The sequence below is a fragment of the Homarus americanus genome, unplaced genomic scaffold (genome assembly GCF_018991925.1).
Source record: "Homarus americanus isolate GMGI-L3 unplaced genomic scaffold, GMGI_Hamer_2.0 scaffold1024, whole genome shotgun sequence".
Lineage (NCBI taxonomy): Eukaryota > Metazoa > Arthropoda > Malacostraca > Decapoda > Nephropidae > Homarus > Homarus americanus.
Genome location: NW_024715228.1, coordinates 1,439,727 through 1,583,905, shown reverse-complemented (window position 1 = coordinate 1,583,905; position 144,179 = coordinate 1,439,727). Strand labels below are relative to the sequence as shown.

Below are 144,179 nucleotides of genomic sequence, written 5' to 3'. Positions count from 1 at the left end.
CAAGTTTACAGTCTGCATTGGTAAAAATTATTTCTGCTGAGCATCAACCCTTATTCCTTTCTCATTCCTTCCAAAATAGTTTTTCAAGTGTTTCAGACTGACATGAGCAGAATAAAAACTATCCTAGCAATGTAAGAAGTAATACAGCCATATATATATACATATATATATATATATATATATATATATATATATATATATATATATATATATATATATATATATATATATATATATATATATATATATATATATATAAGCTCGAGCTATGACAAAGAGTTACCCAAGAGTAACACTTTTAGTGTACGCAATTCTTTCTCTAGATGTTCTTTCTCTCTGAGGTCGTACACTTACTCAGAAACAGGTGGCGCTGTAGTAAAATTTGGGGACCTTTCTGAAAATAGTGGGATTGTGTGTTAGTTGAGCTTCCTTAATATATATATATATATATATATATATATATATATATATATATATATATATATATATATATATATATATATATATAAATAAATCACTGTAGGTGCGTGATCTAGGTATATGCTGATAACCACAAGGAAAGAAGAAAACACGAAGTTCCCAAGCGCTTTCGTGTAATTCACATCTTCAGGGGTGAGTACAGAGTCTGTACTCTGTGAGGGCTTTGCATATATATATATATATATATATATATATATATATATATATATATATATATATATATATATATATATATATATATATATATATATTGATTATTGAAACATGCAAACATTTCTATAAATTTGGGGGTCCACTGATGAGTTTGGCCTGGGGCCCACAAGTAGGTAAATCCGACCCTGGGTGTCCCGGGTCAGTGCTCCTACAAGAGGCAACTATGTTATGAAGTCACTGGGTCACGCCGTGATGAAAAAATACAATGAATATGAATTAAGTGCTAAAAGTGAATCACTTACTAATAACATCAACAAGTGTGGTATCGGGGCTTCGTTGTTCTACCGATCTAAATAATTTTAATTTTTTTTAATTTTCCAGAGGTCCCGTAGCTGTGGGTAAGCGTGACGTGTCTTGGGCGCTGAACCAGCTTGGCCCATCAAAGCTGCCTCGTGTTGTCCACTCACATGCTAACCCACGATGAACAACCCCCCCCCCCCTCCCCTCGGCTGCTATCCACGCTCATAATTTACCTACCCAATTTATCTAACAGCCACCACAATTAGATTTGGCCATTGACTGGGGTTAGGAGGCCGATGGCCTGTATGACAGGGGCTACCAAACAGGGAGGTACTACTGCCTGGGAAGATATTGGAAGCATAATGTATTGTCTAATGGTAGACCCTGATGCCATATGGCATCACAAAAATTGTGACCAAGTCCCAGGTTGCTGATCTGACTTACTGCCTCATTTACACACAATTGCAGGTTTAATTTTTTTTCTCTTACTATTGACAACACAACATACCTGTTCTGTACTGTACATAGCCTATATCGTTTCTCACTTTTGATTATTTTTTTCATTTTTGCATTTCTTTATTATTGTTATTTTATTATCATTAATATTATTATTTTTTTTAATTTAACTTATCTGAATTATTATTATTATTATTATTATTATTATTATTATTATTATTATTATTACATTTTCGCCCCCAGGCCCCGATGTGGGTCAGTGACCTGTGCTTCTGTGTTCTTACAGAAGAATGACTATATACTGTACTTGTAGATAGTAACTAAGCTCTGATTCAGACACCATAGATGTTTTTTAATGAAATGTTCTTTCAGGACTCCTGTACATTCTATGAGCTGGCTTGTTGAATGTGATAATGTTAATTCTTCTTGTTAACATTTCCTCCTGTACTTAGAACTAGCTCAGTTTTACTACAGACTATTATCATAGATTGTAGTTAAAAATTTTTTACACAATACATAAATAATAAAATATATCACGAAACAGTAACTTTAATTATCCTCACTATCCTCAGGTAGTAGGCCTGTAGGGGTATCGGGATATTAATGTTGTCTAGCACTCAGGATGGAAAGAAACTCTAATGTGGTTTTCTTGTATAATATATAAGTTATATGATAGACAGTCTGGTGCTGGAGATGCCGTGTGGTGGGGAGCTGCTCAGTAGAAGACGTTCGGTGAGTAGCATGTTGAAGGAGGTAGATGTGCAGGAGCTTCGTTAGAGAAGATGTTGCCTGTTGCTGGCCTCCTGGTTGAATGAATGCTGGACAGCTAGGAGCTTGCTGGAGGAGATGTTGCTTGTTCAGGAAAATGGGCAGAATGAGAGTTGGTTGGTGAGGAAGCTCAGAGGACAGCTGGTGGATCGCCATGCTCGCTGGCGGGAGCGAGGACCGCCAGGCAGGCGAGGAGAGGCTAGGGCAGCCAGGCAGCGCCGGAGGAGGAGGTGTTGCTTGTTCAAGAAGAATGGTCAGAATGAATCTCAATGGAGAGACAGAGCTTATATACCCAGCAGCCGCTATGAGTCATGTTGGGAAAACCAGAGAAGTCGCCGGTCTTTTGGCTCGGTTGCTAGGATACGGCGGCATTGGAATGCGGATACGCTTGGTTGCTAGGGAAGACGGTAGCAGGTGGTGACGCCGCTATGCAGTTTGTAGGGGAGACGTCCACTACAGGCTGCTTACCAAACAGGGAGGCACCGGCCTGGGAAGATATTGGAAGCATAATGTGTTGTCTAATGGTAGACCCTGCTGTCATATAGCACCACAAAAATTGTGACCAAGTCCCAGGTTGCTGATCTGACTTTCTGCCTCATTTACACACAATTGCAGGGTCTCAATTGTTTCTCTTACTCTGACAACACAACATACATATACAGTTGTATTGTTTCTCACTCTTGATCTCTTTTTTTTCTTTTGTATGTCTTTATTATTATTATTACTAATATCATTATTATTATTTTTATTTATTTATTTTTTATTATAGCATTTTATTCTTAATACATTATGAAGCAGAATTTCACCATAATATGTAAATTTGCATGAATTATGTTCACCCTTTTTATAAACTTAGCCATCCCTGGAATGGCTCTCATCCTTGTGCTGTCTCCAGTCACATACTGTACACCATCAGAGGCCCCTCCATTACTAAAATATATATAAATTAGCATAATTCATTTTCAAAACTTAATAATCTAGGTTACTATCAAGACAATTATCAAAATAATTTTTTAACCCCTCAAGCGTTAAAGTTATATACACCTTGTAACTTTTGGGGTAAAAAAAAATTGCTTAAAATCTCTGTACAGATAGGATGTTTTTGGCATACAGATTAAGGATCTGTAATAAAAAAAATGAAATTATGATTATTAAGTTTCATATCATTTAGCATAATTATCAAAATTTCAGGAACTAGGGTGCTATTAAAATTAATTTTCAAAATTTCGACCACAGATCCTTAACCAGCATGTCAAGGCCAACCTATACCAAAATCTTGAGCAAAATGAATTTTTTGATCTGCAAAAAATATTGCTCTAAATCTCAATATAGGGTGGTTTCAGCGTGCAGATTTAGGCTGTGTGGTGAAAAAATTTAAATCCTGATTATTAAGTGTCCATATCAATTACCATAATTATCAAGACTTCATAATCTCAGGTACTATTAAGCAGTTGTAAAAAGTACCAGACTCTGTTACTTATGTAAAAGTACAGTATTTTTACACTGGTAAAATGTTATGAAAGAACTGTAGACGTAAATGTATCCAAAGTTCAATGTACTAAAGTGGAAATAAAAATACTGTACAGGTATATCATTCATAAGTACAGAAAGTAAAAAGTAACAAAGTTATTGTCTCAAATATTAAAATAAATCCTCAGTAAAATATAAAAAACTTGTTAACTATGATGAAAATAAAAGACAGTATTACAGATGTATATTTGCAAATCTTTCGATCGAGATTAATCAGTAACCGATTCTAAAAAATTATGGCTGTCCAATTGGAATCTTTTAGGCCTAAATAAAAGCCCAGCATGACTAAACAGACGATCACAAGCAGACGTGAAGAAATGCTTGTGGCGACTCGTTAGCTTCCAAGTTTGTCTTGTGACTGGATATTTAAAACTCTATTGTTTGGGACATGTAAGAAGTAACGATTTTTGTTTTTCAATTGAACAGTATTGGAGTAAAAATATAAGAATACCATACTTAAGCAAATTTTTAATCACACTCCTCGATTATTTGCAGATGACACCCTGGATGCACCCAAGAATGTCTGCGGGTAATTTTAAAGTTGCTAGCATTTTCGCAGCCATACTTCACTGGATTTACTGTTAGTAGTGTTTACTGATAGAATAGTGCCTAAAAGTGATTAATTATGGTACTGTAGCTAGGTTAGCTCATCAATGTAACCACCAGGCTATTGGGCCAAGCTGCGATGTGTTATGGTTTTTTCAACTCGTATTTACGGGTTGATACAGTAAGGTCGGGATATATCGCAACTTTATGTAACGATTCTTTTATTCGCGGCTATCAAAATTATCAAAATTTTCCTATATACAGGGTGTATAGCGATAATTTTTTCTATTTCACGAAGGAAATCGGGCAGGAAATATTTAAAATGTACCTCCATAGCAAACAAATGCGTTATTTGATCACCAGAGGTGCCACCGTGACAGCTCATTCACGCTCGCCCGCTCAGTCTTTCTGAGTGAGTGACAAGAAAGCAGCCGACTCTGCTGCAGATTACGACTTCTAAGGTGAGTGTAAATGGGTTGCTAGTAACGTGTGAAGTAAAGATAATGGAAAGCTTAATGGAAAAGATTTAATAATGTAACTAGAGTAAAAGTCCAAAAATCCGGATGCCAGAAATTCGGACCACCCGAGAATCCGGACTTTTCGAAAACTCGAACTTAACTTCTTTTTTTTTTAATTTAGCTGGGTTTTGTGTGTGTGTGTGCATGCATGAGCGCCACAGCTGCACAGCGACCACGCGGTCGCCACTTTAAAACGAGCAATCAACTGTGACAACGTATGTAATTTTGAGTCCTACTCTTTCCATTTACAGAGTACTGTACAAGCCCATAATAATGGCTCCTAAAGTAGATAAACTTCGTTGTGTGAAGAGAAAGAAGAACACGTTGAAATTGAGTGACAAACATGAAATAGTTAAGAAACTAGAACGTGGTGTGAGCAATACTGTTCTAATGGAAACATACGACACTGGAAAGTCTACAATTTATGATATAAAAAAGGCAAAGAATAAAATTTTAGAATTCACAGCCTTATCTTTGAAACTGCTCGTTTTGATAAATGAAGCATGCTATATTTGCTAATGAATAAACTATCAAAATGTACCTTTATCTCTTCTTTATTTCTCCTGAAATTTGATTTTTAAAAGTACTGCCTGAGAATCCAGAAAAATCCGAAAATCCGGACCGACCCAATCCCCAAGCAGTCCGGATTTTTGGACTACTTCTGTATTATTTTTGGTCTTCGTTTATGCAGGTGAGGGATTGTCAAGCGAGGGTAGCAGTGTGGCGTCTGCTGCCGAGTCTGGTGTTCCCAGGATGGTGCGTCAGCTGTTCCTTGATATTGATATTGAAATGGCCTGTTGTTCCCGAGTTTAGTGTTCATTGGTGCTTTAGTTGTAAGAAAATGAACTCGTTAAGTCAAGTTGAGTCACTTTTTTGGCCTCCAAAACCTCCCTATTTTCCCTATTGATTACCTGTAATTATATATCTCAATTTAGTAGACAGCAAACATCGTTGGACCCTATCTCGCGATATATCCCAACCCTCTTCATTTATTTTTACTTAGTTACATGCACACACACCATCCTACATACATATTGTGAAAGAAGTATACAGTATTACACTGCAATTACAGACATCCTTCATGTTGGGTTAGTTAGATGACTGAGAAAGAAATTCTGTAAGTTTGATCTACATATCAACCCAGCTGGCGCTCAGGTGCCATTCATTCTAGAAATATAATATTTAAGAGGAAAAATTACCTTATGGCAAACCCAACCAACTCAAATTTAATAACAAAGCACGGAGTTGACTTGAGGGTACATTTCGATACATTTTGTTGTCGTGTTTCTGATTAGTTGAGAGGATTTTCTCATTACTATTTACTGTATTTGTATGTCTACATACACACACACACACACATATACAATACAGGTAAAAGAAATAATTGTCATTAGAACGATCACAAAGGCAATGTATATTTCTTCGCACACGAGTAAAAATGTACCACCTCTGGTCAGCAAATGATATTCGCGGCCACTTTGAGACCCAAACCCCCATAAATTTTAAGGGAATGCTGTACCCAAAAAAGGTACTTGAGTATAGTTCTCAAGTAAATTTATTCATTACTTTACAACTCTGCCTATCACTTACCAAATCCACTTATCATGACAGATAAAAGCAAAAAAGCATATTTAGATACAGCATACCAAATGTCAAGGTGGTTAATAAAATACAGTTTTTAGCTGAGAGCTGTATTCTTTGATATCTCAATTAAAATGATACAGGATAATCTTACATAATACTTTATGGAAAACAAAAATACAGCACATTTCCCAAGTAACATACCACCACTTTGCATGGCCATTTCAATGAAATCATGTGACACAATTAGTTAGTGTGAATTGTTTTTATCCACTACACGAAACACTAATTTACAAAACTAAAGTACTGAATGCCATTTCTGAAACATTCATAAATTTTTTTAGACTACAGTATGGAGAAACTTGCCAAATCTACTTCCTATTCTCTACTTCTAATTCTCTAATTCTAAAAGTTGAGATGAATCACATTATGAAGAATATATGAAAAGGAAAATAGACCGACAGTACTTTGAAGATAATCTTGAGTCAGACTGATTTCTTTACAAAACACAATGACTACTCATGTCACATTCACTAACCCTACGTAAGTATCTGAATGGTCCACCAGGGATTACTATCAATTTTATCATAAAGCAATGTGGAGAATATGTGTTGACTTGTACTATAATAAACAAGTGAGAGCTACCAGTTATGTTATTAAAAAGATCACACACATTAATAGGAAACAATAAAGATGTATACCTGAAGTGTGTATAAAATGTATGACATGTTCCAACTTTTCTTAGTACAGTCATCCCTAAGTCTGTGCATTTCTAATGATAGGCAAACTTCTTTTTGTCAGTTTAAACATTTATAAAAATATTAAGAAAATACAGTTTGCAACAATATTTAAGTCTTTAGACCATTCAGATACAGTGATACACATTTGGGATTTGAGATAAAAATTAAATCCAATGTCAGGTAACCTGTAAAAACGTTGGAAGGTCTACAAAGATTCTCCAGTTCATAGTTACAACTTTCAGTCTCTATATTCTAAACATTTTAAAAGTTATTTTAGTTACATGATCAGTTTTATGCATTTGTTGTACATTTTCAAACCCCTACACTTGTGTAAAAGACAAGTAAAAAAGTAAAGCAACCCTGCTCTCATCTCAGTACCGTCCTCTGCGGTCCCGGCGGTCACGATCACGAGAACGTGAACGAGACCTTCGCCTGTGCTTGCCGTCTGTGTGTTTATCCGAGTGCTTATCCCGTGACCTAGAGCGCGAGCGAGATCGGTACTTATAGCGAGAGCGGGATGAACGGGCAAGTAGATTCTTAAGGTGATGTGAGATTGGCTTAACATGCCAAAAGTTACAGAAGCCTCCTTTGCCACACTGACCCATTTCAAATTGCCTACAACATGCCTCACGGAAGTCAGCGACAGGGCACAGGTCACAGTAGATTGGACGGAACATGTACCACCGGTTGTTCAAATCTTCTGCAGCCTTTACAGCATCCTCTTCTCGCCTGAATTTAATATAAACATTACCTCGTAGGTGGTCACACTGGTTATCGCAGACGCACATCTCTTCGATTTCACCATATTTTTCTTCACATTCAAAAAATACATCTTCAAAGAAATACTCAAACTGCTCTTGAATCTCATGGTCACTCATATTGGCAAGGTGGGAACCATCAGCTGACTTTGCAGAGTTCTGTTGACTCACATACATGTTCTGCATCACCACTGTTTGACTGAAATAAAAATTTACCTAAGTTGTAGATGCTGTTGTATGTAGATGATAAAACAGTAGCAGAAACAATGAAATAACAACCTGATATAGCAATAGTCAAGTATTTTGGGAATGAAAGAAAATGAAACTGAATATCAAAGCAAGGTGACTCAGGAAAGGCAACCTTGATTACTGCAGGTTTGTTAAAATGCACTCTACTGTTAGTTTCTTTTGTTTCTGAAAAAATATAAATAGAATAAATAAATAATAATAAAAGCAGTTCAAAATTCCAGTAATATTAGAGTAGAAGCACATGATAACCAGGAACTTGAGGAATCCTTTTTGTAAAAGGTTTTTGCATCTATGAAAAGCCAAAAAAGGTATCTTCAAAACTTTTTTGGCTTTGGTTAAATATTATTTTTCCCCCATCCCCCAAATTATTCTATGCCCACACACTACAATGCTTGCCATATACTGTACAGGTTATTTCATTTTATCTACAGGAATTCTTTCAAAAACTTACCAAATATTGATACATTACATAATTTACCAGTGATACAATGAACCTAACCTATCTAACCCTATGTTAGTTTTCTTCATTTTATCTCCAATAATGTATATCATATAAGTAGCAGTAACTGATAATTCAATCCTGTGTATGAAAAGAACTGAAAAAAAAAATCCCAGAAGTGTTCCTGTGGATAAAAAAGCAAATTGGATATAAACAATGGAGCTACAGTGCATTATGTGTAAGGCAAAAAATTCTTGAAAAATTAGATTAGCAAAAACTTGTTCCTCCCAAACTAACTTTTTGGGCTTTTCATGAGGTAAAAAAGCACTTACCTTCTATAAAAAGAGTAATAAATTTTCTGGTTAACATGCACTATTGAACTGTCTTTCAATATTACCAAAATTCCAATACAGGAGTAGGCTACACACATCAGCCTCCCATTTCCTCTAAAATACATACTCAGCCACTGAGAAGAATGTGTGTGGCAATTAATGTTCAGCCAATCAACAACTCACTCCATCGGCTTTGATCACTTGTGTTTACATCACTATGGTAACTCTTTCCCTCTCCTTATTTGAGCTTAATTTAGTGAGCAAAATTAATCCATAATGCCCTCATCAAGGAGAGGAGAGTGAGTCAGTGTCTGAGTCATCTTCACAGCAGTAACTTCTCCCACCTCATTATATAGGTGATTTAAAACTTACAGGTACAGCATAATTGACTTTTTAATATACATTGTATCTTTAATTATTCCAAAGATCATTAATTAACACTAATTACTCAAATGTTTAAATTGTGAACCCAGATCCTTAATCAGCATGTAAGTACGTACAGTAGTACCTTTGTATGAATTTAAACAAAATCATTTTGTTTTACTCCAAGTATCAAAAACTTAAATAAAGTCACTTATTTATAAAAACATTTCATCTCTGACAATACTCATTGCAGAATTAGTAGGCAAAACCTGTAATATTTGATCACTAACATGAAATGTGATAGGTACACAAACAATTCAGTTACTGGAGTGGACTATTTACTGGAATTTGTTCCTAAAGTTTAATTATTTACCTATTACTGTACGTATATAGTACAGTATTAATTTATGGTAAAATTGCTGTCAAAATAACAATATTTTGAAGTTTAACTGAATTCACATAAAATTCCAGGTTTATCTGTAAAATTCCATAGCTTTTCCAGTCCCAAATAAAACTCCCAGCCTTTTCCAGACCAGTAGACACCCTGATTACCCACCGTTGTCTTACAGTACATTGCTTCAACTGAATGCAATGTTAAGTACAGTTCAATAATTTATTGCATTTTTATCATTACCACTGTTGTTGTTTTTATTTCAAACACTTACCATGTGTACGGTATACAAACATTCTTTGTGCTATTAATAAAGTCCTATGAACGCTCATATATTGCTTATAAATAGCAATGGTGCTGTCTGGCTCCAAATCTCCTTTATTACCTTGTTATAATTAATGTACAGTACCTTGTCCTTATTTAATTGTTTTGATTAATAGTCAGTTTTCATAAATGCATCCTGAGAGTTAATCAAGGTCTACCTGTATATGACTACATAATCAGAACACAAAGTAAGAACTAAGATAATATGGAGAGATTGCACGTGATCACGCACGTTGTAACACTCTCACCAAGATGCTGGATGAAGATCAAGCAGTTGTAAAAGACAGAAAACTGAAAAGGAAAGCATTGGAAGTGATAGTGTAAATACGAGCTGTGAGGCAAGTGACAGAATTAGACAATCCCTAATACTGTTTACTAAGACAACATAAATCATTGGAAGTGGAACATTAATCCTGAAACCTTATTTTCTCATAGAGCTTGTGCCCAATGTCTCTCATAAAACAGGGTGCTTACTAGGGGAATGAGGTCTCCCTACCATACCCAGTACTGATAGCCATGGTAGTACTGTATGTTAACCCATTTTAGGTATTCCAATACCTACCCTTCACAACCACTGCAACAAGATTAGATCAAGTGCAACAGTTCCTCTTGTGAGTCAGCAGGTCTTAAGGGGCTACCACGTGTGTGCATTTTCCTCCAACCTACAGCTCATTTTCTGAGAGTTGGAGAACTCCCATACATTTGGATTTCCTCAAGCTAAGCTGGAGGAAATTGGTAAGTAATAGGGATTATGGGCAATATTAATGGTTTAATTATTTTTTACCTGAAGATCTTGGCTACTTACATACCAAAACAAATCTCCCCTACCACCTGACACATCACTTCACCAGAATGGCAACCAATGTGCAACAGCGTACCTTATGGAACAAAGAAACAGAAGCTTCTCTTATTTAGAAAAATAGGGAATACTGCAGCTTTCTCTTCTGAGTAGCTTGTCAGCCATAATAGTTCTGCCATGTTTGATATGGTTGGAGACAATCATACACAAAGTGAGTGCGTGATAGTCTGTTTTCGGAGACGGAGCAAATCTGACCGGAGGTTGGAGGGAAAAATGTACATGTGTGATGGCTCCTTTAGCCCCTTCACTACAGAGATGCCACTTTTAATATTTTATTTGGCTAATGCCAAATTGTTTTATTCAGCAGGGAGCCACAAGGGGCTAATATTTCCCTTTCATTGGATATGTACAATATTCCCATTACTGGAATTGTCACTTTATGTATAGTCCCGGAGAAACATACCTTTCCTTTAGAATAGTTCAGTACTGTATAACTATTCCCCAAAAATAAAACAAATACTGTACCTGTACTGTGGCTTGTTATGCTTTCTGGAACATCTTTCACTGTGGCGGCAAGCCCCAGTTTTGATGTAGAAGGAGCAGTTGACCTTATCCTTCTCTGTGCCATAGATGGAGGCCAGGTATTCTGCACCTGACATAGACATATTGCCTCCTTACTGTAAAAATAAAATAAATATATACTATACACGGTATGTACTGGTATAAGTCAGGTTATACTTCAGACCACAGGAAGTTCAGCTGTAATACCAAGTAAACTGAATATCATACACTATGCAAATAATCATATTTTCATTATATTCTACTGTAACTCGATATAATATTTTAAGACGCCATAGTTCATTTCATAGAATGTTTACATCACATGGAAATTGTTTCAGTAGCCACCCTAATCAGGATGAAGGTCTGGGTTCCATCTTTGTACAGCACCTTGTGACCTCAGCAGCAAAATACTGTAAGTATACTATTGTGAATGCTTGTTGATGGCCGCCATCCCTACAGCTAGCTTCCACTGATTTTGACAACCATTTATTGGGTATCAATCTACAGTATTCTCCATGTTATTAAGCACTAGAAAGTGGAGCTCTATAGCAAGGATATTGTATACCATACTGATAAGTGGTCTTCAAAATGTCTCTGTTAAATTTGAAATACAGTATCAGTTTCACAGCCATTAATACAGTACACATATTTTCCGTAGACAGTAAGGCTACACCCCCTGCACTTATGACAACTCTCCAACTTCCACCAATGATGCACTCAGTTGCCCGTGTCACAGTTTATCTACTCCCCAGTCTGCTCACTCCTCTGCATGTGGTTAAGCACATTGACCTTTGTACTGTAGTATATGCAGTATGAACCTTCCCCAATTAGGTTACGATAGGTTATTTTTTTTTAATATCATTGTATTGTTTGTATGGATACACCCCATTTCATCACCACTATGTCACTGGTATTAGTGACAAATTGTAAGTTATTATTTTACACGAATAGAAATTACACATGTATACAGACAACTCGAGAAGTATTGTGTTATTATTATACAAGAATATTAATTATTTAATAAAGAAAACGATTAAAACATTGGTAAATAAACAAAATACAGAATAAATGGAGATGATTTGGCACCAGTGTAAAACCACCGAGCAGCAAAGAACAATCTCGCTCTACCCTCTTCTTCACAGAAAAGCCTCAATGGTTGATTTGCAATTGCAACTAGTTGCTGAGCACACGATAAAATCATGCACAAGAAAAGCAAATCATGACAAACAAGTCCATCTCTGGAAGCTGTGGGATGAATATAAAGAAAAAATATCACCACTTCTAATTTCCTAAAAAGTTGTCCTTGTCTTCTGCCGAGCTTGCATGAGTAAATTTTTGTCTTTCATATATTGTTTAAGTTAGATGATTGCAGGTGTATAAACAATGTTTTATTTATACAGGGTATTTTGTTATTTTCGTCTTTAATAAATTGTCTTGGTGTTTTTTTTATTTTCTATCCCAAGCAACAGTTATTTCTGTGTATACTGTATATTGATGGGAATGAAGGCGGTGACGAGACGGGTTGAAAACAGTGATGACTAAACGGGTTGGAGATGAAATGGGAATACCCCGTTTATATTTATCTGTGTAAATAATTTTTGTGTTCCTAAAAAGCCTAACCAGACCTGACCTGACCTGACCTAACCCAAACGGGGGAGCTCTCAGACCACATATATTCGTACAATGGCCTGAGAGATTCCACTCCTGTAAATAATAATAGCAAGGAGAACACTTAGGCTGGGTGAGTTGCCAGATTGCTTTACTGGTTCTGTGCACAAATTTGACAGACATTTGTGAATTTCATCAGTAAATTTACAGAATAGCACCGTTCTTTCATTGGATATTAAAAATAGGTTTTTCCTATGGTATTTGACGAATTTCGAACGAATTTGATATTCATTTCCGCCGGAAATCACTAGTTTTTCAGATACCCCCAGAACAACCTTAAAGGAAAAGTTGGACTTTTTTTTATAAATCACATAAATACCAACCAACCAACTAACCAAACCAAACCTGATCTAACCAGGGTTGTACCTCTTCCAATTCTCACTGTTTGGCTGAAGAAAACTGTGGTGACACCGCCAAATGTGATGTTCTTCACGCAGTGTACATTGATTATTGCATTTTTTATAATTAACGTTGTTCGGTAATACACCGTGTTCAGCCACATCTGGTACTGAAAATTGAAATCTCCACTCCCGACACACCCACGCATTGTTCATTGGCTAAGACAAAAAACTCTTGCCCAATAATAAGTCTCCTATCACTATAGCTAATAAGAAACTCCCACACCACCCCTCGCACATGTGCTGTAGATGCTTAAGAAGCGAAGATGTCAGTAAGGAGCACTGCATGAGGAGGGGTCACACCTCCGAAAAAAATAATAAAATGACATAACGAATGGCAACACTTGTGACTGACCCAATATAATAATATTGGAAATTTAATATTTCGGTTATCCTTAATTTCCGGCGGAAATATCACAGAAGAAAAACGTATTAGAAATGTCTAAACATTATGAAATACATATTAATAACAGCAAGAGGAAGGCCGGTGCTTTACTATAAATGGACCATTTCATCAAACTACCTTTTTCTTGGATCTTTACTAATCACAGGCGTCTAAATGACCAACTTATTAAACCTTTTCCTAGTTTCTGCACATTATATTCAATCATAATATCCAGCTAACAAGCCCTTTTTAATACTTCCTGGTTCACCCCACCATAACAGAGAGTAATGTTTTTTTTTCTTTTTCTTTAACGGGGAATAGCCCACCAGGGCACAGGTCATTGACCCACAATGGGGTCCAAGGGCAAAAGAATAAGAGTAAAAAGAAATTAAAAATAGAAAAGATAAAGATTATATTAATCTATGCCACGAAGATGCCAGAAAACCAGCTTTTTGAAGTGAGACAGATTGCATGTGTATGGAAACAGAAAAAGGCAGAGCATTCCACAGTTTGGCTGTGTGAGGAAAGAAGGATGTACTATAGCGGATTATTCTAGTGTGACCGACATCCACAGAGAAATGATGGGCACCGCGGGCAAGACGTGTATTACGAGCCCATGGCCCTGCCGGCTGTACACAGGATGCCAAATCCACTGAACCTTGCCCGTTAAAGTACTTGTAAAAGCGAGAGAGTGAAGCAGCATTACGGCGAAGAGAAAGGGAAGAGAGATTATCAACTAAAGGAGGAGAGTTAATAAGACAAAATGCCTTTGATTCCACCCTATCTAACAGTTGGACAGAAGAAGAGCCACCCAAGATATGAGAGCAGTACTCCAAGTTTGGACGAATGAATCCCTTATAAACTTGAAGCAACTGCTCAGGAGTGAAGTAGCTACGGCATCTGTACAGCATTCCCAGCTTTAGCAATGTTGAGGATGTGTGGCTTCCATGACATATTAGAGGAAATGTGAGGTCCAGCATATCTACTTTAGAATTTGGCAGAATGATTGTATCCTGAAATGGGATTGGTGGGAGATCACCTAATTTGGAAAGTGTAATTGGTAAATACTGAGTTTTATTACTATTGAATTTAACCAAGTTTCCACCTCCCCATTTAGAGATGCTGCACAGATCTGCATTGACAGATGTAATGATATCAGCTCTTGAAGCAGATCTAGTTTGAGAGTTAGGGGGAAGGGGAAAATGTGAAGAAGAGTGAAGAGTAGAATCATCAGTGTAAGAATGGATAGAATTAGTTGTAGTGTGAAGTAAATCATTGATAAAAAGAAGGAAGAGAGTAGAGAAAGAGCGAGAGGTCGATCCCTCGACAACAACTGCCATGGATCGGTGTCTATCACATCAGTGCAAGAGGTCTACAGATGATTCATTATTTTCTTATAAATTATCTCCACTACTAACGGTAAAGTTTTGTAAATTTAGGAGTTACTAGGAAAAGTCAGGCCAGGTGGTAAAAGGTTAGATCGGTGGTTTATTAAGTGGGTTTTACCCCAACAATTTCCCTCGTCTTCAAAGTCCTGCCCACTTGTGCAAACCATTGTTGCTTCTAGTGATAATGGGTCATGTATCCATAAATAGACATCAAAGAAAATAATAGTCATATTCTTTTAAATCTCCATCAAAAACACAAGCACACCTAATTTGGTTATTAATTTCCCATTATGGTGTCAAACAAATCTTTACCTATTCCAGAAGTTTATCCCCCAATATAAAATGTTATTGGAGTTGTTCCTCACTAGGAGTTGGTTGTCTCTAGTGTAAGGTGTTGCTGCACTACTCTCCGGGACAGTGACTGGGGTCTTCTGGTAGTGGCTTCATCCCACTTACTATAATTTCCAGCCTCCCAAACGACGTACAACTAACAAGAGTCTCTATTTCAGTTTAATATTAAGAATAGCCCTACCTGTTGACTGACTACCTGGATAATAATCGTGTTAATGCCATCCACAACAGCCTCCAACCTGCCGTTCTATACAAACCAAAACATGCAGGAGTATAATCCACACTTTTAATAGTATGGCTACTACTGAACAGCCACACGTATTAATGACAGCAACTTAACAGATCATATGTTTTTCAATACCTTCTAAGAGTCTGGTAAGAAAACTAACAGGAAAATGGTTAATATGAAGTAGCGGCAGTCGGCGTCCTCAGCCCCGCGCCTCCTCCACTACCACCGCCACTCTACGGTTATTAATATTTCTTATACTCACATATCTACCAATTACTATAAGTAGTTTTCCATCTATATTATTTTTAGGAAATATTTATATAATTATACATTTACCTTGTCGTAATATTAATAGTATTATTTAATGTATATATTTTACATTGTATAGGAGGCAGCTCAGGGATTATAATATAGATATATATGTAAATATATTTATTACTTCTAAATATATATGACATAAAATAATTCAATATAATCAAATTTTCAGATAATATTGATAAAAAATGACAATATTATTTGATATATAGAGATGATCCCTGGTATTAATGTTTACAGTCAAGGGAGGAACAACGTGGAGAGAATTATTTAACTATTTTATTATTATCATTTTAGGTGTTCCCTCATCCTCCTCACCACAATGAAAACTGATCAGAAAAATAAACCTTTCAAACATAACAAAAAATGGAAACCGAAACACCATAAAAATAATCAATTAAGACCAACAAATAGACAGAACAAGTTACACATAAAGTTTGATCCAGATGACAGAAGGTGAGTGGTGGACAGTGTTAAATGGTCCTACATGTGTAAATCAGACTGCCAATCACTTCTCTACTAGTATTTGCTGTCATAAAGTCACAAAAAATTGGTAAACTTAATTTAATCTGAGTTAGGTTAGGTTAGGTACATGCACTTGATCTATTAACTCAGATTAAATTAAGTTTATCAATTTTACTTTGTGACACCAAATATTAGTCGAGAAGTGATTGGCAGTCTGATTTATTCTTGTAGGACCATTATTTGACTTCATTGCGGTTACATTTGGGTAAATAGTCAGACCCGTCAAGTACCGCTGCCAGAATGTACCGGTCCGCAGTCTAGTAAATACTTTGGGCCATAGTACTGGGGCCTATTGTTTACATGTACCAGTCCATGGTCCAGTTACAAAACCGGACCATGATTCTGAGGAATGTAGGAAAAAATGGCAATAGGAAATTATGATACTGGAAAAATAGGCATAACCATCAGAGTAGGAAAAAATGGCACATTATTATTATTTATTTGCATGTTTTCGCTAAAATTTTATAACGTTTGTTACTGAAACTTAATTAGAGTTATATCAACCTCATAACATAAGACATTTATTACCTTTAGCTAAAACATTCTACTGTAAGTTAGTGAAAACACGTACATAAATTAATTACAAAATTAAAAATGTCATATTGCATAATATTGTTTAAGACTTCCAATTAATGTTATAGCCAGCGCCTTGCACAAACTCTTGTACTGACTTGCGACCAGCTTGGCGGTCCTGGCAGAGGATCTTCAGCCTTGTCTGGAAGTTCTTATAAACAAGTTTTTGGTGGTTCCTGGGTGGCTCACCACAAGATTCGGTATTCTTATGTTTTCACACCACACATTCATTCCACATATCTATTATCATATTCGAATAAGACGTCTAATTATAAGATAATTTTCATCTAGCACATTACCGTCGCAAATGTATAATAACGGAGATAGCATATCCCAAATTTTCTCTATTTTCTTCCATTAATATTCCTCCATTATCGCCTACCTCACCTCCCACACTGCTTGTTTCCTTCATGAATCATCACGCTCATGAGTTCCTGTACACGTCGCGCGGCCAATCAAAAGCGTTTTATTTTTTGCAACTAATTAAAATAATTTTTGGTTTAATTTAAGGTATTTTTGGCCCAATCAAAATCGATTTTTATTTTGGGTCTCTCATATTTCCAAATTCATATTCATTTCCGACCATGGAAGTCTGTGATGGGTATCACTTAAATTATATGGAGCTGATTGTGAGTTTTTGGGAAAAAAACGAAGAAACTGTAGCATTTTTTTGATCGCATGGTGTTCTCCCGACCTCAGTAAAGTGTCATAAGTGCAAGACTGAATGTAAATATCGCAAAAACCAACATATGTGACGTTGTCGTAACTCGTCCCTTATCCAAAGACAAAGAAGAGATGGCAATAAGGTAAGAAATAGGTGATTCCATCATATGGTGAGAGTCTGTTTGGTTAGGTTAGGTTTGGTTTTTGTTTTTCTAGTGTTTTTGGTGTATTTTTTATTCGCTTAGCCATTATTTTTTTCGGAAAACGTTCCAATAAAATAAATCGATAAAAAAAAACCGGCCAATTTCCGACGGAAATGAAAGTCATATTCTGTCTAAACACACACAAATACACTAGAAAAATATATTTTTGACTTTCTAAGAGAGTGTGGTGCGTTTATGCAAATTTACTCATGATTCATTGATAATGTGCGATGATACTACAGCATGGTCAGCTTGGATTCACTGGATGGAATGCCAGATAGTTGGGTGGCTGTGCCCAACCAACCTGGTAGTAGAGGAAGTAAAGAAAGCTTTGAAAGGAATGGGTGTTAGTTACAAGACTAGCTAGGTCATCCTAAAACTATATCTTGAGCTTGTAAGACCTCACTTGGATGACGCAGTTCAGTTCTGGTCACCGTACTACAAAATGAATATAGAATCCCTTGAAAGAATTCAGAGGAGAATGATGAGACTAATCCCTGGCATTAGGAACCTTGGGAACAGAGACAGGTTAAAGCATCTTAATCTGCACTCCCTTGAGAGACGTAGAGTGAGGGGCGATATGATCGAGGTGTATAAATGGAAGTTGGCTAAACAAAGGTGATATAACAAGTTACCAAACATCATCATTAACTCTAATACGCTGGAAAGCTTCAAACATAGGCTCGTTAGCTCGTTTGTTGTTCATGAGCTTGAAGTGAAATATATTGTGCCATTTTTTCCTAGTATGAAAATTGTGCCATATTTCCCTGTGCCATTTTTTCAGAGTACCGATCCTGAGGCCTATAGTTGACATGTACCACTGCCAGAATGTAAGGTTTTTAAAGATTTGTGGTAAATATTCGTCCATTGGATGTCCTCAGGTTTTGGTACGAGATTATTTTTTTTATTTATGTTTTTCGGTGTTTTACTCAGATCTGAAATTTATTTCTTTTGCAAATTAGTGGTTTTGCAAAAAAATTAACATTTTCATTTTTAACAGAAACTGCTAATTTGCAAAAAAATTTAGGTCAAATTTGAGTAAAATAACAAAAATACACACAAAACAACTATTTTCATACCAAAGGAACCAACCAACCAACCAACCTACCTACCTACCTAACCTAACCTAACCTAACCTAACCTAACCTAACCTAACCTACAAGGAGGAGGAGGAGGAGGAGGTAAGGAGGAGACAACTGACTATTAAGGGAGGATTATTACCTAAGGTAATCATGGCGGGAACCTGCAGACAGCCAATGGGCGAATATTAACCAGAGTTGTTTGGCTTTCTTTTTGTAGTTTATCTCCACATTTTTCCTCTATTCCAAAGCCCTGCCCACTTTGAACAACTAATATTGTTGGTAATTTTATCGGTTAAAATATGCGAAAAATATAACTTACGATGGAAACACTGTAGAATAATTAATTTTTAATTTTTTTCTCATTCTCCCTTTATAAGACTCAATACATAAGTAGGTGTTGGCAACTACAGTGAGTTCTGCTATAACGCGAATTTGCTCTAACGCGATTTATGAATAGAGGAACGATATTTGTATAACGCGAACGCTTGTTTGCTGTTATGCGATTTTGGCTTACTAGTTCTCCAATTTTGTGGTATTAACTGTGAAAATGTTAAGAAGAATATCTCCAAGAAGCGTTCTGGTGATCGAATTCCTGGTGATGATCGTAAAAGAAAGGATATAACACTTGAAGAGAAGCTCGATGTTATCAACCTCAAAATCACCCTTCTGCCCCACCAAGTTATATTCATATTTTTTCAAGGTAAACTGTTACATATACTGTATGATTTCATTATTAGATATGAATGTAACATTTATTTAGACTGTGCTATCCTTTGTGTTAGGCTAACTACTAATTTCTTTTCGATTTCAAGTAGTAATCTGCACCTAACCCTATGTTCTCCATAAGCCCTGTTATTTCTATTACGCGATTTTCTATAACACGATATTTTACAAGAACACAACTATCGCGTTATAGCAGAACTGACTGTACTAAATATTTACCTATTTATTAAATACTGTACGTATATTGAAAATAAGACATGGTTGTCCTGAAGATGTTCTTAATTCTCAGTCCACTGTTCATAAAAGTTTCCTATGTAAATGCTTCATTTTTTTTAGTTGTGACCCAAAATGTGGGCTGGGCTCTGAAGAAGAGGAACGCTATTGGGTTAAAACATGTAAAGCATAGTTGTTTAACATATTTTGTTCCTGGCAGCTGATGTCAGTGTTACAAATGTCCAACCTCTCCACGGAAAATTGTGCGCAGAGTCTAAAACCCTAATCCGACCTAACCTACCCCCACATTCTCCCAAATCCAACAACAATTGTACAGCTTGTTGCAAGAAGTGGTGGTTTTACAGACTGAAAGAATGTTATTGTCCAAATTTACTCCATGTCTTATCTACTATTTTATGATAGTAAATGAAATTAAACATTACCAAATCCTGAAATATTGAAGATTACCTGAGAAGACTCATGTTTACTCAAAAAATTTCTTAAATACAAGGTGCGGGAAGCAGTACGGCATATCTGGCAGGTGTGAGAGAATGTCGTAATCAAAATTTACCTAAAGTTTTATCATCTGTGCAATGTCATTGGATCAAACCAAACATTACCAAAATCTATATTATATAAGAGTACTTAAGCATAATTATATTTACAGTACAGTACTGTACTTGAAAAATAACCTAATATCTTATTGAGTTTAGAATAATCAAATTTATTGAATTTAATGTGTACTGGCCAATTTTAAAAGTACTGTACTGTACATTACTGTACAGATATCAAATTCTAATTTTACTAATCAATTACTTTTGCTCTGTAAAAGTAGCATTTCCAGTAAAACAGTTCTCATATATTCAGGACTTTTTACTTTTGAAGTTACGTTCTTAATAAGCTTCGGAAATTATTTTTCAGGGAATATCTCACAGGGTTCCAGAAGAGGAAGCGAGAGAGACGTGAAAAAGCCCATAAAAAGATTGAAGATGACCTTAAAATGGAAATGAAGAAAATCAGAAAAGATGTAAGATATTCTTATGGTTAAGGTACAGTACTAAGAGATATAATTCTCAGGAATATCTAAATACCATGATCTCTTTGATAAATGGGAGCTAAAAATGAGTGTTCCAAATGTGGACTTGGTGGTAATTCCAGTACTATTCTGATTACTGTAGTACTACAGGGGGTCCCCAACTTATGAATGTCCGACTTATGAATGCCTGCCAATACGAACGGAGTTAAACTTTAAATTTACAGTATTGGAGTTACCTGATGACTTATATTTTACTTTCATTTACTGTATTTTGTGTTAAATTAAGTGATTTTAGGTGTATATAAGGACTTAGGCTATGATATAGTGGGATTTTAAACATTGTTCTGTACTGTAAGTGCGGTATGCACATAGCATGTGTTCCGACTTACTTATAAATCCGACTTAAGAACGTTTTTAGGAACGGAATCTGTTCATAACCCAGGGACTCCCTGTACAGTACAGTACTTTGTTTTGACAGGTTTGCACCTTACTCTTAATTTTTTTATTCAAGCTGCTGTACTACGGTCAATGTGCATAGTTAAAATGACTCTGTACCAAAGCTTCCTTGTCTCTCCATCCAGATACTGCATAGTGTACTGTACAGTACTCTGATTTCTCAGACAAGAATATGGTTCTGGAGTTTCTAGAATTTCCTGTATTTGGAAACACAGTATTGTACAGTACTGTACTTTTACTCTAACTTAACCTTTTTCCTGTGTAAACACATCTGTGCACACATTAATTACCCTTGTCTGTGTAATACCTGTACACATATTTGTAATACCAACAAAATTATTTAAACTTTCTGTGCTATTCCACACTTCTTCTTGGCCACAATATGCCCATGGAGATCCAGGACGTGCTGCCGTTTGTTAACTGCAAAATTAATGTAAACATTGCCTCACTCAGGCACCTAATGCTACCCAGGCAGTACTCTTAAATTTGTTGATGGAGAAATGACATTTATTGGGAACCAACTTTGAAATCTCACGACACAATGAAAGGGTTAAATATATTTTAAGAGAAAATATTGTACAGTAACATTACATTTTTACCAAAGTTCGTAAAGTAAAGGTATTTTTCCCAATTATTTGGGAAATTTCCATTTTTCCGTTACCCGGCAACCATCCTGAAGACGAGGTAGAAAGTGAAGGCATTTAAAGTAGCCAATCATGCTCCTGAATTGCCAGCCTATCACTCACATTACTTATGGGCCGACAGTAATCTGTTAGTTGACCATTCTACTCGGAGTTGCTGCCCCTTGGCTTTATTCTCTAAATCTTGGCTTTTTGGCTTTGACTTTAGGCTCTTGGTTAACATCTTCAACTCTCCCAGCCATAAAATGGGACCTCACTAGCTCAGTTTAATCTTTCTTAAAAACTTACAACAGATATCCCAACTGGTTGCAGTATTGTATACCATAACTAATATTTCATTTATTCTTTTCAGCGGGTTCAGTTAGTCAAGAAAATGGTTTATCAGAATGAAGAAGTGCCAGAAAGTGATAATGATAAGGAGGAGGAGAGTGAAGATGAGAATGTAACTGTTACAAACTGTGGCAATGCAACTGTTGAAATATCTGGGATTGATTTGATCTCTTCCCAGTACCATATTGGCACCAATCAGGCAAGTAATGAAGGGTTTATTCATGTTGCATGTCTTGTCATGATGTGTCTTATATGTGTCTGGGTTATATTGTCACACTTATCATTTTTACTATTTTTTGCTGAGCAGTAGTAGTACAGTATCATAAGTGACAAACCATATATGAAAAATCAGTACAGGTAGATGAAATTGTTTTAGATTTTGAAGAATGAAGGCTTTTGGCATTTAAGGTAATCAAATAAAAGGGTTATTTAGTTTTGACTTTTTCCAGCCAGTTTTTGAAGCCAGGCAGCTCTCATAGTACCTGTACTGTACTATACAGACAGTTTACTGGGGGACTTGAGTTTAACTTCTGTTTCCTATTTATGCAAGTTGGGGTGATTTATTTACAACTATGGTCATACCAGTGGATAGTGGCAGTACAAGGGGTCCTCATTGTATGTCGGAGATGTGTTCCAGAGAAAAGCAACGTGTAATAATATGTTTTATAATGAGGAATTTTCCTCATAAGAGGGAATGTAATTAGGGGTATATGCATTCCAACATTGCAATAATAACCCCTTGAAATATCATCAAATTTGCTTACAATGGGATCATTATAACTTACTGTATTATTAGGATTACTTCATAGCATTTTATATTCTCATACTGAATATTTGTATAAATTTATTGTTATATATGTTTCTCTCATTTTAGATGGACATAGGTAGTACAAACATTGAATCAGCCAGAAAGAAGAGAACCACACTTGAGGAAGGTTCTGGGGATGAGGAAGAGGAGATAAATCAAGAGAAGTTAACTGAGCTTGGCATTCATTGTAAGAAAGATCTGTATCGCTCTCTCAAGAAGAGCACATTCCAGATCATGAAGAAAAGCAAATTGATGAAGATGAAGCAGGCTAGAGATGCAAAAAAGCAGAAAAAGGCACAAGCAAGGGTGAATAATCACAAAAGAAAGTTGAGAAATAAGAAGATGAAGCGCAGACAGACACCATTCAAGGAACAAGAGGCTTAATGTCTGAGCTTTGTATTTGTTTTTTTTATTATTATGTATAGTACAGTATATACTACAGCATAGAATGATTATAGCTTAAGTAAACCAGAGATGTTTTTGAGAAGTAATAAAAGAAACCGACTTTTGTATATGCTTCTGTTTATTTCCCTCTTTCTCTATATATACATTATGTCTCATTTAACCACTTATCAGCTAAGTAGCCATTCAGGTAGTTGGTCTATCTAACGTTAGTACAAAAGGAAACTGGATTTGAGGAATCCTGTGATATTTGGTAGTCAGGGTCACACTGGATAACACCCTTCTCATGTGTGTCTGGACCAAACAGGTGAGAGGTACAAGTTCCTTAGTATCTATGGGTCATACTGTATAAGTCAGTCGCCTTCATACTGTATTCAAACTTGACTTCGGTGTCTCTATGGGGAAGCATTTCATGAACACCTTACCCCTTGTAGTTCCTCCTGTAATGCACAAAAAGACAGTTGCTTTCTTGTTCCTATAGATAGATACTTTGTGTAGCTTAACAAAAAAGTCTTAATCTTCACTAACACTAGAAGTTTAAAGTCCTATCCCATGGAGACTGGAATTGTAGTTAAAATGTTTCAAGCCTTGATTAACACAGCTTATGCTTTTGTTTTGTAATACTCTACTGTACTACAGCACTTCCACATTGTATTAATATTGAAACTTAATTTTGAGTTAATCATTAAAATGTGTAGAAAAATTACTGATGTTTTCAAAAGTAACTGAAACTAAACAGATTATTTCAAGAGTTAAAGTGAGAACATATTACCTGTCAACTTGTATGGTATAATTATTGGAACTTTAGGTTGCACTGTATTGATTAATTATTTAAGTCTCTAGAAAGATGACTCCTGTTTAAAGTGTGTGATACTATTTTATATATCACGGGAAGGTGTGAACCTTCCCCCCTACAAGAGGTTACAAACGAGTGGATCTCACACTTTTGGAAAATATAGTTCTTTTAATCCTCTTCACCAAAAGATCGGCTTGTTAGCCGCTTGGGCGATCGGTCACGTCTCTGTTACGCACTGTATATGAAAAATGAAATTAGTGTTGAATATGACAGTGAAATTAATAAGCTTTAATCTCATGAATTGTGGAAAATATTTTTAATATTTTATATACAGCACTGTGTACTGTATTTAATAAATTGCTGCAAGTTTATAAGGGATTCATTCGTCCAAACTTGGAGTACTGCTCTCATATCTTGGGTGGCTCTTCTTCTGTCCAACTGTTAGATAGGGTGGAATCGAAGGCATTTTGTCTTAACTCTCCTCCTTTCGTTGATAATTTATCTTCACTTTCTCTTCGCCGTAATGCTGCTTCACTCTCTCGCTTTTACAGGTACTTTAACAGGCAAGGGTCGGTGGATTTGGCAGCCTATGTACCGCCGGCAAGGCTATGGGCTCGTAACACTCGCCTTGCCTGCGGTGCCCACCATTTCTGTGTGGATGTCGGTCACACTAGAATAACCCATTATAGTACATCCTTCTTTCCTCACACAACCAAACTGTGGAATGCTCTGCCTTCTGTGTTTCCATACACATGCAATCTGTCTCACTTCAAAAAGCTGGTTTTCCATCATCTTTGTGGTGTAGATTAATATAATCTTTTTCTTTTTTATTTTAATTTTTTTGTATTCCTATTTTCTCGCCCCCATAGGCCCTATTGTAGGTCGACCTGTGCCCAGGTGGGCTATTCCCCATAAAAAAAATTAAATAAAAATAAAACATTTATTTGTACAATTTTGTCAAAAGGTATTGAAGTTGTGAACATTATTTTCAAATTTATTTTATTGAACGGAAACACTGGTTATTTTTATAAAACAATAACATATTGTATTTGACAATGTTAATCTCTCCCTCATTTTGACATCTTAAGACCTTTTTAGAGAACCTTTTTTATTCTATTTTTTAATTCATTAAGATGAGAAAGCGGCTGACTCATCTGAAGACATGCAGCTTACACCATCATAAGAATACAAGAGAATTTAGTAAATAGATTTTCTACAAATGGCGGCAAACTTGATGGGACAACAAGCCCCTAGGCCTACAGTGTGGGGAGCAAGGGGGTGCTCTATAAACTAGCCTCCCCCAAGCGTTGCCTTGGTAAGGGGATCGAACTCGAGACAATATTAAGAGGCATTCGCTTTACGCGGGAAAGAGTTGTCAATGTTTGCTATGGTTTGCTTTATTTATATTACTACTAATATAAGATGCTGAATATCTTCAAACTGCCGAACATATGTTTCTTGCTCCTTTGCATAATTTCTTGTTGCATGATAATTAAGATATTATTTTTTACTTTATGGAAATATAATTCTATAATTTTAGACATAGATTACACACAGATCTGATGCCTTCATCCACCACACTACCAAAATTCCTTTGTGTATTATAATCCTGGAAATGCCCTGTGATTAAGTTATTATGACTTTTTTCAAGGAATAAGTTTATATAAGCTAGAATTCTTATTATAATTGACAAATTTTCCTTCATGAGAGCAATATGATATAATATAATATAATTTGCTACATGTGAGCATTACACTCAGGGTCCCTGGCAGGGGGTCGTGTGCACGGCGGCGTCGCAGCAGCTCGGCCAATCAGCATCGGCGTCGTCCCATGAAGCAACATCGTCGTGGTGTATTTCCCGCGAACATCTCAAGTTTGTTCAATTTTGTTGTGCTTAAGTCAACCGACGTCGAAAAACACTTCTGATTAAATAGTTTAACGCACAGGGATTGCAGCCATGGCTGACACACGTAAGTAATCTTGATGTGAAGTTTAATTATTGTGCGTTTTGTTGTCCGGAAGCTGACCGCATTCCTGGGGGTTTGTGGTGGCCATTTTGTGTGTAGCCGACTCCCATGCTCATGCTGAAATATTAAGTAATTACCATTATATACCACATTTAACATTAGTATATAACTTAGTAGGGTCCTTGCAAAGTAATTCTTATTAATTTGGTTTTGGGTGGTTACCTAATCCTGGCGGGGTTGGTAGTGCGTCACCCTTATATCTGCCTCACGTGCACTGCTGCTGCTTACCTATTAATTACTTCCACCACCGTTTAGAGGACAGGGGCCACGATGTATGTAGTTCTGGCAATACTGTAGTTCCTTACTTTAATTGGATGCTTCATATACTGTAACTCGACAGGAGATGCCATGCACAGGCCAACCGGCCTATTGCAGACTTGTGTACCGTATACTGCCCATTTCGTCACCAACCCATTTCGGCATCACTATTTTTTGACCCGTTTCGTAACCACTGCTTTACCGTTTTCGTTACCGCGTTCCTTCCCGTTGCTTGGGATAGAAAATAATAAACTGAAAGACGAAAATAAAAAAAGGAAATTTTTCTTGTAGTGCCGTTCACTTGTAGCAAGTTAAAAATATATTTTACTAGTGCATTTGTGTATGTTGAGACCGAATATGACCTTCCTTTTTGGCGGAAATTAGTCGGGTTTTTTTGCGATTTTTTGTTTGTTTGATGTTTTCCGAGGGGAAAAAAGTACCTAATCGACTAACAAATACACAATAAAACACTAGAAAAACAATAACCAAACCAAACCTAACCTAACCTGACCTAACTTAACTGACTCATCATATGATGGAATCACCTATTTCTTACCTTATTGGCCTGGTTCTTGTTCGTCGTTGCATTCTGGGATTCTTACACAACACCACATATGTTGGTCTTTGCGATATTTACATTCAGTCTTGCTCTTAGTACACTTTACTGAGGTTGGAAGAACACCATGCGATCGAAAAAATGCTATAGTTTCTACGTTTTTTTCCCCAAAAACTCGCAATCGGCTCCATATACTTTAAGTGACATTCATCGCAGACTTTCACAGTCGGAACTGAACTTGAATTTCAAAATATGAGATCCAAAATAAAACTCGATTTTGATTGGGCCAAATATACTCTGAATTAGCAAAAACGCTTTTGATTGGCTGCGTGAAGTGTACGGGTACGCATGCGCGTCATGATTTATGAAGGAGACGCGAGAGACACGCAGTGTTGGGTTAGAGGCAGACGATAATGGCGGGAAAAAATGGAAGAAAATATAAATTTATTTGGAAAAAGCTATCTCCGTTATTATACATTTCCGCCGGTAATGTAATAGATGAAAATTATCTTATAATTAGACGTCTTATTCGAATATGATAATAGATTAGTGGTAGGAATGAAAGGAGCTACAAGAAAATAATACCAAAAAAACTGTTGCTTGGGATAGAAAAAAAAACACTAAGACAATATGCGAGACGAAAATAAAAAATATATACATTTTTAATACACCTACATTCATCTCACTGCTAGGTGGTTTATGAAAATATGGTATTTTCTTTACACTGTTCATTCCTACCACTAATCTATTATCATATTCGAATAAGACGTCTAATTATAAGATAATTTTCATCTATTACATTACCGTCGGAAATGTATAATAACGGAGATAGCTTTTCCAAAATATTTAATATTTTCTTCCATTAATATCCCGCCATTATCGTCTGCCTCTCCTCCAACACTGAGTGTCTCCTGCGCATGCGTTGTTGTACACGTCACGCGGTCAATCAAAAGCCTTATTGATTTTGAAACCAATTAAAATGTTTTTGGGTTTAATTCGTGGTATTTTTTGGCCCAATCAAATTTGAGTATTCATTTTGGTCTCATATTTTGAAATTCAAGTTCAGTGCCGACCATGGAAGTCTGCGATAGGTGTCACTTAAAGTACTATATGGAGCTGATAGCGAGTTTTTTTTTTTGAAAAAAAAAAAGTAGAAACTATAGCATTTTTTCGATCGCATGGTGTTCTTCCAACCTCAGTAAAGTGTACTAAGAGCAAGACTGAATGTAAATATCACAAAGACCAACATATGTGGTGTTGTGTAAGAATCCCAGAATGCAACGACGAACAAGAACCAGGCCAATAAGGTAAGAAATAGGTGATTCCATCATATGGTGAGAGTCGGTTAGGTTAGGTTTGGTTATTGTTTTTCTAGTGTTTTCTTGTGTATTTTTTAGTCGCTTAGCCACTTTTTTTCTCGGAAAACGTCAAACAAACAAAAATCGCAAAAAAAAAAACACGATTAATTTCCGCCAAAAAGGAAGGTCATATTCGGTCTCAACACACAAATACACTAGAAAAATATATTTTTAACTTGCTAAAAGTGAACGGTGTGACAAGAAAAATTTACCGAAAATATGGTAATTTTCTAGATAGAGTTAATGAGCTACTGTACTTATCTGGGATGAAATGCGCAGGGCTTCCATACACAACAAAGTCTGTATAGTAGGCGACTTTAACTTTGGCCAAATACATTGGATTGACCTTACGGGTAACTCAGAATCAGAGGATTTTCTCGAAACGATCCAGGACTGTTTCATAAGTCAACATATAACCGAACCCACCCGGGGTAATAATATTCTCGATTTAATTCTGTTGAACAGAGAAAACCTCATAAGCAATGTCGAGGTAGTGAACGAACTTGCAAACAGCGATCACAAAGAAATTAGATTCCAGTTAGATTTTCAGGGCAGACGTAAGGAAAATGCCACTAAAGTCCCAGATTTCAGAAGGGCAAACTTTGATAGTTTGAAGAGGCAGTTGAGGAAAGGGGTATCACTTCTGGGGGTGATTCACACTGACCTCACCCCACCCACGAACCTGACGGTTGACACCGACCTGATAACGAGATCCGAGATTGCCGAGTTCCATGGCAATTTAAATAATGAGTTACTTAATGCACAAAGGCAGAACATACCATACAAAAAACTCAGATCAGATAACAATGACCCTAAATGGATAAATATTTATTTAAAGAACATTATTGGCCATAGGAAAGCTATAGGTAAGCTATAGGTAGAAGGATAAATCGTGGCGAAATTTACCTCCGGGATTATTATAAGGTATTGGCTGGTAGGGTCAAGACCAAGATAAGGAGAGCAAAGAAGAATAATGAACTGAAGATAGCAAGGGAGGCGAAGACAACCCCCAAAGGATTCTACCAAATGTATCAAACTAAAACACGAGATAAGATTGGACCAATACAGTCAGATACCGGCGAGCTAACGGATAATGACGGAGAAATGAGCAATAATCTGAATAAATATTTTTCAACAGTTTTCACCACTGAAAATTTAAACATGATACCTGAGGCAATTAGACAAACTTAAGCCTAATAAGTCACCTGGTCCCGATAATATATTTGCCAGAGTATTAAAGGAATGTAAGGAAGAGCTTAGTATGCCCTTAGCAAAGTTGTTTAACATGTCCTTAAAAACAGGTGTAGTACCAGAATCCTGGAGGATAGCGAATGTAATACCGATTTTCAAGAAGGGGGATAGATCACTATCCTCTTAACTACCGCCCAATCACTCGAACATCAATAGTAGGCAAATTACTGGAAGCAACCATCTCAAACTATTCGAAATCACCTGGAGAAGCACCAATTGATCAATGATTCCCAGCATGGCTTCACAAGTGGGCGTTCATGTCTAACTAATCTATTAACATTCTTTTCATCAGTTTTCGAGTCGGTGGACGAGGGGCACAATTATCATGTGGTATATCTCGACTTGAGCAAAGCCTTCGACAGTCCCCCACGAAAGACTAATTAGAAAGATAGAAGCACATGGCATCAAAGGTAATATCCTTAAATGGATTAGGGCGTCGTTACAGGACAGGAAACGGCGAGTGAGCATAAACGGCACTAAATCGCCTTGGAGGAATGTCACTAGCGGAGTTCCCCAAGGCTCAGTACTTGGACCATTATTATTTATTATATACTTAAACGACATAGACGCAACATAAGTAAATTTGCTGATGACACTAAAATAGGACGTGTTATTAAGTTTGATGAGGACTCCGCAAAACTACAGGAAGATCTAAACGAATTTTTCGAACGGTCTGAAAAATGGCAGATGAAATTCAACGTGGACAAATGTAAAGCACTCAGTATAGGAGATGTAAACAGGGAAACCAGTTACCAGATGAACAACGATGCCATTGAGAAATCCGACTGCGAGAGAGATTTAGGAGTACTGTAATGATAAGTAGGAACCTTAAGCCAAATAAACTATGTGTATTTGCTTGAAACAAAGGAGTGTTAGTTACAAGACAAGCGAGGTCATCCTAAAACTATATCTTGCGCTAGTGAGACCTCACTTGGATTACGCAGTTCAATTCTGGGCACCGTATTACAGAATGGACATAGAATCCTTGGAAAGAATTCAGAGGAGAATGACAAGGCTAATCCCCGGGCATTAGGAACCTTGAGTACAGAGACAGGTTAAAGCATCTTAATTTGCACTCCCTCGAGGGGCGACCTGATAGAGGTGTATAAATGGAAGTCAGGGATAAACAAAGGGGACATTACAAAGGTACTCAAACTATCCAACCAGGAGCGAACTCGTAACAATGGTTTTAAATTAGACAAATTTAGATTTAGGCGCGAAATAGGTAAACATTGGTTTGGTAACAGAGTAGTGGATGAGTGGGACAAGTTACCAAATATCATCATTATTCAAAGTAATAGGAGCTCTAGCCCTTGTGAATTATGACGGACACCTCCCGAGGGGAAAAAAAAGGTACTTTTCCGTAATCTACCCCAGTTAAAATTTAAACCATTTCCCAGTACAGTACCAGATTTAGGGTTATCAAAATTAATGGCTCAAACACTGGTCAGTGATGGAAAAAACAAGTGGAAAAAGCTTGCACTGTAATAGCTGTGTACTCTATGTCTGATCCATACACGCCGAACTGACTGATACGCATTTACCGGGTACTTGTTTACACTTACGTTGGTCGTCGCATCCCATGGTGACGTGTGTTGTTCATATTCGTAAATGTCTCGTAATTCAAAATGTTACCAAATATTACTAAAATTGTAATACAGGTACTCCTCGACTTAAGACTGCTGCAGTCGTACAATTATTTTTCAAATTACGTATTTTCGAATCTCGACGTTAGTGATCGCGCTGTGTACTGACAAATTTTCATTTGTAGTTCCCTTTAAAATGGCTGGCAAGCGTAAAATTGGGAGTTCTCGTGGTGCTGAGAAGAAAAAGAGAACCATTTTAGATTTTTTATGTACTCTAACCCCGTTGTAAGTCGGGGACTGACTGTATACATTATTCCGATGTACTGTACAGCTCCTCCCCGACTTTCGACCACTTGCACTTATGACCTGCCTCAGTTGTACCAAAATTTTTTTCAAATTACGTATTTTTGAGTCCCAACGTCAGTACACAGAACATTTTCTTTTGTAATTTCCTTTAAAATGGCTGGCAAGCTTAAAAGTGAGAGTTATGTGGTGCTGGGAAGAATAAGAGACACCCATTTTAGATTTTCTATGTATTATTTAAGCATTTTCGACATACGACCATTTCGACTTACGACCTGGATTTGGGCCCCTAACCCCGTCGTAAGTCGGAGAGGGGCTGAATTGTAATATTTTGAAATTTTATCAAATATTACTAAATTGTAACATTTCAATCCAGCAAAACGTTACAAGTTATGAGTAATTTCGATTTAGGGGAGTACATTTTTTTTTACTGTATTTGCATGATAATGAACACTAAAATGGAAGTGCAAAAGCAGAGGATGTATTAGAATCTGACCTAACTTCCTTACCTGTGCATTGTCATTTTGATTTTCTTACTATCATCCAAACAACATCTCTAGAATAAGAAAATGAACGAAGTCAATACAATATAAATCGTAATAAACACGCCCGATGAGATTGTCGTTAATTTTTAGACATGTAAACGTAAGTAAAGACTGTGGATGCTCCAGCATAGCAGACGGCATGAACCAAAACCCACGGTGCCAGAATTATGGTAAATATTTGATTTCTTGTCCTAAAAAGGACATACACGAAATTACTGGCATATAATCAGCGTTTTTACTCCAATTATTTCCCCCTTCTTTCATGCCCTACCCACTAACAAGTAATTTATGATTGAAGGATAGATAAAAAAGAAGAAAATACGTCACTTAGATTTTATTACTTGGTAACACCCAAATATCTGAAAATTTGGTGCAATTCCATAAAATCCTTCTGGTGTTAAATCTCCTCCATCTTTACCCAGTACTGTACCTGATGTTTCAGAAAGTTCTCATTCTTGCAAATTGTCAACAAAGGCATTAGATACAATATCACCGAATAATACAGTGGTCCCTCGGTTAACGAGCACAATCCGTTCTAGAATGTTGCTCGTTAACCGAAACCATTGTTTCAATGGGTTTTGGGGTAATTTGTTCCTGCTCACTGAAAATTGCCAAAATTCAACAAAAAAGGTAGAAAAGTACACTTACTTTGAGGTGTGTATGTAGAAGGCTCCTGGATGATGATGATGGGAATTAGAATGGGGGTGGAGGAGAAGGGAGAAGAGAAGGCATTGGGGTGGAAGAGAAGTCACCACACAGCACCATTTCACCCATAAAATTTTAGTTCTCTTGGTGTAATTCAAGATTATTTTCTTTAAATCAACACTGCACTATATATTGTCAATATATAAAATAAATTTAAAAATGACGAATAATTTGATTGCAAACACAGAAAAAAGCATTTACTTGAGGAGTCTCAAGCAAGATGTTATCTCCACTGAAAAGACACAAAGACTGGCGCCTGTATGGTGTGTTGAGAGGCTGGATGGCGCGCATAAAACTAGTTTCATTACCTTCAATTATGTTCAATAATTGTTAAAATGACTAAAAAATTTAATATTAAAATTTTAAAATTATTGAATAGTATAAACTTCTTGATATTTACTAAAATGGTAAGGAATTTAAGCCCTAGAACCGATTACTGTATTGGCGGACTAATACTACAGCTGGTGGACCGCCAAATGCAAGCGAATACATGTTCAGGTCGGCTCGTAAGAAACTCGTTAATCGAGGGATTGCTCGTTAACCGAAGTTAAGAATCTTATGGAAGGTAACTCGTTAACCGAGGGACCACTGTACTATGTACTGTACATTTCTGTATTGGTTTTATACTAATTAACAAAACCTACTCGACCTAGGATTGAAGCTTATTATTATAGCTTACTTTTGTACAAGTATTGGGTTAAGTGAGCATTTGACAGACAAGACATCATATATTGAATGATAGAACCCTTATATTACTGGGGGTTGTGATCGTCATTACTTGAGGGTAAATGTGATGCACTTGAACACAGGAACTACATGCCAATATAAAAGTTTTAGAAAGTGATTGAGATATTGGTAAGGGAGAGAAGAAAATATTAATATAAACAATGTAGGTTGGATTTATGCCAGGTGGGGAACAGCAGAGGCAATATTTATAGCCAGGCAGCTACAAGAGAAATATCTAAGGAAGAAAAGGTTGTATGGTAGTCGAAGAGAAGGCATTTAACAGGGTACCATGTGTAGTAGTAAAGTGGGCATTTAGAAAGCTGGGATTCAGGGTGTATCTTAGTCAACTATGTATGGTATTATGAAGGCTTCATTTAATTGAGAGTAAATGAGCAGGAAAGTGAGGAATTTGGGTGAATGTACTGTAAGGGTTCTGTCTTGAGCCTCTTCTGTTTATCATGGGACTTTACAACTGGCTTGACCTGGGAGTATTTGTATACTGGTGATAGTGAAGAGACAGTGGAGAATTTTTAGAAATTAAAAGGTGGAATAGTCCAGGTCCTGTTGCTAAAACAAAAGTATTGATAAGTGGTGTAGGTGAGGGACTTGTGTTGGAAAATGGCCAAGTGCTGTGAGTAAGAAAGGTGTTGGCAGCAATTCAATAATGTGCATCGAGTTTGGAAGATGGTTACACGGTGGTGCAATGAAATAGATGGCAGACTGCAGGATGTCGCTGACTTTAAGTCCTCTGCATGTTTTGGAAACATGTTCCCACAGCAAAGCTGAACAAACTTACTATTGTGAGATTCATACCTGGACTGTCATTTAGTTCTGTTGCTTGGGTGACATGATCAGTGCCGGTGGGGGTGCAGAAGCCAACTCAAATGAGCAAGTCAGAAGTGGCTGGTGGAAGTTTAGGGAGCTGGTGTCTTTATTGACAGCAAGAGGGCCTTCCCACCTGGTGGAAGGAAGGATGTGGCTGGTGTTCAAAGTGAGTTGTATTGCAGTGAGAATGACATTAGTAAGCATGAGGAAGCTGAAATGAGAATGGTGAGGTGGATGTGTGATGGGACAATTAAAGACAGGAGGCCCTGGTCAGAGGTAAGAGAGTGGCTGGCATATTGAGAGTGTTTGAAGTTCTGCATAGAGGCAGGCTGGGATCTTTTGGGCGTTGGGGGAGAATGGATACCAGTTGGGTCAAGAAGTGCATGAGTAAATGTAGAAGGGAGGAGAGCCAAAGGTTGGCCAAGAATGACATGGGAAGAGGTTGTAATAAATGACATTAGTTAGGAACCTGGCGAGAGAGACTGCAAGAGACTGTGACATGGCGACAGTGGCTAAACCCACGCAAGCGTGGAAAATGGCTGTAAAACATTAATGGTGATTACATGTGGTAAAAAGCTCCTGTACCATGTAGAAATGAATAGGTCTAGGTTACTAGGCGATGAAAATATTTCTTCCATAGCAGCAGTGTGTACAGGGGTGGTGTAGGGGGAGCTAGATTGTATTGGGACAGTCTATAAACATGTCATTTTGTGTATTTTTAAAATTTGCACTAAAATCTTGGCACCCTGTTTGCATGTTGCAGCCTCAGTACAGACAATTGCTATACAATATTTGCATTTTGTAGCTATAGATTTAAACAGGCTTGGGTTCGCATTGGTTTTGTGGGCATACAGTACTGAGAAAATGAGAAACCAAGTGATGGGAAAATTTTTTAGCTACAATTTAAAGATGAATGGTAGGAGGGAGAGAAGGGTGCAAAGAGTGCAGAAGTGATGTGATGGGCAACCTGGACAGTGAAGACAATAATTACAAGGCCTGTGTAAAGTCATCGGTGAACAAGAAATATTGAAAGGCTGGGAAAGATGATGAGCAGTGAAAAAATGATAGTTTTACTTTACAGTATATTGAAAATACTGTAGTCCACTTCAAAATTTTGTTTTGTAAACTTGGCCACCTAAAGATCCTCTACTCTAATTAGTCTGAAAGGATTGGTGTTATAATTGGTGAAAGCCCTGTACATGTATATCTTAGATTAAAAAAGATTCTAAATGTATTAATTACTTTCTGGAAATGATTTGTCACTTTAGGTGGTCCAGTTCACCTCACATCACTTGATGCTTTAAATTTTTTCTGAAATATCTTTTCAGTACATCATCTCAATCTCTAACTTTATTGCTATGATATTGTTTTAACAATCATAAAATTGATTCTCGGTGTGTTTTTTCTCTTATCCTTCTGAAACTGACTGAAATAAATGATATTCCAGAATATAACTATAGTGGAGGATATGCCAGTGGTGGCAGCGGTGGTGGTAGTAGTGGTGGTGGTGGTGCAAGCAGCTATGGGGGCTATAGCAATGCTTCAGGAGCTGCTCCCCCTCCAGCTTCTTCCTACACACAACCGCAATATGGTGGATATTCAGCACCGCCACCTCAGGGTTACTCACCGAACCAGGCTCCTTATGCAGCACCACCTTCCTACGGTGCTCCCCCTCCACAAGGTGAGTAATGTGCACGTGTCAGGAGAGCCCATGCACTTCCTTTCCCGTTTCAGATCATGATATCAGAATAATGCTGTGGGATTATTGTCTCACAGTTGCCACAGTACTGTGAACACAAGTAGGAGTGAATGATAGTGATGAGATTTGCATAGAAGAGGAGAAAGAATGACTGAGGTTAAGCTACTACTACCAGGTGGCCATGGGAGCTCATACAGTGGGTATGGGATGCAGCAGCAGACACAGCCGCCAGTTCAGCCTGCAGCAGGCAGTGGAGGATACAGCAGTTATGGTGGACAGTCACAAGGGTATGAACAAAATAGTAACTACCAGTCCAGTAACTATGGTCAACCACCAACCAGCAACTATGGTGGACAACAAGCCAGTACCTATGGTAGTCAACCCAGTGCTAACTACTCTGCCCTTCAGCCTCAAGGAAACTATGGTGGTCCACCACCACAGGGAAACTATGGTGGTCCGCCATCAGGTGGAAATTATGGGGGGCCCCAGGGTCCTAACTATGGTGCCCCACCACCACCATCAAATGGAAATTATGGTGGCCAAGGTGGTGGATTTAACAGTAAGTCATATTTTTGTGTGTTTTCTTCCTTTTTACTTTTCAGGAATCTGGCACTGACTAGACTGATACCTGACTGACTTTATTATGGACCTTAGTATATGGTTGATATTCATTCCTCTCAGTTGACAAAAATCATCATTAGTAAACACATGGGGGCACATGGAACATCTGAAAAGGTGCTACTGTCATGGAGATCTAAGTGAAGTGATTAATCAATCTAGCAACCCTTGCACTTGCAGCCAATCATATGTTGCATGTCTCTCATCAGGCAATACATCATTAGAATTCTTGCATTTGTTCATTGTTTGGAAGATTGTATTAAGACTAATAAAGCTTAATATAAATGGTACAATCTGTCCACCATGCAGCTGTTACATTGTTTGGTTTTGGATTCTCTCAATGAGGCCATTGAGATGAAAGTTGCTAGTGACACTCAAAGGTTGAGCCCTGAGGTTGTGGGCCAGCATTACTGTGTGTACTAATGCAGACTGCTGAACTTTTCAAGGTGGTCTAGGCATGGCTCCTCCCCCCCAGTCTGCCCCTCCAGGCTTTGGTGGCATGCACGGGCAGCCCAAGAACCAGCTCTCGGCCCCCACTCATAGGTAAGTTAAACCACCACTAGGCCACTTAGAGGGTGTTGATAGTCTAAATAGTTTTGTTCTTAGAATTCAGAGTTCAACTGAGGCATTAACATCATGATGGTTGCACTGTGAAATCTTGTTAGGGATGAAACCTGGAGTACTGTTTTGTATTGCACATGATATTGGTACAGTATGGTGTGTTTGAAATAAATGGTCACGATGAATTTGGCTAGAGGTCATTAAAAGAAATGGAACTTTTGAAAATTCAGATGGGTAGTTTATGTGGTCTGCATTTTCCCCCTATTTTCTTTTTTTCTTTTTTTTTTCTTTTTTTTCTAGAAATTTGTACATGTTACAAATATTTAATATATTTTTAGTTTTCCTGACAGGTAATTGGTATCCCAATGTAAGAATGGGAACTGACGAGAAATGAAGAATTGGTATATGTAAATTCTGTGTACAGTATTACATAATAGTGGCGCACATGATTCGTTTGAAGATAATTATAAGATAATATGAAAACTTGTGGCCAGAAATGGTACTGTGGAGTGTGCATTGTAAAGTTGCAAGTGGTAATAATTGCTTCAATAATTGGTGTTACACTGACATAATTTATTAGTTAATTATTAGCATTGGTGTAAAAATTGTCAGTGTTGATACTTGGCATTTGTGTAAAAATATAGTCCACCAAGTTGATGCTTGACATTGGTGTGAAGGCATTCGAGCTGTAGATGAACATTTCTGAGTTCAAGGAAATTTTAGGCAGGGCATTATTTTTTTAACTTAAAAGTGTAAACTAAAAAGTTTCCCGTGTAAGGCGTAAATTTTTAATTGAGTATAAGTATTGGAGGTCAATGAAGAAGAGAAAAATTGTGATCTTAGAGGTGATGAGAGTAACAACGTGGTGTGGCAAAGCAGAGGGTAGCAGGAAGAAATCCAAGTAACCCTGTTGAGGACACCCAACAACCTTCCCTTGATGTCTCCTCGCCTGTAAATCAAGCTGACTTTATTAGACTTTCAGCTCAAGATAATATACTGCCAGGTGACAGTCAGGTCTTCATGTGGTTATCTCACATGAATGATCATGCTCTCTTCAGTTTCCAGTTTAACAAGACATACAGTTGCATGATGTATTGACCATGTATGCATTGGAATGCTTGTTACTCTGGTATTCAACCCAAAATCATTGACTTGACATTGACTGTCTAACTGTGTGACTGCCCGACAAATTGACAACTTCGTGCCAACAGAGCTGCCGGTCTCAAAGTGTCTTCTTACAGGCGGGATCAAGGGAGAGGTTATAACAAAGGTAACAGCACCTGTAGGTGCTTATGGTTTTTCGTCAGTTTTGCAAATGCAGGCCATCTTAAGTAAAGGTCCTCCTTTTTTCAGCATCACTTGTGTTGCTGGTTCAAGTGTGATCTTTGCTTAAGTAATGCACTGTGGTCTCAAACTGAGCTTTGTTACGTATATAAACCTTTTGCATGATTATTTCTAGAGACAGAAGTATTAGTTCATTTGAGACAATGGTGTGGTCTGTTCGTAATTGCATATCCTCAATTGTATGGGGGCTTTTTCTGGACATTTTGAATGTTCCAGTGTACAGTAAGTCTTTTCTGCTTTTATTAACCCGCTCTAATGATTGAGGATAAGCATTTATGTTTATAGGCTTCTTCAAGTGTACAATTAGATTCACACAGCCAGTTTGTTACCTTGGGTCTTAATTATTGTGTGCCCTCTCAGACCATGTGGTACAATGAGCCTGATGGTAGTATGCATAATAGAAAGTGAGGTGCAGTTAAATGGAATTGGTATTAATGAAGTTAGCAATAACAATTTAGATAAAGTGTCTTATTTTAATGATGGATTCTTTCTTTGAAAGAGTGGTAATGATGGTTCTTGAAATTGTGCAATTAATCATGTAATGTTGAAGAAAAGTTAATGTGATGGTTCATTTCAATGTGTGCCCAAGATGGTCAGGATCAATTTTGTTATATATAAAGATAATGGTATAAATCACTTATTAAATGGTTAGCCTGTCTGTTTGGGTATTTTTAGACAGCAAAACATGAAACGGTGTGTTTTAACAATTAAAGGTCAAAGGCTTGGTGTGATGCTTCATATACTAAGCATTTTCATTTTGGTTCTAGAGAGTAAAGAACTTTGGTGTGAACACCTTACACTGGTAATTCATTTTTTTTCGTTTTGGTCTTTTGAACAGTAATACCCTTTGTGCCCATTTATGGAAACCATTACTGGTAATATTGGGTGTCGTGTTATGCATGGTATGAGTATGAGTAAGTTGTGCCACGTGAATACTTGCTCATTTTGGTAAGAACAAATTTAATGGGAGAGTACAGAAAATACAATTGCTATAGCAATAAGCCTTGATAAAACTTATTTTTAGTGGTAATTTATGTGGATGTGAGACAAAATGGGGAGGTCGGGGATGATAAAGTTAATTTCCAAACTGCGGTTCTGGCTCAAACTACAGCCTTGTGTGGTACTTCTCGTACACCTGCAGGTATACATTCAGAATCATGGTGTGAGCTCCACTATCTGTTGTGGTTAGTGTTTGTGTATATGGGTCTAGATCAAGAGTACCATCTAAGTTTGGTAATTATACTTTTGAAGTAGGAAAACCCTTCTAGGTGGGCAGTGGTAATTTGTTTTGAGTATAGTTAAGAAGCAAACTTAACTTGACTTTAATGTGCAAATTTAATGTACAATATTTAGCAATTATCAATCAGATATATTTTCATGCATTAATTCTTAAATGTTATAGACAAATCACTCATTTGCACTTGCAGACAGTTAAGTTTTCATAATCCTTGCATTCAGTCTATACTTTTTCCATTAGATATGATGGTGCATGTTTGTCAATGTAGCTTCAGAGTTTGCAAGTAATTTTTTTAGTACTTAATGATTTAAATTTACTCTTAATTCTCTGAAGCTGCTATTGGCCAGCATGAACTTATTCTTTGATCATTCAAAATGTAATATGATGAGCTAATTCTTATTTGTATCGGCGTGCAGAAGATGGCAGTGGGAACTACGGGGGGAGCCGGTTTGATGGTGACAGCCGTGGTGGCAATGGTGACCGCTTCCGTGGAGAATCTTCAGACTTGGTGATGCAAGAGGACACAATATTTGTGTCTGGCATGCCTGCAAATGCAACAGAAGAAAATATTAAAGAACATTTTGGCTCTATTGGAATAATTAAGGTGAGAAATTGTGCTGAGTAATGAACTTACAGCAAGAGAAATGAGTTTCCTGAGTGATAGAATACAGTAGTAACTTAAACAAAAACCAAATGAATCATTTTTTTTTTTTTTTATTCATAGATGGACAAGAGAACGCAGCGGCCAAAAATTTGGATGTATAAGGACAAAGCTACAGGCCGCATGAAGGGAGAGTGCACAGTCACATTTGACGATCCCTTCACTGCTAAGTCTGCCATACAGTGGTTTGATGGAAAGTCATTCATGGGACGCACAATCAAGGTATTGAACTTCATTGTCTATTTTACTCAGGACTCATAAGATACTTGGTAATCAAATAATTTTGCTTGAAGATTGGTATATGGTAGGAGTGAAATCACTACTGTATATTATTTAAAACTTAATTTTTAACAGGTCCAGATGGCAGAGAGACCAAAGAGCAGTTACGAACGCGGACGGGGTGGCTTTGGTGGCGAGACCGGAGATCGTGGTGCTGGCAGTGGTGGGAGTAGTGGTGGTGGTGGTCGAGGCCGTGGTGGTGGCGGTAGCAGCGGCGGTGGTGGAGGAGGGGGTGGAGGCGGAGGTGATAGAGGCTTTGACCGTCGTGGTGGTCCTCCTGGTCGTGGGGGTGGTGATCGCGGTGGTGGAGATCGTGATGGTCCTCCAAGTGGTGGTCGAGGTGTGTTTTAATAACAAGGTGTTTTTATACTGAATTTAATGTTTAATTATGAAGTATATATTGACTTCTTAGAATTCCAATGTTCACTGAATTCATTAATTGGTTTCATACCAGGACGTGCAGGTGATTGGAGATGTCCTGTACCAAGTTGTGGAAATAACAACTTTGCTTGGCGCAACAGCTGTAATAGGTGTAATGAGCCCAAGCCTGCTGGAGCGGGTGGTGATGATGGTCAGTTTTTATTGCTTATCGTACATGTTGCCTTTGTAATCATGATGAATATCCCCCCTGCATTAGTGTTCTATATTTGTCAAAGTTTTTGTACAGGTGATAATAAATACACTTACTTCCCCGTATTTGCAAACTCCGCCATGTGTGAGGCTGTTGGAAATTTTTTTTGTGACCCAGTAACACCCAATAACCTCCCTCATTTGTGTCAGGCCACTGTATGACGAATATCTCTACTTTTATGTTAAATCCAATGTCATAAGTTTATTTAATTTACAGTGCAATTCCTTTTATCTGAATTCCAACAATCTGTATCTTCAAGGTATCCCAACTATGTCTCCTCTGGTCCTGTTCTGAATGCAACAAATCATTCATTCGCATGACAACCACCAGTAACTGCTTTGTTAACAAAAACTGCTGTGATACAGAAAAATTGGTAAATAATATATCGTAAAATACAATAGTACATGTTTTATGTTAAAAAAGTGGCTCTTTCCACACATCAAACCATCATCTTGGCAACACAACACAGTTAAGCCAGGCAATCATCCAGCTGACCCTGAAAAGTGTGTATGCTGTGACATCACATCCCGGGGGTCGGCTTGCCTCTACACCTTACACAACCTATGCACTTCATTTTTGCTTATATTTTCTTTAATTCTAGTTACATTAGAATATTGTAGTTTTTGCTCTGTATTAAAGAAAATGGTTTTATTGATGTAGACTAATCTCCTTAGTGATAGAAGTTACGTGTTTATTTACAGTCTTGCTTGAATTATATGAAGAGAAAACAATTATTTTTGTAATTTGTATTACAAAAACTCACTCCATAGAAACATCAACACTATCTCAGAAACATTATTTCTAACCTAAAGTATTATGACAACAATGATAATCTTAGTAGCCATGATACCATACACTAGTTTTGCTATCAGGGATTAAATTTAGTATTTGCGAACACACAATATGCGGTGATTTCCAAGAACGTAACCCTTGCGAATACGGGGGCGAAGTGTACAAGTTTATTTTACTGTCATGTGGTCCTTGGTTTTTATGTTTGTTGGTTCCAAGGTGAAATAATTAATTTGACAAAATATTTCAGATAGTGGAAGTGGTGGAGGTGGAGACCGTGGAGGTTTCAGGGGTGGATTCCGTGGACGTGGAGATCGTGGAGGATTCAGAGGCCGTGGTGGTGACCGTGGCGGAAGAGGCGGCTTCAGAGGCCGTGGTGGCTATGGAGATCGTGATGGAGACCGCGATTCTGGTGGCCCAATGAAGGGGTTAGTATTGTGGAAGAATTTTATGTCAAAACAATGTTAGTGTAACCAATATATCAGTAATAGATGACATCTTAATTGAAACCAGTACAAATTTTACTGCATATGAATTATTTACCTGTAAGTACTAGCAATGAAAAGATATCCCTATTTGGCAAAACTGTCAGTTGCATCTAAGGTTTAATTTGATGTTTCTCCCAATTTAGTGTAAGATATTAGAGATTTTCAATCCCACTTCATCTTTTACTTTTTACTTATGCCTTGTGTTCCCTGGTCATGAAAAAATAAAAAAATAAATTGTGATTCTACAACATAAGTGAACCACTATACATCAAATATGGTATTTGTGTTTTATCGTACTCTAAATTTCCCTTACAGTGACCGTGGACCAGGAAGGTCTCGACCTTATTAATGCCCAGTGGAGGAGTGTGTGTGTGTGTATGGACAGGGGATGGAAGAGCCCCTATTCTGACCACTTTTGCAGTAGTAATATACAATTATATCATTTAAAAATTCATGGCAAGTGCTGTGGAAAAGGATCTTGAGGTAAGACAATTGAGTTTACAGGAATTTTTTTAATAAATAAGGTCTTATGTATTGTACCAATAAAATAGGAACAAACTAGTGTCAGCAGAAGGTACAAAATCAACAGCATAGTTGTTAAGCTGAGAAATGTGTAGATACTGTACTCCATTCTGCAGCATTGAAACAGGCACTCATATTTGAAGTTCAATTCTTGCTGCTGATATGGCATTTTTTTATAATTCAAGAATTTTATGTAACAGTTGATGTCTCATGTTGAGGGTTTTCTTTATGTATCAATAAAGTTCAAATGCGTCTTGAGAGTTCATTACTAGAAACCTGTGATGTTAAATTGGATACCTGGCTGGTAATATTCGGGAGGAAAGTGGGGAAAACTGGGGATTCCGTTCTCTTAATTGTGCAACATTAAAATACACTACTCTAAATATGGCTTTGTAATAAAGAAAATATATAAAATAATAAAAAATGAAGAACATGGGTGTGGGAAGTGAACATATTTACAGTATTGAGGCAGAGGGCTATAACTGCTATCAGTCACAACAATTGGTTTTCAGGAATGCATCTCAATATTTAAAGAGATGCCTGTACAATAAACCAGGGGTGGCTTTTGGGGGGGGGGGGATTAGCCCACCTGGGCACAGGTCACTGACCCACATCAGGGCCTGAAGGGCGAAATATAATTAAAATAAATACAAATTATTATTATAAATGTATCTAGAGCGAGAAGCAACTATGTATGTGTTGTCAAAGTAAGAAACATTTGTGGAAATGAGACAGATCAGCATCCTGGGACTTGTCACAATTTTTGTGATGCCATATGGCAGCAGGGTCTACTACCTACGGGCCACAGACTTAATATAGATGCAAATGCATAATGTTTGCACAAAGTAAAGCCTTGTATGTGTATATATAGGATGTAAATAAAATATTAACTTAGCATGGGTATTTTGAGTAAATAAATACATCACTTCTTGGCTTCTCTTTTATTTTTATTAATAATGCTAATACAAATAACTACTATTATGAATACTATAGAGTTGGTACTTTAAGTAAATAAATGTAATAGAACAGAGTCGATATTGCTGGCTGAAATTCTGCTCTTGAGACCTTGTCTTTACTCTTCCCTTGGGAGGTAGTGGTAGGGTTGAGTTGGTCAGGTCCGAACCTGGTTAATCCTGCTTCTGGCTTCCCTAGGGAGGTGGTGGTTGAGTGGAGTCGGCCAGGTCTGATTGTAGCTGTCCCTGATCCACATTTTCACTGCTGCACTGCTTGATAAATAAAGTTAATAAAATTTAACATTGTTTCTTCTTGATAAATAAAGTAAAATTCAGTTTTAATGGTTAAAAACAAATAAAAGCAAGTCAAAAGACCAATATGTAATTGTGTAATATTTGAAGTTGTTCATATGTCAAGATTATTTAACTAACTTAGTGGGATGAATGACAACGCTGATGATTGCTAACCAGACCACTGATGTCAGGTGTTGCCTCCGTTGTTGCAATGAAAAGTACTTGTTCAAGGTAATATTTTGATTTATTCGGCTAAATTACCGAAAATGTCTGCATACAGTATGTAGATCCAAATGGCACAAGCATTCTTTGGGCATGAGCCTTTAGTTTTGGAAATGCAGCCATTAATAGAGGTGTAGAATTGGGAAGAGACTGATTTCATCTGCTCAGAAAGCAGAGTATCACATTGCAGGTTAATAAGCTCGAGTTGTAGGTCAAATGAGGCTGTCAACATCAATTTAGAAGGGTTAAGACACCAAAGACATGTAATTTTAAATTAATTTTAAATCCTAGAATTGCAGTGAAAATTTGGCATGCAAGTCAAGTAGCTGCAATGAGTACTTCTGTACATTTTGATAAACTGCAATGTGTTGTAAGGTTGCAAAGTGAGCATACTGTTTATCTGATGAGACAAAAGTAATTTCTTCATAAAAGCCTTGACACTGTTGTATAAATCATGAGCAAAACCCCCTTACCTTGTAGCTTTGAATTCAGGTCATTCATACTACCCATGATAACAGCAAATAGGAGAGCCATTTCTCATCATTCAACTGTGGGAATCTATACCCGTAGCTTTGTTTTATGTCCAAAAATAAGCCAATCTCTTTCAGTTCACAAACTTTTCAGGATTTTTCCCAAACTAAGTCACCTCACATTTGTGATACAGAACATCCTTATGATCAGATTCCAAGTCTTTCAGCAGGATTATAAACTGACTGATTAAATCCTCTTGTTGGAATGTAATTAGCCACTTTTACAACTCTGTCCACGACATGGCTTAAATTGAAAACAAGCTTACAAAGGACTTCTTGATGAATAATGCAGTGAAGAAAGAATATTTTCTGCATTTTTCTCTGATGTGATCTTGAATTTTTTTCAACAATCTTAACATTTTTACCTGTCAGATTTGGCCATCTATCGGTGGTCACATTTACCATTTTTTTTTTCCACTATTCTTAATTTCAAAATACAGTAATTTACTGCCTCCAATAAGTCTTCTCCAGTTGTTCCTTTCAGTGGCTGCATTGATGCCAATTCTTCTGTAATCTCAAAAATTTTGATAATGCCTCAAATGAAAATTAACAACTATGCTGTGTCCGACATCACAACTTTCATCAAGTGCCAGTGAATAGTACAGTATTGAAAAAGTCCTTACTCTCTTTTAAACTCCAGATACATGTTCTCAGCGATGTCCTCTACATGTCTTACAATTGTTTGCTTTAACAAACTTACTTTCTCAAACTAGTTTTTCATGTCTGGACATAAGAGGCAGAATCAACCAGAGAATGGCTTGCGGTTTTTTTTTTGCAATTTTGTGAGCAATTGCATAACTTGTAATATCCTGAGATGCAAATTGTTTTTTGAAAAAACTTTTGTTGTAATTGAGCAACCATCTCATTAGCTTTCTTCATCAAATGTGTTTTATATTTACTGGAATGCTTGGTCTCTAAATGGCAGTTAGGTTTTTCTTTTAGCACCACCACACTTTCTTTGCAAATTAAACACACTGCTTTTCCATCCACGTTAGTAAAAAAAATATTTAGAAGTCCATTCCTTGTTGAATGTTCGACACTGCTTCAGCTTTTCTATTCTTAGATTCACTCATTTTCACTTAAAAATTATGGGTTGGGGGCAACAACACACAAGTACATACTTGGGGGTATTCATGAGGCCAGGTCAGCAGGTGATGAGCTGGTCTTGCTGCTGTGAGTGGCCAACTCCCACATATTGATTCTTTCTAAAAAAAAAAAAAACTCCTTTGCCACATGCAATGCCAGGCCACAGAAATGATCTGCCGGACAAAATGTGGCCAGCGGGCAGTATCTTCCCTACCCCTGCAATAAACCCTTGATAACTCAGAAGGTTGGGGGCTTTAACCATTCCGAGTTATCAAGGAATTTTCCTCCAGAATTTTCGTCCAACTCCAATACACAACTTTGTGGCCAAAATAACCTACAGTAACCAGAAAACTTACACAAAATTACCGCTTAGCAGTGCTGCAGGCAAAGGATGAGTATAATTTCCCTCCTCCGAGGCCTTGGTGGTGGTGCACTACACAAAATGTGAAAATAAGTATAGAGTGACTGGGTGGGTATCCTCTCACTAGGCCTATCGATGCATAACCGAGTGACTGACTGATTAAGAGCCTTCCATACATCAGACGTGGTCACGTCTGGTGCCTAATTGTGTGATCCTTCATGTTTTGTTTATCAGTTCCTTGCTGGAATAAGTGTGGGCAGTAAAAACCCATAAAATGGTGTTGATGCACATACACTTACAATACATTATTACAGTATTTATATTCACTCAAGCTTTAGCATGGTTCTAGAAGCTGAAGTATTGTACCATGTTTCCAGTTTTCTAAGATGGCTATTCTGGTCCATTTTGAGTGAAAGGAAAGTATAATAAATTCACAGTATCAATACATTGTCTTAAATATTCAGGTGAACAAAATAAGGTTGAACAAAAACAGGAAAAATGCATCGCTATGATAACTTGAGTAAATGGTGATACACAATGCAGTATTCTGTACAACAGAAGATGCTATTTTTCTTTTAAATTTACATTTCTCAGCATTCAGGGAAGCTCTACTATATATACTTTAAAACATCTGAGTGAAGTTGTGAAATGGGATGTAAACAAGAATATTTTATATCTTCAAGTGCATAAAAAAAAATTGCAGGTTGATCCTAGTACAGTATCCTTTTTCTATTAAAGTGCAAACAGACAGCTTACAGGTGGGGATTTAAGTCCTCAAGAAAAACACTGACATCAGTGGGGCATGTTGAGCCTTATTGGTTAGACTGACCATCTCTCACCTTGTCCTGTGAAATTGGTAATAGAGTAACACTGTAGCCACAGACTTGAATCAGAAGAGTACAATGTGATCAATTAAAATGAATGGTGAAATTACCCTTATAATCCCCTCTAGGGTACCATTGGGTTAGGAGCTGAGTCATACAAATTCAAAATACTGTAAACTATAATAGGGGTTAACCCAGCCATTCTAAAATGCCAGAAACAACCTAACAGACCCACATTAAGTAAGGCAGTTCAGTAAAGCAAGATTTCATATTTTCACAAGGATTCTAAAGCAGAATCCATGTGCAAATCTAATGAACCAGTATGAACTTCCAAATAGAATTAAAAAACAAAATTATTTCACACTATCCTCAAGGAAACTATGATGTGCCTCACAAACAGAATAAAAACAATATACAATCCTAAAATAGGTGGAATTAAAAAGCTCTTATTTCTGGGCATTGCTGTGAAGAATCATGTAAACAAACCCCAATGAAGTTGTTTACAGTGCTGTTACACGACTTTTTGTTTTGTTTTGTTTTTTAAATGGTTGAAGCTAAAATCTGAAATACCCAAGAATCTCTGGTTTCAAATAAAAAAATGTGCCATGAATGAACTGTGATTTTGGGAGGTTAGCAAGCCTAACTTTGGTGCATATCTGCCACCTGTGCAGTCACTTGCTGCTAATTATATGATAATGTTTGCTGTGATTAATTTTTTTTTTAATTCCTTGCAGTTAACATGCAAGAAGCTGAAATATTGCAGAACACAAACTAGACAAGGGTGTTTCAGTATCAAACTTACTGAACAGTGTGGCATTGGAAAAACAATGATGTCAAGGTATTCAAATTCTGTGCTGACAACGAGACAGACACGGACATGGCCAAGTGTAAATTATTACATGGAACAAGGTCAGCCAAGCTTGACAGTGCTGTAAAAGGGGTTAAGATGTGAAGTGAGAAGGGTACTCATTTCTGACCCCCTTCTGTGTGAAAAAGCCAAACAATTTCCCCAGTACTGTACTTTAAAGTAAATACTGTACCTCAAAATAAACATTACAGTATTAAGAAATTATATAAATACAGGTACGTATTGTAATTAATGTAGCCTTGCATTTTCATATTACATTCAAATGCACTTTGAGTCATATTTTTTATACCACTCAAAAATATGGAACTTAAATCTGCACACTGGTTCCAAGATGTTGAATATATGATTTAGGCAATTTCTGCCAATCATCCCTGAAATGATATAGGGGCCTGACACTCGGCTTGAGTAAAGATGAGCAGGTCGAAGGAAAGCCAGTCTGGGACAGTTCTCGAAGATAATCAGCTAGGAACAAAGATGAAAATGGTAGATTAGCCGAGAACATAAGAGGCAAAGCAATGGCTTTGGCCAAAACTGCTCATTACCAAGATGTGGCTCAAACAGACCTGCCTCCAGAGGATTATACATTGTTCAAACAATACTTGTGCTTTTACAGTACAGTACAAAGAAATATCTATGGTGGTCCAATTAAATGGAACCATAGGGAATAACAAATAACAGTACAGTATTTGATATATCCATCATTATTGTCAATGCTCTTTCATGATCTGGTTATCCATTGATGCTGAACTTAACATAAGGAGTCTGCAATAGGCCGGTTGGCCTGTGCATGGCAGCTCCTGTCGAGAGTTACTACCACTATCATCCATGAATCTATTTAGCCTCCTTTCAAAACTTTCCAGCATTCCAGCACTTACTACAAAGTTGCTAAGCTTGTTCCACTCGTCCACCACCCAATTTGTGAACCAGTTCCCTCCTATTTCCCTCCTAAACCTAAACTTATCCAACTTAAATCCATTGCTACGAGTCCTATCCTGCTCGGATATTATAAAAACTTTATCTGTATCGCCTACTGTAAGGTATCTGCTATAATTTAAGAAGCTTGAAAACTGAATTACTAAAGCTTTGATTTCAAACTATAGGTACAAGTACTGTACTGTACAGCAGAACCTTATAGTTTATTGTCAATGATAAGAATTACAAACATGATGAATACTTTATGCATCTCTTTAAATATATGTAAGAAGGCTTTTCAGTGACTCCAAATGATTCCACCTATTAGACAATCCTGTATATAAAACATGACTTAACCAGTCCCACTGGTTGAACAATGAAATTCATAGATGTGCTCTTGACACTTTTACATTCATTGTTGGAACCGAGATCCTCTGTAAGGCTACTTGCCAGTTATAAATTCTGTACTGTACATGTACTGCCAACATGAATGAAATGGTACAAATATATTAATGCCATTACTAGTTTTAAATGTGAAAACTAACTCTTACTTGGTGTATTTGTCAATTCCAGAACCCAAGAGCCAAATACATTAATTTACGAGTATGTGGAAAATATAATTCAAATGACCAATCCTGAAAGTGGTTGAACTGGATACTGCAAGGGTTAGTGGCTTCACAGTATACTAAATTTATTCAAATCTTGTAAAAACCAGTTTTGTATTTCCAATATTGTTTATCTTACCTGCACTTCCTTTAAGTAACTGAATAGAGAGTATGTACAATTTTTCACTTCACATTTGTGCACATGTTATATTTTTAGCTAGGTGGTGGGTGTACTTTTCTTGCAAATGTGTTCTGACATCTTCTAGTTGTTGGATTAACCCTCGCACTTCCTTCAGTCTGGTAGTTAGACCTTCAGTAGTCACACTTTCACTATCTTCTAAAGGTTCTAGAAAATTCACATTAATAATTATCTTGCTGTGTTAGCTTCAGTAGTTAGGTTTATAAGTAAGGAAGATTATCTATGAGCCCTCTTGTTATAAATCAGTGGAACAGGTTGATGAATGTAAATTGACAAATAGAAAGAAAGAAAACACTTGAGATGTTAGAAGGAATCACATAAATTATTGCATGGGAGAAAAAGAATGAACTACCAAGCTGCTGAATGACTGACAAAGAGTGAGAAGATAAAAATATAATACTGTACAGTATTACCCCGCTTTACACGGTTTCACTTTACACGATTTCTCATATATGCGGTGCCTCGCCAGAACCGAACTTTCACTTTCCGCGGTTCATCTACCCATATACGCGCAGAGTGTCCGGCTCGACGCTATTTTTAGATTCGCCCCACCCGCCTGCTCCCGCCTCCGCCTGGGCAAGCCGCGCGGTAAGGTTGCGCAGTGCATGTCTCTGTTGCGTTATCACTGATGTCATATGACATATCGGACTGTGATTGGCCATGCATCCCTACCCCCCTCTGCTGCTAGCTGTAATTGGTTTAAAGTAATATGACATGTCCACCCGGGGAGGGAGGGAGGGAGGAAAGACGACGCTTGACCTAGCCGCGGCAGTTTCATCCCTCCAGGCCCCGTATGCCGACCCATCTCCTCTACTAACGTAAGTGTTACACCTAACTTTTAGTTTTCCTAACCTAACCTTTATTTTTCCTAACTTAACCTCTTCTATATTACTTGTTTGTGCATACCATCATAAAGTTAAGATAAGATTTTTACTACAACATAGTTGTGTGTCGTCAAAAAGTGGAGTTTGGGGGTCGGGCCAGTCTCTATTGGAATTAATCCCATATGTTCTGTTGTTCCATTTATGCGGATTTCACTTTCTGCGGTACCCTGTGGGTTCAATTGACCGCGTAAATCGGGGTACTACTGTATAAAAAAAAACAAGGGAACAAAAACAGTTTAGCAAGGGAGCAACTCAACATGGTAGTAGGCAGCTACCAAACAGGGGAGTACTACTGCCTGTGAAGATATTGGAAGCATAATGTATTGTCTAATGGTAGACCCTGCTGCCATATGGCATTACAAAAATTGTGACCAAGTCCCAGGTTGCTGATCTGACTTACTGCCAAGCTTGTTGATTTTATTTATTTTTTATTTTAACTATCATTTCCTTATACTTTCTTTTCCCTGTTCTCATCATCGACTATATCTCTTTGTGCTATCACTGTGTACACTGTATCTCCCTGTGAATGGTGTATTGTAGGCACAGTTTCAGTCCTTGAGAAAGCACACAAACAAAATAAAATTTAAAGTCTCTGTGGCACCTATAACATGACTTGGTTTCTGCTGGCAGTGGTGCCTTAACAGCTTGCTTGCCAATTTGTATTCACTTTAGGTTATTTACAACCTCTTCTGCGGTCACTGATGACACTATGAACTGATTTAACTAAAGGAACAGTACTACACTCCCTGGTTGGCCTTTATCACAGCCATGACCACAACTCTGTAAAAAAATAAAATAAAGCTTTGTCATATGGCAATGATTTTGTGGTTGTGTCTCTCTAGACCTGGGCTATATCTCCAGCTCGGTGGAGATTAAGTTTTCAAAAATACAATCGCGTCTAGCATTAAAAATCCTACATCGATTTACACTTTCACATCACTAAGACGATCTTGATGACCTTATGTAATCACTGTCCAATTTCTGCCGCTCAACAACCAAGACCTGATTGACGAACACGCTTTGTTACAGAGACGCAACACAACCCGACCCGCGCCTAACTCCCTCCCGACCAACAACTTTTCATATTTAAAACCCTAGTTAATTTAAGACCCAATTCAATTTACGTCCTTATTTCATTCGTATTTACGACCAAAATATAATAAAAATAAAATCAAATTACACTTTCATTTAAATAATAACTAAATCCCGATATGTATTATTAAAAAAAATTACTGTAAAAAATATAAGAGCGCCTTGCACAAAGGCTGCCTGGCTAATGAGTGGTAAACAACAGTCAGAGCTTGGCGGGCCTTTTGTTTTCATGCATCTGGAACAGGAACAGGAGAAAAACTTTCTCAGGTTTCTTACAGCATTTTTGCATCTCTATTCAGCATGAGCAAGAGAGCAAGTGGTGGTAATAGAAAGTGTATAAGCTTAGCCGAGAAACTAGATGTGTTAAAACGATATGAAAAAGGCGAGAGGTCTGTGGATATTATATGGAGCAAGCAATGAACATATTTTCTGAAGTGGATCCATTAACAGAACAAAGCATTAAAATTTAAATAAATGCAAATGACCTCTATATAAAGATGTATAATGAGAAAAGAAAGCAGCTTTATTACTCGAAGGCCTAAACCATCAACTTCGGCATCATAAGCAGCTTCAACATCAACTTCAGGTTCAGTAACCGTTTCAACAACAGCTTTATGGAAGCTACAGCTTCAGCCAGTTGAACCTGATGACTTCGTCATCTGAGTAAAAACTCACAATATTCATTGGCTGTCCTTATGTTTTAGACTTTACCACCATTGGTGAGTAGAATTTTTGTTTTACATTCATAAATATTGCAGTAGTACCCCGATTTACACGGTCAATTGAACCCATGGGGTACCGCGGAAAGTGAAAACCGCGTAAAGTGAACAACAGAACATATGGGATTAATTCCAATAGAGACTGGCCCGACCCCCAAACTCCACTTTTTTCAAAACAATACCTATGTTGTAGTAAAAATAACATCTTAATTTTATGATGGTATGCACACAATTAATATTTAAGGGAAATACAGTCGCCAGGTTAATGTCCATTCAAATAATGGACTCAACTCCCCCCTCTTCCCAGCTCACTGGCTCCTACCTCTCTGAGAAATGTTTGGGTGAAAACACTAGATTTTAACATATAGTAATAAATAATACCTCAGACTAAAGTTAGGATAATATAATTGACATTTCTGGATTCCTTGCAGGTCAGGGATTATTTTGAATGTAAAATTCATATATTTTGCACAAAAGATAAAATATTTGCTTTGTGTAAACCAAATTATTACATTAGATCTAAAATTGTATGTCTAATGCAAAATCCATGATGTTTATATTCAAAATGATCATCATATTGTAAGAATTCCAGCAATGTAAATTATATTCTGGCCAAGTAATTTGTATGAATTTTATGAGCTAAAACAAATATCTTCAGTTAATAAAAAAAATAAATAATATTCTTCACGACACTATCTGTCAATCAAAATACCCCACCTTGTTGTGCTGACTCACCTGAGAAATTGAGGAGCAAGGAGATATCTGGAGAATGTCCCTCACTGATTTGCTGGGAGATGGTCACCAAATCCTTGAGCTGATCATATTAAAAAAATATATATATATTAATACTAATAATATTGCTTATTAAGATTATGCATTAATGAAAATGTAATATAATTTGAATTTCAAAAGATAAAACAAATTCACCCAATTGAGCTTACTGTGTGAGAAACTGGGACCTGATATGTAGTAAACTTCTGTTCTGGCCCTGAACTTGGCCTCCAGGAACATACCACAGTATAGTACAGGTATATAATTTTTGTTCTGAGACTAACACTAGCTGCCTCTACAATACACATTTGGTGATGCTTGTAGAAAATTAAATGTGGACAGGTGTATTTATATAACCTATTCCACGATTTTATTCCCTACATGTCTTATCAAATAAATAAAATAATTCCTTCATAATTTCTTCTCCAAAAATCATACTTAACTACAGCTGAATGGCATACTGGTACTGTACTAAGAGCTTGGGGTCTTCTACTGTCACCTATGATATAAATTGTACTTGTAAAAATAGTGTGTCCCTGATTTAGCCAACTGTGATGTAGAAACCTGTGCAGTGCATCCCTAAATCCCTGCATATAACATGGGTTCCCGACACCATCTTGCGGCCATGCTCTTTCCTCCCCACCAAACACTGTAAAGTATACACAAGTCCTGTCTTGTCTCTTGGTCATTATCTCCTATCACTCTTTATTTCTTTATTTAGAAACTCTCCTTTAGCCAATTACTGTACTGTTATGGCCAGGTTACACTTGTCCTAAAGCTTATTCCCCACTCTAATATAATTCTTTCCTGTCCAATTTTTAGTTCTATAAGTCTTTCTTCTAACAACATTGAAAATCTGACATTCTTGACTATAAACAAAGCACCATAAATTTTAATCTAAACTGGCCTGGTGAACAGCAATGTGTAGGTTTGATAACATGGAATCCATGACTGATGACATCTGGCACTGAGATGCTACCTGTCCGAGGGCCATCTCAAGTCGCTCTTCTGTCTTTTTCTGTTTCTGTTCTGCATTCGTCAACTTACTTATCATCTGTGAACAGAGGAGTGTGGAATAATAACATAACTCTCTGTACAAGACAGTCCTTTATACTGTATCTAGAATGTCACATACAATACACTTATTCATCTAGTAATCAAAATGCTGGCAGAACCAAAACAACAGCACTACAGAAGACAAAAGAATATTTGAGTACAGTATAGGGATGCACTAAATATGGTTACATGCTACACATTATTTAAGGATAGGGCGAGTCGGGTGATCACATATGAATCAGGTGGTATAAAACCCAAGATTGACTACATACAGTACTTGTCAAGAATTCAAACGAGAAGCTTTTTAGGGTTGTAACATTGATAGTAAGAAAAGAATATCTCTTGCAGCACAGATTGCTCGTGTGAAATGTTGCTTAACAGGTGCAGGGAAAGGAAGGTGTTTGGTCCAAGAAGGAAAGTGTGCAAATTGAAGGAACAGAATGTAAAGGAAGCAATTTGTGCTGAATATAGAAGAATGGAAATGGACAGTAATATGCTGGGCCAAATAACCCTTTACTAGTGGGTAAGGATTCCCTAATATGCTCCCATATGTTAAAAAACTCGAACACAGGGAACATGAAACATCCATTGATGTTTGCTGCTGACCCTACAGCTAACATCAATTGATGTTTGCTGTTGCTCGATGGTTAAAGGATGTTCTTTTAAATTTGGCACCTCATTCCATCAGCTAATCAGTTGCATTAATAAAATCTGCTCTAGGACCTGGTTGCAAAGCTTATGTGAACAGAGTATAGAAACAAAGGTTGTCGAGTCATAAAACGAGGTGGAAGTCAAGTGATCTTTCAAGTGGCAGTTTTCATCATGGAGATAAATTAAATTGAGTTCTTAATTTCAAGAACTTTACACTTTTCTCATAATAAAATTTCAATATGGAGCTAAGGCAGGTTATGGTAAGGAAAAAAAAAGCTTACCTTCTCTTCCTTTATCTTGTACTGTTCCAAATCCCTTTCTAACTGCCATACAGTTTCCTTAAGCTTCTCCCCTTGCTCTTGCTCTGCCTCTAGCTTCTCTGCATACATCTTGTCCTGTGCTAGAAAGTCTTTGTGCAATGACTCAACCTTCTGCTTCCTGTAGTTTAGCAGCTGCCAAAGATGGGAAAATGTAAATCCATTCTAATGGAGAGATTATTGACAAATATTATTTCAGTTGAGACTTGCAGGAAATATCTAAGTACAGTATTGTACTGCACCTGTACTGCTTAGATATTTATTGCCTACTCAGTAGACTAAATAATTCTTTGACTCTTGCAACTCTTGCTTAACCCTTAAATGGAGGCCGTCATTGGTGGATGCTAGCTGTAGGGAAACTGACAAGCCTTCACCAGCACAGTGTTGAAGAATTCACTTGCTATAGTAACTGTGGTTGCACTGGGGTATGGGACATCCTAACAGGCATATAGGGGAGCAGTGTGAAGGACATCTATTAGCTATTCATGACCCTCTAACTCAGTGGAGTGTGAGAAATATGAAACTTATATAGATGATGGCTGCCATTCCAACAGCAGACTTCAACAGGCAATGGTCACTACCTATAGCTGATCTCCATAGATGATGGCTGCCATTTAAGGGTTAAGCAAACAGTGAAAACTTTGTATGAAGAACAATGAGACAATGTCTTATCTCGACAAAATAAAGTAACACATCACCATAATAAATGGGTGGCATAAATGAGAAAAATACTCACACAGGTATCCCTCGATTTACGATATTCCACTTTAATGATGTCAATGTTTTAAGAACACCTCCCTATTTACAATCTCAAAATTTCGCTTGAACGATGGTCATCGTCCAGCCAAACTCGCCGATACGTGAAATATGAAATGCATCTTTTGCTGCAGTTGTCAGCCACAGCATAATTTTTTTGTGCGTTGTTACGCAGCCATCCAGTGCACGAAAGTCTCGCGCTTTGTTCCTTGTTGATCACTTCTTCCCGTGATCACGTAACTCAACGATTATTATTGGGCAGTATCGTTGTTACTCATCATTGGTGTTGTTTATTTTTCCTCTTACAGTCAGAGGACATCACTAACATTCAGATTGTATTTAGTTTTTGTGAAGTGCTTTTGTTCTGTTTAGGTGACTGTCAAGTGAGCAGTGTATCTTAGAAGACCATCCAAGGACTCAGACTCCCACTCTGTCTCCAACCTCCCCAGAGGCTGTGTGAGAGTGACTCAGAATGATGTCTCCACTCCACCCACAAGAGTCCCCTTAGCCCTGAAGGGGACATGTGATGATAACCAGGCTTGTCTTAATGATGTGGTGAGTGTGGTTTGTTTTTTATTTATTTTATTAGTGGATTTTTGGGAGGGGGGGAGGGTGATACATGTGGTTGCAGGACTGGCTGGGAAAACATCCCATTGAATCCCATGTTATAATGAACTCGATTTACAAAATTTTGATTTGTGATGGGGGTTTCAGGAACATAACTCCATGATAAGTTGAGGGATACCTGTATATTAATTAAATAAGTATATAATTCTTCTTAACAGGATAGAATGAAAAACAAATTAAAAGTACCAAACCAGCATCATAGTAAAAACTGTTATTACACCCACCTCTCATTTTACGTAGGGGTTAGGTTCTTCAAAATCACCGCTTAATTCAAAAACGTGTAAATTAAACACATTTTACCCATAAATATACATATAAATGGAAGAGGTTAGTGGAATCATCATATACCGTACAGGGTAACTCACAATAAATATTCTTTTACCTTACTCATTCACGAAGAAAAACCAAATACAGTCAACCCTCGCTTTACGCGGAGAGCGGCGCGAGCAGGGTGCGCACAAGGTCGCCCAGTCATCAAAACATTACCAAGTTCTTCACCCGCCACCCACCACAGCCGGCCCAAGTCAGTAATAGTGATAATTATAGTGAGGATATGGACTTGTATGGACTTAGAAGGTTTGACAAAGAGGCCCTGCAAGCCTCTGTGGTGGATAGTGATACAATTGATACAAGTGATACAGGTGAGGGCCAATAATCTGCCCTCTGCCTCGGAACCAACCCCCCATCCCCGTGTGCCCAGCCATCTTTTCTACTAATGTAAGTGTTAAAAAACCTAATACTGTATTATTGATATTTCTCTTAATTATTAATTGTGTGTGCATACCATCATAAAATTAAGAAGATATTTTTACTACAACGTAGGTATTGTGTCTGAAAAAGTGGAGTTTGGGGGTCGGCCCGGTCTCTATTTCAATTAATCCCATATGTTATGTTGTTCACTTTACGCGTTTCTCACTTTAAGCGGGCCGCCGTGGGTTGAATTAACCGCGTAAAGTGAGGGTTCACTGTAATAACAAAAAACAATAGTAAATACATCTTAAATAACACTTACATTGATGACTGGTGACTTCTGCTTGACAAAGGTCGGGTAGGGGAGGGTTGAGGAGGGAGGCTTCTGAGGCGAGGGTACTGGCGAGCTGTCGTTGGTTGAGGTGAAGGTAGGCTGTGGTAACGGTAGGCTGTGGTAACGGTAGGCTGTGGTGACGGTAGGCTGAGGTGACGGTAGGCTGTGGTAACGGTTGGCTGTGGTCTGGAGATGTCAGATGTCGATTGCTGAGGTGCGTTTGTCAGATTTCTTGAAATATGAGAGCAATGTCTTTTGGATGGGTTTCATTTTCTTTTCTCGCAGGATTTCTTTGTAACACTGCATAGCCGAAAGTACATTTCTGCTCACTTTTGAACTACGATCACTATTTATATTGTCTTCATCTATAATGGCGAAAGCACTGTCAATTAAAGTAAATACCTCTGTCAACCGCTTTGCTGTTAGATCCCAAACAACCTCAGGCTCCTCTTCTTCATGAGAGTCTAATAACTCCTGCACGTCATCTAACTCCACCTCTTTAAGATCTACTTTCTTTGCCAAACCCACAATTTTTTTTCTTCTAGTTTTAAACAGATCACTTTCAATATTAAAATCGTTGATGTTGATATGACTGACTTTACAGTAATACTAACAAGCACCTCACCAGCCATCACACACGACTCCGCTGCCAGGCGAATATGCGGCAAATTTTAACAGCGTTATTTCAAAAATTGTTGCGTGTAAATTAGGAACTGTATTACTTTACTTATTTATATCCTCTTCACCACTGATCGGCTCGTTAGCCGCTTGGGAGATCGGTCACGTCTCTGTTATGCACTGTTGGCAAGTACTGGGCATGCACCGGCTCCTGAATGTACTTGAACCTGCTCCAGTGTTGGTCAAGTCTGGTCTTGAAAGAGCTCACACTTCAGGGGCTCGGCAAGCTCGTTGCACAACTCTCTTAGCACTCTAGGATGCACCATGTCAGGGCCGGGACTCTTATGGACCTTTAACTTTGACAGTTTATTTCTAATACCCTCTTCTGTGAACACAATGTGGGTCAGTGGTGTGTCGAACCGTCTGTCCTCAAACGAAGGAAGGTTAATTGCATACTCTCTTGTGAACACCGAGGAAAAGAAGCTGTTCAATGCCTCGGCTTTATCCTGGTCAAAATCTGCGTAACTACCGTCTTCAAGCCTCAGGTCTGATACTCCTACTCGCATTTTTAATTCTGAATTTGCATAGCAGTAAAACACCTTTCGGTTTGACTTGACCTTGTTTGCAACCAGCTCCTGGAACTCCTTTTCAGCCTTTCTACACCCTGCCTTTGCTTGGTTTCTGGCTCTTGCATACATCCTTCTGTCCTGCTCATTGTTTGACCCAACCCACATCTTGAATTTTTGGGTTTTCTTCTTAACTTTATCAATTGAACAAACGCGTTATTCCAAAAACACTTAAATCAAATGCGTGTAAAACGAGAAGTGGGTGTATTTCACAAAGCAAGCAATCCCCAGCTATTGTAAAACTTTCAAGGAAAAATAGTTCATTACCTATAACCTCACCTTTTTGGCACTTTCTAACTCCTTCTTCAGTTGGTTCGAAGTCCACAGCAAATCCTCTTTGCTAGGATGACCTTCCTCACTTGCAGTTGCTCTTTGGCTCTCTAATTCCTGGTGGAGGAAAAGACTTACAGTACACATATTTCTCTCATTGTCTCTTTGTACATACACTGTACTACACCTTATACACACTGGCCTACAGTAGGCATACACTGTCCACTCTGCTATGTACAGTTACAACTGCAAAAACCTTCTTAAACACATATTTCATGGAAAATTTAATATTTTACTGTACAGTACTGTACTGTATATGACAAAGATACACACCAGCCTGCCACCTCATTCTGCCTCTGGGTCACAAGCATATCTAGTGACTGGCTGTTCTCCATTGTTTATTGATTAACCAACATGAATGCAAAGTGACCAAAAAAGTAACGAGTGATGCTTATAGTAAGACAGAAAAATTTTTTCATTAAGAGATGAAAATTTAAGAAATACAGGTATGTCTAATATTTAATTTCTAAGATAGTTTTAATGTTTTATTTTTTTAATTTCACAATTATATATAACAAATGGAAACAATCTATCAGCTGATGAAAAAGTTAAATCTACCAAACATCATTTATGAATACATTGTGAGATATCTTGCCTACCTTCAGGAGGTTTTCACTTAGGTCAAGTTTTAGTGAAAGGTCATCCCTCTGTTGTGTGAGTGTGTGTATGGTGGCAGCTTGTTCATTCTCTTTCTTCACTAGCTTCTTCATTTGTTCTGAAAACATATATTATAGTTTATATCATTCAAATATTCCAGTGGTTTGAGCTTGAAAATAGTGGACCAAATGACCAAGGTTGAAATATTTGAGAATTATCTGAGACCAGGGGCATAAACAGGATTTTTTTTTTGGGGGTGATTATCTGCCCCTGAAAATAATGGTACAATGACCAAAGTAAAGTGATAGAGATGAACACATTACTTTCCTCATATATGCAGAGCATTGTAGAATTTCCATATGTAGTGGCCATTGCTTATTGTGGTCACGAGCATCATGACAGCATTTTGAGTTACATAACTTTTATAATAAATGTCTATTATTGGCTTAATTCTCATAAAAATATACTGTATCTATTGTATAGATTTCATGGTAGATTTTGATTATGAATAATAAACTAGCAATATTAAACATACATGATGACAATTTCACTTTAGCTTCACATGAGCTGTGTGTAGCCTGGTGTGGCCAATATAGCACTACACGTAGAGTTGCCAAACTGGCTTATACCTAATTTTGCCAAAACAACAAATCTCTTATCACTAAGTTCCATTTTTTCTTTAACTATACTCCAACAAATTCTAATACTTTTACTTTTATTTACTTTTATCCTCTTCACCACTGATCGGCTCGTTAGCCGTTTGGACGATCGGTCACGTCTCTGTTATGCACTGTTGGCAAGTACTGGCTCCTGAATGTATCTGAACCTGCTCCAGTGCTCATCAAGTCTGGTCTTGAAAGAGCTCACATTTGGTGCTAACACAACACTCTGGCAGATTGTTCCAAGAGTTCACAACTCTCATTCCGATAAAGTTACCCCTCACAGTTTTCAGGGCTTGCGGCTTCTTCAACCTTGAGCTGTGACCCCTTGTGGAGCGATTGTCTGCCAGCTCCAGGTAAAGGCACTCAACTAAACTAAGTAGGGCCCTTTGAGATGCTTATACACCTCAATTAGGTCTCCCCTTGCCTGTCTGTAATATAAGCTAGGCAATTTCAGGCACTCTAATCTCTCAGGGTAGCTGAGGTGCCATAGTGCAGGCACCAGTCTGGTGGCCCTCTGGACATTTTCAATCAACTGACAATCCCTAGCATATCTCGGGGACCAGACGAGGTGACAATACTCCAGGTGCGGAAGTACGTATTTCACTCTTGAAGATCATTACGAGGGATGAACTGTCTAGATACTGTATATGCACGACCATCTTATACGACCTAATTATTTATTTGCCTGACTTACCTTCTTCTCGTAATGGCCTGAAAACTTCAGCTCATTGTCAGCATACACACCTAGGTCCTTTTCACATTCAGTCTCAATTAATGCAGTTTCTTCGTCCCGTTGGGACATATGATACACCTCCTTACCATTGGTACGTCCCAGGTGCATCCTCTTACACTTCGTGACATTGAATCTCGGCAGTCATTTCTTTGACCATTCTTGAAGTTCACAGAGATCCTTCTGCAGCTCTTCACAGTCCGCTTGGTTCCTAATACACCTGCTCATTACTGCTCCAAAATGTCTTCCTGGTTGGACTTTTGCCATATCACCACCAGACTTAAAACATTGAAATACATTATGGTTAAAATAACAATGTTTTTCTGTGTGGAAAAATGTACTGTATTAATTTGCAGCAATTTAATGTTCTACAGCTGCTTTATGTTATTACAAAAGCCAGCAGGTGAAGGGTATAATGAATAATGCCTAAATTTGTTCTTAACTTACCCGATAAATAATCAACTTTGCTTGACAGAAGAGAGACCTGTGCACACTTCTGTAATATTTCCTGTTGAAGGTTTTGGTGCTCGCTGAGAGTGGGAAGATCTCGGAGGTAGTCTTTCAGTCTTGTCAACTGGTCTGATGCAGTACAGTGTCTTTCATTAAGAAGTCTATATTTTTCTTGAATGTCCTCAAGCTGAAATAAGGTGAGTTGATCCTGATAACCTGAGATCTTATTTTATAATCAAGGTGGGATCAAGTAACTCTATTTAGCCAGCAAGTCAAAGGGATTAAATCTCCAGGCCAGTTAATGTAACAGAGATCTAAAATTTGAATTATCCTCATATATATAGCACTGTAATTCCATAAAGACAACACTTGGCACGAGGATCTCCAAAAATAGGTGAAGATGGACAGGTCTTTGCATAATAGTGTCCTAGAAAAAAGAAGGCTGAAAAGTTTTTGCTGCTGATGCATGTATGACATCACACCCAGCTCACCTCAATATCCCAAAGAGAAGGGGAGAGATACCAAGTTGTTCCATCTTTATTTGGTTATAAAATGGGAACTTAAGATAAATCTGCCATAATAACCACATATCAAGATCAAGAAAATTTTATATTGAAACCAGTTAGAAAAGGAAGATACGAAGAAGCAAATTACCGTACTACCCTTAGGTTGTGCTCCCAGTGGAAGTCATTACCAGTACAGTAAACTGGTATGGAACTGGTTCTATAGTGATAGACAGGAACAAACCCTAAGTATGTGAACTTAGTAACTGCTTTCTTAACTACAGGTACTATTTATGAAGGACAGACTCAATAAAACTACCATTCAGAATGGCCAGCAAAGGTGTGTTGCCTAATAGATCATCCACTGAATGTGACCAGGACGACCAACTTGAAATATCCAAACCATGAAAAATGCAGTCTCCAAGTCCTGACACTACTAGTCCCAAAACAGGATATGTTACTGTCAACGTGATTTACAGCACTGTAACACGGTTTACAATACAGTACTGTTCTGTACTATCAAGCAGGGAGAACATAGGTTGATTAGTGGAGAGACTGAACTGTGGAGTGTCATAACTAATTCTCGATATATCTCAAAGGGTAAACTGTGACCTTTAATACCTCATTATGAGTGATGGTTGTCCTGGGGAGGTTGAGCAATGATTGGATTACCTCCAGTCACACATTACCTTGAAATTTACAATGAAAAACCTGCAACCTTTGAGATGTATATTCAAGAGTCACTCAAACTAGTAAAATACCATTTTTTTTATAAATACATTCTACAAAAAATGATAAACTTTACAATATACCTTCTGTAAAAATTCTTGTTCTGAGGCAGAGGCACTATTCCTCAGACCATTGTATGTAGTTTTAAGTTGCTGTAGTGCATATTCTGTGGACCTGTTAATGGGACAATAAAACTATAAAGTAATTTCATACTGACGCTGGTACAGTATTAGACAAAACCAATGTAACAATAAGGAAGTAAAACAGATACAGATTTTGATCCTTGGTGCTGCTTATGGTAGTTCAAGATGAACTTTAAACCTAAGTAAAGTTACTATACTGTAAAGTGTGATCAGGTCACACTTTTCGCCTCCGTTAATATAAGTTTGTGTGACAGCATAGAAATATGTGTACAAGTTTGAAAATGTGTATTTTTGTAAGTACAGTATTGTATACAGGTACTCCTCGACTAATGACCTCCTCGACTTACGACCACCCGGACATACGACCACCGCAGTCGTATAAAATATTTTTCAAATTACGTATTTTCGAGTCCCGACTTTAGTGATCGCACTGTGTACTGACAAAATTTTTGTTTGTAATTCCCTTTAAAATGGCTGGCAAGCATAAAATTGAGAGTTCTTGTGGTGCTGAGAAGTAAAAGCGACACCCATTTTAGATTTGCCATGTATTATTTTCTCCCTTTCGACTTACGACCTGGTCGTCGGTCCCTAACCCCTTCGTAAATCGAGGACTGACTCTGTATAGGACCATGATTGTTTAAGAGAGTGTGTGTATTTAAATGTATAGTATTTGTCTGTGCTTATTTGTGAACTTAGTATACTGTATTTTTAAAAGTGTAGCAAACACGACTTGGTGTGGATTAAGTTACAGTGTGTGTGTGTGTGTATGTGATTACTGGGTAAATTGCATGTGTGTACATGCCACTTAATATTTTATTTGGCTAATGCCAGACGATTTTATTCAGCACTGAGGATCCTGTGCACAAGGGATTAAAGCAAAAGTTTTGGTTCCTGTGATGAAATTCTACAAACCCCAGTGTTTCTTCCAAATTCCTCTTCTCAGATAGTAACTGTTGGTACTCAGAATTTCCTTTGATATCACCATTCAGTTTGTTGTGGATTTCTTGCACCTGAGGAAAAACATAAGGGAATTAGATATTATACTGAATCAACAATTTACAGTAGGCTATAGGAGATGTACACGTTTTTTCTTTCAATTCTGCGAGTCATTTTTTTTATGCTTCAAGATGGCTTGACTGCCTTCTTTTAGTACAGTACAGTACTGGTTTGCTCTTCAACCAAACCCTTCATATCCTTCCTGGTCTACATCACCCAGAGTAGGAGGAAACATCTCTTACATCAACTCAAATTAAGTTTCAACATTTGATATGAAAATTAGAAAGGTAACCCTACCTAGATAATCAAGCAATTTTTATTTGCAGATGACAATGGACGGAGGATTTTGACAACCCTACTGAGACAATTGGAGTTATGGTGTTCATTTTGAAATTCAGCAGACCAACTGGAAAGATATTTTTTGGAGTGAGTATGCCAGAGTTAAAGTATATTACTTTATAAGTGACTATAGAATATATAATTACATAGGGAGTAGGGGCGAGATGATGCATAAATTTGAAACAGGTGTGAAAAAAGCCCTGTGGTGCATTTAAAGAAATTTTCAAGAGTATCCAGGACACAACTTCCCTCTGAGTACCTTACTAAGTACAAAACATATGCAATTGATCTTTCATTGCCTAGTTAGTCTGGTTACTTTTGAGTTTCAATTCATACTCAAAATTTCCCATCATCCAAATACCCAGGAAATATCTTTAAATTTTGAACACACTTATACTAAAATACCCGGTACCTCATAGTTTCTTTCCACTCTGTAGAGTTAATATGGCAAACCATCACCTGATAACGTAGACTCTGTAATTCCATGTCCTGACTATTTGATGAGCAATTGACCATGCCATCCAGGTTGAGAGTTATGGAGGGAGGAGCTCTTACTAGTCCACACACCGGAGTTAAAGGCGAAGTGGTCTGAGAAAAGATAATTTGACCCTGACATCCAATGTTCTAACCAAGTCTACAGTATTTATACATAATCAGGCAAGTCTAAGTAAGGGTAGAAAATCCATGGTCCCTAAGGTCTTAACATTGGTAACAAGAATTTATCTGAAGGTTAGTTACCCTTCCCCCTTGTTGTACCTTAAGTCCTAAGAAAGATACCGTGCATACAAGAGTTATCGTATATAATTTGGGGGTTTCATATCCAAAATATATAAGAACGACAATACACTGTACTGTACTAAAAAATGCCTACCTGTGCACTGAGAAGATACGGAGATGGGAAATTGGTGGGACTATGTTCAAGTCTATGGATGAAATTTGGTGTAAAATTCTTATTTCCCAATTTCTCACCCTTTTCTCTGAAATGATAGAATTTGTCTCAGTCCTTTACACTCTTTCCAGCTACCACATGACAAACAAGACTTTAAACAGGTGTTGGATTAAAAAATGAAGGATTCATCCTGAAATCCCTTTGTCTGGTAACTCTCATAATGTAGCTAGGCAACTTACAAAGGATTCTTATACAGTACTGGTAATGTATTCTTATATAAAGGCCTCTCAATATCGGTCAAGGTTAATCAAAACTATTTGGTTACACCAATCTTACATCTCTTTCCATCACACCATGAGTCTCAAATGAGGGTGGAGTGGATGAAGAGGAATGCACTAAGGTGGTATGGACATGTGCAGAGGTTGCATGAAGATACTGACAAAAAAAAGTTTATGATAGCAAGAGAGAGGGGAATGTTGGGAGGGGTAGATCAATTGCCACCTAGGAGAAAAGAGTTAGAGAGTTTGTTAAAGAGAGAGAGCAGGAAGGGGAGGAAGAGTGTTTGAGAGAACAAGTGAGGTGTGCAAGGATAAAATGGCCTGGAGACACTTCTGTTGAGGAGTTCCTGGGAGGGAACAAGGCCTCGGCGATATTGATTCATTGATCAAAACATAGGTGCCGGAGTGGCACTCCGGTGAGCTCCGGCAGCACTGCACTCCTGGTTGTACCTGATTGGGGATAACCAGCAGAATATAGTTGTCCCATGTTGAGTAGTGACCCATAAATATTGATATTACCAGTAATAACGTTTGTTATGTGGGTTGTGAGTACATCATTCTTATGTACTGTACTACCAACTGAGTTCTAGTAAATGTTCCATGTTGTTCATTCCAAATAACATGAGATTATAAGTGATGGGTTAATATGTGTTGTTGACAAGTGTGTAAAATAACCATCTTATTTGTCAAAGAAATAATATAACATTTGTTTAATGATATAACCAAGTAATTGAAGATCTATTTTATGAATTGTACAGTAAGTCTTTGGGGTCTAGTCTTAGCCGAGTGTGTTAAATTGACATCTTATCCACTCTTAATCTAATAAAAATTGATTTAGTAAATGACGAGTATCACCGCTCTATTCCTTCTAACATTTGGTTCTCATTAAATAACTATTGTAACTCACGTGCCTATAAGCTCGCTATCACGCTACCTAACAGTTTAATGAGGTATGTTATATTCTAATAAAAGTCTGGGTGGTGGCAGGCTGCCATTGTAAGTATAATAAGTGGTTTTCCCAGACTAATCCATGGTATAGAATATAACTAAGGCATGATAATAAATTGAGAGAGAGAAAGGTAAAATATAGAAATAAAATAAATAAACACACTGAAATAAAGAAGAAAATATATAAAATCTAGAAAAGAAAATAATATATATGACAAGAAATAAAGCATAGAAAAGAATATTAACTTAGAAAATATAAGTAAAGAAATATAAGATATATACATAGAGAAAGAAAGACTTAGAAAATGAAATTATTAATATATACACAAGAGATAACTAGAAAAATCTGTCTTAAACAGCTATAGATAAAAGAAATAAGAATAAGAGTAAAATGAAAAATGAAACAGCCAAACAACCCCCTTACAACTGTACTGATATTGAATAGATCAACCACCTGAATGACTAGGAAACTGATAAGTGGTGAAATGATAACTATAAAAAAAAAAGAAAAAAAAAAGAAAAAAAAAAGACTTGGTACAACTAACAAGCCGATTAGTGGTGAAGAGGATGAAAGTAAATAAATGAACAAACCCTGGTGGGAAGGGGTGCACAAGTGCTGCAGGAACCCTCCCACTGATTTCATTCCCAACTGGCAGTGAAGTCTCCTGCTTGTAGCCACCTTGTCTGTGCCTACTTCGCCGAAGGACCCTCCACACACCTGCACAAATGAGGGTCTAGTTAATACTACAGAAATTCTGACAACTTTTCAATGTTTTCCTAAATTATTTAGTTAAGTAAATCCATAAACAGTACTGTACACATAATAAAATACTATACACTGCACCTGGAGAATTTTTTTTTTTTAATTTTACTTGTCTTTTATCAAGTACTGTACAGGCAGTTTCTGAATTAGGAACAAAAAAAATATTCTTAATTTTTAAATTTTACTGACAATTATGTATTAAAAAGTATCATCCATAGGAACACATCCCAAAACTTACCAAATATTGCTGCATTATAATGATTTATCGGGGATAAAATTAACCTAACCTAACTTCCTAACCTAGGGTAGATTAGATTAAGTTTGTAATTTTGTCCAATAATTCGTAAAATGAAGCAGTAACTGTCAAGTCATTCTTCGGTGCACGAGTTCCGGTGGATGGCAAGAAACATATTGCACGTACACAGTAAACAGCAATGACTCCGTGTATTGTGTAGCCTGCATAGAGTATGTTCGGAACGGAGTACTTAAAAAAAAAATACAAAAACTTATTCCTTTCCAATATTTAAGGCTTTTCATGATGTAAGAAAACATTTCAATTCTAGAGAAAAATGTCAAGTTATTGGTTAATGTGTATAACTGTCATCCATTATTCACATAAAGGGGTTCTATCCAGGGTTCTAAAGCAACAGTGTCCCCAAATATAACTGTCTATTTCATATACCAGAAATTAAGCATAATTTCTGAAATACAAATAATGATTATGCATAAAGATGTAGTATGTTGTAGGTAAAGGCTGACCATATAATTTTTATCACTTAGAATGGTAATGGAGAAGCAGGCGGTTAGCATCCAAATGTATTTATTTATTTTGTTTATATTAATCACAGTTGTTCTTTGGCCGATACAACAACATTGTAGTACAGTATTTTCTTTCTTTTTTGCCTAGCCTTTATCATAAATTACTTGTTAGTGGGCAAGGCATGAAAGAAGAGGCAAAATGGGATAAAAACACTGATCATGCAGCAGTAATTTCACTTATCTTTTGTAGACAAAGAAATAAAATATTTAGGTACCATAATTATGGCATCATCAGAGTTCCCATGGTGACCATGCTTTGGTTCACATCATTTGCTATATGGGAGTGTCCGCTGTATTTGTTTATGTGTTAAAGAAATGAATGCCGATCTCATCGGGCGTGTTTATTGCGATTTATATTTGATTGAATTTCTAGAGATGTTGTTTGGATGATAGTAAAAAAAATTAAACAATGTGCAGGTTAGGAAGTTAGGTGAGGTTAGGTAGGTTAAGTAAGGTTAGTTAGGTTAGGTAAGTTAGGTAAGGTTAGGCAAGTTTTTTTTTTTTTTTTTTTAAATGGGGAATAGCCCACCTGGGCACAGGTCATCGACCCATATCGAGGCCTGGGGGCGAAAAAATAAGAATAAAAATAATTTAAAACAGAAAATGAAAAAGTTATATTAATCTACGCCACGAAGATGTCGGGAAAACCAGTTTTTGAAGCGAGACATTGTATGAGTATTCCACAGTTTGGCTGTGTGAGGAAAGAAGGATGTACTCTAATGGGTTATTCTAGTGTGACCGACATCCACAGAGAAACGGTAGTCACCGCTGGCAAGATGAGTGTTATGAGCCCACGACCTTGCCGGCGGTACATAGGATGCCAAATCCACCGAACATTGCCCGTTAAAGTACTTGTAAAAGAGAGTGAAGCAACATTGCAGTGAAGAGAAAGGGAAGAAAGATTATCAACTAAAGGAGAGAGTTAGGTTAGGTAAAGTTAGGTCAGGTTCTCATAGGTTCTGTGATTTCTCTTTTCCATTTTCGTGCTCAGTATCATGAAAATTGTATCTCCAGAAATTTTGGTTCATTTCTTTTAATTTATTTTTAGCACTAACCGTCTCTTTCACTTTTACAGAATAACCTAACCTTGAAATTTTTAGTTTAACAAATTTATTGGCAAAGCTTGTAGTACAGTTTGTCTATTCTGAGTAATTCAGTCAGGTCTTGACAGGTGGTATCACTTCTCACTGCCACGCAGGACAGAGGTTCATACACAAAGAAATACATCATAGTCATTAACAGCTATATATGTATAGCGGTCAGATTCATGTGGGTAATGTTACTGTTCACTGCCATGCAGGACAAAGGTTCGTACACAAAATATTATTTCAACCTACTTTACAGTATTTATCTGAATTAAGATTGGTGTGCATTTCTCTAATTACTGAACCATTCATTGCGTCATTACAATATATATATATATTTGAAAACATGTAAAACTTTCAGATTAATGTGTTTTTATTAAACAATATATCACGTGTCACAAATACAATACTGTATTGAATAATACCTGCATCTGCTGGCTCCATTTTCCAAGTACATTAATGCAGAAGAAGAGTTGGATCAGTAGAGAAGGAGCAAGTAACGTGTTATGAAATGACCCATGTCAGTGTTGGCTTAAAGGTCCCACACAATTTAAAGAACCAATCAGTGGCTCAGACAATCAACTCTATATAAACTTTTCAACCAATAAGATGTCGAGCATCTCCATGAACCCTGAACCCTCGTCGTTCAACACAAAGTTCATAGTAATTAAACTTTGGTATCCTCGTGCTTTATGATATTTGTATTATTCTTGATTATTACCATATAATCATACGAATTTATTGGAAGGTCTATATAAGTATGGGATATATTATATACCTATGGTGAGGAGGAATTTCCACAGATTCATTAGCCGTAATACCCGAACCAAGTACAGTACACAAACATTCTTTAACCCAAACCAAGGATTCAGTGAACTATCCTCTTCGAGTCTCAGAATCAAGAAATATATAGTTAGGAAGCATTACTCTCAGCTTTTGAAGAGCCCCCCCCCCCAAAGACGACATTTGGCTTCTGTTTAGTTGGTCAACACGATAATGTGATAGCGTTACTGTCGCTGTATGGTGCGAACATCGTCTGTGTTGTTTACATTTATTTTTTTGCATTTAAACGAGATATTCCTTCCTCAGAATCTTTGCTCGAACCCTGACCAAAGACTATATACGAAAGATCGGAAAGCGGACCGAAATGTTGTGCACATTGGGTCTTAAAAAGTGCTGAGCCAAAAGAATAGATGGCGGCAGTGTACAAATCGTGTCGTCTGCAAAGATTATAGTTTGAGTATGTTACGTGGCCGCGAAATTCATTTACTGTCAAAATGGCAGCAAGAGGACACCCGTGCGTGTTATAAGAACACAAGAATGGAGGAAACTGCAGCGGGCTTATTGCCACATACTGGGCAGTCCCATTTACACCCAACCCCTATTGCTCATATATCCATCCAACTATGTTTGAAGCTATCCAGCGTATTCGAGTTAATGATATTTGGTAACTTGTTCCACTAATCCACTACTCTATTTCCAAACCGATGTTTACCTATTTCGCGCCTATATCTAAATTTGTCTAATTTAAAACCATTGTTACGAGTTCCCTCCTGGTTGGATAGTTTGAGTACCTTTGTAATGTCCTCTTTGTTCAGCTCTGACTTCCACTTATACACCTCTATCAGGTCGCCCCTCACTCTACGTCTCTCGAGGGAGTGCAAATTAAGAAGCTTTAACCTGTCTCTGTACAAAAGGTTCCTAATGCCCTGGATTAGTCTTGTCATTCTCCTCTGAATTCTTTCTGAGGACTCTATATCCATTCTTTAATACTGTGACCAGAATTGAACTGCTTAATCCAAGTGGGGTCTCACAAGCCCAGGTTATAATTTTAAGATGACCTCGCTAGTCTTGTATTTAACACTCCTCTGTATGAACCCAAGTACTCTATAATAGCCTTGTTTACTTGGCTTAAGATTCCTACTCATCATTATACTCCTAAATCTTTCTCGCAGTCGGATTTCTCAATAACATCGTTGTTCATCTGGTATCTGGTTTCCCTGTTTACATCTCCTATACTGAGTACTTTACATTTGTCCACATTGAATCTCATCTGCCATTTTTCAGACCATTCGAAAAATTTGTTTAGATCTTCCTGTAGTTTTGCGGAGTCCTCGTCAGATTTAATAACACGTCCTATTTTAGTGTCATCAGCAAATTTACTTATGCTCCTGTCTACGCCGATATCTATGTCGTTTATGTATATAATAAATAATAATGGTCCAAGTACTGAGCCTTGGGGAACTCCACTAGTAACGTTGCTCCAATTGGATTTAGTGTCGTTAATGCTCACTAGCTGTTTCCTGTCCTGTAACCACACCCTAATCCATTTTAGAATATCTCCTTTAATGCCATGAGCCTCCACCTTTCTTATTAGTCTTTCGTGGAAGACTCTGTCGAAGGCTTTGCTAAAGTCGAGATATACCACATCATAATTGTGCCCCTCGTCCACTGATTCGAAAACAGATGAAAAGAATGTTAATAGATTAGTTAGACATGAACGCCGGCTTGTGAAGTCATGTTGGGGATCATTGATCAACTTGTGCTTCTCCAGGTGATTTCTAATAAAGTTTGAAATGATTGCTTCCAGTAATTTGTCTACAATTGATGTAAGACTGATTGGTCGGTAGTTAGAGGACAGTGATCTATCTCCCTTCTTGAAAATCGGTATTGCATTCGCTATCCTCCAGGATTCTGGTACTACACCCGTTTTTAAGGACATGTTAAACAACTTTGCTAAGGGCATACTAAGCTCTTCCTTACATTCCTTTAATACTCTGGCAAATATCTCATCGAGACCTGGTGACTTATTAGGCTTTAGTTTGTCTATTTGCTTACTAACATCGTTACTAGTCACAATTATCTTGCTTAATTTATTTTCTTCGCTATCTCTGTATAGAGTCGGTGCGAATGATGCCGTCTTGCAGTAGTTTGTTGAATTCTACTTTGGCTGTGTTCAGGAGCTCAGGGCGCAGGCGGCGAGGGCGTGAAAAGTCTGGTGGTCCTTTGGTTTCGATGTGGTGGAAAATTCCCGATGTAGGTGGTGGGGGTAGGGAGACTCGGGGTGAGAAAAGCTCCTTGAATTCGTCGAGCAGGGAGGAGAACTCGTTGGAAGGCGCAAGACAGGTGATAGTGTCGGTGTGTCTGGCACGAGAACCCTGGATCTTGCGTGCTGTAGGCTCATGGATGAGGCATAGATGACTTGGTTTGACGCCGAGCTTGTGGGAGGTGAGGAAGTCGAAACCAAGGATGGGTTGAGACACGTCTGGTATCACGAATAACCAACGCAGAGTCTTGGGCAGACCGAGGTCTAAGGCGAGGGTGCGTACGCCGTAGGAGGCGATGGGGGTACCGTTGGCAGCGAACAGGTCATAAGAGGGTTGCTTTGACTTGTCTTGTAGTGAGGGAGGGATGAGGCTGACCGATGAACCTGTGTCGATGAGGAACTTCTTGCCGGAGGTGCAGTCGGTGACGTGCAGTAATGAGACGCCTGAAGGGACCGGGGCTGAGGCGTCTACCAGCCTCCGGTGTTGCCGTTTCCCGAATAGGTGCAATAGGGCTCACAGTTTTGAGCATTGCGGCCGAAAGTCCGGTGATACCAGCAGAGGGTATATTTGTTGTGCTGGGGGCTGGCTGCTGTGCGTCGGAACTTGTAGAGCGTGGTGCGTGAGTCAGGCACTGGCACAGCAGCGGGTATGGAGGAGCAGAACTGCTCAATGGTGTCCATCCTGCGGTTCAAAGTTTGCAACAGATCCCTGATGTCTTGTGAGGTATTGCTCGGCTGAGGGGTGTTGACCCGGCTTACAAGTTCGGTGGTAGGTACTGGTGTGACCGTGGCGGCAAGGGGCGCAGCAGCTCACTCGTTGAAAATTCTGTCTGCCGCGGTTGCATACAGTTCTAGTGTCGTAGAGTAATCTACTGCTGACAGGATGTTGCGTACTTGTGTGGGTAGCTTTTGTGCGTGAAGCTGGCGCAGGATAGAGTCAGGAAGTCTGTCTGTGTACCGGGAGTTCACCTTGCACATCTCTTCCCAGAGAAATCCCGGAGTTGAGTTTCCAAGGGGGATAGAAGATAGGTTCTGCAGGAGATTGGAGCGGGTCCGTTGGTAATGCGTTTTTAAGGCATCCCGCAGAGTGGCGAATTTGTTGTTCTCTGGAGGGTTGGAGATGGTCTGTGAGACTTGTGTGGCGACTTCAGTGGGCAAGGAGCAGAGCAGGGCGCCGTACTTTTGCCCGTCTGTAGCTGTAGAGCCGATGAGAGCTGCTTCGACATGAACTAACCAGTCCTCTACGTTGTGGTTGAAGGTCGGTAGAGAGATCCGTCCGTCCATTCTTGCCGGAGTATATCACACCTGTTAGGGAAGGATGAGGGATGGGTGCTTGTTCCGACCCCCTTCCGTCTTCACAATCTCCTGGGAGGGAGGTGAACAGTTGCAGGGGGGACTTCGGGACGAATACACTTTTTAGGGTGCAGGTCCTTAGGCCAGAACTAAAAAAACAAAAGAAAAATAGGAGAATAGGCAAAAGAGCTCAAACCACGTTTGGAATATCGCACAATAGTTGCTCCCCAGCTGTGATGTGGGTCACTCACACCGCCAGTGGGGAGAACAGACTAATGCGTTATAAACCTTACGGTCGTGAGATGGTGTCGTTGTGGAGTAGTGGGTGGTGCAGGTAGGCGGTTGGCCTAGGCTGGCAGCAGGCAGGACGATCTTCTCAGCTCCAGTAGTAAGGCAGCAGAAAGGAGTGTGGTGTTCACAGCTCCAGGGGTCACCAATTGTAGTGGAGATATCTTACATGTACGTACGTTTGTGTGCCCATACAAAGAGATAATAGACAACTAAAGAGAATTGACAACTGGCCACATACAGTACGCTACAGTACTCAATCTCACAATTGTAGAGGTATGAGATATTGGTTCACACTCAGGATGGGATGGAGAAAGGAAACTCACAATGTGCTCACTGTATACATATTGTATTGGATGTACAATGCAGCTTGTTGCTGGGAAGGCAGCATGGTAATAAGCAGGGCCGGTGCAAGATGATTTGGCGCCCTAGGCAAGCCTTTAGATGTGCGCCCCCTTGAAAGTTTTGATAAGCTAATGTAGGTACAGTAACCCATTACTACAGTCTTTCATCTTGTGGCTTTATTACTTCACCCATGCAAATAACCAATTATTGTTATTACATTAAGTCAATAAATCCTTGACGTAAACTTCAGAGGTCAGGTAACCTTGCCTCATCCCGACAAAGACAGGGAAGGGGCGGCTCAGCCGCCCTGGCAGTAAGGGAGGGGAGGGGATGGTGGGGTTGGGAGAAGGGTTCCTCAGATGTCAGCCTTCAGGTCACTGCTCGACAGTTCTCCAGGCCGCCAAAGATAAGGACCCGGGTTAGTCCCTCCGGGGGGTTAACGAATAATATTAAAAAAGAAAACACAGTCGGCTACCGTCTACCTACCCTCGCCTCCCTCCGACCCCCCACCCTTCTAACATCCTGCTCCGACCCTCCACGGCTCCACCACAGTGTCCACCACAGTTTTCCCTTCATTTTTAATTTTATCCAAGTTTGCCCTGAATTTGTGGCGCCCCCAGATGTTGGCGCCCTAGGCGATCGCCTAGTTCGCCTAGTGGGTAGCGCCGGCCCTGGTAATAAGCGTTGAGTAGAGAGAGCTGGGCGGTGAGGGTGCCCAGAGTGAGGGCACGCGGCTTGAGGGACGCCTCGGACGCCGGCGGGAGCGGGAGCCGCCAGGCTGGCGCAGAGGAGGTGTTGCTTGCTTGTGGCACTGGGTAGAAAGAAGGTGGTCACAGTGGTGTCAGGCCTTATAAGGCGGGGGTTGGCATGGGTTGATAGTTGACCCCCGCTCCGTAGGCGGCACTGGAGGCGTAGGCTGGGGCATTCGAGAAGGTTTGGTGCTTGTAGGGGAGGAATCCACTACACAATCTCATACTGACTGTTACTTATGATCCGAAAAAAACCAATGTAATATTTTATATTCTAAAGCATATAAAATGAGTTGGCATTCAGTTGACTAAAATGAATACATGAAATAGGATATTTATATGATTCACACATAAAATATGTAAAAATATGTTCCAAACATGAATGAAAATTAAAGGGAGTAACAATTCTTCAGTAACTTGATATAACATAGCAAGGTGAACGACTAATTTATACATTTTACGTGTGTTTTATGGAGAAAATATAAAATTGGTTATATTAACATGTCTTGAGCATATTTCTTATGAAAAATTGGCACGTTAGCAACCGTTAAAATGATGCTCCGTAGAGTGATGCGCACATCTTATATAATGGTCGGGATAGTCGCTTTCTCATCTTTCGTAGGCAAGTTTTTGGCCTGACCGCCGCATCTGGTATAAATGTTATTATATTTATGTCATGAAGAAGGGGGTATTATTATTTAATGTACCAGTAGGGTAATAAAAAACCCACAAAGGAGTAGGATTAAAAGAACTACCAAGAGTCAAACTTGCCATGAATGTTATTTTACCCAAAGAAAGATGAAAGAAATAGGATAATATTTTAGCTTATCACCACTTGTCAGCATAATTACTAACCGTTCTTTACTTTAGGGTGGTTGATTTGTTCTGATACTTTGTCATGGCCATTATTGCCCAATGTTAGTCTGGAGGAAACTTCATATTATCTGGTAGGGTCACAGACCGTCACACTCGGGTGTGTCCATTCCGCAAAACTTTACATTTTTCTATATTAAATTGTATCTGCCATTTTTCAGTCCATACAAAAAGTTTGTTTAGGTATTATTGTAATTTTTCGGTTTCCTCTTCAGATTTAATTGTACAGTACAGTACATTGATATTATCATGGCTGTAGTCTTGTAGGCATCCTTTGTATGTATATTCGTGTGCATAATAGTATTCATAGATAATAACAGAACACAAATACATCTATTAATAGTCACTGGTGCTTGGCAATGACAGATCACTTAATTGGAAAGTTTAGCTGACACGAGCTAGCCCCAGTCTTGTGGTGGGGCAACTCAGGTGCTGCTGTAACCTCACACACTAAAAATTTAAAGTCTCTATCGTTCATTAACTAAAGGTACACCATACAGTTTAATTCAAAGATAGAGTTGGCAATAGCATCTGTGTAATGCGTTTCATCTATGAGATTTATTTTTATAAAAGACCACAATGTCATTATTAATTTCCAAAAATAGGATGGTGTGCCGCGCATGCGCACACGTGAAGCCGCCGGCGCTACGTATATAACCGGTAAGCAGGACGACCCAGCATGTCAGTTCCTCTCCGTGATGTTAATACTGTGGTTTTGTTTTGTGTACGGCGTTACTGCTAACCCGCAGGAGTCACCTGCACACCTGGCAGGTAAGAACGAAGTATTTACTCGTACGTTGCGTGTGAAGTATATTACAATATTTATATAAAGTGTGCATTATTAGCAGTGCCGGATTTAGACCTGTGGAGGCCCCCTCATTATAACTACCCAAGAGGGTGGGTGGGGTGGCGAGTGAAACGAGCCTAAACATCGGGGAGTTCCGGGGGGCGGTGTAAGCCCCCCCCCGGGAAAATTTTGAAATTTGAACACTTCTTTGGAGAATTTTGAAGCCATATGCAGTTATATTGAGGAAATTAGAACATATTGTAATGTGTGGAGGCCCCCAGATTGTGGAGGCCCATGGGCAGCTGCCCACTGTGCCCACTCCTGAATCCGGCCCTGATTATTAGCAAGACTTCAGTAATGGTTCGGACATATATTTGTAGTGCCTTGAAAAATATTATTTCAACCTACTTTACAGTATTTATCTGAATTAAGATTGGTGTGCATTTCTCTAATTACTGAACCATTCACTGCGTCATTAAAAAGGAAGCTCTAAAATATATTTCTAACATCTAATGATTAAAATATTTTGTTGACACTGGTGATTATGATGTGCTTCTAGATGTAGATAGATAATGTTTTAGGACAATACAGTATAACACCATTATATAGAGGTGTATTGTTCATAATTTCTAGTAGTTGTTTGGATAATCACAACCCGTATTCCTCAAACTTCTGTACAGTATTAATAATTTAAATTTACTGCATCGAACCTTCATGACTTTTTATCAGTTTTCACTGAAGAAATTCACGAGGAAATGCCAGTGGTGGAACTGATATTTAGGGGAAATGAAGAAGAGAAATTAAAGAATATCACTATCAGAAAAGAGGATGTTCTTAAGAAGATAAATAAATTAAAGAACACAAAATCCCCAGGGCCGGATGAAATTTTTCCTCGAGTCTTGAAAGAGTGTAAGGAACAGATTAGCGGACCCCTCGTAAATTTATTTACAAAATCATTAGACACGGGAGTTGTGCCAGACTTGTGGAAACATTCTGATACGGTAACGGTATATGGCTCATCTTCACTGACATTAGTGCGTGCGTGTGTGTTATTGTGAACGGGCTAACTTAAACAAATATGAAAGTGTTTAAAAGGAACTTAGTATATTGGTGAAAACTAGCAAGATGTAGGAACCATTTAAAATCCAATATGTTCTTGGTATTGTGTTACTGTGAATGTCAGGGAAATCACCTGTGCATTAAAATCGCCACTAATGGGCGTCAAGGGAATGCTGTATGTACATTTATTTAACCAAACTGTAACTACAGTAATTATGGTACGTTTGTGCTAAGTTTGTTCGTTGATACAGTTACTTAAGCTCTATTGGCTATACAGGGATACTGTACTTGAACCTCAACTTCATCAACAGGTAAGTAAAAGTAATCTGGTTATAATTTCGTGGACTTAATTAATTAAAAAAAAAAAGAGGTTTGTTTACGAATTCTAAATAGGTTAAGTTTGTAACTAATTCACGGGAGGCGGAAGGAAAATTTCAAAGCAGTATGTTGTATTCACAGTACTAGAGCATTTTCAAGTGAACTAATATTACATAAGTCACATCGTAATGAATGATTTCCTGAATAGCTCGACATGTACGATTTCGAAATATAATTAAATTCAAGGTTACATACAAGGAAAATTTACGGGATACCGGGAGCTGGCTACACAACTCAAGATACGTGTGTATTTTTGTGTATGTTTGTTTGTGTGTGTGTGTGTGTGTGTGTGTGTGTGTGTGTTCGTGTGTGTGTGTGCGCGCGCGCGCGCTTATTATAGTACCCATATACGTCTATGGATATACGCTAATACAACACCCATGCATGGTTGAATGACAATGCGACACTTAGTGAATATAGAAGTACTTTAATAAGAGTAAAAAATTAACGAATTAAAGCTGTGGCTACCGCTGTAATCTCCTAGGTAGCTGCCAAGTGTCTCTGCTGTGAGTACTCTGCGCTTCCTTGTATCAGCAGCCAACCGGTCCTCTAGACTCTCGACTCGCACTGCAACAACCACAGGTGTTAAGTTGGCCAAGTGTATATTCTTAGTCTTGAGGTTATGTAGTCTAGATCAGGGGTCAAATGGGTCTTTAGTGTGTAAATTTAGCTAAGATATGTGCAGAGTGGGTTGGCTATGGTATTGGTATGGGCAGAGTGATTGGATTATGTTATGTGCAGGGTGGGTTGGCTATGGTAGGCGCAGAACTGGTTTTCCTGGTAGATGATAGAAGTTCCCTTGTCGACTGAAAGGTGAGGCGGGCCGAGTGAATTAAAGTACTTATTATTTTCAGAGTTGGTTGCGTTCAATTTCTACAGTTCTTTTCGACGAACTGATTTGATCTTTTTATCGAATACAAATCAACTTCGAATTATTCATTTTCGAGAATATTGCTGGCTGTTATTATTTCCTAATTTTGTTTTGTTATATACTTGTTACATAGGTGTAACAGTACGTGAATCGTGAATGGTACCATAACTGGAGGCTGGGAACACGTGATAGGAGAGGGTAGTTTCCAAACCTGTTCGTGTGTGTTGTGGTATGTGGACAACCCGAGGCCAGTCATCGAGTACGCTGCCTCACGGTTTACCGCTCAACTGGCTGGGTATGCTTTCTACCATAAAGTGTAGTTTACTGGAGTATGCCGCCCACCCTGTGAAGACTATAGTACATTGTAAAAGTAGTGCTTTGATAGAGGGCGGGGCTGTGTGCATAGAGGTATAGGTTGGAGGAGGCGAGGTGCCACATGTGTGTATACATGGACAATAGAGACCATTCCTGATCCTCTACACTCAGTCTTCAACTTGTTTCATACATTATTTGAGAGAAACATGACGTATTCATGGTCACCTCCTGACTTGCATTCGGGTACTTTAGATATGTCTTCAGACAAAACTAAACATCTCTTGTGATAATGTCCCTTGCAGCGTTGGAGTGCCAGTTTTGCGTTGAAACTTGTTTTTATTACCATTTTAAACAGTGGTGTTCAATTTAGCCCGAGTCTGCACCGTGAGCCTTTGATATTTTTCATGGCACAGATACCTCGTGTTACGGTCATCTTGTTTATATTGTTTGTCTTGAAGGGGAGTTTTGTCGTGCTAAGTTACATAAGTCTCTTCCAGCGTTCATTTAAGAAATATAGAATCTTGCTGATTATTGGAAAGTGTGTACAAGGCGACACTGTACCTGTTTCTCGTAAAGGTATGCCTTTCACTCGAGTGTCTGCTGGCAGTAGTGTTTTGTTGGCCAGACTACCGTCGGTTGACCTGTTAGTCCAAACTATCGTTTCATAAAAGCATATAGTAGAAAGTTAAATTCTTCGTTCGTACTCTTGATGTGGAAGAATTTATGCTCGCCAATAATGAGAATAAAGAAAAATCTGGAGGATGGAGACAGTCCGGTCTAGGAGAGACACAGAGGCAAGAAGGTCTGTGGCGAGAAGCATCAGATAAGCGTTCAGAAGACGATCACAACGTTGGCACCATCATCGATGAAGAGGATTTTGAATGTGGACTTGCACTAAATTCCCCGTAAAATGAAAATCAAAAGGAAACCCCAAATAAATTATGTTTACACTAATGCTCGCATTACCATGGGCAGTGACTTAGACTGATAATTTACCTGACTGGAGTCTAAATTAAAATTTCATTTAAAATTATCGAAAATAATCCGTTCAAAACTGCTACAAATTAGTTTATTCTCATATTATAACATTTGATATGCAAGGTGAACGACCTACAAGTTCACAGAGTTGACAGAGCACGTCACCACCCCGACAGGCTGTCTGACCACACCTTATTCCCTCCTGAGTCGCTGCTTCTGCCTCCACTCGCTCACTCTACTGTCATAAAAAACGAATTAAATAATGTATCCAGTGTTTAAGGTTTTATTTAAGACTCGTGACACCTTCAGGATTTTTTTCTTCTCGGAAATTGTCTATCAGCAATAAATATATAAAGCCCCATCGCCAGTAAACTTCCACGGTTTATAGGGAGAAAGTTAACATAGGGAATAAGAAAAGTACTGTACATGCATGGAACAAAGCACGCAGTAGTGATGGAATTTTAAGATAATGCAGCAGGAACAGGTTATGACACTCGCCTATTACGGTGGATATGATCTTACTCCCCAGGTCACAGAGAGTACCAGCAAGACTCACTCCAGCTTATAACCGTTATTCGGAGACTCCACGCGGCTCCTCGAAGCTCTTATTCTCCGAACTGTCACATACACAACAGACCTTGGCCAGTATTAATTCCCCTGGGTAATGTTTGTGGTGGCAGCACGATCACGGTCATACCGTTAGTGGCGTTCACAACATTGTTTACATTAGAAAAGGAGTCCCGTATTTTCTGATGCGATATAATCGTCGTGTACAATAATTACTAGTAGTTTCAGGTGTTGTTCTATGCTATTTTGCAAGCGTCTTAGAGCCGACTATTACCAACCAGAATGTTAATTATATTGTTCTACCATGTCTTAATGTTACATGTGAATGCTCTAACACGTGTAATGTTGACAATGTTGTAGTACCTGTCCGTATCCGTGCGTGTGTTATGTATGACTATCTCTGACTATGTGCGTCATTCTATGTGTATAAGTTGTGAATGCATAACTGCGCAAGTGTAAATAAATATGTATGAAAAAAAAAGCAATAAAACGGAGTGTGTTGTCACTCACAGGTCTGAAAGAACGTGGATGAGGCTGGTAAAATAGCATAAATATTTGAGTACGAGTTATATACATTGATGTGTGTGTGTGTGTGTGTGTGTGTGTGTGTTCTGCATCATAACCACTGGTGTTATGTATGAGGGCCTCCAGCATTATAACCACACTGTTATTACTGTTGCCAGATACAAGGGAATTCTTTATCACCTTCAGTTGTCATGTCACTCACTACCTGTATATCTCTAGGGTTGCGATGGCAGCTTCAAAGAGTATACTGTAGATTCTTGTATGTCATTTAGTTAAGTGTGTCTTTATTTGTAATCTTGATAACCTTTTGCACCATTAAGGATTATTATTGTAATTATCTCTCTAGGGTTTTATTAGAGTGTCTGGTGGCAATAGTATGAACACTCCTCTACCAAGGCCAAGAGAATGATCAATCTGGTGTGAAGGAGTTGCATGCCTCGCACCCCCCCCCCCACACCCCTTGGTAGACTCTGTTCAAGTGTCCTTTTAATATTTGCGACAATACTCACTGGTTGATTAAAGCGTATTATATATATGATGTGTGTGTGCAGGTCAAGCTCGGGCAGAGTCTGAGCAGCTGGAGGAGGATGCGAGGAACTTCCTGAACGAGTTGGACGCACGGGGGTCGCAGGAGTGTACAGAGGCCACTATGTCCAACTGGAAGTACGCCTCCGACATCACAGAGGAACACAGAGAGGAGAAGGTGAGTATTGTAGCTTGTAATAATTCTCTGTTACAAAAGGGAAGAAGGGTCTTTCGCGAACCTTTTTTGTTGGTCAGTTCTCAAGTCATCCCACGTGTCTCCTCTATTGGGTCACGCCTGAGACTCTACACAGCAGTTCCCATTTCACTGGCAATGTTTGTGCAACTCACACACCCTTTGTGTCGCCCTTTCAAGACTGTAGATGCTGTTGGCACATTTCTTAATGGCACAGATCCTCAATTCTTATCAAATGTCAAACATTCCGCAGCATGGAAACACATTATGTATTACCATTCATGCCGTTTGTGTTTATCCCAAGACAGCTAAAGCGAAGGTGTACACTCACTCTAGAGCGTCAAGTCGGTGATTAGGATTTTTTTTTACAGTCCTTAGGATGACTAATATCTCTTACATTTTGGGTCATTTCCATTAATTTATGTAAAATGTTGTCCTAGGCGGCTGCACAGCTGAAGTATGCAGCGTGGGAGAAGGAGGCGTGGGGGAGGGTGAGGAAATGGAACGGCAAGTGGGAAACCCTTAGTGACCCATTCCTCAGGAGGCAGTTCAAGTTTATGTCCGTCCTGGGCACCGCCGCCCTTCCGAAACAAGACCTCGAGAAGGTGAGAATATTTCATCTTTCACTGCAGGTATTTTGTGCCAAACCTCAGTCTAGATGAATTTTACAATGCTTTGGAAATACTTTCCTTAATGTAACGTTTCTGTGACAGTACAATAACCTGGTGACGGAGATGTCCACGATTTACAGCACTGCAAAGGTCTGCCAGTACAAGGATCCCAAGAGCTGCAAACTGGAGCTAGAGCCAGGTCAGTGGTCAGTCCTGTTCCTACTAATGTATGGGGGAACTTAACTGTGTTTCCAGTTGGTACATCCATCACCTGTCTCAGTCCTCAAGTAGCTTATGGTTCCAGATCTCAGAATGGTCTGGAGTCACTTATAAACACAGGATCCTGAGAACCAGAGACCTGAGTGTTTTGTGTGGTAGTTACCTTGTCTCCTGCAGGAACCAGTTGCTGGCCAGGTCTTACCTCTCACTTTCAAGTGATGCAAGTTTACTGTGAGGCTGGTCGTGGACTTTAAAAATACACCTGTCCATCCACCACGCCTGTCCATCCACCACGCCTGTCCATCCACCACGCCTGTCCATCCACCACGCCTGTCCATCCACCACGCCTGTCCATCCACCACGCCTGTCCATCCACCACGCCTGTCCATCCACCACGCCTGTCCATCCACCACGCCTGTCCATCCACCACGCAACACACCTATCCAACCACCACCACCGCAGGAGTCAGTTTTGTGGAAGAAGGTTTCAAGTCTTGTACGAGGTGGACATCAGACTAAAAGGGAGAGAGGATCGTCTTAGGTTAGGTTAGGAGTATTTTGTGACGAGTTGTGTAATATGTCGGAGGATCAATTGGTTTTTGTTTCTGCTGTAGTGGTTGTTGCTGCAGGTAGTGCAAGTCTGTGTGCGTGTGTGTCTAGTAGCCCGTGTTGTGATTGTGGCATCATTCCTACTGGTTGGTATTTTACGAACACACACACACACACACACACACACACAAGCACACACAAACAAGATAGAGCACACCATCATCCCACTAGGAGTCAATATCCTTAACCACTAACCATCATTTCATCACTGAGACACCACAACATCCTGAAGCCTTCTTGTTATCACCATAAACACTCCACTCTCAAACAGCTGAATAATGCTTACTAAAAACAACAATGATATTCCCTCCCAGTTGTAAGAGTATCTACGATTTTATTGGCTTGAGGAATATAAACAGTGTGTGTGGAAGGCATGATTATTGGGCGTATATATGATTTTCCCCTACACTCTGGGAAACTACACGCTCGGCGGGTCAGAGGTGGAGACTTAACCTGCTGGTGGTGATGAAGATGGCGTTGGCTGTTGTGATGAAGATGGCGTTGGCTGTTGTGGTGGTGATGAAGATGGAGTTGGCTGTTGTGGTGGTGATGAAGATGGCGTTGGCTGTTGTGGTGATGATAGTAACGACGTCTGCAGGGGTAGTGACCAAACAGGGAGGGTTGGTGCAGATGAGTGCTGGTGAAAGTTCAGTGCTATCCATAACTTGGCGTATTACTTCGCCCATCACTTTAGTCAACCGGGGCCAACATACCCACAGTCCAGGATGGAAAGTGTTTACGAGGGGTGGGGTGGGGTGGGGAGTAATGGGGAGGAGTGAGATGGGGAGTAAAAGGTAGGAGGGGTGGGGTAGTGAGTAAGGTCTGAAAATGGTCTGGTAACGTTGAAACTGCGCATCCAGACGCATGATGATATTCGGCTCCCCCCCCACCTGTTATCTGTTTCTCATTTTTATTCTTCTATTTACTCCTCTTCCTTCCTTTACTAATCCAAACATCAGTAAAAAAAAGTAGGGTAAGAGAAAAAGTGGGGGAGGAGGAGGGAGCTGTACGATAACTGCAATCCCATTCGGCAACAAGTTTACTACCATTGGATACAATATATTACTTGTAATATAAACATAAGACACTAGTAAAACATTCACAACAAATGTATTTATAACATATATTCGTATGTAGGAATAAAACATAAATTACAGATCATTTTATAATTTTGTCTGTTCAGGACAGTGTTCCCAGATATTTTGTCTCAAACACGAACCGTAGGCATATATTTATTCTTGCGGCCGATTGTACATGATAAAGGGTAATGAAGGTTAGTAGTACTCATGAGTGAGGTGTGTACATAGAGGCGGTGAAAGTGAGTGTTGACAGAGTATGAGATGATGTACGGGACTTGTATAACTCTCACCAAACAGTCTGTTCACGGCGGGAGTCATGTATTTCAGAATGAACACTTGGACTCCTGTTGTCTCGTTAGGGTTGTCAAAATCCTTCGTCCGTTGTGTCATATTGCCTCACACCAAAATCATAACATACTTTTTTCTTGGAATGAGTGTTATACATTAGTAATTTTTGAGGATATATAACCTAGCCTAACTTAACCTCTAATCATTTGAAGTTAAGCTAGGTTAGTTGACAGCTTCGTGCGATTACAAGAAATTCCTGAACATTTTACGGATTACGTGACATTCCCCAACTACATCGACAGTACAGCTCACCAATAAACAACGGAAGGATGAAACACGCTATTTTAAGAGATGATTGATCAATAAAACATTTAAACAACATATTTTAATTTCTTTATGTTGGAAAAAAACAAGATAATCTAAACAAAGAAGCCCTGCAAACATGAGCTAGATGACACATTGGTGACTTGCAAACAAAGAGCAATGAGGTGGATACCTTGGATATCATATCCTATACAGGAAACTTGAGGCTAGCAGGTTCGTGTTGTTGATGGTGGCGAGCGAGCGAGCTACGAGTTTATAAAGAGAGGTAGGTAGGTATAGGTCACAGTACAGTTAAGACTATAACCTGTACTCGGTGGTGACATGCCCCCCGAGAGTAGTTATAGTGGTACAGTTGGAAGATACTTGGAAATATTTCTTGAGGGACATAACTCTGTATCTCTGGTGTGTATAAGTGAACACGAGTACCTGTTTGTGTGTACGGTATATAGAACACACACACAGGTTTTACTTGGTGAAAGTTGAAACTAAAGGGCGACGTCAGAGAGCATCGGCTACAAACCTGTTTTAATTTTTTCACAAGTAACGCTGCAGTCATGGCCAAGTTGTCCTTGTCCGGGCCATGCAGTCCATGTCTGGGCCATGCAGCCCCAGTAAAGAACGACGGAGTGGAAGATTATTTTCAGAAACAAGTGGTAGTTGACTGATAAAATACGAGAAGGAAGATAAAGAGTTTTAAAATTAGGAAGTAGAAAGTTTAATAACATTTGCATCAAAAATCATTGTGTGGTATTTATAGAAAATAAACTTAGGTAAAAAAAACTAAAGTGAGGTCCCGCTTGTACACTGAGTAAGACCCTTCGGTGAAGATAATGTTTAGTGAGCATCAGTTGAGGGAGTAAAAACACAGATTAAACAAACACACGATATGTCTGAAAAATAAGGCTGAATTAGAGTAGCTGGTCAGGTAGATGCTTACGAAGTTAACATTAGGTTGTTGACTGTCCTCCTTAGTATTTAACTTGGAGTTCGAGACTCAGGGTTGTGAATGAGAACATGGATACATTGGCCCGTGCAGATGATATGGAAATCACGGTGTATAGATCAAACTAATGTGGATGGAAGGAAAAGTAGAAATACGTATAGTTAATGATGAAAGACTGCAGGCACTAGACATAAAGACAAGCAAGATAAAAAGATCATTCCCTCTAGTACTATACACTGAGGGACTGTTATGGCGTCCAAGAATCACCACAAACTTCTGCAGCGCCGGATCAGGAAGTATTTATAGGTGACGTAACTACAGTGCTTCAGTTACGGTCGATAACATATTTTGTATCGGGCTCTCTCATTGGTGTGCAGCGGGAAGCAGTCACGTGAACCTTTTTTATGTGTCTATTGGTTATTCGGTAAATGTTTACAGAATTGAAGGTCAGTGAAAGTGGGTTTGTATCTGTGTACCTGCAAATGGTTTTATACTGTATGTTTACATGAGTGAGGTTACTAGATGTGCACATGAGAGCTTAATGGGTGTGCACATGAAAGCTTAATGGGTGTGCACATGAAACAGCTTACTGGGTGTACACATGAGTGAGGTTATTGGGTCAGTAGACAGATGTTGCAGCGAAACGTCACCTTAATGCAGTCGGAAATATCCACACACACACACACACACACACACACTAACCTTGAGCTAATGTGTTGTGACTATGTTTACGGTGACTGGGAGGCTACCTGGTGACTAGGAAGGCTACCTGGTGACTGTTCAGGTATTCGTGACTAGGAAGGCTACCTGGTGACTAGGAAGGCTACCAGGTGATTAGGAAGGCTACCAGGTGACAGTTCAGGTATGGGAAGACCACCTGCTCGTTAGTCCCTCAGGTGACGCCCCGTAGCCTCACCACCAACCTCTAGATTTCCGGTTTGTGTAATGGAAGCTACGGTGTTATTTGGTTTGGTTTTTTATTGATGTTACCTGCGATGTTACCTGCTGATGTTACCTGCTGATGTTACCCGGTGATGTATATATATGTAAGTCACCAGATGCTGTATTGCGTTTCTCTCTCTCTCTCTCTCTCTCTCTCTCTCTCTCTCTCTCTCACATCCCCAACCACCCTCCCTGTGTGTGTGTGAGAGAGAGAGAGCGAGCGCATAAGAAAATAACGAGTCTGCAATAGGCCGGTTGGTCTGTGCATGACGGCTCTTGTCTATAGTTGCAATCACTCTCTATCATCCATGAATCTATCTAGCCTCTTTTTAAAACTTTACAGCGTTTCAGCACTTCCTACAAAGTTGCTAAGCTTGTTCCACTCGTCCACCATCCTATTTGTGAACCAGTTTCTTCCCATCTCCCTCCTAAACCTAAACATATCCAACTTAAATCCGTTGCTCCGAGTCCTGTCCTGCTCGGATATTATAAGAACTTTATCTATATCGCCTTTATTGATTCCTTTCACCCGCTTAAATACTTCTATCATATCTCCCCGCACTCTTCGTCGTTCTAGGGAATGCAAGTTAAGTTTCTTTAACCTATCCTGATATGGAAGGTTTCTAAGTCCCGGAATCATTTTCGTCATTCTTCGCTGCACCGACTCCAGTGAAATGATATCCATTCTATAATAAGGGCACCAGAACTGAACCGCATAATCGAGGTGCGGCCTGACTAGCGCAAGATATAATTGTAATATGACCTTTGCACTCTTATTACTTACACTTCTAGATATAAAACCTAATTCTCTGTTTGCCTTATTTCGAACATTAACGCACTGTTTTCTAGGCCGTAGGTCCGGGCTTACAAGTACCCCTAGGTCTCTCTCACAAGTCGACTTCTCTAGGTTGATGTTGTTAAGACTGTATACATTGTTCCAAGTATTTAATGGACTACTTCCTCCCTCCGGCTGTACACTGTCCCTTGTACTTACCACCAACGGGGGAAGTCACACACACACACACACACACACACATCGGGTTGAGTTCGTTTACATAGATAGAGGGAACAGGTATATTCAGTAAATCGGACCTTAAAGAGACTGAATATTTTTCGTAAACCCTGACATAGTATTTAATGATGGACGAGTGTTATGGATCTTGTTAAGTTAGGTTAGTGGTGAGAGTTGGTGGTTAGGGTAGTAATGATGTGTGGGCAGGTGGGGGAAAGCTGCTGCAGTCTCACCTCCTCCTCTGCCTCCCTCACCCCAAACCTACATCTCCTGCCCCGACCAGTAATCTTGCTTCGTAACGCCGCTTCTTCCTCCTCTTCTTTCTCCCTCCCTCCTTCTTTCTCCACCGTTTACTTGTTTTCTTCTTTCATCTGTTTCTTGATCATTATTTTCTTTTCTCCTCTTCCTCGTCCTACTGTCTCTTGTTCCTCCTTCCCTCCTAACTCCTTTTTTTTTTACTCCTTATTCTTTCATTCTGCTTCTTGTTTTCGCTCTTCTTTCACTCAGTTTTTACTAATTTACTCCACCTCCCTCCTGCTCCACACCTACTCTTCCTTCTCAGGTACACAGGTGTTGGTGATGCAGGTGTTGGTGGTGCAGGTGTACATATGTGTGTCGAATTGATTACACGGACTCCTCCCCATATACGTACAACACGGATACTTACATACATATCCACATACAAGGATACACACATACATATCCACATACAAGGATACACACATGCATATCCACATCCAAACAGACTGGTAGAATGAAATACACGCACACAAACACATACACACGCGCGCACACACATACACACACTCTGTACACTTTGACCTTTTCTCACGATTAAAAAAAGTGACAGCATCGGCAGAACTTTTTCCGCTGTAGTGTGTTGGAGGAGGAGGGTAGTGTGTTGGAGGAGGAGGGTGGTAGTGTGTTGGAGGAGGAGGAGGGAAGTGTGTTGGTGGAGGAGGAGGAGGGTAGTGTGTTGGTGGAGGAGGAGGAGGGTAGTGTGTTGGAGGAGGGAGGGAGGAGTACTGTGGCGTACGTGGATGGTAGGAGTGGCTGGGAGGGTCAGGAGGAGGGGAAAAGGCGTGAAAATGGGGGTGAAAGAGTATGGGGAGAAGGGATGAGGGTAGGGAGGAGGAGAAAGGAGGAGATTAAGAAAGGGAAAGAAAACAATTAGAGAAAGCAATGGGGTTGGATAGAAAAGGGTAGGGACTAGGGATGGGGTAGAAAGCAAGAAGGAAAGAGGTAAAGAATGATGGTGTGAGAGAGAGGCAGGGGGAGTAGGAAGACTGTGTGACAAGTGTGAGTACAAAGAACAGGTGTTTTTCGCAGGCTTTAGTTCTTTTCAAAACATTCGAGATTTACACACCGCCACCAAAGGATTCCTCCCATCCTTCCTATTGAATTCTCTCCTAACAGCAGCTTTAACTGACTTCTACTTAGACCCCAGGACGAATGGAGTAGCTTCTGTATAGTGTAAAAGTAGTCATATTGTTTCTGTGCTTAAATATAACACGATATTTCTACTGCCTCCATTTTCGTGCCGCTCCTCCCTCACACCGCCCCCTCCCTCACACCGCCCCCTCCCTCACACCGCCCCCTCCCTCACACCGCCCCCTCCCTCACACCGCCCCCTCCCTCACACCGTCCCTCTCCTTCACACCACTCAAGCGTACGGTGATCTCAGGGCCTTATGAATGCATGCATGCATGCATGTGTGTGTGTAAACCAGTCCTTCTGACCCTTGTCTTGATGCTTGTGTTGTGGGGACTTTTGTTTTGGTTTGTGGAGCCGCAGGTCCAGAAAACCGTGAGGGCAAACTTTTTCGGAGTGAGAGTTGTGAACTCTTGGAACAATCTACCAGAAAGTGTTGACGGCACCGAGTGTGAGCTCTTTCAAGACCAGACTTGACCAACACTGGAGCGGGTTCAGGTACATTCAGGAGCCGATGCATGCCCAGTACTTGTCAACAGTGCGTAACAGAGACGTGACCGATCGCCCATGCGGCTAACGAGCCGATCAGTGGTGGAGGATAAAAGTAAAAAGTAAGTGTGTAGCGGGCGTTTGTTAGTTTACATTTTGTGTCGGGAACTCGAGTGTGTGTGTGTGTGTGTGTGGAGGTTATTTATCAGTAGCTGGAGATTTCTAGCTTATGCATGAGACTACCATTTCACACCCACTTGTAGAAGACTAGGACCATCCCACGTACAGTAAACAAAGTGCCTCTCATCCCACTTACAGATGTATAAAATATTGACCATAAAAGCTAGCCAGGGAGTCCCCACCTTGTACAGGGACCAATTTTACACCACACTATTTCTGCCTTGACCTACCTGTTGGGTCACTAAGGATAGGAATATAATTGAGAGTGAAAGTGTTTCTTGACATTACTGCCGTTGTGTGTTGACTGTCCTACTTACATCACACTGAGGCTCTACACCACACGCTGAAATGTCGTGCGCGGTTCCTCATCGATAAACATTTAAAAAAAACCTGTTCGACATCTGGGGTACTACGGAGGCGATTGCTGCAGTGAAGTGTTTATAACTGGCTGTTGATATTTTCTCTACTTGTAACATTTGCAGGACTTTTGACTATTCTGTGACCTATATTCTTAAGCAATTTCCGGTTATAATTACAAAATGTTAAAGCTCTTGTATATAAAATATATTAAGGTGATGTATAATCAAGAAATTATCAGTACAGTATATGGTTAAATGTATGTGATTTGGTATTTACGAAGCTACGTGTTAGGGTCCCTCCGCTGCTGGTCATGTTTATAGTCGGGAACCTTGGAGGGAGAGCCGCGTGAGGTGTGTTGAGGGGTGAGCTGTTAGACATACACACGCCTCCCCAAGTAACCCGACAAAACAAAGAGAGAGGGTCTGTTATGTGTGAAACTCGCATTTAACGGATTACATGGTGAGATAAGTCCGTTAAATGGAGGTTTCACTGTAATGCATCTTTATAACCGGTTTATAATGATTTTGTAAAGAATAAATATAGTGGTGCGCGACTCTATAGACCGAGGTGTTGAGGTGGGTCCGGTAAAACCCATTTATGGGTAACTTGATAATATGAAGGAAACTGATATAGGGAGAGGTAGATGGGTGGTGATGGTATATGATGTGAAAGTTGTTTACCAGGTCACCTACTGGTTCTTGATACTGTCTGCCTTTCTCCTCTTACGTGCACCCTTATCGACCCACAGACGTACTCTAAGGAAATTTATAAATGAATCACTTGAAGAATCTCCACCCCAGCTTATTTCATCTAAAGATTAACTACCCTAATATTATTTGGGGGGGGGGGATTAGGTGAGGTTGGTTAATCTTTAAGTGAAATAAGCTGGGGTGGAGACTCAAGCGGTTTTATGATGATTTTAAGAGGAAGTAGGTCAAAGGTAGGGACAAGATGTCATATACCTTTCATAAGGCACTAAGTGGTGAAGGACAGACGGGTTTGTATGACAGAATACTTCCCTAGTTAACCAAAGGACTATTATAAATATCTGTTTCTACTCTATACTCCAATGTCTGTAATCCTTGTAGTCAAGAGAATTATATCTCAATAAGTTTCCTGTTTAAAGCACAGGTTTGTATTACTAAAGTACACAACCTTGACCTGAGCTTTGATGGTTCTGCAACTTTCGCCTTTGGTGGTGACACGCTAACTAGGCGGGCAGCGAGGGTCGCGTCCTGAATATGTGCTATCCCAAGGCGGGGTGAGGTAGGTCAGGGCAGGTGAGGGAAGGGCAGGTGAGGGAAGGGCAGGTGAGGGAAGAGCAGGTGAGGGAAGAGCAGAGATGGAAGTGTAGTGATGATGAAGCTTATACATAGAGATTGACTACAGGTGTTGGTAGTGAGGTCAGGGAGAGTGAATGTAAAGAGTCAATAAGGTGTGGCAGAAGGTAGAAGCAGGGAGTATGTATGTTATTGTATGTATATATGGGACGGAGACGTGTTAAGAGAGACCATCTAACCACAAGACTGAAACCCGAATGTTGTATAGACTATTATAATTATTGTAAAAAGTGTTGTTGGCTCTATTTCTAGATCTGACCCGCATCCTCCGTACGAGCCGGGACTATGGCGAGCTTGAACATGTGTGGAAGATGTGGCGCTACAGCTCTGGCCGCCGCATTCGAGATCACTACAAGCTCTTCGTCAGATTGGCTAACAAGGCTGCCAAACTCAATGGTATGTTTATCTTGTACAATCACAATACACACACACATACACACACACACATACACACACACGCTATAACTTTACGGATATAACATCACCTTACAGACTGGTATGCATTGTTGTTTTTTGTCAAGTGAAAAGTACTGTACAGTATATTTACATTACAGATTATTACTGATTCATTATAACTACTGTATTTCAAATATTTTCCTTCGTATGTGTCTGTTTCTTTCACTCGCACCACCACTACCTTCCCCATCACTATCACCTGCCCATTACAGATAGTAATTAACGCCCCTGATGATAGGTATAGTAACAGTATTCTATCGATCTTTAGGCTTGGCTTACCGAGTAAATGATAGTTAATGTATGATACAGTGTGCGCTATATACGGTATTTCCCTACAGGCTTTGATAACATGGGAGAAATGTGGGTGTATCCATACGAGTCTGAAACATTCCGTGCTGACTTGGCAGAGTTGTGGGAACAGCTGAAGCCTCTTTACCAGCAGCTACATGCCTACGTCAGGAGGAAGCTGAGAGAGGTAAGGTGACCTAGGTGGAGGTACTGTAACTTGGGTTTTAGTGGAGATAGTCTACCAACCCCTTGTGTACAGGGTCCCATCTGAGCTGAATATACTCGTCTGGCCTGACCCAAATAATGTGTTAAAACTGGCGTCCCCGGAGTGAAGGGGTTAAGGAAAACTAACACACCATAACATAGCACTTGTGTTTAACCCTTTGGAAAATCATGATTTAACCCTTTAGGACTCGAAGGATTAAATGCGATACGAATTTATATTCCAAATTTTATCCAATTTTGTTTTTTATTTAATTTTTTTTCCACTTAATAGAAAACTTTGAGAGAAAAGACTTTATAAACATTGAATGGTTATCTGCAGAAATATGGGGAACGCCGTATCAGCCGCCGTGGTCCTATCCCGGCTCACCTGATGGGCAACATGTGGTCTCAGGACTGGAGCGAAGTGAACGACCTGGCCGTCCCCTTCCCTGGCAAGGCCTCTATTGACGTCACTCCTCAGATGGTGTCAATGGTAAAACTTTATTTGTGTCGGTAAAGGCTGACATGTATGATGAAGATATATGATGAGTTTACAGTGCAGTGAAACCTTCATATAACGGGCTTCTCTATATACTGTATACCTGTACTGGGTTTCACATCTAAGGGACCCTTGATATAATAGATTCTCCTTTTTATATAGTATTACAGATTCTCCTTTCCATATACAGTAGTCCATTAAATAAAAGTTTTACTGTTCATGTACTAATATTTCATAAACATTAATTTTCTCATAAATGAACTACGTTGCCTTGAAACAGAATTTACGTTAAAATTTCCATTGATTTGGATATTTATTGACTGTTGGCAATGTTTACTTCTGTTAAGGGCTACACACCTCGGAGGATGTTTGAGCTGTCTGAGGAGTTCTTCGCCTCCCTTAACTTGACCAGGATGCCCTCTGAGTTTTGGGAACATTCCATCATAGAGAAGCCACAAGGTCGCGACTTGGTTTGCCATGCATCTGCCTGGGACTTCTGTAATGGCAAAGATTTCAGGTATGGTGAACTGAAATACTGAACTGCACTTTGTTTTAGATACAAGAGAATGCATAGTACAGAGGGAGATACATAGGGAAGAATAGTTAAGAAGTGAATTTTTTTAGTAAATTTATATAAGTTTCTGAAGGTTGAGAGAGAGAGAGAGAGAGAGAGAGAGAGAGACTATGTATCAGTAGGTGAATTAGTGAGTTGTTATATTAGTCATTATAGAAGAATGGCTTGGGATCATGTACAGTAGAATCACTTTAATATGTATTAACCTTTACGCAAACTATCCTGTCGGCTCAAATTAGCATCATAGTGAAAGTAGTGTGTGTGTGTACTGTAGCCAATCATATGCGGTTAAAATGTCTCTCTCTCTCTCTCTCTCTCTCTCATTGTTTTAAGAATTTTTCGATCTCTTGTGTAGGATGAACACCTTTATAAGAAGTGTTAAGTGATATAGGTTAGGAATATCCTCTCGTTTGGTTGGTTGGTGTGATTTGTTTGGTAGTGAATGGTTCTCAATATTGCTCTCTGGTTCTCTATTAATTATTTGTTTGGTAGTGAATGGTTCTCAATATTGCTCTCTGGTTCTCTATTAATTATTTTATACATTTATTTCTGTTAATCTAATGAAAATCTAACAATTTTCCTTTCCTCTCAAAATTCACATCTCTCTCAGTACAATTTAACACACTCACAAATGTTACTGTGTCGGCGTATGTAACAGGTCAGAAGAGTACAAACCTCCCTCCCATGACCTCTGACCTTTGACCCAGAGTCCTATATAAGAGTACAGTATATTTTCCCAACCAATATTCAGGACTTGGGGTAAAATTTAATCAATGTTTGTTATCCTCTTGTAAGAAATTTTTCACTCTTCTTCATCAACGTCTTCAACCATGAACAAGTATGGCGCCAAGATAGTGATAGGCTTTATCTTTTAGCCAATAAACTAACTTGCCTTCCAAAAGCTTTCATTAAAACTAATCTTATTAATTTTTGTTCTGGCCGTTTTCTTTGGGGATGACCTATGACCTTGTGACCTTGACCCTCTTCATTAACCCTTCACCTACTGTCCTGGTTCCAAAATCAAATCCCTTCATTCTTGACTAGCATCCGACTCGCCTGTTTAGTTTCATTAAAAGTTAAATACTCTCTCAGAGAGGTAGACAATGCACTAATACCTGTAATTTCTGTATATACTGTAAATGCGAGTTTAATTAACCAAATGTACAACTGAAACTTGATTTACCTATTAACAGTATTATAATACTGTACAATATACATTCAAGTGTGTTAAATATTCTGTAGAGTATTGTTCTCTTACTGCAGGGTTACTTAGCTGTGTACTAATGGTTGATCTTAGTATTTTACTTTTATTAGTAATTTAAATCTACTGAGAAATGATAGAGATATGTAGTGTATCAGTACTTTCTTGTATTAGGTGATGCAGCTTCTATATTCATTAATGTATTCAAATATTTGTATAATATCTTGTAGTATTACATTTGTCATGTACAGTATTTGATGTTCTTTTTTATGGAAGAGTTTGTTTGTCCGTTTATGTACTTTTATCCCATTTTTCGGTAAGAAACTGTAGAAAAATCTGTACATTAGAAGTATCGTTACTTTACTTTCTGTTGTACTGTAGATTAATTTGTAGCGATTATTTGACTCCCTTCAATCTGACCTTTTTCCACCTCTTTTGATGTTCAACAAGTACTTCTGTATTCTGTTTTATATAAATAAGTGCTGTATGTAATTTAAAGCTGTTATCTTCTCTTCCCATCGCTGTTCCTCCTCTTGTGATTCAACTCCCTGACAAACAAACTTCATTCTTGAATCATGAGACACTTGAGACTGCACGCCTCTTTTTTGTTTACTGTCCCAAACTTAAGAGCTAATTACTTTGTCTTGTATAATTTATGTATAGACTCCACAATTGTTATACTATATAGAAACCTATTAAGATAGTGCCCTGATTGTTTAAGAATAAAGCAGTGTACGGATGTGACCATGAATGACCTGATCACGGTACACCACGAGATGGGACATGTTGAGTACTTCCTTCAGTACAAGAACCTTCCTAGAGTGTTCCGTGAGGGTTCTAATCCAGGTAAGGAGTTATTAGGCTAAGGGATGAAGTATGACTGCACTAGCTACATGTTGTACGCTCTTCTGCTCATTCTCCAGGAAGTGGAAAGGATATCTGAGCAATAATAACTCTGGTTGTACACGTCTCGGCCACTGGTCTCATTTGTGTCTAGTGTATCATTAAGTTTTCAGTGTTTTATTTTATGTTCCTCAAAGGAGGTGTAGATCAGTCAAATGTGATGATAAATATATATTACAACACAAATGAATGTCACACTGCCATTACCTTGTGTCTGTAATGTATGTTATGTGGCCGAGGCAATCATAAGGCATCTCACTAATACTTGAAGGTAGAGGTGATATGCTTTAGTTACAACCTGTAGTGAGCGATGTCCGAGCTCCTTTACTAATGAGAATCACTGCTATTATAACTTGGTTCCTCAGGATCAAACAGTGTACGGATGTGACTATGAGTGACCTGCTTACAGTCCATCATGAAATGGGTCACATAGAATACTACCTGCAGTACAAGCACCTCCCAGGAGTGTTTCGAAGTGGAGCCAACCCAGGTGATGTTCCTCATGCTGGAGGTTTGGAGGATCCGTTGGATGAGACATTATGCTTGGAATACATTTCTTTTTTTTGGGTTTTGGCAATGACAGGATTGAAACAGTTGCCCTTTATTCCACAAATAAATAATGCATCTATATGTGCACAGGATGATAATCAGCTAAAATAAGGAAGTAGAAACGATGAGGGAGGAAGGATAAGTAAAGGTATAAGAGATGATAATACAGTATACAAGATAACTGAAACTTGAGAGGCTCCGGTAGTGACCTCATGTGGTGTTGGGTGGCGACGGTCACTTTTGCTAGAGTCCAAATTATGATTAAAAGTACCTGACCCAGGTTAACCCACATTTGGATGAATTAACAGTATTCAGTAAAGTTATTGGACAGATTATTTGCATTGCCAGTGTGCTGTATAGTATTATGAAGGGAATTTTTAGTGAACTTACTTTAAGATTTGAAGCTTTACAGAACGAGTAATATTAATTTGTATTTTTTTTTTTTTAATAAATAAATGAAATATTTTCTTCACAGGATTCCACGAGGCTGTGGGAGACGTGCTGGCCCTGAGTGTGGCCACACCCAAGCACCTGCAAAAGATTGGTTTACTGCAGGAGGTCCATGATGACCAAGAGGAGGACATTAACTTCCTCTTAAAAATGGCATTGGAGAAAATAACTTTCCTACCATTTGGGTACCTGATGGACCTGTGGCGCTGGGATGTGTTTAGCGGCAAAACTCACGAGGATAACTGGAACTGTGCTTGGTGGGACCTGAGGTGAGAGATACACTGCCATACACTCACTGTTTGGTTGAATTTATTCATCTGACATAAAGATGCAATTTGGTACATAAATCAGATGTTCATTATCTGTGTGAGTAAATTTGTCATATTATATTTTGCGTATGAATTTTGATATACTGTATATATATTTAACATCATGCATAATGTTGAAGATTATTTGTTACTGTTCATTGTGTCTGCTAATGTTGCAACTATTATTTATTATTTTTTCTCTTTTATATAATATTTCAGGTTCAAATTACAGGGAATTAAGCCTCCAGTACAGAGATCTGAATATGACTTTGACCCCGGAGCGAAGTATCACATCCCAGCAAATGTCCCGTATATCAGGTAGTTTACTTGGTTATAAAAAGGTTATTGAATACATTCTACATACAGTACAAGTCCGTATACATGAAGGCAATTGTTTCTGAGCCAAGGTGAACGAATTTTCATATGTCCAGTCAAGGAAATGTATTTAGTGTTTTAATGAGTGAGTCTGCATTATTTGGTAACGTTTTTCTTAGAGGGCACTTGGAAGTCCTACATAGTACATGTAGTACTGTAATGCCCAGTTCTCACTTAGTAGAAATAAGTTGGTTATAGGAAAGACATCAGCCGTAAGACTTGTTCCACATTTGGCTGATGGTAACTGAGATTGAACACAGTAGATGTTTGAGAGGCACGTGTATTTTAACGTGTAAATACAATATACTATATACGCTAACGTAGAGCATTACATAATGAAATCTGTTGACAACTGCTTAATATAAATCTATAAATGTGTTGAAACAATTTATGGCAAAAATAAGATGTAAACTTTGTAGTGATTAACTAATTATGGTAGTTAAAAGAAGGGTATGACTATTTCCAGATACTTCGTGAGCTTTGTGGTACAGTTCCAGTTCCACAAGGCACTGTGTATGAAGGCTGGGGAGTACGACCCCCTCAACCCAGCCAAGCCTCTCCACAAGTGTGACATCTACCAGTCTACTGATGCTGGCAACTTGCTTGGGTCAGTGGGAAAGTGCTAGCTGGATTTGTTGTTGCCATTATGAGTGATTTTAATGTAAATTTTATGTTATAAATATGCAGTTAGTTTTTTTTTTATTAACTCAATTAAGATGTAACTTGCCCCACCTTGCCAGTACCTGCCCAGTACTTCCCAACAGTGTGTAACCCCGAGATTCAGATTCGTGAAGCTGATTCATTTATGGACAGAATAATGCATCGGTGTCTACTACTTCGATTTCAAGAGTCTAAATCTCGGGGTTTGGAGAGCAACATGAAGAAGAGGCGGCAAAACTTTGGTTCGCGACTGTACTCTACATGTATAAACAACGTGGTATCTAATATACAGTCTCATTATAATAAAAAAAGGAGATATTCTGACATTCCTTTTTCTCATCTGACAGGAAAATGCTACAGTTGGGTTCATCCAAGGAGTGGCCCGAGGCAATGGAAGCACTAACAGGTGGTCGCAGGATGGATGCTTCTGTTATCAGGGAATACTTTAAGCCACTTGAGAATTGGCTGAAGAAAGACAATGAGCGCCATGGAGAATTCGTTGGTTGGGAAACTGGTAAGTGTCTGTGACTAATGCGTTTGTCATGGCAGCCCAGCTCTGTGTCCCAATCGCTTTTCATGCCATTCCAGTTCTGTGTGTTTTATAATTTTTCATTTCTTTTTGAGTTGAATAATGTTATATGTTAGTTGGGAACACTGCAACTTCCGGATGTAAGGAAGACGGGTTCGATAATGTTCAAGTGTGGTGAGGAAACTGCTTGTGTGTGTGTGTGTGTGTGTGTGTGTGTGTGTGTGTGTGTTACAAGATGATCATTGTGTTCTATGAACTTCCTGAATCTAGGTAACCCTTCTTATCGGAGATCACTAGCCTGGCTTAGGGAGAATATTCATGTATGCTGTGTTTAATACAGCGAACCTAAACCTGTCAACTCTTATAGAATCAATGATAAGTGAAGAGAGATCCAGACACAAGCTTACCCCAAGATTAGATTGACCATGTGGATATAAATTATCATCACTGTGAAGATATTGATTGAAGGTGAAATGACAAGTGGATATCAATGGCTGTAGGTAAACCGTGCAGCAAGTACTTTAGCTACACTTGTATTAAAATCCGCACCATGTTAATACCACTGGAAGTAGGACTAGTCATTACCACTCAGTAGACTGTAACTGTGGTATTGCTTTCATTGATTCCCACAAGCTAACAAAAAAGATTAGAATGTATTGTTTAGTGTAAACATTATTTTTGTTGTTGTAGTTACTGAGATTTTCTTTGTTTCCTGCACTTCACCAGATCTTCCGTCAGTAGTATTTGGTAAAGATGTAGACATACTAATAAAATGCACTGGTTATTTCCCGCCTCCTGTACTACCACTTTCATGAGTGTGTACAGGGGTACTAACACTACTTAGCATTACTACAGTATATACTGTACATGGGGGCGAGTCTTTTGACGGCTGAATACAGAGACAATTAATGGGGTAAGTCTTATTAATGGCCCAGAAAGAAAGAAAAGCAGAAGTAATGCTCGATATCTCCAATTTCAGTTGGTGTGTGGGTGGTTTACTACGTGTATAACCTCCATGCTTATTAGTCTTTGAAAGATTTTGTCTAGAAATGTTTAAAGTGTTCAGTCGCCATATGCACAGTGAACAAAGCGTATGATTGCTTCCCCTCCAGAATAATGACCGTATATACATGTGGGTTGTAAATATATGTGTAATATATTTCATTTGTATACTCGGTATTAGTCTGGATATGCTTTAATTTTGTCACATTATAACAAATTTACAGTTTACTTAGATTGGATTTAATCTCGACAGACGAAGTGTTATGTACATCGGAGCTGCCAAGGGAAGAGGCAAAGAGCGAGCCATCTGGTGGAGCTGCACCAGCCTTGGGGTTGATGCTGGTGGCAGCAGTCACACTCCTTCACTCTCTTTCACTCTGACTTGCCACAAGTGTAGAATCTCTTCAAATACATAGACTAATGATCTTGATATTGTAAACAAATTGTAATAAAAATTTTGTTGATTAGATGTTTAAGCAGTACTGTCCTTGTTGGATAAGTGGCGTGAATTATATTTTGGTGAATCTAGTGCTTTCTTTTATTTCTGGGGTTTATGACATATTTATGAACGGGAATGCGAGTAGTTTTAGGTTTTTAATGGTTTATATAAGATTGTTTTATTTTATGGAAAATCAGGACACACTTTTAGGATGAAGGAAGAAACTTGAAACACAATGATGTATATAGATATATATATGCTGTATGTATTTGACAAAATATATAATATATTTCAATATTAAATAATATTGACTGTTGTTTTATTGTCACTATTTGTATGTTGTAGTGTACCTCCTGCACCACCACACACTGTACCTCCTGCACCACCACACACTGTACCTCCTGCACCACCACACAGTGTACCTCCTGCACCACCACAGTGTACCTCCTGCACCACCACACAGTGTACCTTCTGCACCACCACACACTGTACCTCCTGCACCACCACACTGTACCTCCTGCACCACCACACAGTGTACCTCCTGCACCACCACACAGTGTACCTCCTGCACCACCACACAGTGTACCTTCTGCACCACCACACACTGTACCTCCTGCACCACCACACAGTGTACCTCCTGCACCACCACACAATGTACCTCCTGCACCACCACATGCCTCCTGCACCACCACACAGTGTACCTCCTGCACCACCACACAGTGTACCTCCTGCACCACCACACAGTGTACCTGCACCACCACACAGTGTACCTCCCACCACCACCACAGTGTACCTCCTGCACCACCACACAGTGTACCTCCCCACCACCACACAGTGTGCACCACCACACAGTGTACCTCCTGCACCACCACACAGTGTACACACCACCACACAGTGTACCTCCCACACCACCACACAGTGTACCTCCTGCACCACCACACAGTGTACCTCCTGCACCACCACACAGTGTACCTCCTGCACCACCACACAGTGTACCTCCTGCACCACCACACAGTGTACCTCCTGCACCACCACAGTGTACCTCCTGCACCACCACACAGTGTACCACACAGTGTACCTCCTGCACCACCACACAGTGTACCTCCCGCACCACCACAGTGTACCTGTCCTGCACCACCACACAGTGTACCTCTGCACCACCACACAGTGTACCTCCTGCACCACCACACAGTGTACCTCCTGCACCACCACACACCACCACAGTGTACCTCCTGCACCACCACACAGTGTACCCACCACCACACAGTGTGCCTCCCGCACCACCACACAGTGTACCTCCGCACCACCACACAGTGTACCTCTGCACCACCACACACAGTGTCCCACCCCCACCACCACACAGTGTACCTCCTGCACCACCACACAGTGTACCTCCTGCACCACCACACAGTGCACCCTGCACCACCACACCCTGCACCACCACACAGTGTACCTCCCGCCACCACCACACAGTGTACCTTCCGCACCACCACACAGGAGGTTCCGGCGTTCAGTGCGAGCATAGGTCGCCCCCCTCATGAATGCCCGCGAGGATGACTATGCTTTCAGTGTCAGTGGAGGAGGCCCAGTCGTGGACCCTGATTTTCTTGCGGGCCTGGCGCTCAGGAATCCACACAGCTGCCCCAGCGCTGCCCAGCGTGGTGACAGACCCATCACAGTAGACGAGCATAGGAGGGAGGGAGGTCGTAAGAGAAGAGGCGACCTCATCAATCTGCTCAAGGCAGTTAAGTTTGAGCATATACCGCAGTTGGGTGGATTTACGACCAGGGAAGGTGTGGACGACAGCATCAACACTCGGGGAGGTCCACGGCGGTAGAGGCGGATGAGTGTACTCGGGAGGGAGAGAGGTCGAGGGGGTGTAGAGGTGATAACGCAGGATGTCAGCAGCAGTGTGGACGGGCCAGTGTTGGGAGGGAGAGGTAATGGGGGCAGGCCGGCGCAGGAGGGAGTCAAGATGTGAGTTCAGTGAGCGGGACAGGGGAGTCGGTTTCTCACTGCGAAGGAGTTTAACACCTAGGATGGCATTGAGAGCAGTAATTCGATCGCAGACTGGAAGAAGGATCAGTTCACGCTGCATGACTTCTATTCTGGTGGTCATAGGGCAGCCGAGGATGAGTCTCATCGCTCTGTTTTGGATTTTCTCTATGCTTTGTTTCTCGCGTTGGGAGGCAACTACAAGGACAGGGGAGGCATAATCTATGACAGCTCTGACGATAGCAATGTACATGAGGCGTAGGACCCTGACAGAGGCTCCTTTGAGGCCGTGGGTCAGGGACTGGAGGGGCCTCGTTCGTTGGCGGCAACAGCAGAGGTGGTGGCGCTGGTAGTGGCTCACACAGGTAGACCAACGTACCTGTAGGTGCTTACATGAACAACCTATACTCTGGCTGGGTAGTGCATGATGTGTGACTAAGCAGCAGCAACCTTCTGACCTCCATCTTCCCCTAGCTGGGCTACAAACGAGTGGCGGACAACCATCTCGCTCGTTACAGCCCTTACAGCGCTATTATTAAGGTATCTGGCAACTATATTGTACACACATTTCATATCTATTTTAGCTGGAGGTTTCCTATCTTGAGCAGCGTTGCCGAATTGTGGTCTAGTGACCTTTGGCAAGTAACGTGGCTTTTTAGTTGCCAGTTAGTCACCATAAGGCCACGTTCTAGAGTCTAGACATTCTACGCCCATTTTTCATAAATTCTACAAATCAAAATAATCTTTATTCTACATTGAAATTTTAATAAATATTATTGTAAGATATTATATGGCTGCTTTATTTAATATCTTATATTATGTTACATATTCATACATGTGCCACTTCATCAAAGAATAAAATTTTATATATTAAAATAAATGTATATTTGTTATAGCATTCACTTATGTACATCAGAATCGGTAAAATATCTACCACGACATTACAAAAACCTAAACAGAAATATTTATACACACTTTTCCCATAGTGCCAAAAGGAAATATGAACTTAAACTTACCCAAACTTTTCTGGACCTTAAGCCACACAAAATCTTACATGCGTGTGAAACTCGATGGCTGTCGTTGCACGCAGCAGTTGGGCACGTGCTTCCACAGTCAGTATGGCTAGGGTGGCATCGCTGATCTTGATTTAGTATTTTAGCTCCCTGCCCACCCCTCCCCCCACCCCCAAGGTCTGACTGAGTGACTGGGACTACCACTTGGCTCACTCCATCACTCCAGGTCCAACAGCGTTGTTTGCAGCCCCGGACTAACTTGACGACCACAGTTCCTTTCTCTGCTAACATACTGTAACTTCACCATAAGGTAAATTGTTGCTTATTTCAGTTCACTGAGTATAAAGTATTACTAATTGCTCCAAGGGACTTTTCACATATACAAGTACAGGAACTCACAGACAACTCTGTATATCGTTTACTCAACCTATATTTGTCAAATAGAGAAAATGTGATAAGGAATTTTGAGGTAAGGGGTGAGTTAGGATAAAGGAGAGCCGGATTATCCAATAGGCACAGTAAGCATGCGCCCTGGGGCCAAAATGTTCCCCCTCTACGTTTATCACGCCTTGATATATCAAATCTGGGAAACCATTGTAGATTGAATTATTTTTTAAATTTTTCAGACAACCAGGTTTCAGTGACACAAATATCATCAGCTTATAAGTGTACTCGTTGTAAAAGGCGTTCAAGACAACTAAAATTTTTGGAAAGACTTCCGTTGGTTTGGTGGAAAAAAAAAAAGTGTTTATTGGTAGTTACTAATTCGAAGTTGTGTTTTCTTGCTGTGTTCCATCGTATAGTGTTTTTGTGTCGGTAGCAATGTTGGGAGTAGCAGCGATACGTAGCAGAGTTCCTTTTTAGTAGTTGTAGCGCCGCTCCTTTTGAAGTACTGAGTGAAAGCAGAAACAGAGGTATAGAAGCTAAAACAACTATCTGTGCAGGTAGACGGGTCGATATGCACCGAAATTTTTCATGTGACTAGTGACAGCCCCCATATACCAAAATTTATCGTCCATGGTCTCATATTGTTACCCACAAAGTATGCACAGATAGTTATTTTAGCTATTGTACATTTTAGAGGAATTCAACCCGCTAGATTTGCCCCTCATAAGGTACATTTATGCTGGTGTAACGAAAATACAGTACTGTATATACATAATCTAGAGTAGTCAAAGCGTTCTCGAGTTTATTTTGAAAAATTTATTAAAACTAAACCACACACAATATGTAAAGGAAATTGAAAAAAAAAATGGATGTTTAATAATTTCACCTACGTTGCCACATTACCGCCTGCACCAAAGCCAAGTACCGTGTAGCGACGTCTTGAATTTTGATTAATAATAACAATAATTAGTATTTAGTCAGTTTGGCCAAGGTCCTTTTGCCAACAAACATTTGGTGTTCCCATCCACATACTAACCAAACGCACGTTGCTTAACTTCGTAAACTGAACACACATCGCTGTTGTGAAACTGCGTCATTGGTTATTGGTATTAAAGTTTTGTTTTTACCGTGAAGCGACTCGCTGATGGTTATTAAGGTATGACGTTTCTTCAAGTCTTAAGACACCTTGGTTAATATAGAGTTTGTCAGAAAAAAGTTAGCCAGGCCAGGTGAGCGAAGCACGTGATAACAAGGGACAAAAGCCAGCCACACGCATATGAGTAATGATTAGGAGGCGCCACCGACAGGCCTGCTATGACGGTACACCGGACCCCATAACTTCCAAGCTCATGGCAATAGCGGCCGTTATCAGGACGTGACCCTGAACTCCCCCCAATAAAAGTGGGGGGCTACAAGAAAGTCAGGAAGAGAGTCACAGGAACATCACTATGAACAAGTGGCGGTGGGGAGTGCTGTAATTCCTTTGATGGGTCGCTCTCCTGGAATAGGTAGGTTGTCTGTTTTTGTTTGCTTTTTTTTTTGTCGTAACAGTGGCTTGTCCACCACGTCCTATCTGATATGAGGGCACATCGGGTTCGGATACGCTCCTATGATGCGGGCGTGTCTGACGAACGGAAAACGGAACTAGCAAGACTCCTCAACGCAGCACTCGGAATCAGGATCTCAATCATGATCTCCAATCTTATCACCACCAAGGACTACTTCATCGCCCTCTGCTTGACCGAGAAGGATGTCGATATACTCTTAGCTAGCAACATCACCAAGAAGCTGAAGACCACAACCTCTCGATTCTTACTGTATCTTCATGATGAGTACACCACTCATTACAACATCATCAAGGGAGTGCCCCTGTGTTGCCTTGGTAACTGAATATGAACTTGTATAGTCGATGTCAACAATCTGAGAATCTTAAGTTATAAAGCTAAAATTCATCACAATCCACCACACAATGACGAGTTGAATAATATCGAGTTATTCTGCACAAGAGTACAAGTGTCTATTAATGATTTGCATTGTATTTTCGACCAACAGAGACTTGAAGAATGTTTCTGGTGAGTGTGGCGCTGCTGCTCCTGCTCCTTTACTTGGCTTCTCGTAAACCACGAGGCTTCCCCCCAGGTAACTTATTTTCAGCTGGACAGTGTCACCTTAACACCATTTTGATTTCTTTATTTTCCATAATTTACATTTCGCCTTGTGTGTGAACCAGGGGGAGCCAGCCCTTCATCTCTTGAGGCCCATTAGGAAATCTTAGTGATATATCGTGAAAACTCCTGATTATATTCCTAGTTTAATTCCGCTTGAGTCACATATGATTATTAATACATTAATATTCGCAAAAAAAAAAAAAATACAAACACAAATGCAAATATTTATACTGATTTCCCAGGACCAGCTCGGCTGCCTCTTGTGGGCTTCTCACCGTTCCTGGAGACACACTTAACCTTCAAGCACATGTGGCGGCTCTCCTGCACCTACGGCCCCGTCGTCGGGGTCTACTTTGGCCCCCAAGCCACCGTCATCGTTAACGGGTGGGAGGCCGTGAAAGAGTCACTCAACAACGAAGATTTAAATGGTCGACCTTTTAATCTTTATCTCCATCTTGCATACAACGGTGTGAAAGGTGAAAAAGTTAGAGATTATATTACAGTTAAAACTAAAACCAAACTGTTGGTCTCAGATCATCGTCTTTGTTAAAATTAATTACTGCACATCTATTATTATTTATATTCTGTTGTAAATCTGTCTTAGGAAAACATTAAGTTTAAAACATTTAAAATTTAGTTTTCTCCAGCATAGAATATTAACGCACCTTCCCGCAGGTATGATGTATGTGGAGGAAGATCTGTGGAAAGAACAGCGACGGTTCACACTCCACCAGTTTCGTAACTTAGGCTTCAGTAAAAGGTCACACGAGAACATCATCCAGGAGGAAGCCAGAGAATTAATCCAGGAGATGCAGGATGCTGACGGCAGTGTATCACTTCAGGTGAGAGACAGAGTAGTGACAATTTGTGTAATTTGGTTAAGTCGAGCCGTGGCATCCTCTTGGTATAGTCTTGAGTCACTACGGTGTTAATCATTGGAACAGTGTGGATCGCTATGGGGGGGGGGGTAAATTTTATCAAAAATCAATGATGATGGACGGACTGCTTGAGAGGGGAGTGGGATAGATGGTTGTATAGTAGATGGGATGGCACGCATGAGTTGTGTGTACTGTAGGTTGAAATATATGTACTGAATAAGGTGGTGATATTGGGTCTTTTTTTAATTTAATTATTTTTATGATCTTAATTATTTCGAATCTTGGTCTTTGTGTGTGATAAAGATAATTCTTTAATACCTACCTACATGTATGTGTGACTCAGGAGCTGCTCGGAGTATCGCTCGTCAACATCCTGTGGGCGGTGATGGGCGGCACCAGGTTTGGCAGGAAGGATGAGCACCTCCTGGACTTGGTCAACAAGGTCCACAAGATGTTTCGTGCTGGTGAAGTAAGCTGTTTGATATAATAAGTTTAAGTAATTTTTCTTGGATCTTAATCCAGACGGTGAGATTATTACATAAAAAGATGAGAATAAGTTTGTGTTCATAATGTACCTTGGGCAATGTAAGAAGTATGAGATGTGTAATTTTCTTGAATCCAATTGTGTGTGTGGAGTGACGGTGAAACACTAAAGGTATTACAGATGCTGTGTTTTCTCGGCAGCTTGGCGGGGGCCTGGTCAACGCTCTCCCATTTTTGCTTCACGTTTGGCCCCGAGACTCCAATTTCTATACTGTTGTCGACGCCCGGCGGCTTGTCCTTGATTTCGTGAGAGTTAGTACAGTATTCACTAAATGCATTTTTCCTGACGGTGTCAGTAAGATGGATATACAGTGTAAACTTTGCCTGCATGCATCATTGTATAGTATTCTTCTATTCATGTGTGAAGAAAAGGCACCAATGTTTAGAAAACTACATATTTTTCTCATTATTTTATTTACTAGAAACATCCAACTGAAAAGACGGTTCATACACCCAAAATAAGTTTATTCATTTACAACTTTTCAGATGTCTGATTACTGAATTAATTTTGGAATGATTATGACATATACTGCATCTCAAGAGTCGTGTTGTATACCAAACGTGTTATACAGTATTGTATCTGATAAGGGAGTAACCTGGGGTGTGTACACCAACAGAAGGCTGTGGAGGAGCACAAGGCCACCCTCGACCCTGACAACCCCCGTGATTTCATTGATATTTACATCAATGAAATATACAAAAATCAACATAATCCCGACATTTCATTCACAGGTATGTTAGATGCGTTTATTTTGCTCTCTGTGGGACAGATTAATATATATACAAGTTTATACAGTACAGTACTTCGTCAACCACACCTTTCTATTCCTCTTCTTCTCCCAGAGGAACAGTTATCGGCATTGTGTACTGACGTGTTCGGCGCTGGAGTAGAGACGGGCTCCTCAACTGTGTCCTTCGCAGTGCTGCTGACGATCCTTCATCCACACGTAATGCACAACATGCAGCAGGAACTAGACAGTGTTTTGGGTCAAGACCGCTTTCCTTCCATGGACGACCGCAATACGTGAGTCTCTTACAATTCATTTCATTCTTAGTAGTAGTGAGGCAGCCACCCCCCCCCCCCTCCTCCATGGTCTGAACATTAACCTTTTAATTAAGTGAATGGGAGCGTTGTAACACTTAGCTCTAATACTGTCTAACGTCTGGCGACTTCTAATTCCCTCACCAAGTTAATGGGTGACGGTAACAGGGGGTAAACTGGGAGACTATCAGTTAGGTTAGGTTGAAGAAGCTTCTGACATGTAGTGCTAAGGATATTGTTGAGCTGTGTCATCGCTGGCGAGATGACTGAGGGGGAGTAGGGAGTTCGTTTTTATGTTCAAGTTGCTTAATTCCCTCAGGTTCCCATACAACTGACTAATTCTGGTCTGCATCACGTTGTGGCCTGGCAAGATAATGAGACTTGTTCAGCACGTACTGTACAGCACGACTGACTGTTATGAATGACCTTGTTGAGCTTAGTGGTCACCAATCCTTGGACTGATTCCTGGGTGGAGAGGAAGTGAGGGGGGGGGAGAGTTGGGAAGGACTCAACCTGATTACTTCTGGCAGCTACAAGAAAGCGGCGACAGGACGTTTTCACACCGTGGTGATCAAGACACAAGTGTGTGTGTATAAAGACTACTGAACGTTAAGTTAATGACTTGTACATAAACGAACTGTAATGCACAAAATGATGATAACATGTGTTTACCCAGACTGGTGTACACGGAAGCGACGCTGATGGAGGCATTCCGCCATAGCGGGGCAGCGCCTCTCACCATTCCTCACAAGGCCCTGAGGAACACCACACTGATGGTAAGTGTTTCTCCCTCTCTATCTCTCCCTCTCTCTCGACAATTTAAGATTTCTTTCCACAAATTCTCGCTGCCGCCATGTTAGCTCTCACTGCTCTTATTCTGAGATTAGTGTCCTTACACTAGTGTCCTCACTTTGTATCATTGTGTCCTCATTCATGATTGTAGTCTTTGTTCTGTCTCATTAATGTTTAACAAAGTATAAAATGTATGAACAGACAAAATTTTTAAAGATTTATTTAAAAATCGGTTGTATCCCTGAACTACGTCAGGTGAGGTTCAGAGGCTGTAACATCAGCTGTCTCTCTGCTCGTCGTAGACAACAAACACCTGAGTAATGTAGTTCAGAACTCTAACACTGCTTGGTTCACTGAGGTTCATCAGCTCGCCTGTCACTTACAGGGGGTCGTCAGAAAGAGTAGTGCTCTGTCTGAGGGCCTCAGGCCTCTTATACACCCAAATGTGTGAGGCGCCAAGAGATGTATAGGCTCGGTGCCCAGATAATAGCTTGCTTGGTGAAACCATAAAATTTTGAATAAAGATGATTATGGTCGCTAGCCAGTCTGCTTCCGTTAGTACCACGTCACTCGTGGCGTGTTAACATGGTCATATGGAAAGTGTGGTGTCCCACAGTGATCCACCACCAAATCTCACCATCCACGTGTGTGGATCGACGCAACCCATACGAGAGGCATGCATACATAAACACTAAACAATCCACATCAAGACTTTTTCATAAGTTTATCCCTCCACCTGTGCCAATGAAACCAGTTGGAAAGCCTATGACGTCAGTGGGTCACGTAAGTCAAAGAAAGGAAGGTTAGTTCTCTCGGTGAGGCGCACCATGGGGCGGGAGGCTATTTACTGTATACAGCATTTTGGCGGGAATTTGGATACATCTCCCGTGTAAGTTTTAGTGAGTGGAAGTTCCCGGTCGTTAAGACGTGTATTAACGTACTGTATGATGGTTACTGATGCTACACAGGGCCACCAGATCCCGGCCAACACAATGGTGATGAACAACCTGTACAGCGTGCACATGGACCCTCACTACTGGGACGACCCTCACCTCTTCCGGCCGGAGCGGTTCATCAACCCTGACGGCTCACTGCGCAAGGATGAGCGTCTCATTCCCTTCGGCAAAGGTATTAGTTCTCGAGGTATAATTTGTGACTGCTGATGTCTTTAAGTAATGGTTTTGTTCAGGATCCCGTAATCTTGATCAAAAAATGGAATATTATTACTGTTAAGAGTTTCATATCCCGTTCGTGTTGTTTCTGGTGTACATTAAACAACTCTTCATGCTTTGTTACAAGTGTTCTCTTGTTTCACCATGTATCACCACGTATCTCTCATCTTACCTGTATCACTACATATCTCTCACCTTACCTGTATCACCACGTATCTCTCACCTTACCTGTATTACCACGTATCTCACCTTACCAGTATCACCACATATCTCTCACCTTACCTGTATCACCACGTATCTCTCACTTTACCTGTATCACCACATATCTCTCACCTTACCTGTATCACCACGTATCTCTCACTTTACCTGTATCACCACATATCTCTCACCTTACCTGTATCACCACGTATCTCTCACTTTACCTGTATCACCACATATCTCTCACCTTACCTGTATCACCACATATCTCTCACCTTACCTGTATCACCACATATCTCTCACTTTACCTGTATCACCACATATCTCTCACCTTACCTGTATCACCACGTATCTCTCACCTTACCTGTATCCTGCAGGCCGTCGTATATGTCCAGGAGAGTCCCTGGCCAGGATGACGTCCTTCATGCTGTTCGCAGCTCTCTCCCAACGCTTCACCTTCGCCCTGGACCCCAAAGTCCCTGTGCATAACACGGAGGGCAAGTTTGGGTTCACTCTCGGACCTCCAGAGTTCAAAGTCTTCGCTGAGCCCAGGTTCTAGAGCCTCGCCCTCCTACCAGTTTAATTGTATTCCCTTTGGAGATGTGCATCACGGAGTCCCTCACGAGCAGAAAAGCAACAATACAGTATCCAGAAACGAAGTCGATCGAACTTATGTTTTTAGAAAGGTTGGCCCTTTGTTTTATTGTAGGTTTATTGTATATTCTTAAAATGTATTGGTTTTATCAAAAGTATATTTAGTGAGGGAAGAGTTCTTTTATTTTTAGACAAGTTTTCCTTAAAAAAAAAAAAAAAAAACTGCAGTTACCCCTTACATTGTGACTGTTTTCTGTGAAATAGGAAGAGTGTAATGACATAAGGTGTAACTAAAGTAAACAGCCACAGTTTCCCCCTTACTTTTCCTTTTCCTTTTCCTTTTATCCTCTTCACCACTGATCGGCTCGTTAGCTGCTTGGGCGATCGGTCACGTCTCTGTTACTTTTCTTTTTCTTTTATCCTCTTCACCAAATGATCGGTCACGTCTCTGTTACTTTTCTTTTTCTTTTATCCTCTTCACCAAATGATCGGTCACGTCTCTGTTACGCACTGTTGGTAAGTACTGGACATGCACCGGCTCCTGAATGTACCTAAACCTGCTCCAGTGTTGGTCAAGTCTTGTCTTGAAAGAGCTTACACTCGGTGCCGTCACAACACTCTCTGGTAGATTGTTCCAAGAGTTCACAATTCTCAATCCGAAAAAGTTTGCCCTTACAGTTTTCTGGACTTGCGGCTTCTTCAATCTTGAGCTGTGACCCCTTGTGGGGCGAGCGTCCGCCAGCTGCAAGTAAGGTCACTCGACTGAGTAGTGCCCCTTGAGATGCTTATACACCTCAATTAGGTCGCCCCTTGCCCGTCTGTAATATAAGCTAGGCAAGTTCAGGCGCTCCAATCTCTCAGGGTAGCTGAGGTGCCGAAGTGCAGGCACCAGTCTGGTGGCCCTCCTTTGAACATTTTCAACCAACTGACAGTCCCTAGCATATCTCGGGGACCAGACAGGGTGACAGTACTGCAGATGGGGAAGCATTTTACTCTTGAAGATCGTTACGAGGGACGGACCGGCTAGATATCTAAACGACCTTCTTATAAGACGCAATAATTTATTTGCTTGATTTACCTTCTTCTCGCAATGGCCAGAGAATTTCAGCTCATTGTCAACATACACACCTAGGTCCTTCTCACATTCAGTCTCAAATAGTGCAGTTTCTTCATCCCGTTGGGACATATGATACGCCTCCTTACCGTTGGTACGTCCCAGGTGCATTCTCTTACACTTCGTAACATTGAATCTCAGGAGTCCACTTTGTTCTTGATTTCCCGATACTTTACTTTTATCCTCTTCACCACTGATCGGCTCGTTAGCCGCTTGGGCGATCTGCAACGTCTCTGTTACCCATTGTTGGCAAGTACTGGGCATGATAAATATCAAGAAGGTTCGTTTACTTGAGGTCATTAATAAACTCTTAAACAAACTCCGAGTCTTTTATTTACATTTATGCATGATATGAAAACGTGAAATACTCGAAGGACAAATTGGCTTTGTTATTTCCACACTTACGCCTCGAAGCTCCGTCGTCTTCCCGGACATGCCGCTACCAACACCGAAATTACACACACGGTTGTGTTAGTGTCTGAGTAACACAAAAGTTACTGGTATAAAGGAAAAATATTGAATTGCTAGATATACTTAGAAGCATTGGTTAGCATCAGAGTGCTGTAATGATACAGTACTGCTAAATATAAGAAGTATGTATGGTGCGAACTGCCAAATAAATGGTTAACAAATTGGTTGAGGAGTTCGACTATACAAGCAGTAAACAGAAGACTCCAGCCTGAGAGGTCGACCATCCAACAGGTGTCATCTTTCTAGAAAGAAAGATGCCCGAGGAATTCTCTAGGTTGGGTGAGTGAAGTATAGTTGAGACGACAGTTGAGTCGAGGTTCAGTGAGCGTCTAGAAGATGCCGTTGAGTCCATCCCGGAACTGGCGGTCGTCGCGGCCGAAGTAATCGTTGATGTTATAGAGGCTGGCGGCAGCGTCACAGGGCAAGGCGTACTCCGGGAAGTTGCACGTCAGCGTCGACTGTGAGGGCGGAGGTAAGTGTGAGTGTCTAGAGTGGTGTGGTGGAGGGACACGATTTGTGTAGTTGAATAGCCGACAACGTTATGCTCCTTTATTTACGTACAAGAAAGCCGTGAGGAGAATAGCCTAAGAAGAAACCAAAGTCAACTGGGAAAAAATCCATTCATTGCAGTTTACACGTGCTTGTTACTGGTTTTAGTTAATTATATGTAAAGAGTATCTCTCTAGGTGCATATAATAGTAATATAAACTAAGAAGAACAGTAGTTCCGACCTGATCGAAGATGGTTCCCTCTCCACACAAGAGAGAGAACATTCGCATGTTGAAGTTTCCCTCCGGGTCTACATACGGGTAACAGACATGGAAGATGGCACACCCGTTGGCTGGGTCAGCGTAGTAGCCGTAACTTCGATTAGAGCAGCTGGGGGAGACATGAGTCGTGTCATACAATGTGTAGGGAAGGAGGACTCCGGAAGGTATACAACCAAGTAAACCACAGAAGACATGTGTGGACACTTAAAAAGTTATTCTTTAATAGCACTAAAGAACTCGTTACTGTATTCATCTTATTGCAGACAAAGCCCATTGATATTACCATTAAACATACGAGTACATACTCGAAACCTGTGACGATGGGACCGACAATGGCGGAGGCGTTGGAAGGTAATTCATAGGCAAAGGAAGAGGAATCTCTCTTGACGAGGCGGGGCAGGGCATTTGCCAGGCCCACCAGCACAACAATCACTGCCGTAGAGAACATGAAACCTTAAAGATAATTGAAGACAAACAAAAAAACAAACATATGACAGACTTTTTCAGTACCAAAGAATTTAGGATTCTATTTTGTTATTATATATGAAAGCAGAGAAGACATTGTGGGCTGTAGCTGTATGGGTATGTTGATTGGTGAGAAGTACAGTACTTGAGTATTGACTGTTGGAGAATGAGCCTAGACAGTTAGGAGCTACGACAGATACAGTATAATCAAGGAAATATTATAACATGATAATTATTAGTGTTGAGGTGAGCCAACCAGCGGTGCCCTACAAGACAGCGAGAAACGTTACCAAGCCAATGATGATTTTCGTCGCTTCTACACACCTCCAACAGTGACATGTCTCGTTCACTGACTTAACCCAGTTTGTATCTATATTCTGGATAGATTTCTTCTGTTGATAAACCAACAAGAACCCCAAGAAAACCGAATCTTTAACGTTCATCATAGTTTTCTTCGTTATTATTTTGATTTTTACTAACACGCGACGTAAGTTTGATATTTTAAGATGTTGAAACCCGGAGTGTACTAATGATAACAGTGTCTGAAAGTTTTAGAATAACAGGAGAACTTTCCTCTTTATATCAGTTTATAAAAACTTAAACACTAGACGACAGATTTCTCTTATCTTTACAACTGATCTTACCAAGCTGAAGGTGCCTCATTGTGTTGCTGTCGGGGGGAAGAAATAATGGTGACTGATGCCCATCTACCTCTTCTCCGCCCTTATATACCTTCAGCCAACCGACCCAAACAGGAATATCCGGGAGAGAAGAATGGGTTAGAGAGGAAGTGTCTTCCTGAAGATGACCCACAATGACCTTGTCTTGTGGCATGTATCACCACCTGCTTCCCTATATTTTCATCAAGTACAGGACCTACAAAAATTGTAGCTAGAAATTTTTTTTAAATAGTGTATAAGGAGACAAAGTTGAAGTAACAACAATGTAGACAGCAACAGAGGTTGGTAGGACTCCAGGTGTCGCAACACACGCCATCCCATACGTGGAAAGTGAGGCAGCGCGGTCTATCTCTCCTACTGTGTGATGCAGAGACTCCTGATAAAAGATTGTGGAAACAAAGTAAAGGTCTCACCTAACCTAACCTGGACACTCATGATCGGTTAGTCTCAAGTGTCTCAGCTGGTCTTGTGTGGCTCCCAGTTGGTCTTGCTTGATATAGATGTGGTCTGTCGCACATGGTGTGGTGTGAAATATTCTCCCATGAAATAAAATATGCCAAGAAATACAGCGTAGGATGAATACAGTGTGATACGGATTATAGTGTAGTACAAATTAAACAGCATGGAATGAAATGCACTACACGGTATACCTGTATTATGAAATGACTGATTGACTGCCTGACGGAGCTACGATATAAGTCATTCTCATTTATTTAAGGAGATTCAAATTCCAGTGCCATTAAATGTCATACGGTGTCATGAAAGCAGCTTGAAAGGTGAAAGGTTCTTAACACATCAGTATTTATCAAAAGTGAAGCTACCGTTGGTAGTGCCATCTGTGGGCGAGGCCTTGAACTTTACCTCTTCGTGACGTGTGTCTTGTATGGCGATTATATCACATATTTAAAAAAAACACTAAATTATAAAGCATCGTCTCTAAGTGTGAATTATGGATGGATTTTTTTGGCCATTCTCGGTTCCCAAGATGAAGGAACCATTAATTTTATTTTATTTTTTGTCATTATTACGTAAATATGAATTTAAAATATTTACGGCAAGAGACAACACGACCCAATATCCAAGTTGTTCTTAGATAACACTCGCAGTTTCGGCGTGATGTTGCTCTGACGACACTCGTTGGTACTTTCACCTGTGTGATCTCAGAGGAATCGGGCGAGGCCTTGTATAGTGCCATAATCCACTACATTATATCATGGTAGTGTACTGCCTCCACCACATTATTTACGTCTCTTTATGTACTCAAATACATAAATACACGACTACTTAATAAGTACACTACTACATGTGTAAATAGTTTTCTTTAAGATATATACGAGTTGGAGAAGCATCAGTGTGTGTCATACCAACCATCCTGTCCGTTTTTCATATTTCACAAAGTAATTTTTCATTTCACGTTACATTCCCTTCCACATTGTCTCATCATTTATTCTGTCTTTCCTCAGTTTATTATTATTATTATTATTATTTCTTTTAGATTTTCTTTTATGTTGGTGAAGACGTATAGATTTGTCTCATTAACTTCGATAACGTCTTTACTTCCTGTGGTTCTTTTTTTGTACAGTCTCCCTGCCCAACTGCTTGGTCGGGGTTGTGATAAATCAACCTTCTCAGACTAATATTATAAGCATTATTATTATTAGAAGAAGGTAGAAAAAGAAAAAGGTTGAAGAAGAAGAAGAAAGAAGAAGAAGACAGCTCGTTCTTGCTGACACAAATAACAAATCACTTTACGCGACCCCATAATCATCTTTTTTGCCATTATTTAAAGGTATATTTCTAGTGTTTCATTTGGGGACATAATAGTACGTACGTAAGGTGTGTTTACGTAATGGAACATGTTAAAGTATCACCAAAACTTCGAGTGGTACAACAACAAAAATGAAATCGTGGCCAGACTGAGAGCATTGTGCTGCCTTCTGGTTTTACGGCTTAGAACCTCCTCAACATGTATGTTTATATATTTATCAACTGCCTCCTGTTTATGATGGAGTCTTAACTTATATACATATCCTTAGAAACATGAGAGTTGATGTTGCCCTGAAGAGCGTTTACAAAAAGTCACTTTCGTTTCTCGTGAGTCGGGAATGGTGCTGTGATGATGGGCCGCGTCTGGGTGTGTGATTATCTCCTGACTGAAACGCTCTCTGGCAGTCACGTATAAGATCTTTTGTTGTTCCATCAAATTGTTCTTACATTTTTTCCCAAGCTGTAAGGACATGAGAAGGTTGTGGTTATTAAGTGTCATTAAAATGGAAGAAAGGTATCGTTCATATGATATTCAGAAAACTGAATTTTTGTATCTATACTCTTCCTCATGAATTATTATTATCTGAAAGCTGTTATGTATGTTACTGCTCAATTGTCCCATTTAGGGGTGTTTGCTTCCTTTCGCTTGCCTAATGAAATTGAAACTGAAATATTTTATTGACAATTGCCAAAGGTAGGTGTGAAGTCTGTTGTTAGCAGTGCTGGATTTAGACCTGTGGAGGCAAATGGGCAGCCTCTTTGTGGAGGCCCCCTCATTATAACTACCCAAGAGGGTGGGTGGGGTGGCGAGTGAAGCGATCCTAAACATCTGAGAGTTCCGGGGGGCGGTGTAAGCCCCCCGGGAAACATTTGAAATTTGAACACTTCTTTGGAGAATTTTGAAGCTATATGCAGTTATATTGAGGAAATTAGAACATTGAGAAATTTTTAATTAACTGTATATTTATTGACAGTGTACAAATTCCCAACACACACACACACACACAAAAGTGAGACATGACTGGAGTCATTCATGTGGTTGCAAGTCGACCAGCCCTGATATAGCTACTACCGCGCATGTCAAAAATTTTCAAGCGTCTTCACAGAAAAGAATATATTATTAGTTATTACAGAGAGATGATTCTTTGTATTATTCGTGAATTTCAAGTAGCTAGCTTAATTTCTATCACGCTTCTTGCTGAACATAGTTTTACGTGATGGAATAGATAAACATGAATTTTAAGGAATGAAAATAAAAATAATCCAAATGAATAAACAAATAAATAAAATACTGTAATATGTGGAGGCCCTGGGCAGCTGCCCACTTTGCCCACTCCTGAATCCGGCCCTGGTTGTTAGCTGTGGTTTAGTCGTGGTCTGGGTTGTTCTTCCTGAGACAACACAACCGTCTTCGAAAGCCTTGACTTTCGGAATAAGAAAATAATTTGGAATGTGTTATATTGTTACTTGTTAAGTTCAATACAGATATATCTTAGCTCCATTTGTTCCCCGTTTATTTATTTTTTGTAATGAGCAAATAAGGCGGAATAAACAATAAAAACAACTCATACATTTTGTCACCAGTTGAGTGACAGCACTTTCAGACATTGATGTCGTAAATGTTTCCAGGGTTCAGGAACAGCTTTTCGATACATCCGACTCAATCATCCAAAAACGAGCCATTATACGAGCTAAAATATTGGCATATAATATTATACTTTATATTTAGAAAATATAAAGACAAAGATCTCTTAAGGTACATATGTGGAGAAACGAATGAGTAAAACACGACCAAACTCGATCTGTTATAGTACTGGGACGAGGTTTAGCGGGTTCGCTCAAGTCTTGAATTTGCCTCGTCTCGTGGTTTCGGATTCATGAAAATGCAACAAAGGCCTGACAAGGAAGCAGTGAAACAGTGTTGTATGAAGTGTATGGAGTATACAACCAGTGAGGTGAAGAGACTGGAATTGAGGAGGTTTACTAAGTATCGTAAAGTGTTCGTCAGCGTAGTAAAGTGTTTGCAAGTGTCCCAAAGTGTTTATAAGTGTCGTAAAACAGTTATAAGTACAAGAAGGCTCCTGACAAACACTTAGCCAGTGAGGTGAAGAGACTTAAATTAACGAGGACTGAAAAGTATCGGCAAGTGTTTGTAAGTATCGTGAAGTGTATCAAGTGTCACAAAGTGTTTAGAAGTGTTGTTAAGTACTTATACCGTAAGCGTTTCAAAGTGGTTTTGTTTTAAAAAGTAGGTCTGATAAAGTGCCATTAACTCTAATAAGTGTATAATGCGAGATGTGGTGCACAATGAAAAAGTACTATGAAGTGTCAGGAGTGTCATGAAGTGTCTTAAGATGTCAAAATGTCCTAAAGTGTCAGGAAGTGTTCTAAAGTGTCCTAAAGTGTCAGGAAGTGTTCTAAAGTGTCCTAAAGTGTCAGGAAGTGTTCTAAAGTGTCCTAAAGTGTCAGTGGCTTAAAGTGCCATTAAGTGTCCTAAAGTGCCAGTGTTCTAAAGTACCGTAAAAAGCCATATAGTTAAATAGTGCCATAAAGTGTCATAAACCCTCGAAGTCCCGAATAATTATAAAGTGTCCAAGCGATATACAATAACATTATACCGCGTCGAAAAGTGTCGTAATGTGCTGTGAAGTCTCAAAGTGTCGTAAAGTGTCAATAAAGTGCTACTAATATTTTTAAGTGTCGTAAAGTGTTATTAATGTCGTAAGGTGTCGCCAAGGGCCATAAGGTATCATAAGTGTCAAAACGGTGCCAGGAGATGACCCTGTATGGTGGCAGGGCTTCCGCATCCACCAGCACAAGGTAACTACAAATAATACTACTGTTGTGTTCTTGACATATTGAACAAGTTCACTTAAGTCATCCATTTGGCATAAACTAATGCTTAAGATCAAAGGTTCTGCCGTAGTTGTTCCTGTACGTTAAGTGTGAATATTCATATAGGTGTGTGTGTGTGGGATAGACGGTAGGTAATCTTAACTGGATTTTTCGTTTTCTTTTTCCAGGTGAGCTAAAACAGCAATCCAAGGGACATTAATACACCATATCTCAGGTACTGTACGTATGTATATGAGCTTAATAAAGAGAAAATAGACAAACACAATGAGAAATTAGACAACTGGCCACATACACTACGCTACAATACCATCATACGTTAGGCATTGCGATAGGGAGTTTTCACTGAAAGTCCCTTGCATTTAAGTATTGCTTACGTAATTATCTTTTTTTACCGGTTAACATATGATTTAAATAATGTATTTATTGTAAATTGATTGACAAGGATATTGTGTATTTATTTTTTATATATACTTCATCATATATGGAGGATTTACTGAAGTTAACCAACCAAAGAATTTAAAAGTTAGTAGAGGATTTATCTACTAACTCAGGTGAGTCAGAAAACTCGATAAATTCTGACGCATTGCCTGCTGCCATAGCTGACACTATCAGTGATACTGTTACCTTTACGTAAGTGCGTGAATCACAAACTGATTTACAAGTACACACTTGAATTGAATGGTGAAAGATTGATTGACTTTTACATTTGACGATTTAAACCGTACATAACTAAGGTCTGGTCGTTCTTAAGACACCAAAACTCAAAACAGTGTTCCTTTTCATAATTCTACGGATAAACCCATTATTCTACTTCACCTGCTAACTATTCAGTAACGCTTCAGGCATCTACTAACCCACTAACCATGACTAACACTGTCCAAGGCACGTCATCCAAAACTCCTAATGTATACAAAATTTTGCTGCAGCATGATCGCATTACGAATTCACAGGGGAAGATCATCATTATCTTGTAGTGATTGTTTTATATGCATGCGAGGATGCCATGTGCAATATTGTTGTCAAGGACAGCAACGATCGTAAAGCTGTCATACGTGGTCACATTAACATGGAAGTCACGCTGGCAGCCTTACGAATGCTAGTGGTCTGGTGCACACAGATTATGGCGAGTTGAGGAGTAATAAAATCTTTTTTTTTTTTTTATCATGGTTCACTTAGTGGTCATCTGAATTATATTTTTCGATGGGCTGACAGACCCATATCTTTAGGTCGAACACAGGACGTATTCACCCTCAGCGAGTGAGACGTATGATATCAAAGCGCAGTTTTTAAACTCAGATTGGTTCGATGCTAAAGGTTACATGCCTGGTGAGCGAGTTACACGTCTCTTTGAATTTGCACATTTTATCTACTTCTTTTGAAAGCCTGATTGCAGTCACGCAAAATCGATGGAATTTACCAAGACAGACTAGACGGGGTGTAAGGGGGCGCGGGAAGGGGCAAGACCCAACATTCTTAAAGGATGATGTACGAGTAGGTGAAGGTGAGGCAAGGGTGACGCCCCTCTGAACAATGACGACCAAAGATGCCGTGAACTTACAATCGTTCTAGAAAGTAAAGGAAGGATGACAAGGCGTGTGAAACTGGAGAGAGAGAGAGAGAGAGAGAGAGAGAGAGAGAGAGAGAGAGAGAGAGAGAGAGAGACCGACCAGTGTTTACCTCAACCAAATCGCATTAATTGTATGTTATTGTGTCGTTAAGCCGAGTGTAATCATCTGCTGCTGGTGCGTATTGAACGATAACAAAACAAAGAGGACAGAGACAGACAGGCAGACCATCATTGCCAAGACCCAATTATTATACCCGTAACATAATCAGCAAATTCAGATTACAACATTCACATCCAGGCCACAACCACGCCATAACCACACATAAGAATATTGGAAGTGGTACATTATATTAGGTATAACGAAGTTCTTTAGCAAACTACAAAAATACACTCCCAAGTTACAATCGACCAAGAGAGAGAGAAACGGCACTTAACAGTAGTCAGGCCGTAACTGATCGTCTTGGCGGCTCACACAAAACACATCACACTTGTCTGCTAAAGCTGTACGTGTTACTGTGACCTTGGGCAAAAGGGGAGGAGCCTTGAAAAAAACAGCATCTTATTAATATAGTTCTATTAATTTCTATATTACAAGCATTTCAGCCTTAACACTAGAGGTGCCCGTGCCGAGGGAAAGAGGCCAGTGTAGTACCCCTCCATTGTTCTTGATAGTCTTGTCTAAGATTATTTTGAAGTCCAGTACAGCACTGCTCTTGATTTCACAGCTTGGGCTGGTAGACTGTTCCATAGGTCTACTGCCCTCTGTATGAAAAAGTATTTCCTATGTTCGTTTTGCTTGATAGTTTAGCGAGCTTCTAGTTATGTCCCTTCGTGTTGGTGGAACGTGAAACCACAAAGAATGTTCCGGGTTCACGTTTTCCATCCCTTGCAAGATTTGAAATGTTTTAATGAGATCTGCCGTGTTGTGCTTTGTCTGAAGGGTTGTTAGTGCTGAGGCCCCAGTGTCAAAAAAATAGGATAGAGAGGAATAACCTAATTGCAATGTTACAGGTCATGTAAAGGTTAACCTAAGTCTGTGGAATATAAGTGTTTGTTAATGTTTTTAGGTGAATTAGCTGACTGCCTTGGCTGGGTGTACAATGCGCATAAGAGCAACGCAGAAGTAATTACGGAAGTAATTACGTCAGTAGTGTGTGTGTGTGTGATGGTCAGCATGCTCGCCTCGCAAGCGAGCGGACCCGGGTTCGGTCCCCGGGCAGGGTGAAACTATGGGCAAGTATCTTTACGCCATTTGCCTCTGTCTACCCAGCAGTAATTGAGGACCTGGGTGTTAATTAATTTGCGGATTGTGTTCCGGGGTAATGGTTAGCCAGTGCAGTTGGCGAGTTGTTCGGTCTTCTCGAACTATTCCTTGACACTGGATCATAAGAACATAAGAACATAAGAACATAAGAAAGTGGGATACTGCAGGAGGCCGACTGGCCCATACAGGGCAGATCCCTTTCACACCCATCCCAGCACTTCCATGTGCCTATCCAACTTCGTCTTGAAGCTCCCTAGCGTCCCCGATCCTACTATAGCTCAGGGTGTGTTTGTCGTGTTGGCGACAGCTTCTACACCTTAAACAAATTCACGCCAAGGTGGCCCTTGTGCCGGCCATCCTCGTTACACGAGGGGCAATCATTATAGTTGACTATAGACAGTGTACGGTTTTCCCTGCACGAATACACACATATCAATTACAGTATCTCGTTAACTGTGGCTACGGGGTATGGCTTTTTTATGTTCATATTCACATTTCCGAAATCAAACAATCGATCAGTTAAAAAACATTTATTGTCATGAAAAATAAAGTACATATTTCACCACTTCATTCACACACCTCTCTACGACAAGACAGAAGCGCACATCATCCATTCATCCACTGAGACATCAAGAACAATAATAAATAGTGGTGGAAGTGGCTTTAACAACCATACCAAAAAGATTACACGAAGTTAATCACATCATAAAAGATTAATCATATACGAAGACCGTGTGCGTTCAGTGCCTAGAGTGTGACCATTCAGGATGTACTCTACAACGTTGAGTGGGGAAGAACTCCTACAGTATGACTAGAGTTCGTTAATGATAATGAAATGTGTACTTACAGTATGATTGTTGGTGGCAACTCTATGAAAGACATAGTGACACACGCATACACCCTCTGTTAGGTTCGTGGTCATTACAAACGCCTTATTTCTGTTTTAATCACACTTAATTTATCTATAGTCGACGTTGAATGGGTTTAACAAGATAGCAGATCATGGCACTTTTTTCAAACAGATTGAGATAACCCTGAGAGTTTCTGTGTAGGAGACCAGGAAGTGTGAGCTGTGAGCTTCAACATATATAAATAATAAAAGGCATCGTCATAAAACTTTCTATCCAAAAGTATCCACAAGAGGAGTCAGGCCTCAAAATACTATAAACTGGGGCATTAGTTCTCTCTCAGTCATCACAGACACAGACATTAAGAAACATGTCTGTAATATATATACAATATATATATATATTCTAACAAATATTTTCCTGTGTTGCCACAAGTCACACAGACACACTGACAGTTATCGCTGAGGGTTGAGCCAAACTTAAGGTAATTTGTCTCTCAATAAAGAGAAGCCAAGTTGGCCCCCCTACTTAGGCACACATCGTCTGCAACACTCAAAAGATCTCAACACTGAACATATATTACAGCTCCACCTTCTACGTGAACATATCATCAATGCCTCAAATTCTATTTACATTTTACAATTCTTATATCAGTAATAAATTAGCATAGTTATCTAGTCCATAAATTATCAACTTTTATGTCATGAAAAAACAGACGAACAAATCTGCATTATCGTCACAGTAGAAACAACTTCCAAACTTTCTAGCCAGAGTAGAACACCATGGAAGCTGTACTGTGTTGTTCATGTTATCCTCACTTAACTCTTACTGCTAATGTCATTTCGTTAGTCTAGGAGAAGAATGCAAAGATTTTAACTTGTCACCGTGATTCAAAGATATTAGTAAAGGATTTCGTTGAGCTACTTTGAACTTTATTTACGGTTGTATTGTTATGTAGCCTCTAATGCTCTTTTGTTGCTTTCGTCACAACATAGCGAGAGTTTTCACAAGACTGTACAGGTCATTGGTTACTTTAGTGATCATTTACAACGTTTCTCAGGTCTAGTTAGAGAATATGAGTAGTTAAGTAAATACAAAAAACTCATTCATCAATACACAAAGTCTTATAGTTTAGATTTGTTCCAGTCTGTGTTTAATGTTCGGCTTTTTGTGAACTGTTCTGGACATTGCACGACCTCCCACTGTTGTGTTGATTACCTCAGTAAAGCAATGTACCCTTTGTATTGTTTATCCCAGCTGTGGAACTCTTGTGAATCACTTGAGCTGAATGGATGACAAGTACACTATGGGCGTCAAGGATCACCTAGTCAATGTCGAGCTTCCTAAAGTTACGCTGGATGGTGTTGATGGCTTTCTCAATCTTCTTGGTCTTGGGCTTTTTGTTGATGTTCATGTGATCCAACATGAGGACTCGACCACGAACTGCCAGGAGCTCCTTCTTGTACATTTCTGCAGAGTTTTATTGTGTGAGTTACGAGACAAACAAAATCATTCGTCGAAAAGAACACACTGTATATAAAGTAAATAATCCGACAGACAATCTTCTAAACTTGAGTAAGAAAATATTAACTAAGACAAGTACACGCTAAATATTAAAAGAAAAAAAAAGATTATATGACTAAAAATATAATTTTCTTTCATATTCAACTCTTATTAAGAAATGACAATATCCCATTAGCAAGAATAATATATATCAACAATTACTTCTGGTCGAATAGTCTGTGGTTTCATTGAACAAAGAAAACGGAGGTATCAGACCAGATGTGTTGTTGTCTGTAACTATAGCAAAGTGGAAGACATAAAGCTGACAGATCACACCAATTGCTTGCTTCTGAACTTACTGATTACATTTCAAGATCAATCCTCCTAACCTAACCTAACCAAACCAGTGTCACAAACCGTAAAGTCAAATCAGTTAATATGCTTCTCAATCTTTCTTTGTATTGTCATCCTCATCTACACCATTCCTTGGGCCCCCTTCTCTCTACCTATGTTCTGTTTCTCCTCCTCTTACTCCCCTTCCTCCTCTCCACCCTTTGTTCCTCCTCCTCCTCTCCCTCCTTTGATCCTCCCCATTCTCCAGCCTTTGTTCCTCCTCCTCTCCCTCTCCCTCCTTTGATCCTCCCCATTCTCCAGCCTTTGTTCCTCCTCCTCTCCCTCTCCGTCTTTCGCTGCTCTCACTTACGGATCATGTCAGCCATAGGGACGGTGCCGCCGTATTCTTTGGGCAAGATCCTCAACGGGACATTCTTCCTCAGCCTCGCCTCGTCACTGTGTATCTGTCACAACAACAACATCTTGAAAAAAACAACATATACAAACACACGCTCTAAAAAGTATCTTTGCGATATGGTGTTAGACAATATGACACAACGGCTCAGGAGTCGCGGTGTTCACTTTGAAATTCATCGGCCCTCTATGTAAAGATACTCTTTGGAGTGTATGAATGTTTGTGCGTTTAAAATGAATCAAAATAACATTAAATTAATTAATGTGGAATTTTTTACTAATTAATTATCCCTAAAAAAACTATTCCTTCAATGTGTTATTTTATGTTTATTTTTATAATGTGACTTTTTCCAGTTCATCACAACGATGCACTTTTCTCATGACAGCTTTAAGGGGTCATTAATATATTATGAGTCCTCTTACACTATCAGAGCTCAAGCTTTACCTGGAATCTGTTCTTGATCTTGTCAGAGAGGAGCGTCTTGGCGAACTCAAACACAGCGAAGAGAGCGGTGGGCAGGTTGAGGATGTGGATCTCTTTGTGACGCATCGGGATGGTCTTCTGTTGAGGGAGAGACAGTGTGTTAGGTGTTAAATATTGTCATTGGAAGTAAGGTATTCGGTACTACACTCCACTACTACCTTTACACTCCACTGCTACCTGTACACTACACTCCACCACTACACTCCACCACCTTCACTTTCCCAACTTTGTAATGTTCATCTCAATCTTTTGTGACACCTTCTTATTGGGAGTATTTTGCAAGTCGTCATAAAATTGATTTATTCTACAGTTTTTGATGAAAAGCGAGTGACAGAACATCATCTGCTTACCATAACTTACTTCTGAGTGTAGTAAGTCATGACGTGTCCACCTCACACCTCCGGCATCTTACTCTTCTTCCCCCCACTCGTAAATATGGAACTCATCCCTTGTAAATGTGCATCACGTAATCTACTTTACGTCATTAACACTTACCTCGCAGCACTGGAAGGCCTTCGTGACATCAGAAGGTGACCAAAGTGTTATTAAGGAGAGTCCAACGTCCTTCTCGTCAAAGATATAAGTGAAGCCTCGTACTTGATTCTCTTCGTCTTCTAAAAGGGATTCAAACCCAATCTGCATAGATCGCATCTGGTCTGACGTAGTGAACTGCGTGGGATCCATCTTGCCTGTGGAGTTACCAACACACCATGAATCATGGCCGCTCTACACTACTTTAATCATTATGATATCTTAGGAAGGTACAAAAAAAAGCAGCTACAGGAATTGCAGTGAGTGCAATGTCCCGCCTGCCTGCAGGAGTACACTGTACTCAGATCTGCACACTGTATGTGTTCGACACAGTAAGCTTGAATTTTGTTTCAATGTTGTTAAGTTAGGTTAGTGGTCCGGCAGAGGCACTTGTGCCCAGTAGACATAATATTAAGTCTCACCAGCGACGCTGAAGAAGACCCTGCGGCCGGAGTCGTCCCTCTCGGGCAAGGCGAAGAAGTAGCCGGTGGATATGAGCCGGTCAAGGGTCGGGTCGCGGACGTCGAGGCGAGTAAACCAGTGTGGTTGGTCGACCCGCATTTTAAGGTACTTTTCCAACAGCTCTTGTGACTCCCGCAATCGAAATTTCTTCATCCGCAGAAACCGCAGCAGGAAGTTCCCGTCTGTAAACAATAAGCAGCTGTAAGTAGTGTTATGGGGAGAGTAGGGAAGGACCTAGTGCCTTTAAACATTATAATATTTAATTGCTAGGTAACGCGTATGGCGGTGTGGGTGGCGGTGTTGTAGGTGAGGGTAGTGGTGTAGGTGGTGTGGGTGGCGGTGTAGGTGGTGTGGGTGGCTGTATAGGTGATGTGGGTGGCGGTGTAGGTGGTGAGGGTGATGGTGTAGGTGGTGAGGGTGGCGGTGTAGGTGGTGTAGGTGGTGGTGAGGGTGGTGGTGTAGGAGTGAGGGGGGTGGTGTAGGTGGTGAGGGTGGTGGTGTAGGTGGTGAGGGTGGTGGTGTAGGTGGTGAGGGTGGTGGTGTAGGTGGTGATGTAGAAGGTGAGGGGGCGGTGTAGGAGAGAGAAAGGTGAAACAAACAAGAGACACTGAAGGTTGATCAACACGACTGCTGTTTAAGACAACCTTGGTGGTACTCCTCTCTCTCTAGGTTACACCCGACCTAGTTACGATAACCTAACCTAACCAACCTCATTTAACCTAACCTAATCTTACTTAACCTAACCTAACCCAAACTAACCTACTCCATCCAAACCACTCCTAACCTAACCTCCCAAGTATAGCTTAAGAGTAGGGTGCCTAACCTACAGGTGATCCAATATCTTAATATACAGCATATATAATCACACACACACACACACACACACACAGACACACACAGACACACACACACACAGACACACACACATATGCACGCACACACGACTCTACATAGATTGAGAGAAGTCGACATGATGCAAACGTTTAAATACATTGTTTGTGCCATAAGAGCCTTAGTTAATGGGCAACAGCTAAGCATATACTGTAATATATACGAAATTTCCTAACCTAACCTTTAGAATCTTGTGTATACCAATGAAAAAAATTTTTGTGGTGGATTTGAGTAAAATAATTTATTGTCATTAATGGGGTGGAGAATGAAGTGTGTGGAATGAAAAAAATAGAAGGATTAAGAATGAATATTAAGCTTATAATGAGTCAAAGCTTAGTGAAGATTGACGTTAAGCTGGAGGGAAATTATTATTAAACTGTTACCGATACTTAGGGATTATTTGTCTTTAATATAATTTAGTTTTTCAGTCAAATTTGGCTTCTAGTTTAATTTACCAGTCAACACGTGAGGATTACTGAACCTGTAGTTGATACCTGGAAGTACAGTACAGTAAGCTTGAAAAGACGTTCTGAGTAATCTTTCTGTTATCATTGTTATCGCAGGGAATTTTCTTAACTTGTATTTGCACGTAATTTTGTACTTTTAGAGATGTTTATATAGCATGTTTGACCGTGTGTCTGTGTTAATGTAATACAGTACAGTCCCCGGTGCTAACCCAGTCGACACTTGGTGATGGCTTGATTCCTCCTCACGAACAGTCTCATCTGCTGGAGGGCGGCAGTGCGGGTGTTGTCGTCCTCGATGAGGTCCCTGGCGGCCAGCTTCCTGACCTCCATTGGCAGTGTGCAGACGTAGTCGTCCTCACCCAGCACCTCGCTCACCTCCCCTGCACCGAAGGGGCTCCCCATGACTCCTGCCGAGGGAAGAAACTGGGTTTAATTCTTCCATCTGGCACCCTACTTGTGTGTGTGTGTGTGTCACTGAGGTTCTGCCTGGGAGCACGGTATGACATGGGACATTGGAGAGAAAGTAGGAAAAAGGTGGTAGATGTATAATGAATGAGAAAAATGTAGAGTAAAACAGATAAAGAGGGAGAGAGAAACAGGTAGAGAAAGATAAGAAGAAAGATAAAGAAGGACAGTTTGAGGAGAGGAAAAAAGAGAGATTGTTTAACATATTTCCGTATTTGTTCTTCACAGTAGTTTGTATTATTCTAAATTCTTCCCCCCCCCCTCCCCCCTCCTCTCTCTCTCTCCCAATTTCAAGACTCAGTGACAATCCCCTTACTTCTAAACAGCCTCGCTTTTGTTTACATCGTCACCCGAGTCACCAGTGTGTGTGGGTGTCACTTTGTTTACAGGGTGGTGGCACGTTTCCCGCCCGACCTTGAGCTTGTGGCCTTCTGTAAAAAAAAACTTGAAATGCCTGAGTGAGCTGCGGCCCAATGTGGCCTAATAAAAGTACATGGACAAACAAAACTTATACAAGATATTAACATTCAGGAAGACATTACAGTATTAGCAAGTGACGATACAGAACAGGGGTGTCAACATCGCGATCCTAAAACAATGTTGCTGAAGTAACACGTGATATTTTACTCAAATTTTCAGGTTTCGCAAAATCTTCAAGCAGGAGTTAAACTCGTGACGTCAAGGTGTTGCATGTATATTACCCCAACAAATTAGTATGAGTTTAGACCAAACATTTCCTGGTGAATGAAGGTAAATTAGTGAAGACGCGCGCCCTGACATCTGGTGACCGACACCCCCAACAGGCACCACTTTCTCATCCTGGACTTTCACCCGCGGCATCCGGGTAACTGAGATGTGTGACGTCATTACCTGAGGGGGTTTAGTTACTCCATAGACGTTGTTCTGGGGAGGGGGTGAGGGAAGGGGACTGAGGGGGGGGGGGAGTAGGGGGTGAAGAAAGGGAAGGATTTGGAGAAGTGCGGAAGGTGAGAAGGGAAACGACCTCATATAACTTTGTCCTCCCTCACCCCGCCCCGTGCTGATGACTGCAACACACACACACACACACACACACACCTAGACGCTCTACCCTGAAAGATATGAACATTAAAACTCAGAAGCGACAATAAGAAAAAAAAATATAAATAAAAACTGTCAGAGGGTAAATAGTAAAATTATAAACATTGCAAAATAGTCTTGACAAACTCACAACAGCTGTCAGTGTTAAAAGCTGTCAGTGCAGCATAAACCACACACCAACACTGACGACACTTTATATATTATTACCGCTGAGTGCCACTGTCGATTTATTCCTACCCAGTGCCACTTGTTGCTAAATGAGATCCCATGGTTTTGTGGTGGACTGTCACTCACCACCACCAGAGCAACTACTGTCACATCCATACCAACAACAACACCACGAACAACAAGGCCATTAGAGATAGCCTTATTGTTGTTAGTATCAGCTGGCCTAATGCTACCGACACGAGAAATCCCACACTCGTGACGTCATTTTACTGTTCCCATATCCTCACCTAGCCTATAACCTCACCTAGCCTATATCCTCACGTAGCCTATATCCTCACCTAGCCTATATCCTCACGTAACCTATAACCTCACCTAGCCTATATCCTCCTCTATAACCTCACCTAACTAACCTCCCCTAGCCTATATCCTCACCTAGCCTATATCCTCACCTAGCCTATATCCTCACCTAGCCTACGTATATCCTCACGTAGCCTATAACCTCACGTAGCCTATATCCTCCCACGTAGCCTATATCCTCACCTGACCTATATCCTCGCGTAGCCTATATCCTCACGTGCCTATATCCTCACCTGACCTATATCCTCCTATAACCTCACGTAGGCCTATATCCTCACGTAGCCTATATCCTCACCTAGCCTACGTATATCCTCACCTAGCCTATATCCTCACGTAGCCTATAACCTTCACGTAGCCTATATCCTCACGTAGCCTATATCCTCACCTGACCTATATCCTCACCTGACCTATATCCTCACGTAGCCTATATCCTCACGTAGCCTATATCCTCACGTAGCCTATATCCTCACGTAGCCTATATCCTCACCTAGCCTATAGAATATTTGATTTGTGACACCATGTAAACACGTCATTTTGAATTGAATTGAAACAGTTTATTTAACCAGAAAAACACAGATACAGAGTGGATAATAATAACAATATTAACATGGCTGAGCCTGTTGAGAACCTGAGCTCTCCATGTTATTTGTGTTGTGAAATCCTCATCCTTGACGAGTTATTTTTTTTGAGAGAAACTTTGGCATAGTGAACAAAAAATTAACGCGGGAAGAAGGAAGAGTGAGAGGGAGAAACTGACTGACCTCTAACGACCTTCTAATACAGGGCTGAAAATGTTCTGCGTGAGGTTAGGTTAGGTTAGGTTAGGTTAGGTTAGATTTGGTTAGGTTAGGCTTAGATTGAACCGCGGATGATCAGAACATTTTCAGCGCGGTATAATCTCAGCACGCACAGGACTTTCAGTAGAGGCGACCGTGTGTGTGACAGAGAGAATAGAAGAAACAGAGAGAGAGAGAGAGAGAGAGAGAGAGAGAGAGAGTTGTATTTGTTAGTGTACGTGTGTGTGTGTGTGGTAATGAATACTGGCACTCACCATGTGTACCGTCACCACACAGTGTATCCTCCTGCACCAACACAGGTACAGTACATACACACTATAGCGCCACACTTTCTACCACAATACTTACACAAGTCTGCTCTAACAGCCTCAATTTTCACGCTGAAGAGGAAGGACCAGGAACTTCACACTATATTATTATAATCATCACCTCAACAACACCCCTTCCGTCCACACTAACTACCTGCTCCTTCCCCCCTTCCCCAACACACACACACACACACACACACAGGTCCTCCAAAGGTCACCCAAAGATAGCGCCGACCTCCTAACCTAGTGACCATTCATCAGAAAAAAAAACTTAACACGACAACATTCAAGATTCCTCGTCCGTCCGTCAGTCAGCACAAGCTCACCTGAACGTCATTACTACCTGCAGTCATTACCACAGCAGCTCTCTATTAATGCATTTCAAGTTGACAGATGTTCCGTCTCCCTGTCTGCTGGTTGATGAATGTGGTTAAACGCGTCTTTCTTTGTCTGACAGATGGGGTGTGTGTGTGTGTGTATAATAATAATAATAATAATAATTAACGGTTTATTGAAAAAGTTCTGCAGCCCGAAGGCTGAAAATATACATTGGGCATAAATGACTTATTACATACATTGGTGGTTTAACAAAAGCCTTCATTAGAGAAAGGTGAAGGAACATACAGTGAACATACAGATTAATGTAAGTGTTGAACAGCAAAAACGTAGTGTAGTAACTCCCTCCCAGATGGTGTTAGGAGGGACCTCACGTGGTGTAGTAGTTCCCTCACAGATGGTGTTATGAGGGGCCTCACGTGGTGTAGTAATTCCCTCACAGATGGTGTTATGAGGGGCCTCACGTGGTGTAGTAATTCCCTTACAGATGGTGTTATGAGGGGCCTCACGGGTGTCCCTCACAGATGGTGTTATAACGTGTGTGTGTGTGTGTGTGTGTGTGTGTGTGTGTTAAGAGAAAAAGAGAGATAGACAGAGAGAAAGATAGAATGATACAGATATAGACAGAAAGAAACAGAGAGACAGTAAATTGATCTATAAATATATAAGCGGAAATCAAAATTACTATCTTTAGGCATCAATAAGTGAAGTTACGAGGTAATATTATTCGGGGCTGAGTGACTGTGTTTATATTTGGGGGATGAGTGATTATGTTTATATTCGGGGTTGAGTGACTGTGTTTTATTCAGGGGCTGGTGACTGTGTTTATATTCGGGGCTGAGTGACTGTGCTTATATTCTGTGTTTATAGGGGCTGAGTGACTGTGTTTATATTCGGGGGCTGAGTGAATGTTTATATTCCACCCCCGTGATGTCACAACTCACAACCCTGTAACCCAACTCAGCTGACTGTCTAAAAGCGCCACCACCACCACCACAACTACCACACACACCACCACCACCACCACCACAACACCACACACCATCACCACCACCACACACCATCACCACCACCACACACCATCACCACCACACACACCATCACCACACCACACACACCACCACCACCACCACAACACACACACCATCACCACCACCACACACCATCACCACCACCACAGACCATCACACCACCACCACAGACCATCACAACTACCACCACACACACCACCACCACCACACACCATCACCACCACCACACCATCACCACCACCACACACCATCACCACCACCACACACCACCACCACAACTACCACCACACACCATCACTACCACCACCACACAACTACCACACACCATCACCACCACCACACACCATCACTACCACCACCACCACAACTACCACACACCATCACCACCACCACACACCACCACCACCACCACAACTACCACACACACCATCACTACCACCACCACCACAACTACCACACACCATCACCACCACCACAGACCATCACAACCACCACACACCACACCACCACCACCACCACCACACACCATCACCACCACCACACACCATCACCACCACCACACACCATCACCACCACCACAGACCATCACAACTACCACCACACACTACCACCACACTACCACCACCACCACCACCACCTACCACCACCACACACACTACCACCACCACCAGTTATGTAGGCCAATGCTTCTCGGTCAGACGCGGGTGAACTGAAGATACGCTTCTTGTTGTTCTTGTTTTTTTATTTTGCAATTGTTGGTGGTGAGGTGAGTGTGTTGTTGCTGGTGGTGGTGGTGGTGGATGATAGTGGTGGTGATAGAATGTGATGGTCAGGTGAGTGTAGGATGAGAGTAATTGTTGAGAGAGAGAGAGATGGTCACAGGAGTTCGATTCATGACACACACACACGAGCAGGTTAATTATCTTCTGCTTTGTCAGGACACTCACCGCACCTGTAGGCCGACCCCATCTCCCGGTGTACCTGAAGGGGGAGGAGGCACTTGAGCTTGAACCTCTCTTTCACTACCACTGACGTCAAGGTTACCAGAGGAGGACCTCTTACCTCCACCCTCCTTACCTCTACCTCCATCCTTCCTTCTACCTACCATTACCTCCATCCTCTCTACCTCTTACCTCCACCCCCCTTACCTCTACCTCCATCCTTCCTTCTACCTACCATTACCTCCATCCTCTCTACCTCTTACCTCCACCCTCCTTACCTCTGCCTCCATCATCCCTATCTCAACATTCTACTTATGGTGAGTTAAGTAAACAGACGAGAACAACACCACCAACAACAACAAAAACACCAATTACAAGTAAAAAAAACAGAAACGGAGAAAAAAACACAACAAAACACACACAAGGTTCCAACATAAGCACAAAAACATAAGAATGGAGGAAACTGCAGCGGGCCTATTGACCCATACTGGGCAGTCCCATTTACACCCAACCCCTATTGCTCATATGTCCATCCAACCTATGTTTGAAGCTATCCAGCGTATTCGAGTTAATGATGATGTTTGGTAACTTGTTCCACTCATCCACTACTCTGTTTCCAAACCAATATTCACCTTTGTTTAGCCCTGACTTAGAAACCTTCCATATCAGGATAGGCTAAAGAAACTTAACTTGCATTCCCTAGAAAGACGAAGAGTGCGGGGAGATATGATAGAAGTATTTAAGTGGGTGAAAGGAATCAATAAAGGGGATATAGATAAAGTTCTTATAATATCCGAACAGGATAGGACTCGGAGCAACGGATTCAAGTTGGATAAGTTTAGGTTTAGGAGGGAGATAGGAAGAAACTGGTTCACAAATAGGGTGGTGGACGAGTGGAACAAGCTTAGCAACTTTGTAGTAAGTGCGGGAACTCTGGAAAGTTTCAAAAGGAGGCTAGATAGATTCATGGATGATAGAGAGTGGTAGTAACTCTCGACAGGAGCTGCCATGCACAGGCCAACCAGCCTATTGCAGACTCCTTATTTTCTTATGTTCTTATAAACCTCGATCATATCGCCCCTCACTCTACGTCCCTCGAGGGAGTGCAGATAAAGTTTCTTTAACCTGTCTCTATTCAAGGTTCCTACATACATACATACAGTTGCCTCTGAAGATGTCTTGAATAAAGACGAAAGCTAAGGTGCTCCGTTGTTTCCCTTTTCCCGTGTGATTTTATCAAGATTTATCTTATCCACGTTTTCATTGTGGATCTACATACATACATACATACATTAGACTGTATTATTCGTGATGCCCAGGTGGCGTGATGATGATGATAATAATAATAATAATAATAATAATAATAATAATAATAATAAATAAGTACTTGTCTACCAACATTAATTAGTAATGCATTTATATACCAACACTGATTTCACTTCACTGTGTCACGGACGAATGAACAGACAGACAAATAAACATCGCTAGGTAGTACACTCGGTCCCGGGGATAATAACGTCATTGGATGTATGTGAGGTCAGGTAGAGGTCAGGTAAAGGTCACTTAAGTGTATCATGACCTTTGACCCCCACTAGGTAACAAACTATAAAACTGGGTGGGCCAGCTGAATGGGTGGGTGTAAGGGGTGGGTGGGGCGGCTGAAGAGATGTGAGAGACCCGCTGCAGTTTTCCTCCATTCTTATGTTCTTAGGAGTGGGAGGGGGTGGAGGGTTGAGAGCCCCCGAGGGATGGACTGTCACTCAGCCAGAACTATCAACTGAAGTGATGAGAAGTTCAGTATATACAGTAAACTTAAGGTCTATAACAACTCGAGACAGTATTGGAACGTCACGACGCTACGCTAAGGGGCAAAACAGTGTTATAACTCTTACCATAATACTGATTCCCAATTATCATAAATATACCCACATGGAAACAAACTATTACCAGTATGATAAATAAATCGTCATACTAAATAATAAGTGAATGTACGTCTAAGTAAACATAGATAATCAGAATACAATTAGTTCCAGTAATTTATTTATATTCGCTACGTTAAAATATTAAAACAAAAAAAATTAATTATTACCAGATCCAAACTAATTTTTTTTTTAGAATAACGAAATGGAGAGTAAAACTGGTTTATTTCTGGAACACTAGTGAGGAATGGTGAGCTGGAGTGGTCATGGGGTAGCTTGGTGAAAGGTTACTTGCCTCACCATCACCACCACCTCTCCCCCGTGGACATCACCCCCCCCCCTCCCTACGTGCTTGGTCCACACTTACACAATACTCACCACACTTCTGTTTAAGAGCTGAGAATGAGTGTTAATGATTGTTGGTAGGTTATGGTGACTGTTAGTGACTGCTGGTAGGTGATGGTGGCTGACTCAAGGAAGACACTACATAACACAGTCAGTTCCGTCACCAAGAGGAAAACAATAAGACCGCTGAAGTATAGACGACAAAAACTTCTGCGTCCTTAAACCCAACATAGTACAATCGGATTCTGTTTCAGTACCTTGCCAAAAATATGTGAAGATAATGATTTATTTTAATATTAGGAGATGAAATAAATTAGGTTATATTGCCCTCTAGTAGCCGTAATAGGTGAATTTTATAATAATACTAAGGTTACATCAGGACAAGATCATCAGTGTAAATACCTAAGTCAGCACTAGTACAGGGACCCCCTCTTATAAACGCCTTGAGTTGGGTGAGTCAGTCAGCCCGGTCAGGTACTTTCCCGGCGCCCAGAACTGACCTGTCTAGCCAACCTCAAAAGTGTGTCAAGTGATTATTGCAAGAGTATTATACAGTTTGGAGACAGACAGATGTCAGTACACACGCACGCAGATGCCAGTACACACACACACACACATTTTTCACCTTATATAATTATTGTACGTGCGTCACCAAATAATTACTGCTCCCCCCAAATCAAGGTCAATGTGCTGTCTCTCCCACTACCTCGCCCTCCTCTCTCTTTCCTCCCGCCTCTCTGTTGTCCTCCCGCTCAGAATAAAAAGGAAAAGTTAATTTACAAGTCTAAACACAAAGATAGGTTATAAGAAAGGTGAAGATGCCAAAAGACGATACCATAACCCTGATATGAACACAACGAACACAAAGGTGATAAAACCGAGTTATATAAACATAAGATTCAGGTTAGTATTATCCAGAATTCACCACCAACGCCGTCATCCTCCCTAGTGTTTTATCTCGCTCTCACTGGTGTTTGTTTTGCTCAAGATGTCAATAAACGAAAGTGTTTGGCTGGTTTGTGTTGGTTACTTCGCGTAAATAAACCGTCTGGTGTTATAATCATCTCTCACACAAAACAAAAGTGGAATTAATCACTCGAAAGGCTTCATAAGTCTTAGTGAAGGATTATCTACCTCAGACATACACTGCATTATAGATCAGACATATCTCTCTCTCTCCACAGTTACTTAAGGTGTTATGTCTCAGCTGACTCGTGAATCGCTCTAACGGGGGTGAATCTCCATTGTTCCTCAGTGTGGTAATTACGTTATCGTTAAGTCATGATAAAAGTGGTTGTGTAGGGAGTGACTTCACAACCTGACTGACTGACCGTTTTATACTTAAAAGGCGCGGGGGAAAAACGGTGCCAATTTTAATTCAGTGTTGCCACATATTTCCCAAAGTATTTAAGGGTATCAAGAATACATCAAATGATAAATGAAAAAAAAATATAGTTCCTCCTATTTAATAATAATACCAATTATTGTTTAGACACAGTAACGAGTACACATTAATATTTATGTATGATATAATGAAAGATAAATGACATAAGAACATAAGAATGGAGGAAACTGCAGCGGGCCTATTGGCCCATACTGGGCAGTCCCGTTTACACCCAACCCCTATTGCTCATATGAGCATCCAACCTATGTTTGAAGCAATTCAGCGTATTCGAGTTAATGATGATATTTGGTAACTTGTTCCATTCATCCACTACTCTGTTTCCAAACCAGTGTTTACCTATTTCACGCCTAAATCTAAATTTGTCTAATTTAAAACCATTGTTACGAGTTCGCTCCTGGTTGGATAGTTTGAGTACCTTTGTAAGCCCTGCCTTCCACTTATACACCTCTATCAGGTCGCCCCTCGCTCTACGTCTCTCGAGGGAGTGCAAATTAAGATGCTTTAACCTGTCTCTATACTCAAGGTTCCTAATGCCCGGGATTAGTCTTGTCATTCTCCTCTGAATTCTTTCCAAGGATTCTATATCCATTCTGTAATACGGTGACCAGAACTGAACTGCGTAATCCAGGTGTGGTCTCACAAGAGCAAGATACAGTTTTAGGATGACCTCGCTAGTCTTGTAACTAACACTCCTTTGTATGAACCCAAGTACTTTATTAGCCTTGTTACGAGCAAAAACACATTGTTTACTTGGCTTAAGGTTCCTACTTATCATTACTCCTAAATCTCTCTCGCAGTCGGATTTCTCTATGGCATCGTTGTTCATCTGGTATCTGGTTTCCCTGTTTACATCTCCTATACTGAGTACTTTACATTTGTCCACGTTGAATTTCATCTGCCATTTTTCAGACCATTCGAAAAATTTGTTTAGATCTTCCTGTAGTTTTGCGAGTCCTCGTCAGATTTAATAACACGTCCTATTTTAGTGTCATCAGCAAATTTGCTTATGTTGCTGTCTATGCCGATATCTATGTCGTTTATGTATATAATAAATAATAATGGTCCAAGTACTGAGCCTTGGGGAACTCCACTTGTGACGTTGCTCCAATGGGACTTAGTGCCGTTAATGCTCACTCGCTGTTTCCTGTCCTGTAACCACGCCCTAATCCATTTAAGGATGTCACCTTTGATGCCATGAGCTTCTACCTTTCTAATTAGTCTTTCGTGGGGGACTCTGTCGAAGGCTTTGCTAAAGTCGAGATATACCACATCATAATTGTGCCCCTCGTCCACTGATTCGAAAACTGATGAAAAGACATGTGGCAGCGTCGCAGCTCTGACCCTAAGGAAAGAGTGTTTCCTGCTAACAATGCGGGTCATCGCCTACATTACTGCACACCTCGAGGCTGTTGGAGACTGTGCTTACTGTCTTAACAATCCATAAGCTAAACTTTCCACTAATTGAATACGTTAGAACACATGTAACTAGTTGACCCGAGGTATAGTCAGTCACCCACAAAGCTCCTCTCGCCTCTCCTCCAGAATCACGAACCCTCGAATTCAGACTCATGAATCTGAAGCATTTATGGACAGAATAATACATCAGTGTCTACTGCTTCGGGTTTACGAGTCTGAATCTCGGGATTCAGGAGGCGAGAGGACCTTCTTCTTAGATTTATTACCATGATGATTAAGCTCACATTGTTACGGTCCCAGGGTTAACGAGAGGATCACCACACGTGTTAACAGTTAGCCAGGGAACATACGTACAGACGTTACTAATTACTGGAGAATATAGTCACAAGTATTAACCGGGAGATGTTCCGTGGTTGTGGTGGAGATGTTCCGTGGTTGTGGTGGAGATGTTCCGTGGTTGTGGTGGAGATGTTCCGTGGTTGTGGTGGAGATATTCCGTGGTTGTGGTGGAGATGTTCCGTGGTTGTGGTGGAGATGTTCCGTGGTTGTGGTGGAGATGTTCCGTGGTTGCGGCGGAGAGACAGGTGGCCGCAGTAGGTCAGTGGGGTGAGCAGCACCGTTACCACAACATTAAATATATTCAGTTATTGCTAGACAGACAGACAGACAGACATCTAGATTTATTACTTAGAGATCATCCGGACATTTGTATCATCCGGACATCATTGTTTAAGTAAGTTACATAAAACTAAGCGTTATATAATTAAACCATAACTTCTAACACAATAAACAACATAGACTTTTACTTTACCTTATAAAAAGTCGTTTCTGCTCACCATGGTTACCTTTATATTACAGCATCATGATTGTGTTCTTCAGAGGTTTTACAAAATGGCCGAAATTCTGTGACAGTGTGTGTGTGTGTGTGTGTGTGTGTCTACCGTCTAGGAGTGAACTATATGGGTCAAGCTGCCCTGGGCCGTTAACGGGATGAGAATGATAAACGCGAACACAGCCTGAAGGTACAGCGATCACAGCAAGAAGTTAAAACCATTGTAAGTCTGTGAACAACCCGGTGCAACAGTATAAACACACTCCCGTTACGTCAGCTGTTCTGGTGGGTAATCAAGTGTAGTATTTATAAAACTAACTAGAGACGATGAACCCCCCAGTCTAATGAACCTGTTAAACATTAATAAAACTGAGGGTAGATACACTTACGAGTATGTGAATGAAAAAGAGCAATCGAGTCGTGGAAACAGGTCAGCGAAGGTGTGGTGAGGACTGTGAGGTGTGGAGACCGTCTGAGACTCTCCCGGGCTATGATCCAGGCGTAACAACTTAACGTGTGAAGCAGCCCAGACCTCAACATATGGGCACCCCCCCCCCCTTCTAAAACTGCTAATCTTCCCGAGGTGACTAGAAAAATATCCTTTATTGTCTTCTAAAATCTACAGAAACACCCCCCCCCCAAAAAAAAGAAGTAATTCCAATATTTCAAACACATTATTGGTGATAGGATGATGACAACCGAGTAAGAGCATCACCTATAATTTAAGTTGACAGATTTCAGTATTAGGTTTACGAACTCCCGCTAAATGTTAACACCATCTGTATATAGTGTGGTCAACCAAACACAACTTCTTTCACAATTATGTAGTATGTGTGTGTGTTGCCAGATGGCGTTGTCTCCCCGTACCCTTTATGCTTACCTTAGTCACTTTCCAGCATCAAAATTGGAAAGCATTTTATCTATCTTTCTTCGTATCTACTATATATCTATTTACTACCCATCTATCTATCCGTGGCAAAGAAGGTAATTACAGTATTGAAGATAGTTAAAGGATTCAGCTTAATTATCACTTAACTATCAACACGAAACTTTGACAAGATATGTGATAAAAAAATGGTGTATATTTAACAACTCATGAATAATAACTGGGTGAATATTAATGGCCTCTGGTACACCCCCTCACCCGCCTCAGAATTACCATCAGTCACCCATCTGGTTCTCCTCCCATGTTTTCTACTTTCCCTGTGTTGTTATTATTCACCCGCTGCCTCAACAGTTTCCTTATGCACAACCGTAATCATCAGGTCCAGGTGTGTAGTCGTCAAATAATTACCTGTATTGACTTAAAACAAACCTACATCATTAACCTGAGTGTGTGTGTGTGTGTGTGTGTGTGTGCGCGTGTGTGTGTAAACTGTTAACAATCGTATAAACTTGAGCTATACGTCGCCCACCTGGTCTCCGATAAACTAATAGTAAACAAATGAAATCCAAACACACTTTCCTCATCACAGTTCAGTGACTCAGAACTTCAGGCACGTACCACAGTTTGTATCTGTATGTACTGAAGGAGACGAACGCTAGTCTCTGATTAATTGATGGCTCGTGAGTAAAATAGGATTCATCTTATGTTCACCAAGTATCCTCAAAATCCTATACGGGACATATAGACAGGTTGAACAAGGACGCGATGACAGAAAGGATCTAAAAGACTATTTCCTTCCCTAGATAAAAAAACAAAAAAAATATTCAAACAGATTCAGGAATGTTGATCCACGAGCGAGGTCATATTATCACAGGTAGCCATAGGTAATATTCCCCGGAATTATTGTCAGGGCTGTAGGCAAGTTAGAACCTCTCAACAACATAACTATATGTCATTACCATTTAAGTCAGGGTCACGAACTGTAAACAATTATTAGAATTCGGCAATAGAACCGTACTCACTTCCTGATGAAGGAAGGAACAGAAGCACTCAGTAACACCACTACAAAGGTACACGTGATGACTACCTTCTTCACTATACCAGACAGACAAAGGAACAGACTTTGACCCCTCCACTGACCTTGTTAACCGAGTTGTTCCTTCCACCTACCTTAAGCCCTCCGAAGGTTAGGCTACATGGGGAGGGAGATAATAAAGACCTCTTTCTTGTCTAATTTTCTATCCGGTTTAAAATAGCCAATTACTTTTTCTGAGCTTTTGGAAAATGTTTGACTTTTGAGAATAAACTGATGTAGATAATTACCATGAATGTATAAATTAAATGGTGTGATAAAATTCATCTATACACTACAACTGCTCTTTAAATGTCAGTCTAATGTAACTTAACCTAACCTAACCTAACCTCGCCCATTTCACAATATGTTAACAAGAGATTGATCAACAACGAGAGGTTAAGAGAGTACAACAAAGAGGTGAAAGGCGGACATATTGCTGTCGTGCGTCGCTACACTGTTGGGTATTATCGCGTCCATTCCCTGTACTGGTTTTGGGGCCGCAACTTCACACCGACCCATCTTCGTTTTCTTTGTCTTCCAGCAGTGTGAAGTGAGGACCCCGCACCTCGTTATGCATGTATATGTACAGTATGTATATTTTAAAGATTGCTTATTTTTCCTGCTTGTGTTTCTGGGGATACTTATATACATTGGTTAGATGAGAGAGGGAAGGAGATAGATTGATAAAGTGAAACAAGAAGATACAGAAAGAAATAGAAGTCATTCCTAATATCGTAATCAATATAAGGTCACAATATATCATGTTCTTATTCCACGTTACAGGGGCGGATCCAGGAATATGAGGGGGGGGGAGGTGGTCCGGAACCCCCCTAGAGATATCATATGTCTCTCTCTCTCTTGGGTTATATTCTCCTTACACACACACACACTGAAGATGAACTTTTATTTACGTTATATATTACGAGACTAATTCCTTTGCAGTGAATTTTATTGGTCACTTGTTTAGTGTGCGCTCAATGTAGGTTAATTAGTGTGTGTGTGTGTGTGTGTGTGTGTGTGTGTGTCCATGTAATTGTATGTATGCATGTTTGTGTGAGGCGGTGCTTGTCCCAGCGTTAGCAAGAATGACTCATCACAATACCCCACACGTGTTATTAATGACTTATCAATCAATAAAATTCACTCAGGTAGCCTCAGCTGTCCTCATGACTGTCTTTAGTCCTTCATTAAACATTATTCCTTCTCCCTTCACCATGACACAGTTTGTGGCGTTAAAGTAATACCACTTCATTACACTCATATAATTGTTTTCTCTTACATACGAGTTACAAAACCATAAACTAGGAAGAAAGTTTAAGGTAATGGAACAGTGACCGTCTTACCTGATGTGGTGTATTAATTCCCAAGAAAAGAAGAGAAGTTTAGAGAAGTTAACACAGGCAGGCGTAGCACAGAGCGTAGCACACAACCTCTCACCACCACGACCCAATACACACTGAAGCTGAAGCCAGGCTGTGAGAGTCCGCTCCGGTCTACCCTCTCACCCGTTCACGTGCGTCCTCCCTTAAGAATCATTTTTCCTAGATTAATTGGCATTTATCCGACTCATAAGCAAATAGTATTTTGCTAAATTCAACAGCCAATAGTTTGTTTTGTGTAGAGTTGTGTAAGGTTGTGTTAGATCTGCTCTCATGATCATATTTATCGTTTAACGAAAATTATTGATCGATTCGTTTTTATAGGATCTGTCGAGAGTGGAGGGTGGCGGGTGCTGGTATGGGCGGTGAGGAAGAGAGGTGGGAGGGCAGGGAGGATGAGGGGGAGGGGGAGGAGGAGGGGAGCTGGAAGAGGGGGACGAGGGCACGGAGGAACAGGGCGAAGGCAGGGAAGAGGAGGAGGGAGAAGGCAGGGAGGAGAAGGGAGGAAGAGGGAGAAGACACGGAGGAGAAGGATGGGAAAGGCAAGAAGAAGAAGAAGAAGAAAACACAGAACCCTCCTGCTCATCCTCTCCTCAAGGACGATGGAGTTAGTTAAAATGCAGGCCTTATCCTCTGAGAGTCTCTCCGAGAGAGACTCGTATAAGCATTAGGACGCATCAGGTGTCATGGCAACATTTGGAACATGAAAAACAAACCCACAAGTCTCCCTGATTCTTATTTTTTTATCATACTCCTTCCCTTTTCAGTACAGGAGTGAGATTATAACGAACGACCATGCACGGTAACATTAGCCCCGGAAGTGAAGCGACCTGACAGTTGTGTTAAAACGGAATTGGTATTTGGGTCACAGGATGGCTGGCCAATCCAGGACCAGTGTTGTCATGAGTGAGTCATAATTTGTTGTTGCTGCCACTTACTGTACATGTTTGTTTTTTACGTGATTGAAAAGTTAATCTAATGACTACATATCTTACAAGGTTGAAGTGTAGGGGAAAC

At 39.9% G+C, this 144,179-nt stretch overlaps 8 protein-coding genes and 2 long non-coding RNA genes across 22 annotated transcripts in view; 6 read left to right on the top strand and 4 right to left on the bottom strand.

The window, feature by feature from the left end:
* The window catches only part of LOC121855449, a 7,292-nt gene extending 5,971 nt beyond the window's left edge, over window positions 1-1,321 (top strand). Inside the window, exon 3 of the long non-coding RNA XR_006086795.1 lies at window positions 1,015-1,321. This is a non-coding gene — a long non-coding RNA (uncharacterized LOC121855449). The remainder of the gene's footprint in view (window positions 1-1,014) is intronic.
* Window positions 1,322-6,426: 5,105 nt separating this feature from the next.
* Window positions 6,427-15,958, bottom strand: LOC121855424 (splicing factor U2af 38 kDa subunit-like). 2 transcript variants are annotated; one of them, XM_042350360.1, is made up of 3 exons: window positions 15,840-15,958; window positions 11,253-11,404; window positions 6,427-8,029 (listed from the first exon to the last, which is right to left on the bottom strand). In XM_042350360.1, exons 2-3 carry the CDS (start codon window positions 11,390-11,392, stop codon window positions 7,444-7,446), a joined length of 726 nt encoding a protein of 241 aa, XP_042206294.1. In that variant the 5' UTR covers window positions 11,393-11,404; window positions 15,840-15,958; the 3' UTR covers window positions 6,427-7,443. The 2 variants fall into 2 exon arrangements, with proteins under 2 accessions (XP_042206294.1, XP_042206304.1); XM_042350370.1 differs by having other exon boundaries at window positions 15,868-15,938.
* Window positions 15,959-16,249: 291 nt separating this feature from the next.
* Window positions 16,250-23,787, top strand: LOC121855417 (nucleolar protein 12-like). The gene is made up of 4 exons (XM_042350348.1): window positions 16,250-16,478; window positions 20,926-21,031; window positions 22,490-22,666; window positions 23,342-23,787. The coding sequence occupies exons 1-4, from the start codon at window positions 16,345-16,347 to the stop codon at window positions 23,657-23,659; spliced, it is 735 nt and encodes a 244-aa protein (XP_042206282.1). The 5' UTR covers window positions 16,250-16,344; the 3' UTR covers window positions 23,660-23,787.
* A 2,484-nt stretch (window positions 23,788-26,271) lies between these two features.
* LOC121855341 (RNA-binding protein cabeza-like) lies at window positions 26,272-43,695 on the top strand. 4 transcript variants are annotated; one of them, XM_042350245.1, is made up of 9 exons: window positions 26,272-26,443; window positions 36,061-36,294; window positions 36,488-36,871; window positions 40,489-40,676; window positions 40,797-40,955; window positions 41,088-41,352; window positions 41,476-41,583; window positions 42,683-42,860; window positions 43,236-43,695. In XM_042350245.1, the coding sequence occupies exons 1-9, from the start codon at window positions 26,431-26,433 to the stop codon at window positions 43,267-43,269; spliced, it is 1,563 nt and encodes a 520-aa protein (XP_042206179.1). In that variant the 5' UTR covers window positions 26,272-26,430; the 3' UTR covers window positions 43,270-43,695. The 4 variants fall into 4 exon arrangements, with proteins under 4 accessions (XP_042206179.1, XP_042206172.1, XP_042206187.1 ...); XM_042350238.1 differs by having other exon boundaries at window positions 41,467-41,583; XM_042350253.1 differs by lacking the exon at window positions 40,797-40,955 and having other exon boundaries at window positions 41,467-41,583.
* Window positions 43,696-44,374: 679 nt separating this feature from the next.
* LOC121855373 (centrosomal protein of 85 kDa-like) lies at window positions 44,375-70,617 on the bottom strand. 8 transcript variants are annotated; one of them, XM_042350306.1, is made up of 14 exons: window positions 70,124-70,617; window positions 67,623-67,749; window positions 65,788-65,893; window positions 65,376-65,504; window positions 64,494-64,591; window positions 63,522-63,612; window positions 62,204-62,393; window positions 60,367-60,482; window positions 59,717-59,824; window positions 55,751-55,921; window positions 54,670-54,816; window positions 53,727-53,805; window positions 46,563-46,646; window positions 44,375-44,665 (listed from the first exon to the last, which is right to left on the bottom strand). In XM_042350306.1, exons 1-13 carry the CDS (start codon window positions 70,140-70,142, stop codon window positions 46,573-46,575), a joined length of 1,455 nt encoding a protein of 484 aa, XP_042206240.1. In that variant the 5' UTR covers window positions 70,143-70,617; the 3' UTR covers window positions 44,375-44,665; window positions 46,563-46,572. The 8 variants fall into 8 exon arrangements, with proteins under 8 accessions (XP_042206240.1, XP_042206216.1, XP_042206210.1 ...); XM_042350282.1 differs by lacking the exon at window positions 46,563-46,646 and adding an exon at window positions 50,237-50,443 and having other exon boundaries at window positions 44,375-44,668; window positions 70,124-70,357; XM_042350276.1 differs by lacking the exon at window positions 46,563-46,646 and adding an exon at window positions 50,237-50,443 and having other exon boundaries at window positions 70,124-70,357.
* On the top strand, window positions 49,525-66,925 carry LOC121855416. Its single transcript, XR_006086791.1, has 3 exons — window positions 49,525-50,157; window positions 56,915-57,097; window positions 64,904-66,925. It is a non-coding gene; the product is annotated as an uncharacterized LOC121855416 (long non-coding RNA).
* A 6,280-nt stretch (window positions 70,618-76,897) lies between the features above and the next one.
* On the top strand, window positions 76,898-100,843 carry LOC121855324 (angiotensin-converting enzyme-like). 2 transcript variants are annotated; one of them, XM_042350221.1, is made up of 14 exons: window positions 76,898-77,063; window positions 82,324-82,475; window positions 82,931-83,095; window positions 83,204-83,300; window positions 92,569-92,712; window positions 93,111-93,247; window positions 93,605-93,757; window positions 94,111-94,280; window positions 96,807-96,931; window positions 97,466-97,709; window positions 97,968-98,066; window positions 98,590-98,730; window positions 99,131-99,297; window positions 100,568-100,843. In XM_042350221.1, the coding sequence occupies exons 1-14, from the start codon at window positions 76,913-76,915 to the stop codon at window positions 100,693-100,695; spliced, it is 2,073 nt and encodes a 690-aa protein (XP_042206155.1). In that variant the 5' UTR covers window positions 76,898-76,912; the 3' UTR covers window positions 100,696-100,843. The 2 variants fall into 2 exon arrangements, with proteins under 2 accessions (XP_042206155.1, XP_042206162.1); XM_042350228.1 differs by lacking the exon at window positions 96,807-96,931 and adding an exon at window positions 96,260-96,384.
* A 5,355-nt stretch (window positions 100,844-106,198) lies between these two features.
* On the top strand, window positions 106,199-111,625 carry LOC121857122 (methyl farnesoate epoxidase-like). Its single transcript, XM_042353012.1, has 10 exons — window positions 106,199-106,287; window positions 106,559-106,792; window positions 106,992-107,158; window positions 107,538-107,663; window positions 107,879-107,989; window positions 108,355-108,469; window positions 108,581-108,761; window positions 109,456-109,555; window positions 110,540-110,699; window positions 111,319-111,625. Exons 1-10 carry the CDS (start codon window positions 106,212-106,214, stop codon window positions 111,498-111,500), a joined length of 1,452 nt encoding a protein of 483 aa, XP_042208946.1. The 5' UTR covers window positions 106,199-106,211; the 3' UTR covers window positions 111,501-111,625.
* A 1,331-nt stretch (window positions 111,626-112,956) lies between these two features.
* On the bottom strand, window positions 112,957-115,042 carry LOC121857114 (U-scoloptoxin(01)-Cw1a-like). The gene is made up of 4 exons (XM_042353002.1): window positions 115,000-115,042; window positions 114,196-114,322; window positions 113,852-113,999; window positions 112,957-113,578 (listed from the first exon to the last, which is right to left on the bottom strand). The coding sequence occupies exons 1-4, from the start codon at window positions 115,016-115,018 to the stop codon at window positions 113,450-113,452; spliced, it is 423 nt and encodes a 140-aa protein (XP_042208936.1). The 5' UTR covers window positions 115,019-115,042; the 3' UTR covers window positions 112,957-113,449.
* A 7,962-nt stretch (window positions 115,043-123,004) lies between these two features.
* LOC121855314 (alpha-tocopherol transfer protein-like) lies at window positions 123,005-143,255 on the bottom strand. The gene is made up of 7 exons (XM_042350213.1): window positions 143,127-143,255; window positions 128,632-128,829; window positions 127,025-127,246; window positions 126,567-126,760; window positions 126,033-126,149; window positions 125,544-125,637; window positions 123,005-124,807 (listed from the first exon to the last, which is right to left on the bottom strand). The coding sequence occupies exons 2-7, from the start codon at window positions 128,822-128,824 to the stop codon at window positions 124,662-124,664; spliced, it is 966 nt and encodes a 321-aa protein (XP_042206147.1). The 5' UTR covers window positions 128,825-128,829; window positions 143,127-143,255; the 3' UTR covers window positions 123,005-124,661.
* Window positions 143,256-144,179: the final 924 nt, after the last annotated feature.

Coding starts and splice junctions, on each gene's coding strand:
- LOC121855424 (XM_042350360.1), bottom strand. CDS start 11,392: ATGTCTATGTCAGGTGCAGAATACCTGGCCTCCATCTATGGCACAGAG. Junction 8,030..11,252: donor CATAACAAGCCACAGTACAG/GTACAGTATTTG, acceptor TTTTTATTTCAG/TCAAACAGTGGTGATGCAGA.
- LOC121855417 (XM_042350348.1), top strand. CDS start 16,345: ATGAAAACTGATCAGAAAAATAAACCTTTCAAACATAACAAAAAATGG. Junction 16,479..20,925: donor TTTGATCCAGATGACAGAAG/GTGAGTGGTGGA, acceptor ATTATTTTTCAG/GGAATATCTCACAGGGTTCC. Junction 22,667..23,341: donor ACCATATTGGCACCAATCAG/GCAAGTAATGAA, acceptor CTCTCATTTTAG/ATGGACATAGGTAGTACAAA.
- LOC121855341 (XM_042350238.1), top strand. Junction 36,295..36,487: donor CGGTGCTCCCCCTCCACAAG/GTGAGTAATGTG, acceptor TACTACTACCAG/GTGGCCATGGGAGCTCATAC. Junction 36,872..40,488: donor CCAAGGTGGTGGATTTAACA/GTAAGTCATATT, acceptor ATCGGCGTGCAG/AAGATGGCAGTGGGAACTAC.
- LOC121855373 (XM_042350282.1), bottom strand. Junction 59,825..60,366: donor TAAGTGAAAACCTCCTGAAG/GTAGGCAAGATA, acceptor TTCCTCCACCAG/GAATTAGAGAGCCAAAGAGC. Junction 54,817..55,750: donor ACAAGATAAAGGAAGAGAAG/GTAAGCTTTTTT, acceptor CTCTGTTCACAG/ATGATAAGTAAGTTGACGAA.
- LOC121855324 (XM_042350221.1), top strand. CDS start 76,913: ATGCGCACACGTGAAGCCGCCGGCGCTACGTATATAACCGGTAAGCAG. Junction 97,710..97,967: donor TGTGCTTGGTGGGACCTGAG/GTGAGAGATACA, acceptor ATAATATTTCAG/GTTCAAATTACAGGGAATTA. Junction 99,298..100,567: donor ATTCGTTGGTTGGGAAACTG/GTAAGTGTCTGT, acceptor TAATCTCGACAG/ACGAAGTGTTATGTACATCG.
- LOC121857122 (XM_042353012.1), top strand. CDS start 106,212: ATGTTTCTGGTGAGTGTGGCGCTGCTGCTCCTGCTCCTTTACTTGGCT. Junction 108,762..109,455: donor TCCATGGACGACCGCAATAC/GTGAGTCTCTTA, acceptor GTGTTTACCCAG/ACTGGTGTACACGGAAGCGA. Junction 110,700..111,318: donor TCTCATTCCCTTCGGCAAAG/GTATTAGTTCTC, acceptor TGTATCCTGCAG/GCCGTCGTATATGTCCAGGA.
- LOC121857114 (XM_042353002.1), bottom strand. Junction 114,000..114,195: donor CCCATCGTCACAGGTTTCGA/GTATGTACTCGT, acceptor TGTCTCCCCCAG/CTGCTCTAATCGAAGTTACG. Junction 113,579..113,851: donor AGGGAACCATCTTCGATCAG/GTCGGAACTACT, acceptor CCGCCCTCACAG/TCGACGCTGACGTGCAACTT.
- LOC121855314 (XM_042350213.1), bottom strand. CDS start 128,824: ATGGGGAGCCCCTTCGGTGCAGGGGAGGTGAGCGAGGTGCTGGGTGAG. Junction 126,761..127,024: donor GGTCTTCTTCAGCGTCGCTG/GTGAGACTTAAT, acceptor GTAACTCCACAG/GCAAGATGGATCCCACGCAG. Junction 124,808..125,543: donor CCCTATGGCTGACATGATCC/GTAAGTGAGAGC, acceptor AAAACTCTGCAG/AAATGTACAAGAAGGAGCTC.